This window comes from Haliotis asinina, chromosome 13 (genome assembly GCF_037392515.1).
Source record: "Haliotis asinina isolate JCU_RB_2024 chromosome 13, JCU_Hal_asi_v2, whole genome shotgun sequence".
NCBI lineage: Eukaryota > Metazoa > Mollusca > Gastropoda > Lepetellida > Haliotidae > Haliotis > Haliotis asinina.
Window position 1 is genome coordinate 34,572,452 of NC_090292.1, and position 144,179 is coordinate 34,716,630.

The window sequence follows — 144,179 nt, forward strand, 5'->3', positions numbered from 1 at the left end:
CCTCCACCCACGAGGACTGACATGGGAAATCTGTTTCCAGTCATTCCTCCACTGCGGGGACTGACATGGGAAATCTGTGTCCGGTCATTCCTCCACTGCGGGGAGGACTGACATGGGAAATCTGTTTCCAGTCATTCCTCCACTGCGGGGACTGACATGGGAAATCTGTGTCCGGTCATTCCTCCACTGCGGGGAGGACTGTTTGATGTCCGCTCAGTCGATGTGGTACGTTTTCATGGACCATACGGGGTCTTTGGTGTGGCATATGTCCCCTCCTTCGAGTTCACCAGGCTGGTACAGATACCTCATGATGACGCAGTCCAGTAGCTTATTCTCTTTGCTGCCATGCGATGGTGCAGCCGATTCAGTTGTCTTGGATTTCATTGGAATGGCTTCAAGTGACTTCGTTGCTGACCACTGACACCATTCAAGGTAAGCCCACCACCCATTCCATAGATCGTTTTTCAACCATCTCTCAGGCATACTGAGTCAACAGTCCTGTTGAATCTTTTGACAATGGGTTGGTTTCGGTGAGCTCCGGTCATGCCTAGTCTCAACTGGACGTCATGCTTCACTAGCAGCTGTGACACGGCTGCCATGAACTCGCATCCGGGGCAACTTGTAACTCGGTTGACCAGGTAAAGCGATTGTATTTGTAGATCGATTCTAAGGCCAGGGCGACCTGCCTTGATTATTTGCTTGTTAACGGTTCCACTTCCTTGTAGCGACTGACCATGGTCACGATGGTCAGGGTGTAGTTATACCTTTTGTTTCTCACCTCTCGGGTGGGAGAAATAAGCAGTGAGCTTGATGGTTACAACTGGGTAAGGCATTGTTGAACTTTGTTCTCAAGATGTATCGGGGAGCTGGCAGGTACACTTGTTAGTTTTTGAAGCCAAGCTTTGGCAGGATCCTCGGAGACGTGAGCAGCTTTGGCGAGTTTCGGGATGGCAACCACACCTTTCCAGTATCAGCGTGGACTATAGTATTGTTAGGTATCCATGGGCGACAGCTCGTAGATTTTGTGTTTGTGGCTTCACAGTGCGTTCATGGGGTGTTTGAACATGCGTTTAGCCAGGAGAGCCTGTTTGAAGAGGGTGTGTTTGATGTCGTGTTTCACCACGTATTTCTTGACCCGTTTTGCTTTTAAGATTTCACCATCATCGGCTTTCTTGGAGAAATACATCTTCGGTCTCAAGCCGACGTTCTTGGGCATCCTGACGTATTCGTCCTTCATGTTGCCGAGGACCTTCATGTTGACTTGGCTATGGATCAGATGGTCTTTCAGGCAGTCACTGGAGTTGTACAAATGGCTGTGTTTCGCCATCATGTCCTCGTACACACCCTCAGTGTGTATATTCAATGAATCAGTCTGTGTACAACAAATCACATCGATCGCCATACTGTAGTTTGAGTTGGTTGTAGTTGAAATCATACATGAGATGTTTGGATAAATTGTGGATGCTCATGCCACATTGTATGTGACTTTAGTTCATGTGGTGTGCTCCCAAGTTGTTATTGAATATCTTGCTTCAGTTGAAGGTCGGGCTGACTATGAATTTTTCTTCCTGGTGCGATCGCATGAGTTTGACGTAGACCCGTTTTCTCAAGTTTTCCATGGTTTTGCCAAACACCGAATTGTTCATGAGTTTGTAAAGGATTGTTTTTAGTCACGCGTGGCTTGTTTTCTCAATTCTGTGTTCAAGTTAATGTAAGGCTCCATCCATTTAATACCCGAGGTATTTTGGTCAGCTTCATTCCCAGTGACAAGTACAGTTGCAGATTCTAATCTGCACTACGTCCTTAGTGCACGACGTCCTTAGTCTTGTGCATCAAGTTCATGATCAGTTTCCACTTTTCCGAACAATGCACGTTGATAGTCCAACATCCAGTCTCAGTTCACCATCATCCGTTCGGGAGCCAGTGAATATCTGTTATGGGAGCCATGCAATGTCATCGGAGAGTCCAAATCCACTTTGAGGATGTAGCCTTTGTTTGAATCTGGCACGATGCTTGTGATATCGATCTCTTCGTCAAACCATTCAAACCCACCCGTAAGTAGAGACTGACTCAAAGGCCAGATATACACGTAGTTGGCATCGATATAGAGGGGGTGGTTGTCGGGTTTGCTCAAGTCATAGCCTTCCACATATTTGTTGTTGGCTTTCGCGTACTATTTCAAGACAATCCTGATGCTCATGCCTTTCTAGACGAACAGGCGCATGTCACAATCGGTGACAATTTCCAGTTTGACGCCCTTTTCCTTCAAGAGCGCATTCAACAAAAGAGACCGGGTCTGTTGTAGTACCTGGAGTCGAGTTGGTACTGTTTCAAATGGGTTGTTAGAAGGTCTTGAACACATCTGCCAGCAGGAGCATGTCGATCTGTTTCTTAAGTACAGGTCGTTATAATCGTCTAAGGTATGACAGCCCAGTTTTCCCACATGTTCTGGGCGAGGTCGTACTGATGCTGGGAGATGGTGGAGTCGGTTAAGCCGCTGCAAAAGCCATCGATGCGTGGTAGTTGGGTCTCGTCAATCTTGGACCAATCGTCCGTGTACTGTGACAGTGACACTTTTTGTCGTCCAGAACTAGGTTTGCACAAAGTCTATATTTTTTTATTTTGGCTGTGGGAGTCGAGGTGGCAGTTTGGAGGCTCCTAGACCAGGTGATCAAAACCGCTATTGTATATACTACTGCCTGTTTTCCAGAACTTGGCACATTGGAACCGCATGTTTTTTGTGTTGATATCCATGGAAGATGATTCACTATCAGACATGATCAAAAGCTGGTCTAGTGGTTCATAGCGGGCTGCATACCACGTGGTATAGAATGATCGAGAACTCTCTGACTGTTCTGTGTAGGTCAGAGTTCAGCGCGTCAGGATTCAGGTCAGGGTTTAGCGCACAGAAATTACTAAAAAAAACCCCCAAAACTGCAGACAAGATTGTGAACTGGTCTAGCTCAGCTGCGCATCCAAGGATGCCTCGAGCCAGGCCCTCCATGGGTCGACTAGGGGATGGGATCGAAATTAAGCCTGAATAAGCCCTTAAGGGCACATGGTCCAGAACCCTCAGTCAATAATTAATACTTACTCACCCGAACTCACTTATACAGTGTTTCATCTTAGATATAGTTTGGCAGATTTGATAACAACAAGCTCAATATTTCATCTTGGATACAGTTTGGCAGATTTGATAACAACAAGCTCAATATTTTATCTTGGATATAGTTTGGCACATTTGATAACAACAAGCTCAATATTTCATCAATATATATTTTGACATCTGATAACAACAAGCTAAGTATTTCATCTTGGATATAGTTTGGCACATTTCATAACAACTTGCTCAATATTTCCTGTGTAGTAAATGACGTCACATTTGATAGCAACATGCTCAATATTTCCTGTATATTAACTTTTGGTAAGATCTAATAAGAAAGCGCTCAATGTCTCTTAATGATATCTCCAGGCACATCATACACAGAACATGTCCAACAGCCGAACCGAGAAATGTTGCCAGTAAGCTCACCTCCATAGACAGTGACGGTAAATAAATATTGTCTGCCAAACAAGCAATGAAACAAATACTGAATGCAGTCCTGGAGACTAGAATATGTGGCGAGTCTGGATTACAGCAGTTTCACAAATTATAAACCGTCTCTTCGCTCCCTACTATTTTATTTTATGAAGATAATCATGGAACTGTTTTGGGTTTTTTTTCTGGAAAATGCGTTTGTAAAGAGAATGACTATTTGTCTGCATGAAACTGTGCAGCATGACGCGGGTGAGATGGACGGGCTGTCCACACGACCACACGACTATGTGCCTTAATTACCATGTCCAGCCAGAATCTGGACAGTGTAATTAATGCCCTGTGTGAGATTTTGGTTGTATTGATCAGACTGCCCGTGCATTGTTGAACTGAGCAGCTCGCACACTCCACACGGATCAACACTGCCAGCGCTGTGTGGATTACGTCAGTCGACCATGATTGAACTGAGGTGTGGGGGAAACAAGGTGTCACATCGGGAAGGTCTCTGGCGATTCGAGACTTAGTGACATCGAATTATTGCCGTAGCATTGTATGACAAGAAATGAATACAGTTATGATGAGTAAGTAAGCTCAGTCTTACACCGCACTCAGCAATATTCCAGCTATGTGGCGGTGATCTGTCGAGTCTTCACCATACAAGCGTCAGCCTCGATCTACGAAATTGGGACCCGGTGACATGTGTCAACCAAAACAGAGAGCCTGATCACCCGAACCCGTTAGTCTCCTCCTAGGTGAGTGAGTTTAGTTTTACGCCGCACTCAGCAATATTCCAGCTTTCTGGCTGTCCTCTTAGGATAAGCATGGGTTAGTGAAGATCAATTCTAAGCCGACCTTCACGGGTTACTTCACTTTGGAAAAGTATAACATTTTGATCGGCTTTGGTATAAACATGTCACCCAATGTGACTTACGAACAGGCTTCAACGCTAACGCTTCATACAATTTAGTGTCAGTGTCCGTCTCATCTGACTACGAGGGAGGTGTCGTCGGTTCAAAGTGATTTGTCCAGGTATCGTACACCTCATTATCGGAAAATGTAATACGTAGTCAGATTACAAAACTGAATTGAAAAGTTCAATGATCGTATTACTGCAAAGTTGCATTAAATCGACCCTCGTGCCCCCTGCCGGCCGAACATTATTTTACGCGAACCCCATATATAGACTTATTCCCTTGGAGCGTTCTTTACGAATATCCTACACACAGTTTCTGGTCGAAACCAGGTCGGCAAACACCCACAACACCGCGTGCGACAGTTTGCGATGTACAGAGCAATCATTAACATTCCATATGACAAGTGTTATCTGTTTCGAAACTATTCGCTTCGAAGTTTCAGTTATCGGTTCAGGCAAGTCGTTAGGATTAATTAGTGCTGAAGATGTCGTTGTCGGCACGGGTACTACAGATATGTACCCCCAGGTACGTTTCAGTATACAGAAATGTACCCTTAGCAAAATCTGAATACAGAAACGTACCCTTGGGCGAGTCCATTCTGCATTGCGTCGTACCTTTCTGTATCTTGATTTTGTTTAAGGTATATTTCTGTGTATGGAAACATACCTAGGGTACACATCTGCGGTACCTGTGCCGACAACGACCCCTTCAGCATAATTAGTTTTGAACTACATCAACATGAAGCTAATGCGAGTGCATATGCGCCCCCCCCCCCCTCCCCCCCCCCCCCCCCCCCCACACACACATTTAAGGTGGTACCGGTATTCACATGTGGCACTAAGACAAAATGATACATAAAATGAAAAGTTGGGAACATTACCGGGATCAAATCTCGTTTAACAAAGTTTTCAGCCAGCCAACATACAGTACTACACGTCAATAAACAATGCTCAGTGGATATGAAAAAGCCTCTTGTCTATAAACTGCAATACCTTGTTTAAATACCAAACCAAGCACATTGTCAAACATATTCATGGACCTGCTCGTGATCAGATTTTGTCTTGAAGATCGAAAAATCCATCTTTTCCATTCATGTCTGCCATGTTCGTGCATAATGCTGCTCGTTGTGATGTTCCGAGTTCGTTAGTGAAAAAAAAATTAAAAATAATTTCAGCCATTAATAAATCTGACAATTTCGATAGCAATATTTTTCAGCGTCTTCAAATGTGAAACAAGACATTTCTCCACGTTCAGAGAAGCCCGAATCTTACCTCGTCCTTTGTCACAATTGGATTGAAAAAACAGAATCGATTTGGAACCCGATACACAAAGCGTATGCTAAAGTATACAGTTATGATAACTCCTAATATTACGCACGATAAGTACGCTTTGTGAATCGGGACACTGACTTCATGCTATGTTCAGACGAAATGCGTTATTAACAGGAGTCAGTGAGTATGGTGTTACGATGCTGTAAGAAATGTTCCTGCAACGTCACGCCTCGTGGACATCCATAGTACTTAACATCTAGTACTAAATGTGAACTACTACACAATACCCACGATGTTCACCCCGAAGACCGTCATTTACAAATCATAAAAGTAGTCTGGTTAATGAACAACATATTATCTTTTCCCTCCTTGTCAGAGAAATAATCATTTCAGCAATGAATGTAATAGATACGACTAGACATGTCGAACTAATAAAGAAATCGGTCTTCCATGAAATACTAGTTGGAGCTGCAGTCACAGGCCACCCACAGCAAAACCATAGTTATCCGCGGATTAAACTCGAGTCAAAGACAACCGATCGTGCGGTAACTACTTGGGTTTATGCAGACCACTGTGTCCCAAATACGTAGATCTATATTACGTAATGCCAATCATTGCACGAGCGGTTCAGACTCAATTAGTTACAGATCGCCGTGATAACGGTACCGTAATTGCTCGGTGCTGCGCGGCAGGAGAAAGAACTCGGAAAACCCACGACCAAATCATGACCTCATTTGGGAAAAACTGTCCTAGCGCCACGTCTGTTTCATCTAAATACAACAAGAAATACACAAGTCATAATTGAGGATGCTTGGGTTATTGTGACTATATTTCATCACTCGTTACTGTTGCCTGTCGGTGATAGGTTGCATGGCGGCCATCAATAGAACCCGTTGTTCACGCGGAGCGCAGCGCTCAGTTGTGCGGCTAACAGTACCAGGGGTCACTTCCGGGTTTTGATTTGTTGTGTTCTCAAAGGGAGAGTGTTGCATGTGGCATTTGACACCCCTGCATGCCCTACACAACTGTCAGATAGCTGCCTTTATTCTCGGTGCATACTATCAGGATGTGAGTGCAATTTTCATTTTCAACAACGTCAGGAAATGCGTTAAGCAGACTACCGGGGACGTCTTTGTCTGAAGGGATCTAAGCTTGCTTGTTTATCTACAGTACCGTGAACAACTGCTGGATATGATTTGCCTGTTGACGCAGGGTTAGGGGACTCGTTACCCAGGCCTCAGAAACTGGTGTTGTCGTAAGGTAAGACACAGACAATCTTGTTATTACTGTGAGTTTTATGAACGTGTGCGAAGACTCATTGTTTTGTTCACAATACCCACTCTAGAGCACATGAAAGGCTGGAAATCAATTGTCGAAGCCATTATACCCATTACCTCTGATGCTAGTGTTGGCAGAATGTGCCGCCTCATTGTTGCCCGGAGCTAAAACATGTAACATACATTGTATGGAAACCTGTGTGCTGTAGTCAGGCCGTGTTTTCATTACGAGTGCAATTGTAGATTACATATGGGTTATTCTTATATATAGCAATGCTTAGCCGTTCACCAGCAGACGGACAGGTCTTTTGTACGTAGATGGTAGAGCTACATAACAACTACTGTCAAATGACAGTGGGAACTACTTCTCCCAAGGGTTCAAAAGTGGTTATTGTTTTTATGAATGAGAATTATTCTTCAGTCAGTGTTAACTGAATATGTAAGTATGATCCTTTGACAGCTATGTATAGCTGGTATTGATCTATTCATGCTAATGATTTGACAGAAAGATGGAAAATAGAATTGGGCCATTAGATTTCCCCTTATTAAACAGAATGTTTCCAAACACGTCAAATGGAACAGTAACATTTGTAGTGTATCGTATGATATCATATGACATTACAAGTGTATCATTGTTTTGTTAAAGGTCACATGCAACCCCAAAATCAAATAAAATTAAAACACAATTATCACTTATTCATGACATAATATTCATTGCTGATGTGAAAAAACAAATAAAGCGTACAATCGTGATTCAAAAGTGCAATATTTTGTACTTGGTCTTACTTCCCTCGAAATGAAGTCATAGCGGGTGGGTGTGCTGTCAACTGTAACGACGGCTTCTGATTGGCTGGTTCATTTGATGATACGGTGAGGGCTCATTGTGTGTACAAAAAGATGATCTGTTTGATGGGCATTTTAGAAGTATGGCAAGTCACAAGAAAGTAAGATTCTTTATCATGTTATGGACTTCTTTTATTGTACTTGATGTGTGTGTCGTTTCAGTATGAATTCATATAACGCTGTCAAACAAAAACATATACACTAGAAGAAGTTGTTATCCATGAAGAATGTATGTAGAGATGTTGGGTTTTCTAAATACATGTTCTCTGAATCTGCGTTCAATCCAATCAAAAATCATCTCAGTAGAGATGGTGAAGTACTGCGTGGCTTGGAAACTGTCATTCGTACAAAGCAGGACTTGAAACTGACAAGAATTTGCACCAGTTAGAGACTGTGAGCTACTGCATGACTAGAAACTGTCATTGGTCTAAGTACAAAGCAGGACTTGAAACTGACAAGAATTTGCACCAGTTCCATCAGATCCAGTCATACGAGAAAAATGGATGTAGTTTGTTTGCAACCCACAGACATGAAAACATGTCGTGTAGAAGTATCACACTTGCTGCCAAGTTACATAATGTGGCAGAGACAGGACTCTGGTTCCAATGGCATGTGGTCAATGATTGGAAATGAAACATACAGCTTTATGGATTACAACTTCTTGTTTATTACATTGAGCGATGTTTCAATGTAGATTCGTACATCATTTTCAAGCTAAATGTGAATACAACCAAACAGTGAGAAGCTTATATACATGGTATGTTGTGACAAACAGCGGATTAACATTAACAGCATGTGATAGAGTAAACAAGTGGTACATAATTGGAGGAGGCCAATAGGGAGCTAAAACAACAATGAGCACTAGTGATGCCGCCAATGAGTGGGATGAGTAGTAGCAACAAACAGACACAATGCTTAAATAGTCTATGGTTTGATCAGTTCTTCATAGGCCAATGGCATGTAGTATCCTTGGTCTCTATTGATCAAAGGTTTGTGGCGGCGGATTTCGTTGGCTTCCAACAGTTTCCTTTTTGTGAAGTCCTGGTTTTTGGTTGACAGGACTTCAAATTCGTCAAACTTGATGCGATAACTGGGGAATTTTTGTTGATGGTCTGAGAGGGTTGATTTGCTTGGCTGTAGAAGTTTTGTGTTCTTTTATGCGGGTGTCAACAGGACGGGAGGTTTCACATATATATGAATCGCCACATTCACAGTTGATCTTGTAAATCACTCCTTTTGGGGGCTGCATGCTGGAGGGTAGGTTACGGCCATTGGCTTGGAGGATGGTCCTGATGATTGGTAAGCCAGAGAAGATGGCTAATTTGATCGGCAGTCTTACCAATGTAAGGAAGGGTAATGGGGGTGGTTTCTTGCTTGGTCGGTTTGGGATTGTCCTAGAGCGTGGTGCAGATGGTCCCCTTGACTAGGTTAGATGGATACTGGTTGAAGTTGGTAAAGACATATTGTAAGTGGCTGAGTTCCTGTTGTAGGTCGTCGCTGCTGCAGCAAATATTCTTGGCGCGCCTTGTCAGGGTATGTATGACACCAGACTTGGTTTTAGTGGGGTGGTTGCAGTTGAAGTGGATGTACTGGTCAGAGTGGGTGGGTTTCCTATAGACTGTGGTTTTGATCTTGTTGTTGCAGGGGTCTCTGGATACAAGGACATCTAGGAAGGGGAGTTTATTGTCATTTTCTGTCTCCATGGTGAACTTGATAAAGGTTTGTTGGGTGTTGAGGTGCTGGAGTAGTGAGGTAGGATCTTGATCTTTCTTGAGGATAACAAATTTATCATCAACCTTCCTAAACCAGCAGACAGGATGGATAGGGGAGGAGGCCAGGGCTTTTCCTCCAAAAGGGGCCATGTAGATTTCGGTGAGAATTGGGGAAAGAGGAGATCCCATGGGGAGACTGTGGATCTGTTTGAAAATGTTGCTTCCCCAGGTGAAGTAGGTGGACATTATACAGGATTTGGTGAAGCTGATGATGGAGTCTATGGAGAGGTTGGTGTCAAGGGGTTGGAGATATGCTGACGGAGGATTTGTAGGTTTTCTTCGGTAGGGATGTTGGTAAACAACATCATAGCTGATAATCTGCTTGGGTTCAGTGATGTTGCTTATATTTTGGCAGAAGTCTGTGGAGTCTTTGATGTAGGAATTTGCTGTTTTGTCTAGAGGGGACAGTATTTGGGTGAGGTACTGGGCAGTGCTGTAGAAAACTGTGTCCTTTGAACATACAAGTAGTCTGGCCTTGATCGGGTCTTTGTGAATCTTGATGGTGGCATACTTAAAGAAGTAGTAAATGACTGAAGCTGTGTATTGCATATTGTCTTAAGCAGACAGGCAGGCAGACATATAGGTGTCAATAAACCAGACATTGCCTGTGACAGAGGTTGCATACCACAAACAACAAGTTTTTTTTATGAAACGAGTAGATTATTTACTTGTCTGTGTACACAACCAAGATTAGATTACTGCTCACGACCTCATATATAGTCATACTCCGGGTATGCATACTGTTTCAAGCTCCGTGAACCTGTTCACTGCACATGCGTTATGGGCACAGCGCAGCACAGCTATTGAAACTGATTTTTTTCCTCAGTGTTGGGGGGAATTTAGTGAATCGTTTGAACTCTGATATCGTATCCTTTCTTTTTCATTGCATTTTTTTCAACTTTATGGGTTGAACTGGCATTTTTGATGATTTGTTTCGGTAAGCCATCCCAAAAGGTAACAGAATCTGCAAAGTTGTGTTTTACGTTGCGAGTGACCTTTAATTCTGTGGATTGTCTATTCCAGACTTGATCATTTACACCACAGATCAAACCAATATAGCTGGAATATTGCAGAGTGTCATTGACAACAAACAATATTTTGCTTCGAGATAGTTTTCTTTTAATATTTTATTCAGATAGTTCCTCAGGTCCTGGGGTGGTGGGGTAGCCTAGTGGTTACAGCATTCGCTCGTCACGCCGAAGACCCAGGTTCGATTCCCCACCTGGGTACAATGTGTGAGGCCCATTTTCTGGTGTCCCCCGCCGTGATATCGCTGGAATATTGCTAAAAGCGGCGTAAAACCAAACTCACTCACTCACTCACTCACTCCTTAGGTCCTTGGTACTTTCACCACATCACTATATTGGTGTGTAACTTTTTTTTAGATAAAACAATTTATACAAAGTTAAATGAATGGTGAATCATGTCAGCACTTCCACGCAGGCATGGAATGTATACTTTAGCAAACATCAAATGTTGCTATTAGTCCAATAGAAAATCAGCTATGAGATCTTGTTTCATGTATCATGTGTATAGTGATGCCTGTCTGAACATGCCCAACCTTGTGTGATCAGATCACAGAGTAGTCAGAAAACCAACTCATGTTTCCAGTTCTATCTGTGAAATCTGTGAACTATGGACAATGTTCCTTTGCTTTCATTGCACCAAAGGAAAGGATCAGACAGTCTTCAACTGAATAGTGCCCACATGTTTAAACGCCTTCTAGAAAAACAAAAATCTAATGGGGATGTATTAAACAGTGTTGCGTCCAAGCTGAGCGATTGTGGGATTCCCCATGTTAACGTACATTTCCTGCAAGAAATGAAAATCTATACACAACCTGTCACACATGATAAATGACCATGTACATATTATATTGTGTCAACTCATACAAGTGCGTAGCGTGTGGGTCTCATGGATGCATTTACATATCACAGATCCAAAACGTGTTTGGTAAACATGGTAAATATATAAAAAGACCACAAATCACATTGATTACAACTTAATACAAGGGGATGTAAAAAAGTAGTGAGCGAATCTATATTCTCAATCTCCAATGTTTGTGAAGTTTCAGTTATATTTTGAAGAGATCAGCCATTTCCAAAGTTTCACATCTGTGGGTAATGTGGTTCATGAGATATGAGTCATTACAACTCAGTGGGGTATAATATTTGTAAAATGATTGCAGAAAGTGAAAATGAATATGTCATTTAGTACCTCTTGGATTACTGTGTGTCCTAAGATAATATGTAAAATATGTTCAGAGTGGAATTGGATGAACTCTCATCATAATCAGCAGCCAAAGATATGGATTGCTTGTTTTAGATTGAGACAGGGGCTGTTTTTCAAGGACACTCCTAGTTTGATCGTTCAAAAACACTGTGCCCAGATATTCAAGCTGGCTATGTTTACAATATATTGGGAGCTGACACTTGCGTGACCATTCATTATTAGTTTGAACCTGTGGCATCATGTATGAATAGTGAAAACATTAGCATAAGTTATGACTTTATGATTACATCTTCTGGAAGGGTGTGTGTTGTATCTCAGAAACAAGCCCTTGCACTAGTTGCAGTGAACATGAAGGAGAGACTTGCTTAACAAGTGATTGTAGTTTCAGATCAAATTGTGTTTTATGCACTTTAATATCTAAGTTTGATTTGTGCTGACTTCTACCTATTTCAGACACACAAACTGTTTCTTGCATACTTTGTTTTCTGAAGTTTGTGATGCATTTATTGCAGATTTTGTTTTGGGGGGGATGTACAAAAAACACAGGAAAGAACAAGTGTCCCTTTATTTGTTCCAAGAATTTCACCCATGGTGCAGTACATTCCTTGTGAAGAAACCTGGAGAAAAATAAGGGAACACTTGTACTTTCATTCGTTCTCTTGCACCTTTCCATGAGTAAATGTCTGCTTCCACTGTAGGAATACTGTTATATGAGTCTGCTCTGAGCACATGGTGATACACACTTGTTTAGTCTTCCAGGACCCATTGCTGTTGGCTGCTCCAGATTGTTTGGGCAACACGAGGCTGGTGTGTAGTTCAATTCAGCTGTTGCTGTAATGCATGGCCATTGTACTTGTAGTCATAAAAAACACTCAAACTAGGCAAGCATGAGGCTGCAATCAACAGTGGATGTACGCATTGTCAAAGTGGATGTTGATAGTGGCTGCTGTAATATTAGAGAGGGGAAACCAGTGGGCACCAGAGAGGGCTGTGGATAAAGTACCATGGCAAGTCTACTGTGGGACTGAACAAGCCTGGCAAAGAAGTGCAGAAAAAAGTTAGAAAAGTCCACTGTATACCATGCTACTAAAATGGAAAAAATGACAATGAAGGACTATGAAACTGCAACATTTTTACATCAGCAAACTTTTATCACTGCTGTATGCTTGTTACGATAGGTATATCCACTCATTTATTAAAAATTGTTATTTTTTCACAAACATTTCAGGATATATTCTCCAGTGTCTCTAAAATGCAAATATGAAAATCTTTTCATCATTGAAGTTACCATGATTGTGTACCTGAACCTCAAAGACAGCTACTGTAGACTCAGACTTTCATGTTTATTTTGGAATATATAAGGATACAGAGGAATATTAGGAAGGTCTGGTGTGAATTCATATATATAAATGAATCAAATTTAAATTTATTTTAGGTATTCAATGCAGTAAATAGCTTAGCTCATACAAATCCATTCAATATTAGTCTTCAAACTATAGGAGTCAAAATAAAACTATATCCATGCTTCATAAACTCTAAAGTATGATAAGAAAACATAAAGAGATACAAAAATTTCTAGAAAATGGGTAAAAAATGTTAAAAAAGTAAAATGTAGAGCCAACTTCACGCTCCCAGTGTACCAGTCTGCAAATGTCAGTGTTAAATATAATGAAAACTATTTTTTCTTCAGAGTTTCATGTGATTTTGGAAATATATATGCTTACAGAGGAATTTTTTTTTTAAATTTAAAATGTGCCTTATGATTTGACTCACAATGAGTCATGACACATGTCAATTTAACACTGGTCATTTTCAGGTTGTTATTCAAAATCTATAGATGTTAGAGCAAATCTCCGGATGATGATGGCATTCTCATTTCCGAAATGGGAGGGTGATATTTTTTGACAAATATTTTCATCTACAACACGTGCACTTATTGCATATTTTTTGGTGACATATTTGTAGAGGGGAGTAATGGGCTGTTACTATACAAAATTTCAGCAGATGTGGCAAGCAGTTACTTTACTACAAACTTTGGAAAATTTATTGCTTCAACATTTCATCACATGTTTCTCAGATACAAACTTGCGCATGTCAAATCTTATATTACCTCTTGTTGTTGGCTTAAAATAACTGACCGATCATTCCTTTTGTTACAAAACAGTGTAAAAATGAACCAATGTTTCGCGAGATTTTTGAGACAAGTTTTCAGGTCAATATTTGTCATGACAAGAGATACCTCCTGTGGATGGATAAAGCTACTTTCAAATTTCCGAGCAACTGTGAATCGCCCAGCATAGAAAAAGTATTGTATATGTCAAAACATTTGCTGTCAGTCATCTCATATGAATTGAAAGTAAACTTAAAAAGTGAGCACACATGTAACTGTTGTTATCCGCCCGGCATGTAATGCGGGGGATGTAGTCGACTCCTCATCTGTCCATCATCCATCCGTCCATCCGTAATCATTTTGCATAACTCAGAAAACGTTCAATATTTTTAGACCAAACTTGATAGATATAGTAAACTCTGCCTATGGTTGTGCCTTTTGCTATTTACAGATTTTTGGCATTTATATCAGCGTTCGAATTCGCTATATAACTTCTGCACCAGTGCAGCTAAAAATTGCTGTGTGCAGCTTGAATCTGTTGCTGTACTGCACCAGGTGCATTTTGAAATAAATTGTCATGTTACATTGATTTGAAAGACGAATAAATAAAACGAAAAGCAAATAGTATGCAATGTTTGCAAAACGTAAACAAAGATTTACTTCAGCATGTTAAAAATAGTTTAGACCTAAATAACGGGCTTTGATCATTTGTATATTGTAATAAAAATGAACCAATCACAAATGCTTGCTTCAGTTCGCTGACAAATGTACATAATGTCATCGTTGGTATCAGCCAAAGAAAGTTCGAAGACTCTTAGCTCATATGTCTCTGGATATTTCCGTCAGAACTAGGCAGAAACTGTCATCACCTAGTAACAAAGTCTTCCGGTTTCGTGTATACTGTCACATGTAATAACACGATGTCTCGACCAGTGGGACAGTCAAAAATACTTAGCTACTTTGCTGTTGAAAAAACAGTAGCAGGTTCAGATTGTGAAGAAAGCAATGTTGGTGGAGACAGGTCTAAAGACACCACGGCAAGCCCCTTTACTGTAAATGTTGAGGAGAAGTCAACTGACGAACCATGTACAACTACAAGTATCGATACGAAGGGGAAACGTGCGAGTTCAGAAAAACATGATCATAACGAATTAAAGGTGAAAAAGCCAAAATCATATTCATTTAGAAATGAATGGCATACAGGTAATAAAGGAAAAGCCTTACAGTGACTTTCCAAAGCTTTTGGAATTAATGTCAATTGCAGGAGTTGACAATGTAGGCATGAACTATGCATCAGATAAAAAGGCCAGGGAATTCATTGAGTTTATTAATGAATGGATAATGAGTGAAGTTGTTTCTGAACTAAAAACGCGGAGTTTTTCTCAGTGTTGTTCGATGGCACTACCGACTGTAGCACAATGGAGCAGGAAATAATGTTTATCAGATACGTTCATCAAGGTTAGCCAAAGTCAACATTTGTTTGTTTGTCAAAAGTTACAAAGGCTGATGCGAGTCACATCAACGATGCAATCATGGAAATGGTGCATGATAATTTGGGGTTTGACTGTGATCAATGGAGACACGGTTTAGTGGGTGTGTGCTTTGATGGTGCTTCAACAATGATGAGGTGCAAGAGTGGGGTCGCAACATGTATCAAAACTTAGTGCCACACCTAGTTGCAATACACTGTTGCTCTCATAGACTGGAATTAGCAGTAAAGGACTCTGCAAAGTCAATACCCTAAATGTCAGTGATGGATGATGCTCTGTACAACATGCACAGTTTCTACAAATATTCAGCTAACAGATGGGAGGGGCTTAAGGCAACACATTTCTTTATTAGTTTTGTTGAAAAGTATTTTGCATTTGAGCTTGTTCATTCTGAATAAATGAAAACAAGCCAACTATTTTGAATTGTATTATTTTAATGTCATTGCTACAAACTGTATAAGTCAACAAAATGAAAATGGTGCAGTCTTATTCTCTCAGGTGCAGTCTGGATCAGACTGTTCACTACACTTGGTGCAGGTTGTGAAAAAACCCGAATTCGTACACTGATTTATATTTTTCTTGTTTTTCCATGGAGCATTTTGGTGTTAGTGTTATGGTGGGGTGGGGTTCGTTTCCGTTGCAGAACTCAAGAACCATTCAACATTTTTCTGCAAAACTTAGATATATCAATCTTCGCCTCCATTACCCCTGCCAGCTTCCTGTTCAAAGCAGTGAAGGAACAAGTTATCATTCCGAGTGGAATACATAAAGAGTTACCTCCCATGCTTCATACGCCCGCTACGCCAGAAGTGTGTTTATTGTAGAATAAATGTTACAAAAGATCTAACAACAACACCGACACTTAAGACAAATACATTCCAACAGAATCATGATAAAATTAGGCAATGTGGTATATCTTTATAATTTCTGCTTATTCTTGTTCCTTCACTCCATTGAGCCGGAAGCTGGCAGGGGTAATGGAGGCGAAGAACGAACTGTATACCACGAGCGGCGCCTAAAATGTTGAATAACACATATTTCACGTGAGTAATTATTAAATATGGGGTTGGAAATCGGAGATCACAACCTAGTGAGGAAATGTGAGTGTACCTTTGATGGTGGCGATATGTTATTTTGACATGAAAAATACCTTTTGAACCGAAGTGAGGGAAGTGTGTTGCCAACCTTTGCTCGCTTCGCTCGCATATATGAAGACTGGTCATATTCTCTACGCTGCGCAACCATACTTGCTCTACAGTTTGCCTGTGTGTCACTCCACTACCTTATTTTAAACCTTCTGCCCTTTCATATGTGGTCAGTGTATATACATATATATAGTGCATGTACAGTGTTCACGAATAGCGTCTGACCCTCAGACAAATTTGGCAGATAGAAATCACCAACACGCCAGCCCCAGTGTCTGACTGAATATTTCACAGTGTTTTTGTGTGAAGTTGTTATTTGTGGCAGGTGACACTTGTTTGCTGTTTATAAATCTTATGTTTGTTATCATATAATGTTGAAAATTTCAATTTCAGTTATAAGAAGTGTTAAATCTAAAATGTTTGTTTAACTTAATTCTGTGGGTCCTGTGAATTTTCAGTGGGTCAGACAGACATCTGAAACTTACAGGACCCAATGTCCTGTTACTTTGAAACACCATCGTGAACACTGCATGTAGAATTGTTCAGTTGTCGTGAACCAGTTAATTCCCTGCCAGGTGTTCAGCTTGTCATGCTTATGGAGTCAGTGGTTCTGAATTAGTTGACATATTTTGTTTAATAAGCACGTTCAGTATATGGGGCTTGGCCTGAGGTCTTTTTCAAATTGTTGTGTTACATTTGAGACCTGCCTTTATTTTCTCTTAAGACCTAAAAATAGCAGTATATATGTCTATTCACAGATTTGTATGCTGCGTTCTAGTCTCTAGTCAGGGATATGACTCGTGTCCATCTGAGGTCAGCATGCATGTTTCTAGTCAAAGTCTCCATATCTGTCTCTAGTCGAAGGTCTGCATACCTGTCTCTAGTCAAAGGTCTGCATACCTGTCTTTAATGAAACATGTTAAAGGTCTGCATACTTGTTGATAGTCAGGGGTCTGCATACCTGTCTCTAGTCAAAGGTCTGCTTACCTGTATCTAGTCAAAGGTCTGCATACCTGTCTCTAGTCAAAGGTCTAGATACCTGTCTCTAGTCAAAGGTCTGCATCCCTGTCTTTAGTTAAACATGTTAAAGGTCTGCATACTTGTTTCTAGTCAGGGGTCTGCATACCTGTCGCTAGTCAAAGGTCTGCATACCTGTCGCTAGTCAAAGGTCTGCATACCTGTCTCTAGTCAAAGGTCTGCATACCTGTCTCTAGTCAAAGGTCTGCATACATGTCTCTAGTCAAAGGTCTGCATACTTGTTTCTAATGAGAGATCTGCATACCTGAGTGTCTCTAGTCAATGGTCTGTATACCTATCTCTAGTCAAAGGTCTGCATACTTGTTTCTAATGAGAGATCTGCATACCTGAGTGTCTCTAGTCAAAGATCTGCACACCTGTTTTTAGTCAAGGATCTGCATGCTTGTTTTAGTCAAAGGGCTGCACACCTGTTTTCAGTCAAAGATATGCACACCTGTTTTTAATCAAAGATCTGCACACTTGTTTTTTGTCAAAAATCTACATAACTGTTTTTAGTCAAAGATTTGCCTACTAGTTGAGCAACATCACAGATCCCAATGCAACCTTTTGTTTTTAAAAGTACAGACTGGCCATGGGCTCACCTATTGTTGGTTATCATGTAGAAATGTAGAAATGTAATGAAAAGTGACACCCACCAGCAGTCTGATAGCAGAGATGAAACCTGGGAGGTGACCATGAGAAGAACGTCAGTGGTGATACAACACTAATTACCCGTAGTGCGGTGTCCCTAGCAGATACTTGTGTGGCTTGTAGTCTGGTGGAGGTCCATGTCACACTTGCTATCTCCCAGAATACTCACAGACTCAGGCTTCCTCCCAATGCCAATATGGCAAGAGTGTCTGCTAATGATGGGACATAGCTGACTTATCTCCTGTACACGTGTCACTGTCTGGTGCTGTGTGATAATGTTCTCATATACACCGAAGGTGCTTATGCATCAATAGTTGTCCTCCCCTTCCTACATCATGCGCATAAGCTTTCATAAGCGTGTGTCATATTGTAACTTTTGTTTTGTAATAAATTCTGTACCAGCTGTACCACTACTGTACAAGCTGTACCATCACTGTGCTTGTTGTACCAGCTGTATCATTACTGTACCAGGGGTACCACCATTGTACCATTGTACCTTTGATGTCTAATCTGGACCATAATTTACTGTACCACCTGTACCAGTTGCACCACTGTTGTACCATCTGTACTATTACTGTACCTCTGCTGTACCATTACTGTACCACTAGTGTACCACTGTTGTACCAATACTGTGCCACTGTTGTACCATTACTGTATCACTGTTGTATCACTGTTGTACCATTATTATACCATTGGTACAACTGTGTCACCAAGACTGTATTACTATTCTACCAGTCATACCAATGTTGTACCTTTGTTGTACCACTGTTGTACCATTACAATACCAGTTGTATCTCTTGTAGCTGCTGTATCACTGATGTACCGCTGATGCACCAGCACTAACACCACAGGTTGAACATTCATCTTTCATGGCGTCATTATTAGAGTCTCCAACATACATGTATGATAGCCCAGAGAAATAAAAAAGCTGCTTGAGGCAAAGAGTAATATTTGCATTCTTGAGCTGTCGCCTATCTTGTCTATGTTTTTCTATGCTATAGAAGGGATCGAATGGAGTCGGTAGTTGGCGTTAAGAACCGATCAAGTATAGTATTGATTTTTAAATGCTAGAACGTGAGCTGAGATTGTGTCCTGACAGCAGAACACTCCTCACCATCCTGGCTGTGTCCAGAAGAACACTACAGACTTTACCACAGGATTCAATAGGTAGTCCACGTGATTCCTCACATACAGCATGCAGATTACCAGTCCTTCTGGACCAACCAGTTACTTTCTTGCAAGACATTTATATCTTTTTCGGTAAAATAAGAAACAGAAATTTCATTAAGCGTGTTTGATTTTGCTCTCTGTGTCATCTTGCCCATTGTTGAGTGAGGTTATTTAGAACAAAAGATTTGTAGTTTTTGCGGACATTAAAGAGAATGACAGACCAGCTTATGTTAGAAGTTTCAACTTACCACTCATGTTCAGTCCGTCTGGGGCTGAGTCTGACGAGTTGGGACTGAGGTTGGAGTTGAGGCTGAGACTGAGGTTAGGATTAAGGATGATGATACTGAGGTTGGGAACAGTGCTAAGGCTGAGGTTGAAACTGAGGTTGCAGGGATTCATATTAAAGATCACATATACTCTAGGGGGTGCAAAAATTTCAATAAAGTATTTGGGCTTTTTCTGTGTCCTTGTGGGTGCACAAACTGTGGCCATTGTTTATTTTTATGTGTATGGAATGCAGGAATTTGCATCCTGTAAATCCCTGGGTTGGAACTGATGATGAAGCTGAGGTGTTGGGGTTGAGGTTTGGCCTTGGGACAATGCACATGATGCAGGGGTTGAGACAAGGGTTTGAGACTGAGATTGCAACCAGTGCTGAGACTGGGGTTGAGTCTGTAGCAGGGTTTGAGACAAGGGTTTGAAACTGAGATTGCGACCAGTGCTGAGAGTGGGGTTGAGTCTGTAGCAGGGGTTGAGACAAGGGTTTGAGACTGAGATTGCGACCAGTGCTGGGAGTGGGGTTGAGTCTGTAGCAGGGGTTGAGACAAGGGTTTGAGACTGAGATTGCGACCAGTGCTGAGAGTGGGGTTGAGTCTGTAGCAGGGGTTGAGACAAGGGTTTGAGACTGAGATTGCGACCAGTGCTGAGAGTGGGGTTGAGTCTGTAGCAGGGGTTGAGACAAGGGTTTGAGACTGAGATTGCGACCAGTGCTGAGAGTGGGGTTGAGTCTGTAGCAGGGGTTGAGACAAGGGTTTGAGACTGAGATTGCGACCAGTGCTGGGAGTGGGGTTGAGTCTGTAGCAGGGGTTGAGACAAGGGTTTGAGACTGAGATTGCGACCAGTGCTGAGAGTGGGGTTGAGTCTGAAGAAGGGGTTGACTTGAGGCTGGGCCTTTTGCTGTTGTCAGAGGCAGATTATTTGCGGTACAGTTTTTTTGAGATCAGAAATGAGTTTCATATACTGAGCATTTATTGCATAGGTATGTTAAAGCCAAGTTTTACATGTATAACACCAGACATGGTAAAAATCATGATGGACTCTTACGTCCTGTTTAATGTGTAAACATTGTAAAAATCCACCCTCGATATCTCCACTATACCATGGAAGCATCTACCGCTTGGTAAGATGATTTTATTAGCTCCCTTGGCTGGCTTTTTATCCAAGCAGGTGTCTATGCTGCTAAGTTGAGCATACCAATCACAACTCACTTTCGCTTCTGAAATAATTTGATTAAACTTGGTAACACAAACAATGCAGAGGTTCTCTGAAAGAGGTAGAAGGAGTTCTTGCATATATATTAGGACGTTTTGGACCTGACAAATTTTCTGTATGATTTCCCCCCAAATCTGAGTCAAAGATCATGTAAAGGTACTTGCGTGTCAAACATCAAGTCAAGGTTGTGTGTCAAACATCTTGTGAAGGTTGTGGCCTGTCACACATCATGTGAAGGTGTTGTTGCCTGTCAAACATCATGTGAAGGATGTGTGTCAAAGATCATGTGAAGGTTGTTGCCTTTCAAACATCATGTGAAGGTTGTTGCCTTTCAAACATCATGTGAAGGTTGTTGCCTATCGGACATCGTGTCAAGTTGTTGCCTGTCAAACATCATGTGAAGGTTGTATGTCAAACATGTGAAGGTCTACGCCTGTCAAACATCATGTTGAGATTGTTGCCTTTTGAAGTCAGGCTGTCATTTTCTGAATATTTAATAATGTGTCATGCAAATGCAGGCTCTTGCTTAATCAGTCTTCAAGGATCTGATGTCTTTATATTTATTTACAAAACTATCCTAAGAACAACAATTTGGATGATTTGAGAAGTGAGTGTTGTATGAAGTATAATTAATATGGATAGGTAGATCAGTTAGGACACAACCGTCTTCGTCTTGTGTGTTTTAAGGAAGGATAGTATACACTGTTCTTTAGTCCACAACTTTGGTTGTGTGTAGAATCAATATCACATCATGAACACTTCTGTAATACATCTTGTGCTGTAAGGGGGAAATCCGATTATACTACCTTCCTTCTAGCTAATGTTGTTTACAGAAGGCCTATCATCTCTCTCATCACATATTCACACATCAGCAAAAAATGACAAATAACTGCAGCAATTTTGCCATTTCAACCTACAGCTCCTCATGAATCAGTGGAATTTGAAAGTAAGACTCCCAAGGTTCTTTAACGTCTTCTTGTTCCGGGGTTCAGTAGTCTTGGACGTCAATATGACTGATCTGTTATATCATACATCATAGCTGGTATGCCTGTAGAATCAGGCAGCTGGGAGATACTCCATTCAAACTTTATATCAGACATGTTATGATGACGACAAAATGATGTTACTCAATGTAACAGTCCCTGCTGTGTCATTCGGCCTTGTGTTTGTCATGTTCCGATAGCTTAGAAACAAACAAAAATACTGTTCTTGTATTGTGTATCATGATTATCACAGTAATTAAACTCCAAATGATATCATTTAATCAACATTTTGAAAAAGAGTATTTGAACTTTTTCTGCATCCCTGTGGACACGCTTATCTATTTCATTGGTAATTTTCATGCACATAGGATGCAGGAATTTGCGTAAATAAATGTATGATTTATATGTAGAGGTGTCTTCCATTTTCTGAAGGAAGTGTGGTTGAAGTATATGTGTTGTAAGAGAAGTGTTAGTAACATGGTCTCCAGTAGGAAAAGGGAGATGACAAATAGATTAGCATGTGTTGTCATGATATCATGGATTTCATTTGTATCATTCATTTACTAGGAGGAGGAGCTATTATTATCAGAAAGCAGATTGTCTTCGTACAACACAAGTCTCGTGCACACACACACACACACTTATGGTTAGCCCACATGCTCGCCCACATCACTGAAAACAAAGGTTTGTCCCACACATGGGTACAATTAGTCTGTCTCAAAGTTCCTGAACCACGTTTTTTGCCTACTGCCAAGTCTTCTCTGCAGTGTTAAAGCCGAAAATGAAGCAAGTCTAGATTTCCTTAGGTTGTGAATCTCTGGCCTCCCTGGGGCTCCTTTTCAATTAAAATGTGTTTGTTTGTTAATATCAAAATTATATATATTCAAAGACTAAGCATTAGTCTAGGTACAGTGTGTGAAGCCCATGTTCCAGGGTGTGCCTTACCATGATTATACTGGGATATTGCTAAAAGCAGCATAACTCACTCACTCACTCACTCACTCACTCACTCACTCACTCACTCACTCACTAGGTGATTACTGTTTGGACAAATGGAATTTGTTAGGGATTATATATATGAATATGCTGTCTGTATTTTTATGTATTTTTATATGTCTTATTCTGTGTACAGTCATGTTTAAGCAGAATTTCCAGTGGGAAAATATAGGATTATTTTATATTTTCTTATGATTCCTTCCCTACACTGTATCCTTCCTACACTACTCCTTCCTTCTCTGTATTATGGTATTCACATCTGCCATGCAGTATACTCTTCCATTCTGCCGTTCTGGGATTTTGAAAATTCAGAAATACATTCCCTGGCAACATGAGCTGATAAGGAAATAGGGTGTGTCTTCAGATGACAGCCATTGATAATTACCAGCCATGAACAGCTTCCTTGTGTCTACATAGCAGTCAAAAGTGGAAAACTGGGGAATTCAGAAACCTTGTAAGAGCATATGTTGAATGTTTTGAACACAACAAATTCAACAGGTTCAGATCAATGTAGGGAGTGTGTTGAGAATATATCTCTGTTTCTGTTTTTCTACTTTTGTATTTTTCATATACACCAGGCAAGTGTTGACCTGGTGTGTTTTGCTCCTCAGGGATTTTATCAACTTTTTAAATTTTGCATTTTAAAGTTAGCAAGACGTTAGAAGTCGTTTCAGACACCCTAGCTCGTGAATTTTGTAGTATGGCTTGATGAAACTGTGTGTAAGGAGGTATGTTGAGATATATGACATAATTTTTGTTATTTACTGAACATGGCGGACTGACTTTGTCTCCATGACCTCATACTAGGCAGCCAGTCATCACACCTCCTGCAGGCATTAAGTCATTAGTGTACATGGCGTGGTACAGACCACTGGTCACTATTGTTGGTAAGGTCAAATTAGTTCGTCACTGTAGCATCTGCCTCTCTGCATACAGCGCCACCTATTAGCAGTCAATGATACCATGGAACTTCATCTATTGATTGGATGGTCAGCTGGGAGGCTTCTTCCTCACCTTTGGGCAAATAATTCTGATGTCACTGCAGGGTGATCATCTTGATGGGGAGACAACTCATGCGGCTTTTAATGTCATTCAAGAGTAATAGGGACATACATCGACCTTATAGTGAATATAATAAAGCTTTCTCCCTTCTCATATCGGCCTTGTAGTGAATATAATAAACCTTTCTCCCTTCTCATATCGGCCTTGTAGTGAATATAATAAAGCTTTCTCCCTTCTCATATCATCCTTGTAGTGAATATAATAAACCTTTCTCCCTTCTCATATCGGCCTTGTGGTGAATATAATAAAGCTTTCTCCCTTCTCATATCGGCCTTGTAGTGAATATAATAAAGCTTTCTCCCTTCTCATATCGGCATTGTGGTGAATATAATAAAGCTTTCTCCCCTCTCATATCGGCTTTGTAGTGAATATAATAAAGCTTTCTCCCTTCTCATATCAGCCTTGTAGTGAATATAATAAAGCTTTCTCCCTTCTCATATCGGCCTTGTAGTGAATATAATAAAGCTTTCCTCTTCCTAAAAATATCTGTTATGACCATATCTGGCATTTGCAATATATGTCACCTTTCTCCAAGTACAAGTCATAGCGCTACAAGGCAGAATGTGGTTTTATTATATGGACAGCTACTGCCTGAACCTTCAGTCTACACAACTTCATTTCCTCTGATGTTAGGATAATTAGGCACATGTTTATACACTCCACAGTTTTTCCATTTTAGGACAAGTGGACTGCCATTGGATATGACAGTGATGTAACTAGTGCCTGATGACTCAACTCCGAGGAAAACAGGTGAGCTTTGTCCTACAATGTTTCATCAGTCTCTATTGTTTCCTTGTACATCTGATACTTATCAAGTGTTGTCTCAGGTGAACGTTGGACTCTGTCCCCAGCTGAGTGAGTAGCTGCAGTGTACAAGGATTGTGTATGCTAGTATGCAAATTAACTCACTGAGTCTAACAAAACCTAGTAGAAGGTTGCGTCAGGTAAGCTTTGAGCGACCAGTGACCACCCAATCAAACGCGAGACCGTTAAATAGATTTAACCAATCAGACAACGGCTACTACTTAAGGATCGGTGGGACTTTCAAAATATTAAGGTCACTGACATAGATCTCTCCACAAACAAAAAAACGCATATAACACAATTATTTGACCTGCAGTATATACGCTTTGGGGTTTCTGTTGACATGGTTACCATTAGCTAATATTTCCGCAAGATGACATCCTTGAATATTGCCCAAAACACCATTTTCAGCGACTGTTTACTCACCGTTGTCATGGTTGTACGTACACCATGTGCATCACCCGGAAGCGAGCGTACGCTATATAGCATTCAGAATCGTTCAGGTACGAACCTTTTTCGAGATAAAAAGTTCAAAAGGTACGTGCAAATGTCCACTTTCACGATTTGGTAAGCTGTGTTCTGATTGGTCAATCTCAAAGGTTACCTGACGCGACCTCCCATAAGGTTTTGTTAGACTCAGTGGTGGAGTGTAACGAAATACACTGAGACTAAGTTTACTTAGACTGCAAATTAGCTATGAGGTGGTGGCAATATGATTGATAATGGCTCGTCACAAGGCAGCAAAATAGAATCACATTTACCAGTATTTTGCATAATTTTTTACAGCCAGTTTTATGTTAATTACATGCTAGCTTAGAAACCATTGCAGCACTTGTCAATACCTACAGCCTTGTGTGTTATATATTCTGATACATTCAGCGTGTCACATGGCAGTCAATCAGTTACTATAAGTGGATAAAATCTAAATGTCACAGAAGGCTTAAGTTTTGAATTTTTAACTGATATAATTCTTAGCAAGTGATTATGCTTGATGTTTCTAAACTAAAAGAAAATAGTTAGGATTCATTCTACTTTCAGTATTCCTTAATAAAACAGTACACAGTGGTTACCATGGTTACTGAGCACTGTATTTGCATCCTGAATTCTGCCTGTAGGAAAATGCTATCAGGTATGGTAGGAACTTAGTCATGTCAAATAACCAGATTGTATATAATTATCCAGTGAAATAGTGTCATACTGATTTGTTGCTATGGTTCATTTCTATTTGGTAGAGTAGCAGAGTGGTTAAGTGTGTGCTTGTCACGTTGAAGAACCGGGATTGATTCTCTACATATGTGAAATGTGGAATATTGCTAGTAGGGGCATAAAACTCAATCACTGGACTTATAGTTGTTGCTTGTAGCAAAAGTATATTGTGACCAGGAATCAGACAATCTACAAACTGTAGCATGTATGGTAAGCATTCATTGGGAACTGCACTTACTTCAGTACCTGCTGCGAGTATAGTCCAACATTTTGTCCCAGAAATATAATTACCTCATTGGAAAATTTACAGGGGAATAAATATATGTGGAGAACAATGCTTAGAGTCATGTTGAGCTGTGATAATGTAGACAAATGTTTCTTGACGTGAGTTGGATTCAGTTTTCAATTGATCCTACTTTGTCTGGATGCTGGCTGTGTGAATGGTTTCCGCCTGGAATCTGCCCACGTTGTAGAAGCCACTGTGCTGATTGTATTGGATCACACTCTCAATGGCCAATAATTCACCACAAGTGGCATCTGCACACAGGTTCTGACCGCACGTCTTGAAGCAGCATCCAGCAGTTCCTTGTATTACATCATGCCAAGGTATTGTGTCCTATTTCAAGCACAACTGCTGAGAGTACAGGTTGTACTTGTGATGAACATACTTTCGTGAATGTAAAGTGTTTGTCTCCTTGTCAGTCTTGTGCAGGTGCTTGTCCCAGAACCGTGAGGTCTTGTTATAGTCTCTTTATGTGAGTCAGTGTCACTCTGGGTGCATTAGCATCATGTCATACCCGCTCCATGTGGTCCAGTGTCAGTGAATCGTGTCAGATTGTCAGTATCTGGCTGGCTGCACTAGTGTCACATCAGACCCACCCCATGTTGTCCAATGTCAGTGAATTGTGTCAGAGTGCCATATGTCTCTCTCTCTCACAGCACAAGCATCACATCATACCCTCTGTCCCTGGTATGGTCAATGGCTTTATAAATTTTGTTTCTGATTAGAACTTGACATGAACATGATGACATTGACATATACAAAGTTGGTATTTCACTGCCTGTGCATAATAGCCTCCAGGGTCCATCTACTGCTGGGTCTCCAATTTCAACGCAATCGCAGTACATTCAGCTGAAATTCTGAATATTGATGGTGGGGAATACGAGATGTATGAATGTGAAGCTGATGGAGTCCAACCAGGATGGATTGCAGCTCATTTAATTAAATGGTCCTTGTGGAGACTCAAATTGAGAGTTCTTCATTGACAAACATTGATACCCCCTGGCGGCCACATCACTACCACCACATTTATATACACGGGACGTGATTGTAGGAGCATTGATCCAAGTTGGCAGCCTTACATAGATGTTAAGGGGATAAACTAGGCCTTGTCAACTCTACATTACAATGTGTTACTTGACAAACCATCATATTGCCTCATTTTCCAAAGTGGTGTGTGTATATGACACATGGTATTGCCTCATTGTTCCAGGGTGGTGTGTGTACATGACACATGATATCGCCTCATTGTTCCAGAGCGGTGTGCGTACATTGACACATGGTGTTGTCTTATTGTACCAGAGTGGTGTGTGTACATAACACATGGTATTGACTTATTGTACGATATTGGTGTGTGTACATGAAACATGGTATTGACTTATTGTACCAGAGTGGTGTGTATACATGACACATGGTATTGACTTATTGTACCAGGGTGATGTGTGTACATGACACATGGTATTGCCTTATTGTTCCAGAGGTGTGTGTGTGTACATGACACATGGTTTTGCCCATTCAGTATACAGTATACCCGGGTTATAATGCCACTGTTTGTCCAGGATAAAATATGGCATTATATCCAGGGTGTGATCATATCCAGACAAATGACCTGTTAGAGGACCTCAGTGCAATCAACAAGGCCAGTGATTCAGTTGATGTCTTCTGTAATGAGCCATGAGTGACTGGATACCTTGCGTCTGCAGGTGACTTGTTGCAGGAAGTGTATTTTCACTTGTGTTATCCTATCTATGATAATTAAAAGCATCATTGAGTTTGATAGTTAATTTGACTCATGTCATAAGTTGTGTATACTACATGCAGACTAGAATTGATATTTTAACCATGTGAAAATGACTTTTGTCCCCCAAACCACAGACAAATGGCATTTTTCCAGTTTGGCATTGTATCCAAGGTATTATACATTCAGGAAATCTGTTCAGGCGAAAACATGGCATTATATCCAGGGTGCACTGTATGTGTGTTAATCAGGACATGACATGTTATCATGACTTCAGACAGGTCTGCAACTGGTATAGGAACATTTTAGTCAACACAGTTTAGAGACAATGCTTGTGTAGGCCCTGTGAACATGTGCAGTGATGAGAGCTGGTGATCACTGAGTGATGATTGATTTAGTCTCGTGCTGAGTGGTGTCTCATGGTCAGAGGTGAATACATTCACCTTATACCACTCTCCAGATAAAACAATGTACATACAGGACAGTACTGAGGAGAGGAAGAAATGTTTGTTAAAGAGACGGTGCTTTTAGTTATACCCACCTCACCCCACACAGTGGCAAGACACTACACCTCACCCAACTCCACCTCACCCTCCTTGACAGTCAGACCAGTTCCACCTCACTCTCCATGACACACCAATTCCACCTCATTCTCCATGACAGTGAGACCAATGCCACCTCACCTTCCATGACAGACAGACCAGTTCCACCTCACCCTCTATGTCAGTCAGACCAATTCCACCTCTCCCTTCATGACAGCCAGACCAATTCCACCTCACTCTCCATGACACACCAATTCCACCTCACTCTCCATGTCAGTCAGACCAATTCCACCTCACTTTCCATGACAGTGAGACCAATTCCACCTCACTCTCCATGACAGTGAGACCAATGCCACCTCACTCTCCATGACAGTCAGACCAATTCCACCTCACTCTCCATGACACACCAATTCCACCTCACTCTCCATGTCAGTCAGACCAATTCCACCTCACTCTCCATGACAGTGAGACCAATGCCACCTCACTCTCCATGTCAGTCAGACCAATTCCACCTCACTCTCCATGACACACCAATTCCACCTCACTCTCCATGTCAGTCAGACCAACTCCACCTCTCCCTTCATGACAGTCAGACCAATTCCACCTCCCTCTCCATGACAGTGAGACCAATGCCACCTCACTCTCCATGTCAGTCAGACCAATTCCACCTCTCCCTTCATGACAGTCAGACCAATTCCACCTCACTCTCCATGACAGTGAGACCAATTCCACCTCACTCTCCATGTCAGTCAGACCAACTCCACCTCTCCCTTCATGACAGTCAGACCAACTCCACCTCACTCTCCATGACACACCAATTCCAACTCACTCTCCATGTCAGTCAGACCAATTTCACCTCACTCTCCATGTCAGTCAGACCAATTCCACCTCACTCTCCATGACACACCAATTCCACCTCACTCTCCATGTCAGTCAGACCAATTCCACCTCACTCTCCATGTCAGTCAGACCAATTCCACCTCTCTCTCCATGACACACCAATTCCACCTCACTCTCCATGACAGTGAGACCAATGCCACCTCACTCTCCATGACAGTCAGACCAATTCCACCTCACAGTTCAACACAGACCAGTTCCACCTCACGCCCCATGCCATGCTAGTCAGACCAGTGCCATCCCACCTTCCCTGAAAGTCAGACTCACCCTCACTCCACCTCACCCTCCAAGAACTAATAAAGCACATTATATTGTATCATTTGTACAAGTTGTCACATGTCCTATAGCATGCTTAACCCAATGAATTTGATTTGCTATTATCAACCAGTAAAATCTGGTAAATAAGTGCACCACTGTTGCTGTAGCAGGACATCACTACAGTCGAAACACATGATGGTATGAGGGAAGTCCTGCATAATCGGGAAGTGTGGGCAGTGTGAGCTGTCTGTCCCGGGGCCTCCTAGTTCCCTGTGTGGGTGATGAAGACATAGGGGAGGTTTAACTAGTCCGCCCCCAACTGTCATCCTACAGGCATCTAGTCCCAGGTAGGCTTGTAATACACTTGTAACACACCTTTAACAATGCCCATGTTGTATGGCGGGGGTCATTATGTACTTTAGTGTTGCTTCATGTAGTTCTTCGTTTAGATACCTTTTGAAATACACTCATAATATATACAGTAGCTAATACTACTACTAATAAAAGGCAATCACAGTGATTTGAATCTGATCATTTGTGAAACAACTTTTATGTTAAGTTGAATATAATTATGAGATTTAAATGTTCAACTGGCAAGATAGAATTATGAGGATTCCCAATCTTAATTTCACTTTTCTTATTTACGTATTTGTTAAAGTCACAAGAACATTTTCACTCCTAACAGACAATACAAAGGTACAGATAAGCTTCTTTTCAGGGATATTTACATATTGCATATCTGTGTATATTCCACAAAACTCAATTCCTATTAAGTCTTTGGTGTACAAGTATGCCTGAAAGTTTGTAAATACTCAATAAATTTGATCTTACATGCATACAGATGATACACACAAAAATGTCAAACCTTAGCTTACATGCTAGTGGATAGATAAAATAACTGAGGTGTATTGAGAGGTTTATTTCAGCACATGAACTTGGCAACTTGCAGCCTTTCTTTTCATTTCTCATTTTACAGATCGAATATAAATAACAAATGCGTAAAACAACACTTAAACTTCCTTATGTTTACATAATTAATGGAAAATGGTAAAATACCCAGTTGAGTTTGAGAAACGTGGGTACAGTTTGTTTGGTTATTCAAAGAACAATTAAGATGCCCAGCTGAGATGAACACAAGCAAGTATGTAACTCAGTGACCCCAAAAGTTATCTGTAGCTCTGTATCTTGTGCTGTTAAATTATCAAATTGCTTTCATGTAAACCCGTGAACCCCAGTTAGAATTGGCCTTCAGTAACCCATGCCTGTCTTAAGAGGCAACTGATGGGATCGGGTGGTCAGGCTCTCTGACTTAGTTGACATGTCATTGTATCCAATTGTGTAGATCGATGCTCATCCTGTTGATCATTGGATTATTGGATTGTCTATTCCAGATTCAATTAATTACAGACAGCAGTCATATGGCTTGATTATTGCTGAGTGCATCTTTAAACAACAAGCAAAGCTTTCATGTGCACTTAATTTATCCTTCAGTTAAAGATAACTTTATCTTTGACAAAAGATATCAAATGACGATGTTAATATTTTAATACAGGATAAATGTCAGTTTATTTTGCTTGCTGATGAAATGTGATTTTAGAGAAGGAAACCAGTATATTGGACGGTGTTGTTTATGTAAATTGAATGCCCGATGTGGTCACATGGGTATCATTTACAGGTTGTACATGCCTGCAGTCTCAATTTACATCAAGTACCAATTCAGAATTAGTTATGTATGAGATGTCAAGTAATTTGAAATTTCCTGTAACATGGTAACAGAATGAGTAACTTGTACATAGTTCATCAGTAAATTCATTTGAAGGGTTTCTTAGATAAGAAAGTACACATGTACTTAGTAAGTGGTGCCAGATTTGGCCTTTGAAAATGTTACTTTAACCAGTCAGTAGATTTCAGATCATTTCCCTTTGTTGACTATCAACAAACCCTGTAAGTTAAGATCATGTGACAATTAATGAACAGGTTTTGTATCTGCAGTTTTTCAGGCAGTTGTTTTGCCTAGCTCCAAGGCAGTAGTGAATGCTGAGCCAGTGGATGTAATTCCATCCTTTAAAGAGGCAAGTATAGATAAGCAAACACAAAGGATGCCAGCCTGTTATTCATATCTTTTAGAAATTACCATTGACAATATTAATTATTACCTTAGAGACCAGTGCAAGTCTAGAAATTTGTTTGCTTGGACAGTTCAGTCAGCAGTATGGAGGATATACCTACATGTCTCTCTCAAACCTGTAGGTCAGCAATATGGAGGATATACCTAAACCCAGGTTCGATTCTCCGCATGAATACAGTGTGTAAAGGCCATTTCCAGTGTCCCCTACCATCATATTGCTGGAAGAGTGGAGTAAAACCATACTCACTCACTCACTCACTCACTCACTCACTCACTCACTCACTCACTCACTCACTCACTCACTCACTCCTGTGATTGACATAATGTGCATCAACATGTGTCATCGGGATTGAGAGCTGCAGTGTATATGGTCACAGATGAGTTATGTTGATCAGAAGATCATAACACAACTGAAAAAGCTGAAGACGGTTCATACGATTGTGATACCTGTGATGAAGCTTGGGGTCTGGTTGGAAAGGCCTGTGAGTGAGTGAGTGCATATGGTTTTATGACACTTTTAGCAATATTCCAGCAATATTTCCAGCAACAGAATGGAACCCCAGAAAAAGACTTGTACCCATATGAGGAAACAAACCTTGGTCTTCAGCATGACGAGCAGATGTTGTAACCACAAACTTACCTCAGAAGACCTGTACCCAGTGACCAGTCATTAGGTCATACAGCGCAACACCACTGTTACCATGGTGACATCCACTTGTTCTAGACACTATCATCAGCCCTAACTTTCCCTCCTCCTATGCTGGTAACTGGAGAGTGCCTCATACATGTTGTAATGATACCCTAGTGACTGCATAATTGACCCCACACTGTCCAGGTCAGGGCTGGTCATTGGTAATGACCACCACTTTTAATTAGCGTCATAGTTAATCATAGCCAGACTAGACCGCATCCTGGCTGACATTTTCCCCTACAGACTAATGCATTTGTGCCTAGGTCTAGGTGGGGAGATCATACTGCTGCCATATATTAAGGTATGTGATCCAGCTAGCCGCCTGACTGTTGTATGTGCGAATGACAAGACCATTTCTTTAGTATGTCATACAGACTTCTTAGTCTAGGGTCCTCTACCCCAAGCTCACCCATCTACCCCCTGCTCACCCTCCATCCTCCATCCCCAACTCACCCTCAAACCCCCAACTCACCTTCTACCCCCTGCTCACCCTCCATCCTCCACCCCTAGCTCAACCTTGGCCCCCAACCCACCTTCAGCCCTCCACCCTCCACCCCCAGCTCACCCTCCACCCCTAGCTCACCGTCTACCCCCAGCTCACCATCCATCCTCCACCCCTAGCTCAACCTTGGCACCCAACTCGCCTTTAGTCCTCCACCCTCCACCCCTAGCTCACCCTCCACCCCCAGCTTACCCTCAGCTTACAACTCACCTTCAACCGCCCACCCATCACTTTCAGCTCACCGCCCACCCCCATCTCACCTTAAACCCTCCATCCATCACAACTCACCCTTCACTCCCAGCTCACCTTCAACCTGTCTCCCCCAGCTCACCTTCAAGTTCAGCCCTCCACCCCCAATGTTCAGCTCACCTTCAGCCCTCCACCCGTCTCCCCCAGCTCACCCTCCACACCCTCCACCCCCTAGCTCACCCTCCACACATCCTCCACCCCTACCTGACAACTTCAAGTTTAGTCGGGGATTCCTTGGCCATAGCATATTTGGCCATGCCTCTATTATTTGCTGGATCACATTTGTCATATTCAGACAATAGGGAATAATTGTCTTTTTGACAGCTTTGTATTTTCTTAAATGGATCAAGAAGTGTCTTTACAAATATAATCTATAGGACGTGAATAAGGGTTTGCTTTGAATAATGCATGGCTGTTGTCTGCTGAAATCTTCAGTGTGTGTCAGATGTATTCTCAAAAGCAAAGGACAAGGGACATAGCTCTGTAGTTCTGTTGATATTGAATGATTCGACAAAATGTGTACATAAAATTAATATTGTAAGGTATCTTTTTTGAGGATTTTATTTCCAAACATTGAGCGTTTTTTATCTTTTGAAGGCAATAGGGTTATTGATCTATGACCCCAAAATCAGAAGACTGTAAAATATTGTAACACAACTGATGGCACCACGGTGAGGTAAATGTCAATCCAAATGCCAGCAGGACATCAGCAGTTAGCATCTTGCTGCTGTTGTTCTCTATGTACAGTGACACGATATACAGGATATCAGGAGTTTAACTATCATCTACCTCTACACTACACTTTGATGCAGATCATCTGTGGCTGTCCATGTAGCAGGTCACTGTAGTAGGAGGTCCACCATGGTCAGACTTATGGGCAAGGAAAACACTTAAGTCCCTGATATATAAATATATAAATTTTATAGTAACTAGTAAACCCATTTAAACTGAAAAGGAGCCACAGGGAGAAATGAGAATCAGCCTGAGGAAATCTAGACTTGTTTTATTTAGAACTTTAGCATTGCCAGGAGGGCTAGGCATTAAGGAAAATAGCCTAATGTTCAGGGACTGTGAGACAGACTAGGCAAACTTGTGTATCTCTCTCAACAAAAGCCCTGCTGGAATGTGCTGAATGGGACTTAGAACTGAACTTACTCCCTCATTCTCAACAAAAGCTGTACAACGATGCACTGGTCCTCAGACACAGGCTACAGCAATGTATTGCTTACCCTTGTAGTACCAGGATCTGCTGATGACTCAGACTGTAGCTGTCTCATTAGGTTTCCATGTCATAGTCAGCATGCTGTCCCTGGCTTGGTTACATCAGGTCACAGGTAGACAGGGTGTTGGAGATTGTTGTTAGTCAGCTGAAATAAAACTTCATGGCAGTTTCACTTGATCTATCAAGCAATCAATCACCTACCCACCATGTCACTCACCCATTTACACATGGGGCATGGAGGATTTGAAGGTTTGACATTGCTGCAGAGATCCAACAACAGATTGGGGTTGCTTGTTGTAAAGGTTTGTGTAAAGATATTTCCCAGGTGTATCTGCTGCCATCAGCTGAAAGAAGAAGATGACACACATGTTTAACAGTAAACAAAGCACAAGGACCTACAAACACTAAAGTGGACATCAGCTGGTGTCTGATACGAAGAACGAATCACTTTCAAGAATGTAATGGCGTCAGTTACCATCAGATCAGCGTCTCCTTTGGCATACTACACACACTTCAGCACACAGCTTATTGTGTAAGCTGTTTTCATCTCTACTCCCTGGGGAACATACTTCTCACGCTGACATTTCCACGCCAAGCGTGACGCAGTACCTCCTCATCAAGTAGACAGTTTGTCTCTAAGCTCAGGATTCATTGACAGGATCGTAAAAAGATAGTGTTGCCTTTGATTTCTGGCTTTGTGCCATGATTTCAATGTAACTAGTGATGCTAGGAGATTAAAAGTTTTGAATGGATGTAAACTTTATCCATTTGTGTGTCTAACCAACATGCTTTATTAGTGCATGTGCCTCTAATATCAGAAATAATTCAAAGTAGCCTCTTGAAGCACAGTGTGTACTCATCAATTATAGATTATAAACTTGTCTGGTACATAGTCCTACAAATTTGGAATTGTTGAAGTTCTAAATTTCAATGGAAACAGAATTAAATATTTATTGTACAATATTGGATATATTTTTGAGACAATGTTAAATAAGATTTTGGATTTCTAAATGATGCTTGGTTGATTTGCATTCATGATTGTGACTGGGTTGCACATGTGGCTCAAAGGTGTTGCTGATCCTGTGATCCAAGAGTCTTGGTGACCGTAACCTTGTCCAACAGCACCCTGAACTTCGTAACAGGCTATGGCTTGTATAAACCATGATACCATTTTCCCATATTCTTATAGATTTTTCCTGTTGAAGTGTCTTGCTTTGCTGGATTTTTGTTATAATTTGATAATTCTGAAAGTTGTGCTTTCTGAATCACCTGGATAATCAGATAAACTCAGACACTCAGATGATAATGTGACTACAAGACACTCTGAAAATGATGATTTGCCTGTGAGCTGCTGTAGCTGTGTTCGGTACATGAAACATGGTGTTGGAGGAACTGTGGGTAAAATTGATATAAACTCTGTGTAGCCATGAGATCTGGGCTATCTGTAAAGCTAGTGACCTAGGTATCATAAGCCACCTGAAACTGTGGGAATCTAGACTTGCAACATGTTCTAGACACTATGGTGTTTCCAAATGTTTCAGATATCCTACCCAGTATGTCATGGTATGCCTTGATGAATGTCAGTCACTTGTTTCTCTGGTCTGGAATGAACTATTTATAGCCATTGTCATGTAACTGTGTGTGACATTTATGAGTGAGTGAGTGAGTTTAGTTTTATGCCACATTCAGCAATATTCGAACTATATGGTCTGTAAATAATCGAGTCTGGACCAGACAATCCAGTGATCAACAACATGAGCATTGATCTGCACATTTGGGCACCAATGACGTGTCAGCCAACTCAGGGACCCTGACCACCCCGTTAGTTGCCTCTTACGACAAGCATAGTTGCCTTTTATGGCAAGCATGGGTTGTTGAAGGCCTATTCTACCGCGGGACCTTCACGGGTCAACATTTATGACAAACCTATGATAAGCATTGAATAGTTCGAACATTCCCACCCCAGACTCAGTCACCCTCTTTCTAGAACATGGCATTGGCAAGGATTATGACTATGAAACGTGAGTGAGTGAGTGAGTGAGTGAGTGAGTGAGTGAGTGAGTGAGTGAGTGAGTGAGTGAGTGAGTGAGTGAGTGAGTGAGTGACAAACAACAATCTCCAACACTCTGTCTACCTGTGACCTGACATATTCCAGTCAGGGACAGCATGCTGACTATGACTTGGAAACCTAATGAGAGAGCGACAGTCTGAGTCATCAGCAGATCCTGGTACTACAAGGGTAAGCAATACATTGCTGCAGCCTGTATCTTTGGACCAATACATGAGTACATCGTTGTACAGCTTTTGTTGAGAATTGGGGAGTAAGTTCAGTTCTACATTGTTCTAAGTCCCATTCAGCAACATCCCAGCAGTATCACAAAAGGGTTTTTGTTGAGAGAGAGTTTGCCTAGTCTGTATCTCAGTCCCTGAACCACATTATTTCTCGTACAGCCTAGCTCCCCCTTGCAATGCTAAAACTCTACATGAAGCAAGTCTAGATTTCTCCAGGTCCTGAATCTCCCAGCTAATTGGGTCTCCTTTCAATTTAATTGGGCTTATTTGTTACTTTCAAAACTGTGTATATTCAGAGACTAATGTTAGTCTAAGAAGCTTATGTACGAAGATGTTAAAGAATTAGTTGATTTGGACCATTATTGAACATTTTAGTGCCATACCAAGGGGCAAATGGGGTGAGGTGCTCACTCACAGACATGTGAACATGGCTAAAAAGAGAGGGTGGGGCAAAGGTCAGAAACGAAAGGGCCCTGGGTTCCGATCCACAAAACATGGTGGCACACACGGGAAGGCTATAAATGTCATATGCATTTATTAATGAAAGTAACAGAGTGGTGAAAGGAGACCAACAAGACAATGTACACTGTGGTAGTGATATAAGTGAAGTGTGCAGGTTACCATCATATTAATGATAACAATATGTTTAACATGGTTTGGCTACATAATGTTTGGTCTTGAAATATTTGGACAATCTCTGCGTACTAAATTTGACACTATGATGGAGCACAGCAGACTGATGACATAATAGTTTAATCCACTACCGCACTTTCAATAATCAACTGTCTTCAGTTTGTCAAAGAAAGTCTGTAAGTCTGGTGACATGACAATAGCCTGACTTATAACCAGCCCAGCAAGCAGTCTTCTCCACTCACTGTGAGCTTGTTTTTTGAAGTCATTGACAACCACCATCCCACTTCATCCCATGGTGCTGCTAGTCATCTGCAGAGCTTGCAACAAACAACCAGTCATGTCATTGTCACAGTGTGTGTTAAATATTTAAAAGCCATGGTGTTAAGTCGCTTGAAGTTGGACTCAGATCGACATGTTTACGTTGCGAAAAGAAACAGCATTGATTTGTGTGTGTATTTTTTGTGAGACCTGTGTTATTTGCTTGTTGTATGGTGCCTCTTTGCTGTGTGTTTAGTCAACCACTTCTAGCAACAGTTGGATCTGGTAATTTGCAACCCAGTTTTTTTGTAGTGGAATCATCATAGAACAGCATATATCAGTGACCTACAGAAAATCACTTTTTAGATTAACATTAATTGAACTAGTTTCAGAATTCAAAAGTGAATCCTTGCTTTCGTATGAAATTTCTGTGAATTTGCTTTCATGAATTTTGCTAAGAGTTTGTCTGGGTAATGTCTGATTTGCAATCTGCCCACTTACTGACGATGAGTCTTTGACAACCTTCACATGACACACTGACAGAGACTCTAGCTGGTTGCTAGCATGTATTTTATAGGAAAATGAGACACATGTCACCATTTCTTGCCTTATCACCCCTGTGAAGACCCAAAGAATCAACAAGATAATATAATGATAGTGTTTGGCAGAGAAGGACTGCACAGCTTCACAAGTCCCAACTGTCAAGTAAGATTTGGAATTGGTACTGTATCATATCGAGATTGATATTGATAGGATATTCGGGGATTGGTGCTTAATCTGTGTAGTATTCAGGTTTTAATGCAGATGGCTGGAAGTTATGTCAGTTTTATCCAGAGATGTCAGCTTGTCATGGAACAATGTCAAGGAGTTGTCTTAGTTAGTGGAGTTTGGTTTTACACTGCCTCTAGCAATATTCCAGCATTACCAATAGGAATTAAAGGCTTGACACTAAATTGTACCCATGTAGAGAGTCAAACCTGGGCCCACTTGCACAGAGCAATCTTAGGCCCCTACAATCAACTTTACAATCACCATACAATTGCCCTTATCAACTTGCACAAAAACAATCTTAAGATAGCATGGAATTAAGATCGTCATCTTAACTAAGATCGAATTGTTAAATGTTGGAGGTAGAAATTTCTTAAACTCGACTCCTTTCTACAGTTGTCTGCAAGTGCGCATAGCATGCAGCGCAAATAAAACATGGAACTGGTTACTGCACACAACTGACATTCCTTCCTTATTCGCACCTTGCAGAATGAATTTTCATGAAAAAAAACAAAAACAAAACAAAAAAAACACAAATCTTTGGAGGAAATGAGGTAACTTGCAAGAAAGAACTGATAACATGGAAGAGGGCTATTCTCTAATATTTCTACATTCTAACTTGATTTATGAACTACTGCAACCAAAGAAATATCATGTTTTATTAAAATGTTGAAAGACAAACGAATACATTAACAAATTTGGGTCTTGAGTTATTGACCTAATAAAAATTTAAAGATAACAAATAAATATAATTTCCTGATATAATAATATAATAATAAAATATAATGGCATCTGGTCGGTGTTATTTGGAGTAAAATCCCAAATATATCCCACAAGCATTTGACTTGTAAAGATATGAAAGGGTGACATGACTGTGGGAGTTGTGGAAAATGCATGACAGGAGAATATGAAAACAATATTATTCCGTGTGTGTTGTCTGTGTTGTTAAATGCTTATCCACAGTATGTTAATTACTTTACGCTATTTTGTTGATAAGTGTTTTTTCTTTTTGTTAAAAAACTTTCTACACAAATTTCACATACCTCAGCAAGTGTGTTTTTCCTGTTTGAAGAATATTTGTATTATATTTAAAATGCATAGATTAAAACTCTGGTCTCTCGTCAGATTAAGTTTCAGATTTTAGAATTAGAAAAAAACATAATTTTGTACTTTATCCAACTGTAGATTATTTTAATGATAAACAAAGACAAAATCATTGACCAAAAAGAAATATATGTGGACATCTGCAGTGTCACAACATAACATATATTGTATTTGGGCCTGGCAGATTTTATGGCAGAGGAATAATATGGAAAGGGAGATCACTGCCATCTTGCATAAAAACTAAGATTATCTGCCCTTGAGTTATTGAAAAGGTCATGGCCACTGCTAATCGAATGCAGACAGTTTGCGTTACTATCCTTTCCTTGTTTATCAAATAGGTATGGTGTTGATACTTTCCCAACACAGAATCGGGTGAGAACTGTACTTTATGATATTGACTCAATATTGATTTTGTTCACTACTGCTAATAACGATATTTCTGACGTTAAATCGATGTTGCATTCTCTGTGTTGCTGAAGTGTCGATGCGAATCGTACAGTTTCATAAAATATAAAAAATGTAAAGCTAATCATTTGTGTGAAACTCTCACCAACTCGAACACTACTCACTACAATGATCTTAGCTCCTTACAAGTGTTGCTGACCAATTATAAGTTTTGATTGTAACTTATACAGTGATCTTAGCCTACAGTCGCTTTTGTGCAAGTAGATCTCGATTGCAGCCAAAGTCTAAGATCGTGACCTTAAGGATTTACAATAATTGTAGCGCTAAGATTGTTTTGTGCAAGTGGGCCCTGGTCTTCAGCATGATGAGCAAATGCCTTAACCACTAAGCTACCCAAATGCTGGTGTCAGTCATTTATCTCTTGATGAAACTAATGAATATAGTATGTCCAGAAATTATTGAGAATTTTAAGAATATCTTAACGACCGTGACCAGTTAGCAAGTGCTTGGTTTCATTCAAGAGAGACAACTCTGTTGATCCTTTCCATTAGCTTGTGAAGAGTTAACCCCTTTGTTTAGTTGCTAGCGGACGACATTTTCCGTGATCCTCAGTATGGATCATTTAGAAAAGGGGAAGTTAATTTTAGAATATTATACCACGGACATCAGATCAGCTAAAGTGATTTCATGTAGAACAGGAATCTCTTTGTCCACTTCATCATGTTTTGAAGAATATTGCAAATGGATATGGCATTGATGCCTGATTGAGCACCAGGGAGGCACAGAAAATTGACTGTCAGTGACAGGCTTGGTATACTTGTTTCTAAACACAAATGAAGGAGTTTAGAAAACTCAAGGATGGAAAAGGTTGATAGAGGAACTGTGGCAGTCTGTAAAGAAACAATTCGAACTGAGTTGCATGCAGTGGGTTGGCAGAAAAATTGAGGAATTCCATCACAGGTCATGAAACCTGAACAGAAGTAGCAAAGGTTGAACTGGTGCTTACAGCACAAAAATTTGAACTGGGACAATGTGATTTTCTCAGATAAAAGTTCTGTGTGGCTGTTGACTAATACACTGAAATTCTTTGACAAAACAAACTGAAAAACCTTTGAACAGTCTGAAATGTAACATGTGGGGTGGCATATCTGTGCTGGCGACATCGTCCTTTTGTGTATTTGAAGGGAATATGAACAGTGAGCAGTACACATATATTCTCCAGGGACATTTGCTTCCATCTGCTCACATGTCCTATGAAAATTTTGGATTTTCCAACAGGACAACAACCCAAAACATTGTCCAAAGCATTTACAGGCCAGGTTTCGGACTCAAAATATGACAGTATTAGATTGGTCAAGCTATGGCCCTCACCTAGGTCCAATAGAAAATATTTGGGGACTTGGGAAGGAAAGTATCAACGAGAAAAATCTGACAAATATTGCTGAAATAAAAGAAGCAGTGGTACGATATTGGGACAGCATGGACCAAGGCTTTCTAACCTCTTTGATCAGTAGTGTGCGCCGCTCCATTGAAGCCTGCATTGCTGCCCATAGTTACTTGACAAAATACTAACTGTTCACCTGTCTTTGAATCTGGAGTTACGTTCTGCTAATGTTCACATTTTATATCTGAGTAAAGAATGAAAAAAAATATAAAAAAATACAATCTTTGAATTCTCAATTTCTGGTCATACTACACATGTGAAAAGCTGTCAGAAATAGAAAAAAAAATGATTTTTCACATTAATCTCTACAATTTATGTAGTGGATATGTGAAAGTGTGAAGTTCAGTTAAAACAAGTTCGGCCTTACTACAGTTCCAGTGGTAGGGAGATGGGAAATGTCAAAAAAGGACTATATTGAGGAGAGATAAGTGCAGAAGTGAGCAATCACAGAGTCCAAGCAACTTACATGTATTTGGAACAGACCGTGGCTTTATTCAAATTAGTATTGCTAGAATATTGCTAAAAGTGTCTTAAAACTAAACTCACTCACTGTGACCTGTTGAGGACAAATGTGGTGCATGTGGGTATTAATTCATCGGTTGTCACAGCACAATGTCTGTCCATGTGCATTGTAATAGCTTGCAATTTGCTGGGGTGGTCCGGTATCCATAATGGTTAAAGCATACGCTTGTCACGCTGAAGGAACAGGTTTGATTCCACACTTTAATACGATCCAGGCTGAATTATTTACAGACCACTGCCACATAGCTGAAATATTGCTGAGTTTGACATAAAACTGAACTAAACTCACTCACTCACATGCCAACATTGTTACTTACAGTGTCGGCTATTGGTCAAAACCTCATAATTTCGTAATTGATGATCGGCTCATTACAACCAGTCAGTCAGTAATGAAAATGATTGTTGAATGAATGATTGTTTAGCATCAGTTCAGATTTTGGCACAAAAATTTAATGCACAAAACATTTTGATTTTTTTACAAATTGCACACAAAGCATTTGCAAATTCTACATCTTTAAGGGATGACTAGAATTTCAGGAACATAAATTTCCAGGAGTCTTTAAGATACATTTAGTCATGACATGGAACAAGCTTCTAGTGCTTATGAAATGTAACAGTCAAAACCAAACTTGTGGAATAAATTGGTAAACCAAACAGATGTTCAAAAATTGTTTATGTTTGATTATGAGAAAACCTGATCGATTGCTTGCCCATTTAATCATTGCGACCAATTAATCGGACCAGCACTAGTTGTTACTTAACCTGGTTGTGTCACCCTGATGTACTCAGGGGTACAGCTCCGCACGTCACCGATGCTGTTGACAATGGCTGACTTCCTTCCTGTTTCACTTAAACTTACAATGGGTGTTAACCCTTCCTCAATCATGGTACATCACAACAACAGTTTTTAAGGATAAAAGTTTTCAAGAAATAAAGCTTTCAAGGATGTTGAGCAAAGTGATTGCTCCATTCCCCAGTGTGTGATTGTGGGTGCTGTATTACAAAGACGTGTTGTTGGGGCAGAAACAATATGGAGTCTCACAGTATCAGTGTACAAACATCATGTGTACAGTCACTGTGTGACTGTTACATGAGGGCTATAAAGATCCGTGTGTGGGAATACCAACAGCCAATTATCCAGTGTAAGTTTCATACAGATTTTCTGTCTTTATGAATGATGTGTTTTTCTTGAGATGTGTCCTGCGAGACTTTCCTGTTTTAATAAGAATGTCATACAAATCAACTTCTTCATGTTGGTAATCTTGGATGTGAAGTTAGCATGTTTTTCATCTTGTAAGAATAATGTTTTTGTGGACATACATTATTTGCCCATTTGATAAGAAGACCATACACAACCATTACTCTTCATTCTTGTTGTGCCTCAAGGTAATGTTTTTTTGGGTTTTTTCTGCAATACTTGCAGACCTGTGCCCCAAGACCCAGGCAGGTACAGACTAAACTGGACCAGAGATGAAATTTGAAGAGGCTTTACAACAGCTAAATGTATGCACAATTAGAGGAATTAAGATAAATCCCTTGAAATTCATGTGCCAAAAATACTGGTGCCAACTTTTTGCATGTTAAAAGTGCTTCACAGTAGGAATCTTGTTCCAGTTGTGTTTGAGATGTTAATATGTCCTTGAGTTACGCCAGTTACTATGGTCTGTGACAGTGTGTTTATGGTGTTATCAAAGTGTAGCATGATACGAGACTCTTCGACTCCTACAGAGCAGCAGGTAATCTGAAGCAGTGAAAGAGTTATTTATCTCTGTGAAAGCACATTTGAGGCAAGAAAAAGATTATCTAAATATGAAATGCTAGCAGATGAATAAACAGAGCTTGGATTTTGGTTTCTGATGGATATTGATTTCTACTAACTATTTTCTAAAAGAATGAATGATGTTATCAATAAGCCTGTGCTTAAATTCATTGAAATCATGTAGATAGTGTTCAGATGGTCACAGTACCACGCACAGCGCTGGTAGTTGGAGAGGTGTATTTGTAGACTAGCATGCATCGAAGATCCAGGCCTCTTAGAATCATTGGGCGTTATGAATGTTATAACATACTGAGAGAATATCTGGAAACATTGATTTGATGTGATCTATAACAGATTACAATCAGTCCTGGTGATAATGATCAATCAGCACATGAAGAATGGCTCTACCCAACTCACACACAGGGATTTACAACATTTCTTCACACATTTCACCAACATGGCACAATGCCAAGTGAGATTGTGGTGTTGCATCATGTTTTTGTCCCCTCTCATCAGATACAGTTATCAGAATGATTGGGCTGCGACAGTGTGGAAGTTTTTACAATGGATCTGTTTGAGGTTCAGTTGTGGGCAGTGGAGGTACAGGAATCAAACTATGTGCCACTTCTATGATGGAACACAAAAGCGATCATTTGATTATCAGCCACATATTGGGGTCGATCTCTTGTTATGCACCAAATCATTGGGGGTTTTATTTTAGTTAATCCCATTAAAAGTTGAGGAGTCAGACATGGGGTGGAGAGTGCACAGTCAGAGAGAGAGTTTGTTGTTTCATGTCATAAACAGAAACATGTTTCTAGAGAGATAATGAGACGTGAATGTGTTATGTGATGAGTATGGAGGCATCCTCGCAGCCTTCCATCTTATCCTGCTAATCTCCATTCCCAGCATGCAGCACATTACTCTCATTAAGATATGAATCAAACACCAGGCTTGTAAATTGCATGTTAATTGCTGTCTCAGTCGCTATGTACGCTGGTCTGCCATGTTTTCACCAGGCAAATGCCCACACATTCTGAAATTTGCTGCTCATTATTGATGATTAACAAGGTTTTGATGCTGACATCTACAACGTCATGTGATATTTATCCTGCTAATTCAGGCAATTAGCATTAGTGCACGACTGATGAGGCGGAGTAAGGACGGCTTATGATTCTGAAGAAAAGGTTGCATTGTCAAGCAGTTGTGTGGAATATGGTATTTTTAGGGTAATCATAGAGATAATTATAATTGCCCATAATTGTTGCTAGTCATGAGTGCTGTTTTCCTGTAGATGTAATGATATTTGTTCCAGTTGCGTGATAATGATGTGGATGTGATATAACCAGTGATACAGCCTTCACTCACTCAGATGCAAAGGCCATTTTTGACCCAAATAATTGTCAGAAGGGCAGAGTTCATTTGGCTTAGTTAGTGGGGAATATGGACCTGGGTGCCATTGTACAGAATAGTTCTTGAGAATGTCTGTTGTAAGTCAGAGTTAAAGTATGAGAGTTACGATCACATTAGCCCAGAGCTTGCCTTGGGTTACAGTACCCTAGATGAGTGGTTGCAAATCCTTCGGAAGTTCAGTTGTTTTAAGTGTACAGATTTTTTTTAAGGAAGTGTGTTGTCATGGAAGATCAATTACAACGCAATAATTAAATTTTTTTTCATGTTCGTAGGAAAAGATCCTGCTTACAACAAGTTGCTTTGTATTGTGTCTTGTTTTTTGTTAAAAAAAACATTTGGAAAATACATCGGCAGATGTTAATTAGATGCATCCAGCAATACTGTTGTATTTAAATGTAACAGGGGAATTGTTGTTGTACGGAGCTCTCAAGAAAATTTTAATTAAGCTTTGGACACAATAGAATTTCCATTAAACCTAATCTATAGTAGCTATAGTAGCTGCTATACAATACATCAAGATGAGAAACCTCCACATGTAATGGAATTTGCTGCTTGTTGTAAAGCAAGAGGTAGGTGGCTGGTATGCCTTGTATTTCACCTCACAAAGTGGTAGAAGCCTGTCAACCTTGTAGCTCACCTGCACCAGTAGTAGGAACCTGTCAGCCTTGTAGCTCACCTGCACCAGTGGTAGGAGCCTGTCAACCTTGTAGCTCACCTGGACAAGTACTAGGTACACATTTGTCCTTCTGCTCCAATGGCAGTTGCCAGTGGCAGTTGCCTTAAGGGCACCTGCCATTCACAGGTGACAGTGGTAGATGTTCAGTCAATCTTATTGCTAACCTGAATTAGCACTGAGTGACTGGCAAGAGATAAGTCACCTGGATCATGATGAGAAACAGCATGTCAGTGATACAGCTGGTAGTTAGTGGATATGAAATTTTTTCCTCAAGAATGTATGAACAATAATGTCTTTTCTGACTTCAGTGAACTCCATTCATATTGCACATTCTAGGGCATTCAGTATATTATATAACAGACTGTTCAAGTATTACATATAGAAAAGTAACACTATCTCAAATTCAGATGATCTGAAACTTGATAAAATACCATATTAGGTGTCAGATAAAAATTCATGAGACAAGATGTTCTTCCATTTAGATGTTTGTCGAGGTGGATGTCAGACATTTCTGGCATCTGTCTGTCAAAAAGCAATGGAATAAAGTTTTCTTTTAGCAGTGACCATCCATAGATGGCTGAATTATGTCTCCTGTGTTAGTTGATGTCCAGTATCCATGCTTACATAGCACTGAAATATATACACAGCTTCTGAGAGTAGTCCCCAGGTTTGATAAATAAGTGCCATTCTTACAGAATTGAGAAAGAAATTTGATGACCAGGGTAAAATTTCATATCATATGATCTCAGTTTCCACAGGTCTCAAGTTGACCAACAAAGATTTGCAGGCTGTGACAGGGACAATACATTCAGATTATAATTAACTAGACAAAAGCCCACATCACATCCAGTTCAAGCCATACTCTGACACCCAGCAGAGAGAAGTACACCTTGTGATCTCAGATATTCATCTCAGTACAGGTATATTGTTTGTGGTAATACCTGTGTCCAGTGCTGGTATGATGTGTGGTAATACCAATGTCAAGTACTGGTATGATGTGTGGTAATACCAGTGTCCAGTGCTGGTATGATGTGTGGTAATACCAGTGTCCAGTGCTGGTATGGTAATACCAGTGTCCAGTGCTGGTATGATACATGGTAATACCAGTGTCCAGTGCTGGTATGATGTGTGGTAATACCAGTGTCCAGTACTGGTATTATACATGGTAATACCAGTGTCCAGTGCTGGTGTGATGTGTGGTAATGCCAGTGTTAAGTACTGGTATGATATGTGGTAATACCAGTGTCCAGTACTGGTATGATGTGTGGTAATACCAGCATCCAGTATTGGTATTGTATGTTAATACCTGGGTCCAGTACTGGTGTGATATGTGGTAGCTGTGTCCGTGTTTTCCTTGTGTCTACAATCAGTGCCTTTGTTGCAACATAAAGTTTATCTTAAAGATAGATATGCTTTTTATGAACAAAAATCAAACTTTCTGTGGAGCTGACTGGACCCAGAAGGCAGGCCTTTACCTGGGTGAACTATATTACATATGAGTACATCAACAGCACATGATCTGAATGTCAGTGGCTAACACTAATCACTTCAGTTTCCTGCCTGGGGCTGTCCCAGGAACCATTCTAATTCTGTAATAGTAGTATTTCTTGTTAGCCTACCATGTCACATGTCTCTCACCACTAGCAGACAGTGTGAAGGCATTCTCAGGGTGAAAACTTGATGGAACATTGTCAAATGTCACTAACTGAAAGAGTAAATTCTAGCCACTGTCAGGGAGTCAACCTTGGGCTGTCAGGTTCCTTCCTGTCACATCAGATGGCAGTAGGATATAGGTGAAATCTTCAAGATGACACAGTATCACATTTGCAGCCTTCAGCAGGAAGAACAAGTGATAAAATGCAAATATGGTCATACAGAAGGATCAAACATTGTGACAACAGTAAGATGAACGCATCACATTTTCCCAACAGTCCATTTGGTTTCATTTGATGATGTGCTCACTAACAAGATCTAGAAAGTTCTTACAGTCAGGTAATCAACAAGCATGTGTAGTGAAATTTCAGTTTTACACATGCAAATCACACACCTGACTCTTCTACCAGCCAGTCCTCCCCACTCATAAAAACTAGTAAGTGATACAAGTGACACTACAACAATTTCTCTTTGAGTTCATTTTATGTCCTTAGTAAATAACTTATGACACAATGGAAACAGTCACTGTATTATATTACAGTTGAAATGTCTTCTCTGTGTCTGGAGGTGTCTTCTTAAAGGGTCATCACATTGAACCACTTGTACAGTATCTTACAACAAATATGCACCAGACACACTAGTTGAAATCAGATGATTTAGAAAAGATCAGGTCTAATTGCCGTTCAGAACATAGCCTAAGATGCCTGTGATGGAACTTGTGTTTGCACAGCTTGACTGGGATTCAAGTCAGACTTGTGACTTACACACAACATTTATATCAAAGTTCATGAAAGCGAGTTTTTGCAGGCATCATGTAAAATACATACTGTGACGTTGATTGAAAGTCAAGATTTTTCATTGATTTTCTTTGAAGCTTGATGTCAGTGGCAAATGAAGTACACTGATGCTGGGAGAACCTTTCCAGGTCTGTTCAAAACCAGTGTTCTCCTAGATCCGTGTATCTTGACAGAATCATCACATTTTGATGAGTTGATGAAACAAACTTATAATAAGCAGAATGAGTTGTGCAGGTGTAATGATGTCACCAACTTTCCCATGCATCTGTCAGTCACCCTTGTACCTACTACAGAACTGATCTGTGATAGCCCAGAGAATCTGTTAGATGCATGGGTATCATCAGGGTCACTGAATGGACAGTGTTTCTGTGAGTTTTTTTGTGTGTGTTTCTGAGTTTGATGTCTGTCAGTATTTTTCACTTATCAGAGAGGTACATACAGTGTGAGAAATAGTTTCCAAACTTTGCTTGCCGGTCGGGCCAGCCATGCTGTAATGTTACTAGCCGGTCAGGCCAGCCATGCTGGAATGTTACTAGCCGGTCAGGCCAGCCATGCTGGAATGTTGCTAGCCAGCTGGGCCAGCCATGTTGGAATGTTGCTAGCCGGCCGGGCCAGCTATGCTGGAATGTTGCTAGCCCACAAGATGAGTCAGTAGCCTGAAATTTGATTGTAGACACTTGTTTCATCATTAAGCTTCTAACATGATGAACATTTTGTCAAACCATGGTAGAAAAGTGTATAATAACTCATCAAGGTTGAGAGTGTGTCAATATCACTAGCATGGATACAACTGGATTTTCACTAACCACAGGCTGGCTATTTATCACACATGGTAAAACAAAATCTGTGGTCTGGACTACCATTTTTGTGGTATCCAAATACTAGAATCTGTACTATACTGAGAAAGTTTAATCCCAGATTTAGTATTTGAAACTACTTGAATCACTATAAAAAAGGAGAACAATTTTTCATGTACATTTGTGAATTCAAATAAGGTGCATAAATTGCAGAGAATGCCTGTGCTGTCTTAAACAAGAATGCTCTTAGGAATTGCTAGTTTAATGAATCATCACCATCCTAGTGTGAAGGAAGTGCTTGACACACCAACATTCCTGCTTGTATCAAGGAACATCCTGTGACCTGGGATCGTCCGCCTGTTGCTCCAGTAGAATAGACTGTATGTACTGAAGTCTTCTGTAATCATCATTGTATGCAGTGTGTTTCTCCTTCTGGCTAATTGAAAAACACTTCTTTATTAATCACCACCACCATCATCATCATCATCATCATCATCATCTGGGAACTAACAGAGTGAACTCAGATGTGACATGTGGAAGAGGACAAACTGACGTGGTTATATTGTATGTAATAGTTAAGTCCATATGCAGTGGTTTAATTAATACCTTCAACAAATGTTTATATTAGAAAACTAATGTACATAGGATGGTGATGGACGTTGACATCATAATGTTACCCAACCCTCTCTAAAAGTAATTTTCTTTATGATCTTATCAGGCAGTCTGTGCTCTGACAAAATCTGACAAAATTACCCATTTGGTCTATTTCTTTTGCTAGTGCCTGCACCAACATTTGTATGTAAACTGGAATTCTTGTGTCTCATTGACGCTATGTATTCCACTAGCCTTAACTTTGACTGGCCATTTTCACAGTCACTTGTACATTAACTCCTTGGAATATTATATTCCAAAGCACCGGTGAAATATGTTGTGCTGTATCCAGCCAAAAAACATAGTTATGATCACGAGATTTGGTGCAATGGTTTTAAGAACATTACAAGCAAATGGTGAAATACATTGTCAACTTAATACGAACAGGCTCAGCATTTCAATTCTCACCAGATGAAACCTTTATGTTATCTAGTTCCTTTTTAAAGCTGATCTGACTGAAATACTACACCAAAGCATGGAGTGAGTGAGTGTCATTTGACAGGGTTCTCACAAGACCTGGAAAACATGGAAATTTCAACAGACCATTATCCAGTCTTGGGTAAACACTGCTCTATGGTGCTAGGGTATTTTGATACCCTTGAACATATGCCACTGTCATGTAGACGCTTCATTCGCATTTTAAACATGTTATTTGATGAACATAACAATTTTTCAGGATTACATATTGTTTTTATTGTCATTTTAGCAAACGAAAAGAGGATGTAATTCAGAAAATTCTTTAAATTCCTTTATTACTGTGTCTGAAATGAAACAATATTTTTAATGCTGTGTCCCATCTCCAGTTGTCTATTCACACCTCGTAATGATAACATGACATGATACACGTGAAACATCAAGTGTAGCAATATATCTTTTGCTCATTAATTATGTTGATGGGTGCCATAGCCCCCTTGTAGTAGTGTTAAGGGTGGTTGTGGGGGGGGAGTAGCAGCAATACTCCAGCAACATGACAGGGGGAGCAATATTCCAGCAACACCATGGGGAGGCAAAATCCTAGCAATATCACAGAGGGAGCATTATTTCAGCAATATCATGGGGGACAAAGCATGGGAAATGTTGGGCATAGTGCAGTTAGGAAGAAGATGCTGTATTGTCTTCTTTTGTAAGTGGTAATCACAAGTAAGGTGGGGAAACAGTGTGATCTTTAATAGGATGCGGAACTTCACATCACAGTTCTATCATTGCTGTGTAGTACTTCATCTTGGCAGCATTTCCTGCTGTGTGGTTTCATAATATAAGTTATCACATCGTGTCTCTGGGAAATATGGGGTTTTATCAGTCGTGAGTAAGGTTGTATTCCCCGAGCCTCCGGCTTACGAGGGACTGATAAAACCCTGTATTTCCCGAGACACGATGTGATAACGCATGTATCTAGCTGAATGTTTTCACTAAATCAAAGCAAACAACGCACATCAAATCGACTTGCTGCCATGTTGACACCAGCTGATCATCTGACCTTAATTTTCTCACTTTGCGTCGTCACTGAGGCGTAGCGGGGTGATACGACTTTTGTAGCGGGAATACACGACTTTTATACTCCCGCTCGCGGATCGTGATGGACGTACATGGTATTTATATCACGTGGACCAATCAAAACTCGACATTCTTACATGAGGCTACATAATACTTCTAGTTGTTGTCCGCGGTAGTAAAGTCCATACTGAGAGTCAGTGCTGGTGTTTATGACTGGGTGAATCTCTTTATTGTATGAGGTTTCATTCCATCTGTTCCAAACTCAGAAGCAGACAATTTTGTTTTCAATGTCTCACGTATTGCCTGTTGCCATGGCTACTAATACATGTCATATGAAATATATGCTGGTATGAGAATGCCTTTCTTTGACTCCTGGTGATTATAGCCAAGAAAACAAATCAGCTGAGATGACACTATTGACAGATAACATAGTATTTCTTATTCCAGTGGAAATTGGTTTCCATTTGGTAATGTTTTTTGCTACAAGCAGACATAAAGTGCACAGTGTGTAAGGGTGTGTTATAGCACAAGTGCAGCATTCCTATAAAAATGGTGACACAGGGGTAGCCTAGTGGTTGAGGCATTTGCTCATCGCTTTGAAGACCGGAGTTGGATTCTCTACATGGGCACGATGTGTGAAGCTAGTTCCTGCTGTCCCCAACAGTGATACTGCTGGAATTTTGGTTAAGGCGATGGAAACTTAAACTCACACACTCACACACGCACATCCTCACTCACTCACTCATAGCTGTCAGTTGGTAATTCCTGAAGACTAAGTTCTCATTCCAACTGATAAAGAGGTAGCATTAATCAAAAACATGCAACCACAAAATCAAACATAATTAAAGCACAATTGTCTCTTATTCATGACATATAATATACATTGCTGCTTATAAGAAAACAAATAAACAAAATTATAAGTGTACAATCACTATTCAAAAGTGCAATATTTTGTGCTTGGGCTTATTTCCCTCGAAAAGAAGCCCTCAGGAGACTGAACCCAGTCATAGCTGGTGGGTGTGCACTCACGTGGAACGACAGCTTACGATTGGCTGGTTCATTTGATGATACGCCGAGGGCTCATTGTGTGTACAGAAAGATTATTATTTTAATGGGCATTTTAGAAGTATGGCGAGTCACAAGAAAGTAAGATTCTTTATGGATAACAACTTCTTTTTGTGTACTTGATGCATCGTTTCAGTATGGATTCAAATACTATTGTCAAACAAAATCATATAAACTAGAAGAAGTTGTTATCCATAAAGAATGTATATAGAGATGTTGGGTTTTGTAAATAGACGTTCTCTGAATTTACGTTTGATCTAATCAGAAATCATCTCATAAGAGATGGTGAACTACTGCATGGCTGGAAACTGTCATTCGTCCAAGTACAAAGCAGGGCTTGAGAAGAGTTTGCACCAGTTTCCATCAGATCCAGTCATCCGAGAAAGATCGATGTAGTTTGTTTGCAACCCACAGACATAATAAAATGTCATGTGTACAAGTATCACACCTACCTGATTACATAACGTGGCAGAAACAGGACTCAGGGTGCAGGAGTCCTAAATCAATTTATTTTGTTTATGGCATATAGCCTAATAGGCGTTACGTTCAAATTACATGTGGTCAATGATTGAAGCTGTGTATTGCATGTTGTCTTTAGCAGACAAGGCAGGCAGACACTGAGCTTTCTCTGTGACAGTGGGTGCTTACCACAATCAACAAGTTTTTTTATGTAACGAGTAGATTATTTACTTGATTGTGTAAAAAAGCCAAGATAAGACTAATGCTCACGACCTTTTCATCGCATATTTTTCAACTTTATATGTTGAATTGGCATTTTTGATGATTTGTTTCAGTAAGTACATACCAAAAGGTATCAGAATCTGCTTTGAAAATTTGTGTTTTACGTTGCATCTGACCTTTAACAAAGCAATGAAACATGCCTCTGCTCCTGGCAATTTGGGTTGACTCAATGGCCGGTGTGGTTTCAATTTTAAGCAATCTGAAAATGTTTGACTGATTTAAACTTCGACACTGCATGAATACTCAGTGCAATTTAGAGAGGAGTAATACACGTCATGTTAGGGATTAAACACAGTTACTACATAGGCGCATCTAGAGGAGGGGAAGGGATGGGGGTTGGTGTACACACTACAACCACCCTCTCCCTGAGACCTCCCACACCCCCCATGCCTTCCCCTTTTGCCCTGAAAGTTGATTAAATGACCATGGGTGAAAATGAAAGGTGCATTACCTCTTTCTCAAGGGTATGGGCCCCTTTTTCAGCCATGTAGTGAACTAGTAAATGGAAGTGTGGGCATGTGAAATCAAATATGCATGTGTAAGTTGTTGAAGAAGGATATGGCAGCTTGACTCCTGAGAGTTTCTAGGACGTTACTCATGTCCCGCTACAAAGCACATGTGATTCATGTGGTCTCAGGCAAGTGAGTGTGTTCAAAACTGCCTCTGTTCACCCATCAATGAATGGGTACCTGGTGGGATAAGTCATTTGACTGTTTACGTTCTAGCGCCACACAGGCAGCTTGGGTTATCTGGGGTAATAATGTAGTAGCACTGTGAGCATGTGCAAGTGTTTGGAAACAGGCGCTTCATAAGTGGCTGTTATTATTATTTTTATAGAATTCCTTGACAGGAGTTGATTTATTTCAGGTGTCATCTGCTGATCATGGGTAAAAGTTTATGTTTTTTTCACCCACACTCCTGCACATGACTGCGTCACCCAGTACTTGGAGCAATAACTAGCATTCATACGAATGTACACCATTATATACGTTTATCAGTTATTTCAAACTTTGTTTCAGATCTCAACCATGGTTTGTTCATGACATTGAAAGTACAGTTGCACTTCTGGGTGGAGTCTTTACAAACACTTTGATTGGATACTGCAAGTGATTGACAGCTAAGACCAACAAATCAGCATCATGGGTGAGATAGCTCCTTGGAACCCCATGCAGTTCATCTTCATATCGCTGTTCACCTGCTACCTGTCCTTCATGAGGCCCCCAGAGGGTAAGTTATGTGATCAAGTCATAGATTTGCAGCAAGGTTGTCATTAAAATTCATGGAGAGAACTTGGTGAGCATTTATGAAGGGAGTGTTATCTAAAGTTATGTTACGTCTGTATTTTAAAGTCACTTGTGTATTACAGTAGAGTAAGTGAGTGAGTGAGTATGGTTTTATGCTGCTTTATGCAATATTCCAGCAATATCACAGCATGGGAAAACAGAAATAGGCTTCACACATTGTACCCACGTGTAAAGCGATCGTCACAACAGAGGTTTGAAGTGCAACACATAGTGTTCCTCTCTCATATCGGAGTCAGATTTTGTGAAGGTTTCATGCAGTCCTTATATGCCCAGGTGATGTTTGTCAGCACCTTCCCTTGTGGGTGGAACCAAACGTGTCAGCCTCGGTGATTTTATCGTGGTCGCTACGCATTTTATCCTCAATCTAATTCCATGTGACTATACTAGAAATTCTACTAATTTGGACAAAGTTTCTTACAATTTGGATATATAGACAAAAACATATATTTTTGTTAATTAAGTACATTTTCACCAAAAGGAGACGACTAGAAGAAATGTACAGCTGACAATTTGGAAATCTGCCCTATGTGAAAAAAAAGCTTCATTCTTGAATAATGTTATGTTATTTTCCTCAAAATTCATCGTGATTTGAACTATTTAATTGGCTACTAATTTTATGGTTAGACTACTAATTTTATCTTTGAAACCTCTATTTGCAACACTTAGGGGTTGGCATCTTTAGCTGAACCTGAATGGTGAACATCTAAAGCCTTTATCACCTCAGGCTCACTCACCCACCCACCCACTCTCCACTGTGTACTGTGGTGGTGTGTGGTCCAGTGTATTGAGCTCAGGTCACAAATCAGCTGAGGATAAGCAACGTTGGACCCGCAGAGTCCCTTGATCGGTGACTCCTAAGTTTCTAAAACATCAATTCTGCCCCGAATGGATGTGCATGTTATTCATGTGGCACCAGAGTTTCTTCAAAATTGCCACTGTTTGTTCACCAAGCAGAAAATGGGTACCGGGTGGGGTGAGTCATGTGGCTATTAACCTTCTAACTCCTCACAGTAAAATATTCATCCTGGAATGGCACTGTAAAAGTGGACTGTTATTGTCATATTGTTGTTTCAGGGGGGATGTCGGTGATCGCGCTGTACCTCCTGACATTCTTCATCTGTACCCCAGCCCTGTACATCCAGCTGAAGCTGGGTGGCTACCTACAGAAGGGCATTGTGGGTATATTCTCTATGTTCTTCCCTATCTGGAAAGGTAAGTATATCCAAGTGGACTGATGAAAACTTATCATGCTTGTACTTGTTAAATCATGAATAGCTAAATTGGTATAGTTTTCTACAGATGGTATGATTATACCCTACCTACAAAGTAATGGGGTTATATAGCATTTATACCATCCCTTCAGTCTGAAACTATGTCTAGAGCACCTCTCCTGAAGTTTTCTTGTAAGACTTACCAAACTCCACACAGTTAATCAACATCCATAGATGAGTCTTGTGCTAATTTGAAGTTTGTCAGTTTTTTGCTGTTTCCATGGAAACACAACATAGTGCAAAATGTGTTTGATGGTTGTCTTGTCTAGAGCATATCATCAAAACTATACATGCTAGGTTCATGACCAACAGATTTGCCTTATGTTATTCTTTTTGCAAAATGTGATGTTTACTGTTCACATTTCATGGTGTTTCATGTCATATGTACCATTTGTATAATCTGTATCAGTCATTTCCTTGTCCCTGAGTGGAAAGCAGGGGTATGTGAGCTGTGCTCGCTACTACCCTTGTTAGTAGAGTTGGGTATTGGTTGAAATGTCACAACTGATGATTGGTTGATTACCAACAAGCAATCATGAACTGAAAAATTCCTAAGCATCATTTTTAGATTTTCCCATTCAGGTTGTTATGGCAGATAGGTGTAGCATGGTTATTTGTTGTTATTTAGAAACTGAGCAAATTTTATTTGCATTTGCAAACTTCACATTCAAGGTAAAACTATGTAACTTGATACTTTAAAGTGATGACTTGTATGTCATGAACATAAACTTCCTGCAGTCCTTGAGAAATATTCAGTCATGACTTTTCAGCAGGTAAAGAGAGTTTTCTAAGAATTGAGACCCTGAGAACTTCCAAGTGTTTCAAACAGTAGTACCCAAATCACTTGTGTTCGAAAAGGAGAAAGTAATATCGATTGCTTGGTATTTGGTAACTGGGACCAATCTTCAAATATTTCAGTTATTCTGAACACCACAACTTGTTAGTTGTTGCCATTTCTGCCATGTTTAGTCCCTCTGTGTCTGTGTGACAGGTGTGGGTGTTGTGGCTGTCATAGACATGCTGCTGAGACTCACCAACCTTGCCCCCATTGTGGCCCAGTTCGGTACCTACGCCTTTATTGCCATCTCCGAGCAGCCGTATGTGTGGGGCAACTGTAAGGCAATAGTGGACCAGTCCTTCTGCTATGATGGCCTTTCAGATGTGAAGTAAGTAATCATGGTAACGGACACAAAAACAACTGCAACAACTTGTTTGTTGTCAATGGTCATTTGAAGCTTGCTTTGGTTGTGCCTCAGTAAATCCAAGATTTATTTTTATTACTGAAAAATGTCAGTAGCCAGGTTTGATCCCCCACATGGGTACAGTGGGTGAAATCCATTTCAGGTGTCCCCCAGTGTGACACTACAGAAATATTGCTAAATGTGGTGTAAACCAATATTCACTCACTCGGTGTCACAAGTCAACTCAGGTACCTGTTACCTGCGGTATGAAGTGCCCAGCTCCAGACAGTCCCCCTCACCACTTCAACATACAGATATTTTTACTTCCTTTAAGTAAAACATATTGACTTTTGAAATTGGGTGCGGTAATTTTTCCTTTGAGCACAGTTTTCTGTGGCCAGTGTCACTATCTTTATGTCAGTAAGTACCAGAGATGTAATGTTGCATCAGATTATCGATGGATTGCAACTGTTGAGCCTCCTGTAGCAAATAACTGATGGTAGAGATGAAAAACTATTGATGCATCAGTAGTATAGGTGACTTTTGCAAAAAGTACCAGATTCTTTCACATTGATTTAGAGCTCTCTGCCCCTGTTACCCCTTAAACAGGCTTTGTCTGAGTTTCAAGTTTTTGTCTGGCATTCAGAGAATGAAACTACTTTAACTTGTTTAGATTTCAAATAAATAAACATTCATGTGTGAAATGACTTCAGATGCAACAGTTCAAGGAGAAAACAAAAATATTGCCACAGTTGGTTGCACTAGGATGTTTAGTAGTTGTTTTCCCCTCATTAGGTGCCCCTAGTGAGTACAAGCCATACTGCAGTGGTATCAACTGGTTGTAAGTTAGCACTAGGTCACCGTTTCAAGATAAAACTGACGTCTGGCTAAGGCTTCAGTTGCTTGTATGAACAGGTCAAATGATTTTCCAGAAAGCTATTTTTAAGCTTTCTATTTTTGTCATTTTTATTGTGGGTTTTTTTCATTGTTAGACTCTGTCAAGAATTTTTACATTTCATTTCTAGAATTATGAACAACTTGAAATCCTACCAAAGAGTTGAGGAGCTGTTTTACAGGTAAGTCAGAGATTTTTTACATTATCAAAGGGTGTAAAACTGATCAGCTGTCACCTGCAGGCTACACTGACGTCATCATAACTGTTGGTGCTTTGTTGAAATACATCTGGCAGAGCTGGCACAATTCTGATGTCCTCCACCATAATATTGCTGGAATATTGCTAAAAGCGATGTAAAACCATACTAACTCACAAGTGACGCACCAGCCTTTCACACCCACTGTCTTTACAATGCTTTTTTGCTGAAATTAATCCAGCAGGCTTAAGGTTAATAATTCTTACCTCTGTGATGAGAGTATTGTATTTGCTTGTCTTTGTGATCAAAGTATTCTCTTTACTTGCAGACGTGAGTTTCTGCAGCTCTCCCCTGGTGTGGATTCCATGGATGGGTTTCCTCAATGGAAGTTCACAGAGATTGCGAGGAAGGCCGAGGTGTCACTGATGCCAGTGACGTTGGCCATTGTGTGGGTCATCATCTTCCTCCTCGTTGGCTTCGGGGGACGCTTTTGTGGATGGGTATATACTGACTCTACTTAGTTTCAATTTCATGTATATTCCCTGTCTACAGTGCTGATATCAGATTTAGCTTGGCCTCACAAAGAAGGAATTGCATGATATTGTGATATTATCAGATGTATATCAACAGAATCTGGTGTAAATTCAGCAGTTTGTTTTGCTTTTATTTGTTGAATATGTGAAAAACAGGGGTCTCTGACCTATGGAAAAACCTGAATGTGCAATGTTAGCGGTAAGCATTATATCAAGACTGAACCCTAGTCTTACCGTCAAAATTATTTAAGGGTTAGGAAAATTACTTAGAAACCAAAGCAACAATTATGGAGGACCCAAGGGCTGCCGTAGGTAGGGCAGTTTAACTTGTCAAGATGCATCACATATCTGTCTTCCTGTGCAGGTGTTGTTTGTGATGGGTCCAGCTGCTCTCTCCTGTCTACTGGCTGTCCTGGGCTATGGCTACACTCATCTTGACAGCTCTGCTGCCCTCGCCTACCTCAAGCAAGTGTACTCCTACAACTCAGAATACAGTGCTTTACGAGTATGTATACACCTTGCCTACATCCCACAGTACAGTGCTTTATGTGTATGTACACACCTTGACTATATCCCAGAATGCTGTGCTTTACACGAACGTATGCACCATGCTTACATCCCAGAATATATTCCTTCATACATACACATACAAGTTGGATTATTCCCTTCTCCGTAGACATATGACCCAGCTATTTTGTATGTTTCCCTACAGAGCTGGCAGCAATCCCTGCTGGTGGTGATGAACTCGCTGCCAGTTTGGACTATCATCGCTGCAACCATGGGCAAGATGTGTGGCAAGGGGAGGTCAATACGAAACATGTGAGTACTGTCATATAGTGCCAGCATATACCAGTACCATCAGGTAGTGCCATCATATACCAGTGCCGCCATGCAGTACCATCATATACCAGTACCATCATATGGTGTCATCATATACCAGTACCATCATATGGCGTCATCATATACCAGTACCATCATATTGCGTCATCATATACCAGTACCATCATATGGTGTCATCATATACCAGTACCATCATATGGCATCATCATATACCAGTACCATCATATGGTGTCATCATATACCAGTACCATCATATGGCATCATCATATACCAGTACCATCATATGGTGTCATCATATACCAGTACCATCACATGGCATCATCATATACCAGTACCATCATATGGTGTCATCATATACCAGTACCATCATATGGTGTCATCATATACCAGTACCATCATATGGTGTCATCATATACCAGTACCATCATATGGCATCATCATATACCAGTACCATCATATGGTGTCATCATATACCAGTACCATCATATGGTGTCATCATATACCAGTACCATCATATGGCGTCATCATATACCAGTACCATCATATGGTGTCATCATATACCAGTACCATCATATGGTGTCATCATATACCAGTACCATCATATGGCATCATCATATACCAGTACCATCACATGGCATCATCATATACCAGTACCATCATATGGTGTCATCATATACCAGTACCATCATATGGTGTCATCATATACCAGTACCATCATATGGTGTCATCATATACCAGTACCATCATATGGCATCATCATATACCAGTACCATCATATGGTGTCATCATATACCAGTACCATCATATGGTGTCATCATATACCAGTACCATCATATGGCATCATCATATACCAGTACCATCATATGGTGTCATCATATACCAGTACCATCACATGGCATCATCATATACCAGTACCATCATATGGCGTCATCATATAACAGCACCATCATATGGTGTCATCATATACCAGTGCCGCCATGCAGTACCATCATATACCAGTACCATCATATGGCGTCATCATATACCAGTACCATCATATGGTGTCATCATATACCAGTACCATCATATGGCATCATCATATACCAGTACCATCAGGTAGTGCCATCATATACCAGTGCCGCCATGCAGTACCATCATATACCAGTACCATCATATGGCGTCATCATATACCAGTACCATCATATGGTGTCATCATATACCAGTACCATCATATGGTGTCATCATATACCAGTACCATCATATGGTGTCATCATATACCAGTACCATCATATGGTGTCATCATATACCAGTACCATCATATGGTGTCATCATATACCAGTACCATCATATGGTGTCATCATATACCAGTACCATCATATGGTGTCATCATATACCAGTACCATCATATGGTGTCATCATATACCAGTACCATCATCTGGCGTCATCATATAACAGTACCATCAAGTAGTGACATCATATACCAGTACCATCAAGTAGTGACATCATATGCCAGGACCATTGTATAGTGCCATCATATACCAGTACCACAATGTAGTACAGTGAAGCCTCGTTAGTCTGGACGCCGATAATCCGGATGTCTCGTCTCCCGGACGATTTTAGCGTGTTACCAATTAATGCCTATATAATTTGCCGGACGCTGAATATCTGTAACCAATCAGTAAAACAAACAGTAAATTGCTTCATTGTCCGGACACTGTAAATCATGTTCACGAACCGTAACAGCGCCTCCCTTGCCTCCCGGGCGATGTTTATGTAACTGCCCTCAGTCATTGGGAACAATAAACATTGAGTTGACATGATGAACTCTTGTTAACTAAGTGTACGCGAGGTACAGACACAACTCAAAGGCGTGGATGACCAGTGAGCTCTTTTCTGATTGGCTGAATATTTTTGACAGACAGGTGCGTTCAAGTGATTTTGCTTCTAGACAATGCTGCAAGCCATAAATGTGCTTCGATCACATTGCAAAATGTGACCTTGCATTTCGGGGACGAGATATCACTCGAGAAAATCATCGATGTCAAGAATTCGATGAAAAAGGTAACACGCACACAAACGACCATGAAGGACTTTTTGGTGTGACTGTGACATTGTACAATGTTCCTGGAAAATCAACAACAAGAGACTTTGCAGTGCCTTGAATTTATTTACATGTATTGTTGTGCTTGCTATTGGTCATTTTATAAGCTTTATAACATTAAATGTTTATTATTTGTTTAATTCAGAGTCGTGTCTTTTTTGTAATGGTAAAGGGAAGAAACGCTTGCTGAGACGTGGGATTTTATTCAGTAGTCCGGATGATTCGCATTCCGGACGAATTTGCTGAAAAACACAACCGTCCGGATTAACGAGGCTTCACTGTACCGTCATATACCAGTAACAATACACTCAGACCCGATTTGCTTGTTTCATCCAGTTAACCCTGACATCTCGCTATCCGGACAATTTTCAAGTGAAACCAAAACATCCGGATAAATGGAGTTCAACTGTAATACCATCATATACCAGTACCAGTGGGTAATACTATCAGTTGAAGGAGGAGACTACACAACTCTGTGATGCAGAAGTATACATCACGTATCACTTTCTTTGCAGCACCTGGGTTCTTATGGTTGGCATCTACGCACTCTGCAGCCAGCTGCCTCCAATCACTATGGCACCATACCTTGGTGAGATGATCTTCAATCAGCAGAGTCCGGGCATGCAGAGTGAGTTTTGATTTATGGTATACAGAGCTTTGGCATGTAGAGTAAACTAGGAGTTGCAGTATACAGAGCTCCAGCTGTGTTTGTGTTACGGAACAAGATGGTTCAGGGCTGCGTTGATGTCAGAATGTGTTTGTGTGTTACAAATCAAGTGGGTCCAGGGCTGTGTTGATTGCAGAGTGTGGATTTTTGTTACAGACCAAGACGGTCCAGGACTGTGTTGATGTCAGTGTGTGTTTGTGTTACAGATCAAGATAGTCCAGGGCTGTGTTGATGTCAGTGTGTGTTTGTGTGTTACAGATCAAGTGAGTCCAGGGCTGTGTTGATTGAAGAGTGTGTGTTTGTGTTATGGATCAAGATGGTCCAAGGCTGTGTTGATGTCAGTGTGTGTTTGTGTTACGGATCAATATGATCCAGGGCTGTGTTGATGTCAGTGTGTGTTTTGTGTGTTACAGGTCAAGTGAGTCAAGGACTTTGTTGATGTCGGTGTGTGTTTGTGTGTTATAGGTGAAGTGGGTGTTAAGTCGGTCCAGGACTGTGTTGATGTCAGTGTGTGTTATTTTTGTTACAGATCAAGTGGGTCCAGGGCTGGTGCTATGGCAGATGCCAGCAGCCTTCACAGTGCTCAAAATTCCACCCATCTATGCTTTCCTCTTCCTTCTGTCTGCATTCCTCTTCGGTCTCATGTTCTTGGTGAGTTGGTTAAATGTGACCAAACTACAAGTAATCACAAGGCAATCTCAGACAATTACAAACACTTTGTAGGGTAGCCTCATGATTAAGGCGTTCCTGAGTCACGCTGAAGGCCCAGTTTCGATTCCCCACAATCGAGCACAATGTGTGAAGTCCATTTCTGGTATCGCACAGTGCCATTGCTGGAATATTGCTGAAAATGCTGTAAAACTAAACACAGTCAGTCAGTCAGTCAGTACAGGGGTGACTGTGTGGTACATTGTTCAAGCATGACTTATCATGTAACTGTTTAAGTGTGGAAGTGTTACACCATCATCATCACATTAAGGCCTACATTAATGGTAACAGTAATTAAATGTGTTGATGAATTGATCTCCAATGTCAAAGCAAATTCTACATACACAAAATGCCATTTTCATCCTGGGGAGATTCGAGCCATTTCCAGTGTGCAGTTTTCTGTGTCCAGGTGGTGGGCTCATTGACCATCGTAGACAACATCATGGACAGTTTGGAGGAATGGATAGACAAGAAGTGCTGCAGCAAGATCGTCATCCACCTGCTCATGACCTTTGTCATCATGTGTATTGCTAAAGGCATGGGGATTCTACAAACAACCAAGGTGGATACATATTGTGTTGTTAAATGTAAACAGATGTCTTGTGAAAGGCATTGTCGTTAAAGTATTGTACAAACAGCGAAGGTAGATTGAGGTGTGTTGTTAAAGGCATAGGGAATACTACAAACAACCAAGGTAGATGCAGGTGTGTTGTTAAAGATAGGTAAAGGTGTGTCATTAAAGGTTGATACAGGTGTGTCATTTAAGCTGTGTCTTTAAGGGCATAGGGATTCTACAAGCAACCAAGGTAGATACAGGTGTTGTGAAAGACGTGGGGGTTCTGCAGACAATCAAGGTAGCTACAGGTGTGTAATGCATGGCTAAACCAGTGTTCTCTTCTTCAGGCAGGCATGTACTACTTCATTCTCATCGACCAGTCCGTCTCCAAGATTCAGTTTATACTAGTTTTACTGCTGGCATTCGGGCTGCTGGTTGTGTACGGTGAGTATATCACTTCCAGCATGTATCATTCTGATGCTGATGTTTGATTTTAACACAACTATCTGCACAAGGGGAGACAATTAATGTGAGTCTGAAATTGTGAGCATGTGTCCTTGAACAAGACTCCCACCCGAAGCTGCCATGTTTATCTGATGCTGGTAAAGAGTACTTAAACATATTCACATATTCAAGTCATTGTCTTTGTGGCATACTATTTTGGAAACTTGGTATTTCTGGATGTTGTTGAACAGCTTCTAATGTAGTGTCTCACCAATGTCATTCAAGGTAAATATTTATGCAAGGGGTCAGTCTAAGTTTACCAGTTTGAGTCATACCTTACTCATGTCAGTATCTCTTCATTCTGACTTGCCCAATATGGTGTATGGGTGACACCAGTCAGTGAATCATTCTGCACCCTCATATTGTTTTGTGTTTCAGTGAAACAGAACTTTGCCCTGGCTGAGAGAATCATCATGGGCCTGTGGTTAATTGTGTCAGCACTCTTTACTGCGGTGAGTTCATGTATGTGATGACATACAGACACATCCATAATTTGTGTAGTCACCACTGGGTGTATATATATATATCTCTCTCTCTCTCTCTCTTTACCCTTCACAGGGTGTATGGTTTATATGTTTGTGTACTCCCCACTGGGTGTATGGTTTATATATATATATTTCCCCTCCACAGGGTGAATGGTTTATATGTTTGTATACTCCTCACAGGTTGTGTGGTTTGTGTGTTTGTATAGTCCTCACAGGGTGTTTGGTTTATATGTTTGTATATTCCTCACAGGGTGTATGGTTTATATGTTTGCGTAGTCCTCACAGGTTGTGTGGTTCATGTGTTTGTATATTCCCAACAGGGCATGTGGCTCATGCTGTTCCTGAAGACATATGACCGTGATCTGATCTATGAGGAGGTTAACTACACCTTCCCCAAACCATGGAAGATTGTTAGCTGGTGCATTGCTGTCCTCCCCTACATCGGCATCCTGCTGGGAGCTCTGCACACGCTCTTCACCACACATGGCCCTGGGGTATGTCTCTCTCTCTCTCTCTCTCTCTCTCACTCACTCACACAGAGTGTACACTCACTCACATATATTCCAGGTATATGGCGGTGGTCCCTAAATAGTCAAGTCTGGAGCAGACAATCCAGTGATCAACAACGTGCACATTGATCTATGCAACTGGGATATGATGACCAGCCACAAGCCTGACCACCTGATTCTGTTGGTCACCTCTGACAACAAGCATGAGTTACTGAAGACTGACTTAACCCAGATCTTCACAGGTCCAGTGCATTGAGTTGTCCTTGACCATGAAAGGAATTTGTATGGCCTAAACATTGTGATGTATTAACAAGGGCTGTTTGATCTGTTCCTTCATCTGCATTCTTAGTACAGCATGCTGATGGATAGCCTAGTGGTTCAAGTGTTTGCTGATCACACCAAAGACATAGGTTCGCTTCTGCACATACAATGGAACAGTGTATGAAGTACGTTTCTGGTGTCCCCATCATGATATTGTTAGAATATTGCTAAAAGCATGGTAAAACATACTCACTGACTATTAATAAAGTAGATGCTGTTCTCAGTTGTCTGACAGTGTTTTCCCAATCGACCTCAAGCTACAGTGTGAATTACATAGTCCCTTTATGAAATGAATAATACAGCAATTGGTCGTTTTAATGATACTGAAGCTGGTTCTGATTCAGCACCCACTAAGAACCTCAACTAGAACAGTTTAAACCTGTTAAAGCAGACACTGCCTATTCTGGACAGTGTTGATGTTTTAGGAGTACAGACCAGGAATTCAGTGATTTCTCCTATCAAGTGTTTGTCAATTCCAGATAAGATGTTGACATTGCAAATCATTGTGCTTGCAATACTGAAGGTCACTAGGACTATCTTCATTATTGCTTAGTTAGTTTATATAGTTATATAGTTAATATATGGTATGACATAATAAACATGGAAGACACAAAAATGAAAAGGCTTTCAGAGGGTACTTTTTGTCCATGAATACATATAATAAAAACACATCTATGCATACATAATATATGTTATGTATGGTGCTGTGTAAAGTATTATTTTGTGTCATAAAATATGTTTTGAATTAGGATAACAGTTACCTCCTTTTGACCACAGCTTCATCTTTTATGTACCCCCTTCAGTAGGATAGAGTTAGCTCCCTTAGAATGGCACTGCGATCCCCTACACCTAGGCAACAAGAGGTGCTTGCTTGCACTGCACTGCACTTGTCAAAACTTATGTCAGACATTATGAGCGGTAGTAAAATGGAGAGGGATGAATTTCAGGTACCGGTTATGTATTTCATTATAGTGATGTTCAACAGCTGTAGTGAGTGACAGCTAGAGTTCCGTTTCACACTGATTTTAGCAATATTCCAGTAGTATCACAGCAGGGTACACTAAAAATGGACTTCAGACATTGTACCCATGTGGGGAATTGAACCACTGTCTTCTGCATGATGAGTAAACATTCTATCCACAAAACTACCCCACTGCCCCCTGTGTAGTTTTAAGTCTATACATCTGTAAAACACAGATTCACTTGCATGGTTTAAGTTTTGCCTTTTCACAATGTATTTTCAGTTCTTCACCAAGTGCTGCTGCGGTGTTACGGAGCGAGTGCGTGAACATGAAGATACAGAGCACGAGGAGACCCTGATGGCATACCATCCCCCTCCCCCTGAGCCGACTGCACCCCCGTACATGCAGACCTACATGGAACACAGCTACCCCATGGACGACCTGGGTTATAACCCTAAGTACGACTACGATCCCCCAGAAACAGAGCCATTGACTGCCTCCAATAACTGTACACGGATCTGATGATTCATAACTGGCGGGGCATGCATGCATGATTGCCACTGCACAGTTCTTCTCCACAGTGTTGGATGAGTTTCTCATAAGTCTCCAGATTCTCTGAATTTTGACAGTATGTGTTATTTCCTCATCACTGGTTATGTTACAAAGTTTTGACACCAGGAACAGGGTACAGTGTGGAACTGATGCATTTAGGATGTCAAGGGGAGACATCTCACTTCCATGTTTGTTACTTCAGTGTTAAAGATTGGATTCTATGTTCAGTGTACAACAAGATGAAGTGTGCTCACAGTGATGACAGAGACATTGGCAGTGGTTGTTTTGATTCCACTTCCCGTCAGTTGTATGAGAAATATGTTTAACATAGAAGTGACACTTCACACATGGCCACTACATACTGGTGGCTGCAAAGACTCATTTCCAGCACAAGTCCTTGCGATTCCATCACACGCAGTGTGAATATGTCATCAACATTCATCTCTCCAGAAGCAATTGCCGACCTGTGCTGACATGCTTGTGATGTGTGAGATTGTCAGCATCAGTATTACTTCACTAGGGGAGCTGCTAGCCTGGTCACTCACTCAGATACTCACACTTGGTAAAGTGATTCTGGGACTCTCACATCCTCACACATGCAGATTCTCAAGCACATTCAGACATGCCTCTTAGATACACTGACACTTAGACATGTAGACTCTCAGACATGCAGATTCTCACACACTTTCACAAGCAGACTGTCAGACATGCAGATTCTAAAACACTCACACAAGCAAATGCTCAGGCTTTCAGACATGTACGTATGCAGACGCTTGCAGAAGCAGACACTCAGGCCCTCAGACATCTGAGCACTCACACAAGCAGACTCTAAGGCACTCGGCTATGTAGACTCTAAGGCAAGCAGATGCATGGAGAAACTCAGACAGACAAGCAGACTCTCCAACACACAGACAAACAGAATCTCCAACACACAGACAAACAGACTCTCCAACACACAGACAAACAGACTCTCCGACACACATAGACAAGCTGGCTGACAGGCACTCAGACACTTGTCAATATTAAGAAGGTGAAAGTCCTGTCATCTTCACCTTCTGCATATTCCATGCATGTCTGATATGGACATTTCCTCCACATGCCTCAGTCCACTGATGAAAACTGTGGAGTGTTGAGGACACTGATCCTACCACAACTCCTGGGACATGTTGTAGTATAGAATGTATACAGTCTCAACTACAGAACTATTCAAGGTTCTCTTTATAGACTTAACAATGTATTTGTTTCCTAGACTATATTCACATACACAGTGTCCTCAATGATACCACAACATTCACAACCAAAGACTGATGTGTATATCCAGTACCATTGTAGAAACGAACATTTGCAGGGTCAGACTGCGAGATGTATGGGAGCTAATTTTCTGCCCTTAAGTGTTGTAGTTTTTGGCAGAATAAGCCCTGCTGGCCAAGGTTGGTCATTTATACTGTTATTGACCCAGACTCACTCTAACTCTCACTCACTCACTCACTGGCAGCATTACATTTTCACTAGATACACTTAATATGTGTTTTTGATAAACTGTTTGGGACCATGTTGACAAATAGGGGAAACAGAATGAGTAGTATCTCTTCAGAATGGAGAGGCTTTAGGAGTCATCCCGAGATATGGTATAGAGTCTTCATGATGGGGGTCATACAACCATTTCTTGTAGAAGTGATTTTATTTCAGCTTGGAATCATTTAGTCACCACCACCATAATTAACGTTCTATCAAACAAATGAGGTAGAGAAACTGTCAGTTCATTTACCTTGGTGATAGTTTCCTGGATATTTTTGTTGGAACTAGTCTTGGCTGACTGATGCAAGATTTGTTGTCCTGTTAGTAGCTGTCAAGACGAGAGGCAGGCTCCTTGGTGGACGACCTGTCTGGTTACATGCCAACATGACATGAGAGGCAGGCTTCTTGGTGGACAACCTGTCTGGTTACATGCCAGCATGACATGAGAGGCAGGCTCCTTGTGGACGACCTGTCTGGTTAGATTCCAACTTGACATGAGAGGCAGTCTGCTCGGTGGACAACCAATTTGGTTACATGATGTGAGAGGCAGTCTACTCGGTGGACGACCAATTTGGTTACATGCCAACATGGCACGAGAGGCAGGCTTCTTGGTGGACGACCTGTCTGGTTACATGTCAACATGACACGAGAGGCAAGCTTCTTGGTGGATGACTTGTCTGGTTACATGCCAACATGACATGAGAGGCAGTCTACTCGGTGGACGACCAATTTGGTTACATGCCAACATGACACAAGAGGCAGGCTTCTTGGTAGATGACCTGTCTGGTTACATGACATGAGGGGCAGGCTTCTTGGTAGATGACCTGTCTGGTTACATGACATGAGAGTCAGGCTTCTTGGTAGATGACCTGTCTGGTTACATGACATGAGGGGCAGGCTTCTCGGTGGATGACCGATTTGGTTACATGCCAACATGGCATGAGAAGCAGGTGTCTCAATAGACTACCGATCTGGTTAGATGCCAACATGACATGAGAGGCTGGCTTCCCAGTAGATGATCTGTCTGGTTACATGACACAAGAGACAGGCTTCTCAGATGACCAGTCTGGGTACATGCCAGCATGACATTAGAGGCAGGCTTCTCTGTGGACAACCAGTTTGTTTGCATACCAACATGACATGAGAGGCACTGTCATATTGACATGAAGATGTCTTCAGAAGTGAACCTTCTACTGTCGTATTTCCACATTTATTATTCAGATGCCTGTCTGACAACTGTTCACTTCACCAGGACATCATGGGAATTACTACCATGTACAAGTCATCAAGATTATCACTATGTCAATGTCATTGCAGTAGGATTTCATTTATGTTGTTAGATTTATTAGACTGGTATTTTTACACCTTGTCATATACTCACAGGTAGATTTGTTTCAAGTTTATTTGCCTGTAGAAAACTAGTGAGTGGTCACGTGAACATGTAGAAGTGACTGCAATAGTGACATCCATGTCCCAGCTTGGGGCTCGGCATGTTCTTAGTGTACATAAGGCACAAATCAACAACAGTTTTGTACATATGTTTATTTGTGTTTTTATACATAATACATATTTTGTATAGCACATTTTACGTGTGACTTTGTCTCATGTTTACGGACTCTCAGTGTGTTGGCCTCATCTGTACAAATGTGTTGTTTGTTGGGGTTGTACATACCTCATCACTCTCCGTGCAGTCAGCAACTAGTTATCGTCAGGAGCTGTTGTATCTTTTATACACCTGGAAAAAACACTACCTACAACATAATTCCATTTGCAACAAAGATTTTTCTAAATTACATTTTTTCTAAGACTGTGTATATGTTCTTACAAAACACATGATTTTTACAGAATAAAGTAATCATGGAGAAATCAGAATATGTTACCCTGATTGTCAAGTACCTGATTATGTATTTACCTGTGTTTCTGACAGTGATCAGATTTCCCCTTATTCTTGTTTATACGATCACCTGATTATCATCGGAGTACCTCCTGAGCTGCTGTACTGTAGCTATTTGCAAGTATCCTCTTGTTTCACCGATTAACTGGAATGTTTAATATTGAATTTGATGGTGAATGTGAACATTGAAAATGTCATTCTGCGTGTCTTACATGATTCAAGGTCAATACTGTGAGTAACCACCATGTGACTATGCCAGCCAGCACTCATGTCCTCATGCCCACTTGTACAGATCCTCTGAAGGGGAAGTCTAGGCCATTCCACATGTACAGCTTCTCAACTTTCAACTGGGCCAGGTTCTGTACAGGAGGATCCCTTTGTTCCACCCGGCAGCCAGTATATCCCATCTATGCTCCAAAGGATTAAGATCACGGCCCATTCAGTCATTAGATATGTCATGGGGTTCTTAACGAAGTTCTTTGTGTATAAGTAATCATGAGCTTAATGCAATGAAATTGATGGTGGATGGTCGGGACTAATGATACAGAAAGATTAGTGGTATTATTTCCAGGTGTATATATTGTTTTTAATAAACAAAGTACTCTTTTATAAGAACAAATTACAGAATGCATCAGCATTTTTACTACATAAAGTCCATTTTATACAAGGTCAAAATTTGGTCATTCTTGCAGAAAGATTCAGAGGAGATCAGCAAGGATCTTACAGCTTAAGCCTGTTACCACTAGGAATGTTAGAATTGTCACCATTGTTCAGTATTCACATAATGTCATATTTTATTGATGAAAGTAGTGTTAGATGTCAGTCCTTTTATATGTTCTACGCATATGTTATGTAGCTAGATTATTGCATTCCGTCTTTGTTGATTTGTTTTATGTACTACTTTTCTAGAGTGCCATAGACGCATCTTTATTACTTCAGCTAAAACACCAAGTTGACTAGAGCAACAGGTGTGTGTACAGGGTTGCTGAACCCAGATGAGATCCCCCATAGTCTGTCGCGTCACTATTATTGGTATACTGTATTTCAAATGTAAGATATTAAACAAATTACAATTTGTTTGTGTTGTTTGGGTTACAAACCAATTGATCCTCAGATACTGGAAACGGATCATGTGGGAAAACAATTTTCTTTATTATTCCATTGAATGCATTCTTTTCAAATCAGTTGCCCAGTCAGAAAGGTTTATACAAAAGAAAATCTGTTATCAAACATAAACAAAATCTAATTAACCTCGCATAATCAGTATTCGCGCACCTATCACGTGTCAGCATGATATGTGGAATTAACAAAGCACGTGAAAATCAACAATTATACAAACCTTCATCTATTTAAAACGTTTATGAAAACAAACATTTCAGCATCTGACACATCGCTATCGTAGCAGGACAAAGCCATCATCCACTCAACAGTATCAAGGTCAATTGCGCTCAACGACATCAATGTTCATGATAGCTAAAATCTGGACAAACAGTATGGTGAATAGTTTACACAGCTGATTCCGATGTAACAGTTCATGTCTCACAACGCTGATAAGAAGGGGTTTATTTTCAGGAATTGTTCAGAATTTGTCTACTTTTGTCTTTTTTCATCAAAAAGATGCATTTAAACAAGTGATAGGTGCGCGAAAATAGATATCCGCGAATTTACATTAGGACAGGATCATTTTTTACCTGTTTTACTGAAGTTAAAGATGAGCTGTTTTCAGTCAGCTGTGTAAGTGTAAATGATATGTAAGTCCTGGTTCAGCCTGATGGTGCAGGATGCATGGTTAGACATATGTATTTCTGTTGTATCATGCAAGTTTACCATTTGTGAGACACGCAAAGCTAAGGATGCGGACATTACAGAGCATCACCAAGATTATTCCGGACATAGAGGCTGGAGCAGGTTTACTGTTTTGTAACAAGAGGATCAGTAAAACATCAATTTTCACACTACTGTGTTTGTTGTTTATATTGGTGAGCCATGTTGCACTGGCCTGTTGGCTTGGCTGAGTTAGTGGGACATTATGTAGGGAGGAGGTACCGTGCCATGCTGAGACATGTAGGAAGGCGGAGGTACCATGTCCTACTAGGTGTGTGAGTGAGTTTAGTTTTGCACAGCTCTCAGCATATATGGCAGCAGTCTATAAATAATCGAGTCTTGACCAGACAATCCAGTGATCAATAGCATGACCATCAATCTGCACAATTGCAAAACAATAATGTGCCAACCAAGTCAGCGAGTCTGACCACCCAATCCCATTAGTCGCCTCAAACAACAAGCACAGTCGCCTTTTATGACATGTAGGAAGCTGAAGGTGCCATGTACTGCTGGGACATCATGTAGAAAGCACTGGGTGCCATGTCCTGTTGGGACATGTAGGAAGCAGAAGGTGCCATGTCCTGTTTGTTGCGACATCATGTAGAAAACAGGAGGTACCATGGCCCGTTGGGACATCATGCAGAAAACAGGAGGTACCATGGCCCGTTGGGACATCATGCAGAAAACAGGAGGTACCATGGCCTGCTGAGACATCATGCAGAAAACAGGAGGTACCATGGCCTGCTGAGACATCATGCAGAAAACAGGAGGTGCCATGGCCTGCTGGGACATCATGTAGAAAACAGAAGGTACCATGTCCTGTTGGGACATCATGTAGAAAACAGGAGGTACCATGTCCTGTTGCGACATCATGTAGGAAGCAGGAGGTGCCATGTCTTGCTTGGATATCATGTAAGAGGAGTGACATACCTGCTGGGACATCATAAAGTATGATATCTGGACTGTTAAAAAAAAGCAAAGCTTGCTTATTTTAATTACCTCTCAGGTAAAAAGTTGACAAAGCTGGTTAGTACATGTATACATTTTGCAAAATAGTGCTCAACATATTATACACCACAGGTGCACAAGCAAAATATGTGAAGTCAACATTTTGGAGTCCATGGTGCGAAGGAAATCCATGTTTGTGGAACTGCTGACTGACCCATGACCATGAAGAATTGATGTCAGATCATAATACGCATGTTTATGAAAGTACGCAGTCACAATATCATATTAAGTAAAGGACCCACACACTAATTCCCAGTTCTTTGTAGCTGCTTCCATTAATGCTAAGGGTTATAACGATGTCATCATCACATGTCGCCGCCTTCCCTAAACTAACGCACTACACTCAACATACATGGATGCCCTAGATGAACTTATTGATATGTATAATAATCTAAGTGTCAAGGGGGATACTATCATATTAGGTGACTTAAATTCCGACACCGGCCGATCTAAGATGTCTCCTCATGACAGATTATTCCAAAAGGCTATAGACCATAGACACCTTGTTAGTGTAACACACGACTTATGTAGTACATGTCCTGGATACACATATAGAAGCAAAGACAACGCTAATACATCACTCATTGACTATGCTCTCGTACCACAACTATACTTCTGATCATTTTCCCTGCGTTGACTGTAAACAATGTATACCTAACACTCCACCTAACATACATTCAAGACACATATCCCTTACATGTGACAGATCGCAACTTGATGCCATAGAAGACTTTCACACACAGTTATGTGAACCTCTTATGCATGCTAGTTCCCTACACATCCCGCAAAATGTACATACATCACACCTGAAGCCCTACTGGAAAACCGATGACTTACATGTACCTCACTATGAAATGAGGGTGGTTAGATGAGAGTGGGTAGCAAACAATCGGCCAAGGGGACAAAATTCAAACTTGTACAAATCCTATAAAAATGCTATAAGGGAACCCAGGCGCTAACATCGAAAATCAGAACGTAAACAATGTAAAGAGATACGGACAGAACTAGAACAAACATGCGACGCTGACATTAGTACATTTTATAAACCTGTCCGTAATATGAGACACGAATGTCCAGTCATGGAAAAACTAGTCTACAATGGATGCACTGCTATTTCATCAGCTGACATATGTAACCTGTGGGGCAATTACGACTCAGACTTAGCGAAACCCCACCAATCTGACGCATTCGATAAGAACTTTGAATGCACCATTGTATCAAAACTTCACCCCATTAATGAAAAAATACAGTTGTACACACAATCAACTTGACAATATCCTGTATACAAATATCACCAACTTCGAAATCAGATCACATATACACAATCTCAAAAGAAACAAGTCTCCAGGACCTAACGGTATCACAAACGAGCACTTAATATTTGGAGGAGAGACACTTGTAGTCACACTCGAACACCTATTCAACCATATACTAACGTCTGTTCACAAGTGTTCAGGCAAGGTATGATAACATCTGTTTATGAAAGCAAAAACAAGCATGATCCCCTTAACTATAGAGGCATAACTCTCACATCGTGCATGTCTAAACTCTTAGAGAAAATCATTTTAAGTAGAATAAAAACATACACACACGATAACCTCCAATCCTTTCCTGATGCTCTACAATTTGGTTTTAAAAAAAGAGCATGGAGCAGTCATGTCTGTATTCACGGTTTTAGAATGATGTGTTAACTTCTGCTTGGAAAGAGATTCACAAGTATTTGCTGTATTTTTTGGATAATAAAAAAGCTTTTGATCGAATTAGGCAAATTACATGACCCCGGGATCAAAGGCAAATTATGGAATCTCCTACAGCACAGCTATAGAGACAGTTATGCTTATTTATCACACAACGGGGAAAGATCTCATGAGTTCCCTATTAAACAGGGTGCTGGGCAAGGTAGAGTTATGTCAGATTGTTTTTTTTTCTTATCTTCATTTACGACCTTATCTGTGAATTCAAGAAAACAAACAACGGTCTCTCCATTCATAGAATACACATACCTTGTGTTTTTAGCCGATGATACAACACTCATGTCCTAAACCCCTAGCGGTCTACAGACATCTCTTAATTCAGTTCACCTATACGCACACCTACAACGCCTCTGAACAGTAAAAGTCACTTGTTTTCTGTAAATCACACCAGGCCCATAATAAATTAAAATACAAATTTGGTGAGGCCACTATTGATGACTCTGACTCTATAAAGTATGGCGGTATAATAATAAACAGTAACATATCGTGCAGAGAGAGAGAATTGGGCGTTTCTGTTCAAAAGCAAGGCAATATGTAAATTCATTACAATCACTTGTCCTGACCAATTATGACCTCCACCCAGCTAAGTGTGTTAACATATGGCAACGAATGATTCTAGCTACAAACTTTTACAGGTGTGAACTGCTACCAGCCATATACAGTAATGAGCTAGAAATGATTGAACGCACTCAGAGCTACTTTGGCCGATGCATACAGGGCTTGGGCGCAAGACACCCAACAGACTTGTCTGTTTCAAACTTAGGAATATGGTCAATGAATGGTTACACAGACAAATGTAGATTACAGCTACTAGGAAGGCTCTGCAATAGTGATTGCAATTCAAAAACGAAAGATATTTTTTATGCTTATATCACTACCCATTCCTCTGACAATCTCCTACACACTGCTAGGAAATATCACTTTGATTATTATATCAAGGAATTTATTTACAGCAGTTCATTTCCAAGTAAGTCAGTTTGGCGATCTATTATAATCAGATGTCTCTCGGAATATGAACAAAACATTTGGAGAGAGAGACTAACACAGAGACCAGATCGCTCACGCTACTACAAAATCCAAACACAATTACAAATGCATCGTCTTCATTATTGTGAGGACGCTGTGTGTGTCTGTGATGTACATGACTTAACTGAAATAATTGACTATGAAACATGGGAATACATAATACTGGCATTTTGTCATTTCGCGTGGAATCTAAGGAAACATCTGATGTACATCTATTAAACACAGCCCTACTGCATACAAATTGTACCTTGTAAATTATCTTTTAATGAACAGCCTAAAATATGCTTCCATTTTGTTACAAATGTTGTTCCATTTTGCTAGCTATATGTGATGCATTGTAAATAATGTATGTGTGTTTGTATGATCTTCGGATACATCTCTGGAGGAAATAAAGACATTCATTCATTCATACCATATTAATGACAAGTAAAGACAAAGTGAATTGTATCCTCAAACTGATACATACACGTGCAGTATGGGTTTATTGATACATAGCAGAATACAATGTATTATCTATTTGATAATATACAACAGTCACAGGCTTGATTTCTGATCGAATGGTGATCAGCACATTTTATTGACACAATTTATCAATTCTGCATTGTGGATCATGTTTAATGTAACCAAATATGCCAAATTAGACCGTTAAAACTATATACTGTACTTTCCATTTAGCAGTAGATTCTTCCAATCATTTGTATAAAACATGTCTAATATGCACATGAGAATCATTAATGCCATAAATACCTACTTGTCAGTCTTTGAACGTGGCTCATAAACATTATGGAATGGTCCAGACTCTGAAGCATGGCAATATGGGATGAAAAGGCACACTCTTACAGGGATTGGGAAAGGCAGGGGCCAAGGGCCATTTTGCACATTAGAATGAAAAATGGCCCATTAAAACTTGGAAGTTTACTATTGATACAAGGGCAGTGGCCCATTCTAAATTTCAGGAAATGGCTAATAATCCTGAAAAAGGCTCATTGTCAAAGTTATCTTTCCCAATCCCTGCTCTTAGTACCACGGTATGGTACATGTTCAGTAAACATGTTATTGGTAAAAGACCTTTGGTTCAGTTCATTTTGATTCAGTATATGAGATATGATAATAATTCAGAAAATTGACAAACCTTACAATATACTGTTTAAATTAATAACATGGAATAAAAATAACTACAATCTCTGTTAATTGAACCAACAAAAATGTAATTTAATGAGTAGATGGAAGAACAGTACAAAAATAAAAAGTACCAAATTTGGGGATTGCATAAGGTATACCAAACCAAAGGTAAAATGCCTGCGTATACTGTTTCACCCCTACCTAATACAACCAATATGCAGTGTTAGATTTGGGTGAAATTTTGAGTGGGTCCAAATTGATGAAAATAATGTTTCTGGACCCCCCCTCCAATGTTAAATAGATTCAGATGTAAAATAGAGGGGTTCCTCACTGAATTTGAGGTGTCAAAACACTCCAAAACCCTCTCTTGAGCCAACATTGAATAAGGTTAAGATTTGGGGACATGTGCCCGGTGCTGGACAAATATGAAAACATAAAATATTCCATCAACACTGCAACTACACCTTGTGGACTACACCAGTACATATGATAGGGTTATTATGAGCACACACTTCTATTTGTATAACAATCATGGATGATCCAGGTGAATCAGGTTTCATGATTACATGAGAATAGGATCCAGTCATTTCCCCATCCGCTCATTTCCCCACCACTCCAATACCCCACCCAGATATATACCTGGCCGGTTATTTCCCCACTTATTACGATTTTGGGTTGTTATTTTCCTGCAATATGATAATGAACAAGAAGTAGTGTAAAATAATTTCATTCTTAAATATTGAGACAGCGTAACTGAGTTAATAAATTTCCCCCACTAATCAGCTGCAACCACTGAAAAACAGTTCCCTTCAGATGCATTAATTAACTCATCAATCATAGGAAGTAGAAAAATGACCAGAAATAATATTCTTGGAGGAAATGTCCAGATGGGGAAATAGCATATGGGGTAATGTCCAGGTGTGGAAGTGTCCTACAACAAACAACAGTACACAACAGTCATGTCAGAGTATATGTGAAGTATGCTGCTCTGCTTACAGTGTTGACAATGACTCTTCCCCACCCCTTACCACTACCCCACCATCATCACTGTCATCAGGTGTCTGCTCGCCATGGGTTAGCAGGTGTGACTTCACCTGACAGAATGACCACACATCTCACACCTATAGGGCTTTTCACAAGTAATTGTGTGCAGGAGCAGGAGCAGGTTGTTCTTATGGCTGCACACCTTGCTGCAGTACTGACACTTGAACCCTGTTTTTTTCAGTATGCATAGCTTTTACATGCTTCTTGAGGTAGTCCAGCTTGGTGAACAACTTATCACAGATTTCACATATAGCCACTTTCTCCCCTGCATGCCACTTCAAATGGACATCCAGTCTCTCTGTGGAGAGAAAACGTTTGTCACACTTGTCACAGGTGTACACTTCACACGTAGCGTGTACTTTCATATGCTTCTCTAGGTTTTCCGAGCGTGTGTATGTTTTGTCACATAATCCACATTTAAATGGTTTCTCTGTTGTGTGAGTCATCATGTGACGCTTAAGGTGACCAGAATGGGTAAAACACTTCCCACACAGATCACACTTGTCAGGACGTTCACCTGTGTGTGTTTTACGATGGTTTTGTAAGCTCTTTGACTCTGAAAACCTTTTGTTACATACGTCACAAGAGAAAGGTTTCTCACCAGTGTGTGAACGCATGTGTGTTGTGAGATGCTGTGAACGAGAAAATGTTTTGCTACACACCACACACAAATATGGCTTCTCATTGGTGTGAACACGCATATGAATCTTCAAATTGTCACTTCTGTTGAACACCTTCTCGCATATGTCACAAACATACACTTTCTTTTTCTTCACTGTAATGCCATCATTAGGGCCCCCCTGTCCAATAGACACACCTTGGGTCACCGTGGTAATATTGTCAGTGAGGGAACCCTGGTTGTAGCTGTTCTGTAGAAAATGTAGTTGTAAATTGGAAGAAAGGTCCTCACTGCTGTCTGTGTTTATCTCTGTATCAGCAATTACTTGTTCTCCATCAGCACAACTATGTTCAGTAGCGAAGCCTTCACACACAAGTTCGTTTGGTTGATTGATGTCTGACTGAGAATACTGTGATCGTTCGTGTTGGCTATCAGCTGAAGATGCATTGGTCTGGGGCTCCACCCCTGGATCACAAGCGAATGTGGTGAATGTCTCCATGGTCTCAGGGAATTTTCATAGCCACATCGGTAAGAATGTTGCCAGAATTCGGTGGCTGCATTGTTCCCGTGCAAAGTGCTGTAGTAATGTTTCTTCCAGCAATCGCTTCCAGAAACAAATATGTTCTAAATGTTCTCAAACCAAGTGCCTCAGTGGCTCAGTTTTAGCAATAATCCATAACGTCGACCATGGTTTGAACACTGTTTAGTTGAGGAATCTCAAATAAACAGCCAGGGTTACGTTCGGATTATATGTGTTGATCAACAAAAGCCTCGATCATGGATCCTCGAACAAGAATAAAATGCTGATATGTATACATTACGATAGTAACGAGATACATTTTTCAGACCAACTGTGTAAACATAACGGCTGATGTACCTTACATCAACACACGTACATTTTGTTATTTTGTTGACTAGATTTATATTCCGCTGTGGCACATTCAAAGTTTCTACACTAGCCCCTTTGGGTCAGATGGACGCCATACTGTTTCTGGGTTTACATAAAAGCTGACAAGGAGCCAAGAACGAAATCGGAATCGTCACCAAGTACTGACGTTTACGAAGTAAAATAAACTGGAATAACTACACCTTGAATGATATGCACAATATTTTTGTGCTTCACTAAATATTCATGTGACAAACTTTTAACTGCATTAACGATCAGATCAGATCAGATGAATCCTCATTGATGATTCATGTAGTTAATTTGAGTACCCACACTGCACTGTAACACACTGTAACGGTTATGAAAGGTAAAGTTTTGTTCTACATACAAGTTTTGAACTTGAAGTGTCACATGTTTATAAAAGAATTAGTCTGTTTTGTGATGATTCAGTATGTGTGCAACAATATATTTTTAAAGACTATATATACGATTATTCAAATGTTGTGCAGCATGTTGGTTATTTATTAACATTTGTCCTTACCTGTTTTTTCATGGCATAAATGAAATCATGTAATATTTCAAGCTATAGATGTTAAAATATGAATACCTCAAATATATTCATCTAAAGAAAGTTGAAAAGATTTAGATGTTACTATACTTGTGACCATCTGAATGAGACATTCTCAAAAGTTGCAGCTATTTGGTGTACAAAAGACAACATAATTCAAATGCAAAATAATCAGTCTCTATTTTCACTAATGACAAGCTACATTGTTAAGGTTCACATATCAATAATATTTGAGGTTTAATTATGTTCAATATTTTTATGAAGACTAATTAAACTAATTAGGTCGAAGCCAGAATGTCTTTCCTGTAACAACAGTAATATTTATAGTTTGCTTAAAAATACATTGATACTTAAGGATATTGCATTGTAAATTCTACCTTACCTGTTATTCTGTTACACACTCTTAAAAATTCAGTTCTATTATTGTTTGTTTATGAAATAAACCTGTTCTACACTGTGTCATCTGGAAAAGTGAAATCTTAGTACTTATCAATTCTCTTGGTATTCCCTCAACTGTTTCTCATACAAAATTATTGCACTAAAGGTGATTTGAAGAGAATGTTTTGATATTTCTGACTGATTTCTGACAATGTCTTACTCTCTAGATCATAAAACATTTACTTTCTAGTCCTTTTATACGAAAGACAGCATCATTATGCCAAGGACACTCCATGTTATTGGAAAGAAAATATGTCAAATAAATTTGAAAAACTATTTAATCGTGATAAAATCTTTAATCTACTTTCTAATGGAAGAAAGAGTTCTTTGCGTGTTACCTTCTGAGGTGTAGTAAGTGTTACATGTTATATCCATATCATTACATGTTGTTTTTACCATATCTAAAGTGCAAAATATATAGTCTATATGTTAGAACTGCCTAATTGTTACCCTAAAGGCATGTCAGCGTTACTGGAAAGACATTTCAGAACAAGTTGATGGAAGACAAAGAAGAATTAAATTCTGATGTTAAAAAAAAAATGATAGACATTGTGCTTTAAACAAACAACAATTAAAGTTGCTGTTACCATCTTGAAATTTGTTTTTTAGGAACTTAGAAGAAAGATTTTAACAAGAATTTGACAGTAATTGTCATGAATTTATCAAACTGTCAAAGAGGTTTACAAGTAACAAAAGTATCAAAGTTTGGATTTACCATCCTCAAACTGTCAAGCAGGTTTATAACTAACAAAAGAATCCAAGTTTGGACCATCTGCCTCAAACTGTTAAACAGGCTTGCTACTAACAAAAGTTTTGATCATCTTCCTCAAGTTGTCAAAGTAACAAATTAATCAACAAAATTAATCTCTGTATTTGTTAAACCCATCTTGCAAGTTCTGAAAAAGAAATGAATGCTTCACTTATTTTTTGTTTTAGGTTAACTTTAACTTTATTTAGGAAACTAAATTTAGATGTTCAATGCTTTGATGGTTTTGCAGACTGATTATTATTTAGCTGTCATATTTAGTATCATCAATCACTCACTGTCTTTAAAATGAATCTAAGCATTCACAGTTTCCAGAACAGACTTCTTTGTTAAGCATAAGATACATGTAATTTCATCTCATATATTAATGCACATCTGAATCAATCAGGAAAGAAGAACAAAACTGAAAGATCATTAATGTAAACTGTCTTTGCAGTAACAACATAAGTCCTTTAAGTGACAGCTATTTTTGAAAGACATGAAACATAGAAATTGTTATTGAAAATATCAGTTGTTACTTCAAATATGAACTTAATGGTCTTAATATGAGCGCATAGCAAATCTAGATGAAAAAAGACCTACCAGATATATCAGGTATTTTCAAATTTGTATTGAATTGTCTTTGCAGTTACATAATTTGTCTTTCCAATAACATCCCTTTACAAAAATAAGTATAGCTGCATTCAGAAAAAAAGTGTAAAACATGTTTCAGTTACCTTAGATCTTTATCACAATTCAGCTGTTAATGACATTCACATTAAGATAAAAAGAATATATGACTAATCAAGATATCATTCTTTGAATTAACAGTGACGGTCTTTTCAATAACAAAATAGAAACAAAACAGAAAACACTGTTATATGAGAGACAAATTGTACAAGCAAATTCAGAAAAAATAATGACTAGTCCCTTTCCCATTTAGACAACATCCATGTCTTGTAATTATGGTTCCAAATGCAAAGAGTTTTTGTTAATTGATGTTACTTAAAAGACGCTGATACAAAATACTCGCACATGTATACCTTTTCAAACTGATTTTCTTTGAAAATTTTGTCTTAAATTTAACACCACTTGTTTATCACTCTCAACCAGAAGTTGTTAATGAGCAAGATGGGGAGTGCCACTTTCACAGAATGAGAGATCATTAATTATTTCATTCTTTTATGGAACAGGAAAGTCTTTTTTCTTCTATACAAGAGGAAAAGGTCGTTTTCACTTCAAAATTCAGCTTGAAAATCATGAACATCAACCAGGATTGGGAAAAAGGTCTATTCTTTTCAACTATTCTAGAAACAATATCCTCTTAGTGAAATTTAGTGCACAGTAGAGACCTGATGTTAGGTTTTTGCACCCAGATACATGAAAATATGCATATCCCTTGTTACAAAAAGGAATGAAAATATAAAGTATTTGGTCCTTTTGTTTGTATTAAAAATTTCCCAAGCTAGATTAGACATTGCTAATGAAGGAGATATCAGATTTTGAACACATTGATAAAACTTGACGTTTATACTGAAGGTTTAATCCTGATATGTGAAAAAGCTGTATCTTTTGAGAATGACTCAAATATGGAGTGTTCACATCATAGCAGGTATCAGTGGTAGCAGGGATATTTATGTAGATGAGTAAATTAAGTAAATTTCCACAAGGTGAATGTAAGGATAGTCTGTCTCACAGTCCCAGAATCACATTATTTACCTACTGTGTAGCCCTCCCTGCAATGCTAAATCCCTAAATGATGCAAGTTCCCCAGGTCTAACCTCCCAACTCACTGAGGCTGGACCTTTTCAATTCATATGGGTTTATTTGTTCCTATCAAAATCATTTATATTCAGAGACTAAGCATTAGTCTGATGTAAGATGGAATGGTGCATATCACGGGTTAGTCTGTCTCACAGTCCCTGAAGTGCAGTATTTTCCCTTTCTGACTATCCCTTTTTGAATCCGCCATTAACACCGGGCTCCTTATCAGTTTAGAAGAAATTGTTTGTTTCTATCAAAATTACATATATCTTGAGGCCAAGTGCTGGTTGGTTTGTTTTACACTGCTCTCAAAACATTATAGCTGTATGGTGATTGGTAAATAGTCAAGTCTGGACCAGACAATCCAATGATCAGCATCATAAGCATTGATCTATGCATTTGGGATGTGATGACATGTGTCAACCAAGTCAGCTAGCCTGACCACCCGATTCTGTTAGTCTCCTCTAACAACAAGCATGGGTTACTGAAGACCAATTCTAAACCAGGTATCATAGGTTTAAGACTTTGTATTACATTATACTTCTATATACCTGCTAAAAATGTGAAAGTTATGGTGTTTGAGAAGGCAAATGTGAATAACACATTCAAATAAAGCGTAATTAAAGTTAGGTGATAAACTTTCTCTCTTATTTTGGTACCTGCTTGCTACTATCATGGAAACAAGACATTTTAACACATGTACGTGTTGACAATGAAGTAGAAAACTTCATGTATACTGCTGCTGCTGCTCCTCCTCCTCCTCCTCCTACTCCTACTACTACTACTAGCCCATATATCATGCACATTTCTCAATGCACAATGCATGCTCGAAACACCCAAGCAATCTGATCATTATTGCCCTAGATAACTCAAGCTGCCTGTTAGGTGCTTGAGGGTTACATGACTTTATCCCACTGGGTACCCATTTTCTGCTGGGTGAACAGAGGCAATTTTGAACAAATTCACTTGCCTAAGGTGAGACCACATATTTCACATGTGCTTCCTCGTGGGGCAGGACTGGAGTCCTAGAAACTCTCAGAGTCAAACTGCCATCCATAGTCACCCATCCAAAGACTGTCCATGCCCAACATTGCTTAATTTCAACTGATTTGTGACCTGAGCTCTATGCACAGGGCCACATGCGCCACATATATAGCATAAAGGATACTTTTAAGATATTACCATTATCCACATAAACTGCACATGCTGACAGCCTACAATATCAATACATAAAAATTATTATGTTTGAGAAAGTGCCTTTGTTTTCATATGTTGTATTGATATTCTTCTACAACTGCCACAAGGTCTATAGCAACACATTTTTATTATATATCAAAGTGACAGCATGTGGAACCACAGAACCTTTGTAAACAAATGCAAACCAAACAAAGTGTTATAAGTTTCTGAATGAACAATCTACAGATGTGTAGTTGGCAATACAAGAGTTAGGAAATATGTACAATATATAGAATGGACTGTGTAAGATGTGATTAATTGTCACATCTATCTGGCAGAGGTACTATGTTGGCTGGGAAGGAGAGTGCTGAAGCCAGTAAGAACTCCACCCAGTGATCACTCAGCATACATCCACAAACAGTGACGTTCTTGTGTGATATTTTCTGAAGGGTACTAACACACATTGGCCCCCAAACAAAAGTTTGCAACAAGGAAAGACAACAGAGGCAAGAGCTCAACAGCAGTAATGTTTAATCAGGATTTCCTCCATGAGTGGTGCACATGACACAGACATACTGGCAGTGGGAGGGAGTCACACGTCACTCACACACAGCGTATCCTGCACACACATCACACACTACCAAACTGCTCTTACATGTGCATACACAACAATATCATTAATACTTGTCATACAACTGTACGTAAACACAGAAAACAATATAATATATGATGACTAATGCCACATATTTGATATTTGTCTGGAATAATACCAAAACAATTTGAAATAATTATGTGTTTGTATAGTCATGATTCTGTATAATTAGAAGTATATAATCAACAGAGAAGCTGTGTTTGGATCACAGCCAGTTCAGAGGAAGGTGAGCTACTGTACACATGCTGTGGTCTGTGTGTACCCGTACTGAGGTGCCCATGGTAAGAAGCTTGGGAATAACTGACTTTATACTGCAGCAAAAACTCCTTTGCTCACAAATAGTTTCCATGTTTTGCTAGCCAGTCGGGCTAGCTATGCCTGAAAGTTTCTAGCTCACAAAATAGTTCTTTAGCCTGGGGAGTAGTGCACTTTACCGGGCGCAATTTTTCCGATTTTTTTTTCAGATGGATATATTCGCACCAAAGGTAAGCCAACCCTAACCTTTACACACTAACCCTAAGGATCTAGAAGGGGGGTGCCCAAGGGCTAAGGATCTAGAAGGGGGTGCCCAAGGGCTAAGGATCTAGAAGTGGGGTAACCAAGGGCTAAGGATACAGCAGCGCTCAGTAGTCCCCAGGTAGCGTGCCTGGTAAACTGCACTCTAGCCTTAGCCTGAATGTAGAAACTAGTCAAAAGATTACAAACACAGATAGGAATAAGATAGTCTTGGCATGACATAGGTTTCATCATTAATATGGTGAACTTTTTTATCAGGCATTAACCTGGTATGATTTAAAAGTATAGTAAATTAACAAATGACAGAGAGTGATATATTTACAAAATGGCCCCATGAAAATTCAACAGCCAGTCAGCACAGTGACTGTGGATTTTTACCTGCCATGTGCTAGCGGGCCAGTGTCTGTTTCACACACTGCTCCCCTGACTCTAATGAAAATGGAACATTTCCAATTAAGACTTTAACTGGAGCTTTACACAAGCAGGCTTCCACAGACATCCCACACTGTTATTCTTATTCAAGCTGCATCAATAAAACCATGGAAATTACATCAATCCATACAAATGGCTTCAAGTGAGATGTCACACATGTCTAACATAGTGATTATTTCATACTCAATCACACAAAACACAAAAACAACAAGAGTGATTGTTTTATGACACAGTCAGCAATATACATTCAAGATGGCTACCTGTAGAAAGTACAGAATCAAGTCAAGAGGTTGACAGAGATGGTGGACACAGTCATTATACTATAAGCCACATCCTGTAAACGACTGACCTACCTGAGAAGATGGGTCTGATACAAAGTGACAACAAAATGTAGCACCAGATCAGAATTCTTTTGGCATATGTAATTACCAGCAGTGCAATGAGAATCCCTACATTTCATGTTCATAAGTCTTGTACAGTCTGTTCAGTAGCTGACACACAGTACTTGTGTTTACAGGTGTACAGTAATACATTGTATACATACTTCCTGAATAGCAACTATTCACCATTACATGGACACACGTGTGAATAAGGAAACAATATTTCAATATGATTATGGCTGGAGACCACATAATATCAGGCACTGTAAACTGTCTTATTTCCACGCCTTTTGATTTTTGCGAGTGATGATCACTAAACCTTCTTATTTTCATGAGGTGATCTTGTTACTGAGGGCATCTCTGAATGTTTTTACACAACACACAGGCTCGTGACCATTGAGTTGTTATAAAATAAACTCATTTTCGTAGTGATCTAAAAATAAATGTAAACAAATGACTTATCTGAATAGAGTGAATTATATATCTATATTAATGTGTATTTTTATTCTCTATTTTTATATTTATTATCATGAAATCTTACATAAAGAGTCCCAAAAATTAAACAGTCGTGAAAATTTAGCTGTTTACAGTGACAAAATCACAACGATCATGCTTGAGTTTAAATATTCCAAGTCTTGTTTCTGTTATATATGCAACTGTGCTTTACAGTTCCCAGTACTTAAGTCAAGATGTAACAAACATCAAAAACACAACACAATCAAAGACTGTTTTAATACCTGTATACTGGTAGTAATTTTTATAGATCCATGACATAAACTCTCAATATAATTTAGTACTGAAACAATACCATAAGATTATACACATCAGCGGTCCCATTCCATGAAGTCATCAGCTTCAGTCTATGTAAACATGTGATACTGATTGTCATATTGCTGACATGTCCTTCATGGAAGAGGGCCCCATGACTTTATCAGAAACAGTGTGTACAGAGTTGTCTCCCCTACGTCTTCAGAAACAAAGTCATTAGTAACTGCTTGTGGCAAGCCTAATGGTGCGTCCTCCCCGTTTCATGGCCATGCTCATGACTAGGCCTTGTCTAAGCACAAATGGGCACAGAGATGGTAATAGTCTAGGACTATTTCCAAGGAGAGATAACTCAGAATTTCTAAACATGGCTGCTCATGAAAATTTGAGTGAGCTAACAAATATCAGTAGCAAGATAAACACAGAAATAAAAAAGAAAATCGATAAATGCAAAGAAACTATCTGACCTCATTTCACATTTAACTATGCATGATTTGATTGCTTTGCAATGATACTTGGCAGTTGTGACGTACTGAACACCTATAAAGTCCTTTTGTAGGTCATGGCAAGATCAGAGTAGTTCTGAATAAAACAAAGTGTTACAGAGTTGTCTCCCCTCCATCTTTGACTTGTATTTCACCAAGCCTAACATGTAGTGAAGTAGCAGGGCTGGATGAACAGGCAAGTTCTGTATATAGACTAACGCCACACAGCAGTACTGAACATGAAGCAGGGGTATCCAAGTGGTTGAAGTCTTCACTCATCACGCCAAATACCACATTTGATTAACCGCATTGATACAATGTGTGAAGCCCTTTTCTGGTGTCCCCAATCGTGTCATTGCTAAAAGCGTGACAAAAATAAACTGTCTCACTGACTGAATATGATATATCACATGATGCTAAACAGCAGACGGTCACCCACTGGCACAAATAGCTGCATCTACATCAGTGCCTCATGGGTAGTCAAACATCATCAACCATCAACACAGACTGGCAGTAAATGTAGCCATTTGACTGGTGCTGGACAACTAAACAATGAGTCAAGTGCTGGGCATATGGTCCTCCAACGTAGCATCTACATATCACAGCACTCATAAACAAAAAGAAAGGATCTTCTCCCTGGATCAGTATCCTTTGACTGGTGAAACAAAAACATAAACACATGGACTGCCTCTGACATGGATGAACTATCATCAACATGTGTCCAAGACTCCTTAACATATTGCCTAGAAATGGGTTCAAGTGAGTTCTGGAAACAGCCTCAACCCTACATTGACTGTCTTTCATTTCCATTGATTAACAACTTTATGAAATCCATGAAACCATTAAACTCCAATTTGTGGACTACTATTTAGGAATAGTGTCTTATCATCTTCTGCCATAGTCCATTCTAAATCCATGAAAGGAAGGGACAAGTATTACTCATGAAATGATCAAACAGAAAAAGTATAAGGGAAGTTTGAGTGGATTTTGATGAAGTATTCAACAGGTTGGTGCTCTGTCCCAGAGTGTGTGGTGATCACCACAAGGACCAATTCAGACATGACTGGAACCAGCTGGATGACAGTGACATACAGAGCTGTTAGATCTGCCCTCCACCTGGACCACCATCCAAGAAACACACAGGAAGAACAACCACTTCTATAAGTCTAAAGCTATTCCTGGACGGACTGAACACTGAAAACAGTGAATACGAAGGTAGAATGTTATGCGTGTCATAATGAGTGGATACATGCCTATATTTTCCCTAGCATAGAAAAATGGTTCACTAATATACTCTTTAAAAAAGTTTAATTTAGATAGGAAGTTCAATCGTTACCAAACTACAAACATTCCAAAGACAGCATCACTAGTTGTCATTGTTACCACTCTTCAGTACTACACATGGGATGCATGTGCACTACGCAGGAGCCCATATACACATGCATGGGGTGTCATTGTGGATTTGGACGGTTTTTGAAGAAGGTTGATAATCACTGGAGACATGTTTTGACAAACATTTTAGATCGCACAGTTTTTAGTGTTTGTTTCTCGCCAGCCTTTTCAAAATTGTACACATGCAAATTTCATGACATACACCAATCATATTTCATGAGCAATTACTGTACTAACTATGGTTGTAAGGAAGTGCAAGTGATGATGCTCGCTCAAACGATTTAATGTTATCATGTCAATACTGACTGACTCAATCCCAATTTTTCAATCGTAACTTAAAAAAGAAGTTCCCCAACTTTTTTAAAGAGTATATTATAACGCACAGTTGAACCTTGAACTCTATTTGTCTTACAATAGTATTCTGGCAGCAGCTTGCAGTCACTGACTGAAGTATTAATATTGGCATCAGTTAGTCCACATTATGCATCATTTCATCATACAATCTTCCTGAAAAGTGTTATCTTTGTTTTTAATATGTAGATCAAACATTTATTTTAACAAAAAATGCAGTGTTTGCTCCTACTAAAATAAACACCCATGAACAAAACTGACATTATGAAGACAATGTCTTGTCAGGCCAGTCCTGCGTAATGATTCGTCTCAATGAACCCTAGAGGCCCACGACAACTAGTATTGCATCAAGACAAACCTTACCTGTACAACCAAGTAAAATTGGGTATTTGTTTGTTTGGACATTTATCTTGAAGCTATTCACTTTACAGTCACCCTGGTGCTTATTGTGATTCAAATATTCATCTGAAAGTTAATAAACAACAGGTGTAAAATATTAAATATAAACCAAGAGACTTGTTTTCCACTGTTTCCATACAGAAATGTAGCAAATACAGTAGAACATGGATGTAACGAACATGGATATAGCATACAAAGAGATACAGTGAACAAATTTAAAAGTCCTGTAAAAGTCCTTTATAATATCATTAAAATTATACACGAATAACGAACTCATAAGTAATAAATTAACGGCTATAACAAACTGATTTACTACCATCAAGACTCAATCAATGATGTGATTAGCAAACTCACTCAGAATCAGCCCAGCCACTTAGTGGTACACATCAACCTGGCGGCAAATCAACATTGTGTGATGGTCATTAATTAATTAACAAAATATACAAGTCTTTAGTTCACTCTTGTTACTATGGAAGACTAAGATAAAGCTATCACCTTTGACACCAAGCTTCAGATAATTCAGGTTATAGATTCAGGTGTAAAATCCAGGATAAACATCGCTTTCGATTTTGGCATTCCAAAATCCACTCTCAGTTCCAATATTAATAATCATGAATCTATTCATGCAAAATCTGTGTCTACTGATTTGCCTCTGCCCACAAAAATTTAAGAGCCGTCAATCTAAACTAAATTTCTTGGTCCATTTGAGTGTGTTATATCCACGTTCTGCTGTATTGTGTTTGGTGGTTCAGTACCAAGGATAACTCTCTCTCTCTCTCTCTCCATGTGGAAAATGCAGATTGTCTGTCAAAACAGATGGAGTATCCTCTATATCTCTCGTGTTGGAATTTCAGTAAAAAGAGAAAAAGAGACTTGAATATGAATTGACAATGCAAATGACAATCTACTTGAACATTCACAAATATTCACGTATTTGGCACCATCTTACCTGACATACAGATTTGAAAAACAATAACCTTAACCTTAATAAAAAATGTAAAAATAACTGAAGCATTGTCTTTCCAGTGAAATGAAGACAAATAAAACAAGAGAGTTTTATATGATTATTTCAAATTCACTGGGTTACATCCCTTTAAACGTACACCTATCTTTCAATTCATATACATTAATGAGGGAAGTTTGTTCTCACAACTTTATGTACTCTTGTGAAATTCTGGCTTGATCTACTGCTTCAGATTAAGTGAACAGACAAGTCCTCACATGTCCAGTCTGACAAGAAAAACTGATGTCACATAGAGCACCAATATAGTTATACAGCCCTAATCTTCTTCACTTACTCTCACTGACATTCCGGAGTGGGAGACTGACAGACTCCTCTTATAGTCATTACATTAAGTCATTCAGACATCACAACAGAAGCATTCCTGCAGAGAACTAAATCACAAAGATTCTTGAATTGTTTTCCATTATTATGATGAATTAAGATATCAAAGACTGCAAAGTACTTTTACTTACCAGTACTTCTTTTTCAGCTCATTCTCTGGACACTGTGTTCAATGTCAAGTATGGATATTTGCAAATTTACTTCAAGTTCTCCCTTATGGATGATTCTGTTGTAATTAGTTGATTGCATGAGCATTAATAAGTCTTGTGTTCTTGATTTCAATTATTCTGATTGTATCCTGACATTTTTATGACTCATGCAACAAAGAGCTGTTCAACATAAAAATCGCCATGGAAATCAAAACATTTGTTGGTGTAAACAAAACACTTTCATGGGACCAGGTCAGCTAACAGATATCCAGACACACACATTAGCCTGGAAACACAGGCTGCAACACAGATATAGACACATGCCTGGAAACAGGCCAAGATCCAGATACATGTCTGGACAGGCAAGTCCAAACACATGACTGGACACAGTGCTGGACAGACAGGACTAGATAAATGCTTGGAAACACAGGTCTAGACACATGACTGGACAGACAGGAGGTCCAAACACACATGCCTGGACACACAGACGTTGAACCATGCCTTGACACACAGGCCTAAATTCCTGCCTAGTCATAAAGACCCCGACACATGCCTGGATACACATGTAAAGACACACGCCTGGACACACATGTCAAGACACATGCCTGGACATACAGGCGTAGACATATGCCTGGACACACAGGTGTAGACACGTGCTTGGACAGACGGGAGGTCCAGACACATGTCAGGACAGACAGGAGGTCTAGCCACATGCCTGGACACATAGACCCTGAAACATGCCTGGACACACAGGCCCTGACACAGGCATAGACATAAAGACCCTGACACAGGCCTGAAAACACAGATCTAGACACATGCCTGGACATACAGGCCTCAACACATGCCTGGACACATGCCTTGAAACTCCAGCCCAACATATGCCTGGACACATAGGTCCTGAAACACAGGCCATAACACAAACACATGGGTACAGACATCCTTTCAAAGACATACAGACCAAGACACAATGCTCAGACACACCGATCCAGCATTACATCACAGGTGGTCGTATCACAGCTCACAGAAAACATCTCACATTAGAAACAGCTATGTTTCATCGTCTATGTGGAAAAACTCAAATGTGCGCAACCATCTGACAGAGATGTCAAACGTGGTGAAGCTGATGCCGACAGCTATGGGTCCTTTTATCCAGTTCATGCTGAGTCCCTTGTACATGCCCCTGATGAAGCCCTCCTCTCTAATCACCTGTGAGGCCGTCCCCAAGATGCTGGTGTAGTCCTTGGAGTGACCAGTCACACCTGCAACACCACACTCTCACATACAAACCAGTGTCTAGTCCGGCATGAGTAACTCGGGTACCCAGATTGGGCGAGTATTGAGTAGGGGAATTATCATGACTACCTAAGCTCATGATTATAATTATGAAATAATGCATAATGGCTGTCCTAGTACAAAGATATAGTCCACATTTACACTAGATGTGACTACATAAGGTTCTGGGCAGTCTATCTGATAATGCACCCGTTGGTGTGAGGGGTGGTGGGGTAGCCTAGTGGTTAAAGTATTGGCTTATCCTGCTGAAGGCCCAGGTTTGACTCCTCACATGGATACTCACTCTTTCTGTGCGACAAACATAAAGGTTCAGGGAATAAGGTTCAAACTAATATGTGTAGGACATATTGTACCTGAGACAATTGGTAGACCTCCCAGCCACATCTTTAATCCCACAAGATATCTGTATGACTTTTATGGAAAACATGGGAAAATGAAACAAGCATGTACGGACTTTGTCCCTTTAAAATGCTTGGCTGAACTGTAGCACATGGGTCTACTACCAGATATATTATCCACACAGAATATCTTTTCACCTCACTATTACATTAGTACTAGAGTTCATCCAATTAGTGATCACAATGTAAAGGTTTCACAACATGCTGCTACTATGACTTTCCCCACCTAATGTCATCCTCAAAACAGACTTTCCCCACCTACTGTCAACCCATTCTCAGCTTCCCACTTAGTTAGTTTGTGACTTCCCAACATTCTGTCCCCTTCTGCTGTCTGTCATAGTTCCTTCCTAACTGCATGTCCTGCTCTGCCTACCTGCAGTCTGCATCCTGCGACGTACAATGTCTAGAGGGTAGGAGGCCGACTGGCCCAGCAGCCCCGCCACAGCACCAAATGACAGACGCTCCACTGGAGACGGATCTTTCCCTTTTGCATACTCTGCACAAAAACACACATAGATAAAACCATGGTTAGGAGTGTGTGCAAAACAAGCTACACACTGAACAGATATATAGTACTGTATCACACAGATGTTCAATATAGAGAAACATTATGGATACAACTTCTTTTTTTCCTGAGAGTGACATTTTGATACAGATTCTTGTACTGTAGTCAAGATTCTTGTACTGCAGTCAAGATTCTTGTACTGTTGTCAAGATTATTGTACTGTTGTCCTCCTTGACAAAATTACTAGAATTGTATTGACACATCGCGCTTGTGAAATGAAGAAGTTCTATGAATAAAGTTTTTCTATATCGTACTTCCCAACTTTTAAAACAAGTGACACATAAGTTCAAGTTATATACTATGTTACCTGGATGCAGTCAATCTGGGTCTAGATGGATCAAACAAAGACCACATAGCAGAGCAAGTAATCATACCTGCATGTAATTTCTTCAGAGTCTCATATGTGAAGAAGCTTGTCCCTGAGTATGGAATGGAGCCAAGTATCGTGGGAGTGAATCCTCGGTACAGAGTGCGGATTCCCTCCTCTTTGTATATCTTCATAATCACCTCCTTCAAGTTGTGATACCTACAATAACATACTCTATGAATCTAAAATGTCTTAAAAGATTTAGTTACACCCTAATAAACAAAAAGCATATAAACAGAATCAGCCTATCACCACCATTCTGATGTGAAACTCAACAGACATCTTGACGACACCATGCAATAACCTACAACCTTACACATGCCCACTGCAGTAAAATCTCACAATGGAAAGTAGGGTGCCTTTAGTTACCTTTGTAAGTGGCCCATGAAGATCCAGGTTAGAACTGGCCTTCAGCAAATCCAACAAGAGTCATCAGAAGATGACATATTCCCACGGCCCCCACATATTTGAAAGGACAAATCATCTGATGGTTACTTGATGTTTTCTTAGATTAAGTTTGAATCGTTTCCATGGAAGTCATGAAAAATATAAATGCCATATATCTGTAAGCCATTTCAAAATCTGTCTCATATATCTGCCAAGATCTGTTGAAAGATATGAAATGGTTTTTGAGTTGTGCTCTGGAAATGAAGCCTATCCCTACATTTTGAGACTAAGTCAGAATTGTTTCAATGGATACCGAGATGAATACAAATGCCAAAACATTGTAAATAGCAATTGTAAATAGCCCACAAAGTGCTGCCTCAAATATCTGCCAAGTTTTGCTGTAAGATATTAAATAGTTTTCGAATTGTGCCCTGGAAACGAACCCCATCCCTCCATTTTGAGACAGAAGTCAGAATCGTTTCCCTGGAGACTGGGAAAATGATAAATCTAAAAAATCTGTAAATAGCAAAAGGCACCACTTTAGGCTCTGCTACACATATCTACCACATTTTGCAGAAAAATATTGAATGGCTTTGAGTTCTGCTAAAGAAATGAAGTCCATCCCTCCATTTTGAGACAAAGTCCGAAACATTTTTTATGGAAAGTGAAAAAAGAATAAATCACAAAAACCTGTAAAGAGCAAAAGGCACCACTTTGGGATCTGCAACACATATCTGCCAAGTTTTGCAGAAAAATATTGATTGGTTTTTGAGTACTGCTCCTGAAACGAATCCCATCCCTCCATTTGAGTCGAAGTCTGAAACGTTTCCATGGAAACCGAGAAAATAATAAATCACAATAACTTGTAAATAGCAAAAGGCACCACTTCAGGTTCTGACTGATATATCTACCTAGTTTTGCAGAAAAATATTGAACGGTTTTTGAGTTCTGCCCTGGAAACGAAGCCTGCCCCACCATTAGACTAACACCAAAATCTATCAAGTTTGGTCTAAAAAATTTTGAGCGATTTCTGAGTTATGCTCCGGAAACAAAATGATGATGGATGGACAAGGCATCGACTATATCCCCCGCATTACATGCTGAGGGGGATAACAAAATCCATATTAGTTACCTTTAAAACATCCATGATAAATGGAATGGTGAGACAGCCTAATGGTTCAGGTGTTTGCTTGACATGCCAAAGACTTCCAAACATGGGTACAATGTGTGAAGCCCATTCCTGGTGTCCATCACCATGATATTGCTCGAATATTCTAAAACTAAACTCACTCTCTACTTGATATATGCCACCACTCTGCCACCAAGGCTTACAGAAAGTACATGATTTAGTCTATTAGTTGTCGGACTTGGAATGTTCTTCTGTTTTGCAGATTGCTTATTTTGTGTGTTGGTGATTTGGTGCATCACTCTGATAGCATGGTTCCAGGGCCGGACTCAGCCCCCTCTAAGTACTTGAATTTGTAGTTGACTCTACTAGTGTAATCCTACATAAAGTGAATGTGAAACAATTATGACAGCTGTTGAGGTATTTACTTTGAATTCATCTCAACTCTTAACGAGAGTCTTTGATTTTTTCATGAATGACTTTGAAATTATTATGAAATTTTACCCTTTTAACAGCTAGACCTTGTGATCTTATATGAAGAATACAAAAACCTTGGTGAAATCAAGAACCCACATTACAGATTACGTACATCAAGTTTTGTCAGATTTTCATTGTTAGTACATCATCTTGTATGCAAATCATTGGTTGTTTTAGTTTATCACTAAATAAAAACTGACAAGGTCGAAAAGGCATCATTATAAAACTTATCCAACTTGTATTGCGAGTTGAAACTGTAAGAAGTCTGTGGGATGATCCCTGGCCCTGCTGCATAACCTCCATCAACAGAAAGCCACAGAAGATGCTCAGACTAACTTTGCTAAAGTATGAACATGCTGGTCACCTTTAAACAGTGTGGTCTTGTGACGGAATTCAAAATACAGACTACTGATTCTGATCAGAGGTCAAATACTATGTTACCTGTCATGACCATTGAGGTCCATCACAAGGTGACAAAGTATGGATCTCTGGGATATTGTATTGTAATAACGACAGTTTGGTGATATTTGTACTTTGTGATGGTGATAGGTTACAGGGTACTTTCCAGAAAATTAGGGAAGTGTCTTCATGTGAACAAGTCTTCCTCCCTTCGAGTCATTCCAAAGATTTGGAATACAGTAAAATTCGTTTATAACGAACTCAAAGGGACTGTTGTTTTCAGTTCGTTGTAAGCGAAGTTCGTTCTAAGCGATTTGGGAATGTTCGTGAATATTCGGAAATTACCGAGAATCATCACCACGCCACTGGTTTCAGTCAAGATCATGTTCACACAGAAAATAAAATAAGATAAAACCAACGAACATATAATTGTCATGGATCATTCATTTCATCATCGATCATGTATTTTATTACGCATCTTTAACAAAATCGGTAATTTTGTGCTTCTGTGACATCAGCCAATCATCGACTGACTTGCTGTCAACAGACGAGCTTTCTCCGTGTGTCATGGCTGAACATATCCCTCGTCGCTTCTTAAATCTCTCTAACCACGACTGATTGGCCTTGAAATCTGTATGTCCAAGTCTGCTGTCATGTCAGTCTTGGATTTACCGCCTGCATCTACAGCTTGGATGATTTGGTATTTTTGTCAAGATCTAGAGCTTTGCGTTGCCGTGACAAGCCCATCCATGCTGACTTGAAAGAAAGACTTAACACATCGCTATTTATGCCTTGACAATGTCAACAAGATTCACAAGATTAAATAAATGATAACATTTCACAGGTAAGTTTATTTTATTATCCCCTTGATCCCCTGTGAGGAAGCCTGTTTGTTTTCACAAGCTAATTGGTGACACGTGAGATGACACGCAAGTGGATTCGGATCAGCTGTTCGTTATAAACACGTTCAATTAACGCGTGAAATAGCACAGAGGGCCCATCAATTTGTTCGTTGTAACAGATAATTCGTACTATCAGTGTTCGGTGTATACGGTAGTTAATTCATAACAACATATAGGAAAGCAGTCGGTCTTCTGAATTTGTTCGTTGTAACCGGCAATTCGTTGTAAGCGTGTACGTTATAAGTGAACTTTACTGTACATATAAAAGAAGAAATGTGAAGCGAAAGCGACTGCAGAATGCAACACACTAAACAAAAAGGGATGTAAAAAGAAAATTACATGACACTTGATGGAAACAGGGAATATCATTCAGTACAACTACACCTTGCTACATGTACAAGGCTGGTCAAGCAGCTAATCAGATTTATTAAAGGACAGTATTCTGGTGGGCAATCTACATGCTGTCTTCGGTTTCCAGTAATATTAAAGGACAGTATTCTGGTGGACAATCTACATGCTGCCTTCGGTTACCAGTACATATTAAAGGACAGTATTCTGGTGGGCAATCTACATGCTGTCTTCGGTTTCCAGTAATATTAAAGGACAGTATTCTGGTGGGCAATCTACATGCTGCCTTCGGTTACCAGTACATATTAAAGGACAGTATTCTGGTGGGCAATCTACATGCTGCCTTCGGTTTCCAGTAATATTAAAGGACAGTATTCTGGTGGGCAATCTACATGCTGCCTTCGGTTTCCAGTACATATTAGGGCTGTAACAAAGCATCAAATTATCGATGGATTGACTGTTCAGAATTGATGGTGGAAATGAAATATTACTGATGCATGGTTAGAAAATGTAGCTATTGATATTTTAACAATTGTCTTCCATCGATAAATGCACAGCACAAAATACAGGAAGTAGCAGGTTCACTTAGATTTTGAGTTTTCCACTCCTGTTACCTCATCAACAAACGTGATCTGGGTTTCTGGTTTGCAACAGACTATTGCTATTGCAATAGTTGCTTCACCCTGAATAGTCACCCCATTTAACTTCAGATCACCAATGGCAATTCTAGAATTAGTGACTTACTTCTCCTTGGCAGTGACAGCCATTCTGGCTCGCACCATGTCCAGAGGGTAGGTACAAGCTACAGAGGTGGTTCCTGCCAGAGCACCTGCCACAAACCTTCTCCCTGGTGACAGATGTCTGAAACATCAAAAATTAAATAAACTAGCAAATTTCATTTTATATATGGGTCTATTGTACGTAGCTGTCTCTCTTGTAAGTGAACTGGTGAAAGGAAAAGTCAGTTTTAAAAATCTCTCTTGAGACAAGGGGAATAAAATCCATCTATACAAGAGTCATCAGAAGATGACATATACCACCGACCCCCACATGTTTGAAAGGACAAATCATCTCACAGTTACTCATTGCTTTTTTAGACTAAGTTTGAATTGTTTCCATGGAATTCATGAAAATTATAAATGCCATATATCTGTATGATTACACGATGCCATTTAGAAAGTGGTCAAATGCAACATATGTCATATTTGGGATTTCACTTTCTTAGTAAAGTACAAAATCTAGTACTTTTTTCGGTTGAGTCCCATCCGGGATTCGGACCCGCACCCTCAGAGTCAGGCACCTAATCGCCAGCACACAAAGTCAGCCGCCTAGCCCGCTCAGCCACCGCGACTTCCACCAGCGGGCTAGGCGGCTGACTTTGTGTGCTGGCGATTAGGTGCTTGACTCTGAGGGTGCAGGTTCGAATCCCGGATGGGACTCAACCGAAAAAAGTACTAGAATTTGTACTTTACTAAGAAAGTGAAATCTCAAATATGACATATGTTGCATATATCTGTAATCAGCAAAGTCACAATTTCAAGATCTGTCTCACATATCTGCCAAGATCTGTTGAAAGATATGATATGGTTTTCGAGTTGTGCTCTGGAAACGAAGACCATACCTCCATTTTGAGACTAAGTCTGAAACGTTTCCATGGAAACCGAGAAAATAATAAATCACAAAAACCTGTACATAGCAAAAGGCACCGCTTTGGGGTCTGCAACACATATCTGCCAAGTTTTACGGACAGATATTAAGAAGTTTTTGAGTTCTGCTCCGGAAACGAAACACACCTCTTACTTTTGATAGTAAATCAAAACCGTTTCCATGGAAACCGCGAAAATAATAAATCACTAAAACCTGTACATAGCAAAAGGCACCACTTTAGGTTAAGACTCATATATCTACCAAGTATTGCAGAAAAATATTGAATGGTTTTTGAGTTCTGCTCCGGAAATGAAGAAGATCCCTCCATTCTGAGTCCGAAATGTTTTCATGGAAATCAAGAAAATAAGAAATCACAATAACCTGTACATAGCAGAAAGGCACCACCACAGGTTCTGACTGATATATCTACCAAGTTTTGCAGAAACATATTGAATGGTTTTTGAGTTGTGCTCTGGAAACGAAGACCATCCCTCCATTTTGAGACTAAGTCTGAAACGTTTCCATATAAACCGAGAAAATAATAAATCACAAAAACCTGTAGAGAGCAACGGGCACCACTTTGGGGTCTGCAACACATATCTGCCAAGTTTTACGGACAGATATTAAGAAGTTTTTGAGTTCTGCTCCGGAAACGAAACACACCTCTCACTTTTCAGACCATGTCTGAAACATTTCCATGGAAACCAAGAAAATAATACATCACAAAAGCCTGTACATAGCAAAAGGCACCACTTCAGATTCTGACTGATATATCTACCAAGTTTTGCAGAAAAATATCGAACAGTTTTTGAGTTCTGCTCCGGAAACGAAGCCCACCCCACCATAAGACTAACACCAAAATGTTCCATGGAAAAACAAAAAAAAATATAAATGCCAAAACTCTGTAAGCAGCAAAAGGCACAGTTACAGGTTGAGATTACTATGTCTATCAAGTTTGGTCTAAAAGTATTGAACGGTTTCTGAGTTAAGCTCCGGAAACAAAATAATTAAGGACAGACTGATGGACAGACGGACGGACAGACGAGGCGTCAAATATATCCCCCCGCAATACATGCCGGGGGGATAATAATTATTTTGCTGTATAAATGCAGTAAAACATGGATATAACAAACTCCAAGTGACCAATTATTAAGTTCACCATATCCGTTGTGTTATTCACATGTGACTACCATCTTGGATTGTAGAGATGTAGAGACATGTATAGTACAGAGGTTACAAATCTTTATTCTTGTACATTGACATAACATTAAAGTTCTGAATTTATCATACACAGACATTAGCTAGAACATGGTTAACAACCTCAACAATATGTAACTTAAGCACTATTGCAATGAAAACCTAAATGAAACAACTTAGATGCCAATTCATTTGCCTTACTCTGCAACATCAGACCATATAGGGGAATGTTCACACTTCTAGTCCCTTGAAACCATTTGCAGAGATCATCTTCTACATGTTGATGATTAGCAAATTTAAATCTTAAATTTGTTCACTATATCCGTTTGTACGCTATATCCCTTTTCGCTATATCCATGTTCTACTGCACATTAAAATACATTACACAAAATGACACCGAATGGCAGACCCTCTTAGTCACTTCACAAAATGACTGAAATTTTAAGTCATTTCATGAACTGACTGATTTCTCAGTTTTACTGTGACATATGTGACAAATCTTACTCACTTTTTCCTCTTGTCGTGTAGGAGGAGCCACTTGTACTGCTCATGGGCAGCGTACTGTATCGCAGCATATGGCACAATCCTAGCCATGGTTGCCGAGTTACCGCGCCACAAGCGCAGGAAGCCCTCATTCTTGAATGTCAGATGCAAAAATCGGATGGCCTGGCTGAACGAGAACTGTGTGTTGCTAACTGAAAGAACAATGGTTTGAAGAATGATCTATCTTTTTAAGAGTGTCTTAAATATGTTTCTCCACAAAATACTGAAAACCTACATTTCAACAAGATATGCTAGATATTCCGGAAAACTTGTTATTGTAAAAAATGAGCCTGTTTGCTTGAATCCTGCCTCTGACAAAATAAGAGCAGTCTACAGGGTCTTTGATAAACCTCTATGCCTACCCTGTATACGTTTACTGCCTGATAATTGTACTACCTCCCTTTGCTAGTTGCCCTCTTACAGTAACCAATCCCATAAGCCATTATAAACGAGCTATCCAGCGTCAACAAAGATGACAGCTGAAGCTATGAGGGTTTGTTTGCTGTGGCTTGTGACTTGTCCGTGACTAGATCAACTGTCATTATAACATCCTTCAGTCAGTTCATCTGTTGCAGTGAAGGTCCGGGTTAGAATTGATCTTCAGTAACCCATTCATGTCTTAAGAGGATTGGATGGTCTACGACATGTCATTGTATCAGTTGCATAGATTGATGTTCACGATATTGATCAATGGATTGTATGGTCCAGAATCAATTATTTTCAATTACAATAGCTGACATATTGCTAAGTTTGTCATTAAACAACAAACCAACCAACTAATCATATGTTGCGTTAAAAAACTCTGGAAGTATATGAGAGAACATATACAACTCATATGATGACCTGTCCATTAAAACAGTAACCGGATGCATTAGCGGCCTTTTGTTATAATCATTGGGTAAAGTAGGAGACAGAGCATGTGAAAACAACTGGCATACAGAAATATACTGTCACTGTGTACTACAGTGTAGGCTGTATAAACCGGCTTTCACTAGGACTGAATATATAATCCATTTTAGACAATGTGCCCTATTGTAGAGCTAATGTTCAAGTTACTGATACGACTAATATTGCATGCCGGTGTTGACAACTTGCCGGATTGGACTAATGCTGTTTTCGACAGGTTTCACTGTATATAAGGAAAGGGGTGTAATTACCTCAACACAATACTTCAATAACTTAACAATGATCACATGATATACGATAAAAATTATACACACATTTCAAATGGATCTACCTACAAAATGAAACAAACGATCACAAAAATTGAAGCCCTATATGGAAACAGGGTCTTTGGAAGATCAGAAAACAATGTTTTTTTCAAATCCATGCCAAAATTCCAACTCAGAGTTTGCTCCACAAACTACCAAATTTCTATCAAAATATACTGATGGCACCTTTCAGCATGTTTATCACCATTCTTTCCAAGACACTTACACGTTTGTCCCAGTGAGTTTATTTATTTACATATATTCACAACAAACAGACCTACTTCATGCTTATTGACCATTGACTCAGTAAGCTAGATCAACCAAGCACTGAAAAAAGCCAGCAATCTAATAGGCTATAAATAATATATGTCCTCTGGCAACTACTTGTGACAAAAAAAGATGTGGATGATGGGATTAGATGCACTACACCATAATGAAGGAGTCTTACTCTGAAAATTTATTTTTGTTCTATCCAGTGGCGCTATAGTGGTTTTGGCCACAGCTCCTGCCAGGGCTCCAGCAATGAGTGAAGTGAGGAACTTGTTGTGTTGAGGCACCTGCAACAGACATGCACGGTTCTATAACTCGAATTACCCTAGATGGCTCTGTGCAAAGATATCCATGTTGCTGATTGTCTTGTGTCAGAGCCATCTGTTCAAACCTTATTTATTAGGGGTGTCTCTATTGAGGGGGAAACAACTATTGCAATAGCGATAATCTATTGAAGCATACCATTACGATAGCAATAGTCTACATCAATAGAGTATTGTGACCAACTATTGCAAAACGTCTTTTTCCTTCTTGAAGCATTAAAACTGAAGACATGAATGTATGGTTTATATGAAATATCAACAAGCTGAAGTAGTTTCAGTCTCTTTTAATAATTGACAAGAAATTTGAAACCAGGATCAAGTAAACACTTGAAAAAATTACTTTAACATTACTGACAAGTTCAAACTCAAAGCCATATGCGGTTTGCCACCAAGTCTGTTTAACCGGTAACAGGGGTGGATAACTCTAAATCAAAGTGAACGAATCTGGTCCTCCATGTCTCTTGCGCTTATCAATGCATTTATCAACGGAGGTCAATTATTAAACTATCAATAGTCACAGATACTATCAATGCATCAAGAGTTTTTCTTCTACCACTGATCAATTGCTATTGGAGGCTCAACAATTGCACTTATATGTATGTACATGGTCATGTCTTTAACTGCCATTAAATGACATTACCTAATGAAGCACAAAAATGAATAATTGAGTCATCATGGTAATCAGTAATTCATGTTAATCTAAATCCTTAAAATTTTGAATGATGTTCTGCATCATATATGCAATGGGAGACCGTCTTGGGTACACGTTATGTCCTCTACTGGTAATCAGTAGTTCACATTAATCTAAATTCTTAAGATTTTAAATAATGCTCTACACCATATATGTGATAACAATGGTATGGTTTGTGAATTCATATTTCCAGTTTTCCAGAAGATCTGATAATAACATGAGGGATTCTATGTAAATATGGAGGCAGTGGGGTAGCCTAGTGGTTAAAGTGTTTGTTCGTCAAGCCCAAGGCCAGTTTGAACTGCCCACATGGGTACAATATGTGAAGCCCATTTCTGGTCTCATCCGACATAATATTGTTGGAATATTGTTAAAAGTGTCATAAAACTAAACTCACTCACTCACTCTCTCACTCACTCACTCACTCATTATGTACATGAGCCCATGGTCAGTCAGAATACTGACTGGTCAGATGCCATGAGTTTGGTTTGAACAGCACTTCACTTACATAACAGATAGTCATCTTGATGCAGAAGAAAGCCCAAACTGATGCAAGTTTTGGACATTCAGTGAAACCTATCAGTGTGGAACGGTATAACGAGTAGAAAACAGAGACATCCCACTTACAGCATTGAAATACTAATGCTACCATTTTTTGTTGAGTGCTGTGTAGCAAGTGGTCTTTAGTTCACAACTGATTCTTTCCAGGTTTGTTTCACTTTTGCTTTAAATGTCTGACAGACTAACCGTACATCTACATACACATGACAACCATCCTGTTTCCAATCACATCCACATGACAACAATCCTGTTCCCATCCACAAGCAAATGACAACCTCTCTGCTTCCATCTACATGTAGATGACAACCACCCTGTTTTCATCTACATACACATGGCAACCACCCTGCTTCCACCCACATACACATGACAACCACCCTACTTCCACCCAGGACTACCATGTCCATACTAATACACCACATGGAAAGAGTATTTACCTTTGCATTGATTCTATGCTCTTCATGGTGAAAGTGTTCCACATCAGTCCTGCTGTTGGAAGTGCTGCCTCTGACAGGCATAGAGGGAATGTGTCCCACCGTACTGGAGCTACAAGACAATTCCTTCACCTCAGCCCCCATACTCCCAGCATACTGGCTGTAACAACAAACACACATACAATACAAAGTAAACATGTCTTCCTTTATAACAGTCATATCATATATTTTGTTTTTCCAATGTCTTGTAATTATATGCATCATAATCATTTGGGCTAATTACCACTTGTCAAGACAGAAAAACATTTCACATACTCGTGAAGTGCATTTGTTTCTACATCAGGAGTTTCACCTCCATGATGTAGCTTACTAATACTATTGTCACAGGTATCATGTCCTCACTGAGCCCATTGGTTTAGTCATCATTTGGTCTCATCCTCATCATATGCACCACTGATTACACATCCATCATGAAACCTGCTGGTTACATGTCAGTCAAGAAGTAGGTTTGGTCTTCAAGATGTCCCAAGTTGCAGTATTATTATAAGGCTTGTTGGTGTTATATGTACTTTCATCACAAAGCTCTTTGCTTCACTGCCCTCAAGAATTAAGTCTGCAGGTCTCACCATCCATTATAAAGTTCAGTGTTCTCACCTTCTATCAAAAAGCCCATTGATCATACCTCACTCGTGGATCTCATTGTTCACACCACCACCAAGAAGCCCACTGTTCATATCTCATTCATGAAGCCCACTGTTCATACCTCATTCATGACGTTCACTGTTCATACATCATTCATGAAGTCCACTGTTCATATCTCCACCAAGAAGCCCAGTGTACATACCTCATTCATGAAGCCCACTGTTCATACCTCATTCATTATGCCCACTGTTCATACCCAAATCATGAAGCCCACTGTTCATACCTCATTCATGCTGTTCACTGTTCATACATCATTCATGAAGTCCACTGTTCATACCTCCACCAAGAACCCCAGTGTACATCCCTCATTCATGAAGCCCACTGTTCATACCCCATTCATGAAGCCCACTGTTCATACCTCATTCATTATGCCCACTGTACATACCTCATTCATGAAGCCCACTGTACATACCCCATTCATGAAGCCCACTGTACATACCTCATTCATTATGCCCACTGTTCATACCCAAATCATGAAGCCCACTGTTCATACCCCATTCATGAAGCCCACTGTTCATACCCCATTCATGAAGCCCACTGTTCATACCTCATTCATGATGTTCACTGTTCATACATCATTCATGAAGCCCACTGTTCATACCTCCACCAAGAACCCCAGTGTACATCCCTCATTCATGAAGCCCACTGTTCATACCCCATTCATGAAGCCCACTGTTCATACCTCCTTCATGAAGCCCACTGTTCATTTCCCATTCATGAAGCCCACTGTTCATACCTCATTCATTATGCCCACTGTTCATACCCCATTCATGAAGCCCACTGTTCATACCCCATTCATGAAGCCCACTGTTCATACCTCCTTCATGAAGCCCACTGTTCATTTCCCATTCATGAAGCCCACTGTTCATATCCCACTCATGAAGCCCACTGTTCATACCTCATTCATGACGCCCACTGTTCACACTTCATACATGAAGCCCACTGTTCATACCTCATTCATGAAGTCCATTGTTCATGCTTCCACCATGAAACCCATTGTTTATACCTCCATCATAAAGCCAATAGTTCTTACTGCTATCATGAAACCCATTATTCAAACTTCCATCAGCAAACCCACCATCCATACCTCTTCATTGTTCCTACTTTCATCTTGAAGCCCACTGGGTCAACCTTTATGATGAAGCCACTGTTCAGCCACAACTATATACTATACGTATGTAGGTTTGCATTAGCAATTCTGAAAGGTAGGTGAGTATGCAGCGGAATATAAATATAGCTAGGCAATAGACAAGAGGTACATCTACATGCATATAGAATAGCACCTGATAGATGAGCATGGTAATGACTTGCATATATTTCCCCAATGTATTTCCATAACGCACGCACGCACGCACGCACGCACGCACGCACGCACAGCTGAGTAACCATGTCAATCAAAAAGCCCAAAGGTCAAATATCTGTGATATTTTAATTTTCATTTGTTACGGGATCAGTGTCAGTGACTGGGGAATTTTCTAAGTTAGGCCAAACCCTAAACTGCAGCTGTTGTCTGACTGATTAAATCTCTTCATTTGTCTAACATTTAACTGGTTGGTCATAGGTTACTCAATTGTTACCTTACACTTGCTCCTATCAGTGTTTGTTAGACTCAGTGTAGGAGTTTCATGAATAATACTGAGATTAGATTTATTTAGTAAGGCACTGGGGCCCTCAGGGAACATAAACCAACATTGTGGGTATATCAACCTATCATCCCCAAGGGACCAGTAGACAACTTATTTATCTACTCAACCATGTTAATGTCTGAACTGTGTGATGCATGGGTATTTGATCGTACACTTCAGCCAACCTGTGTGAATGAATTGATTCAAATCTTGCATCTTGCTGTTTTTCCCACAGGTATTGTCTTAGTAAAGTCACTGCAGTGTAAAAAATTCCACTTCTTCATATTCACAGGGACTACATTTGAACGCTTTGTCAAAATGCATTTATTGGAATTGCACAGCAAATCTTTTAGTAGCCATCGCTAGATTTTGCAACACAAGAAAAACAGATTTAGAGTTATCACCCTTCCATCAATTTGCGTTTGCAAAACATTGGCAAATTCTGTGCATTATGCTTGATTCAATGTTATTTGACATAAAACAGTACTACCACAAAAGAACCAGCTGTGCTATTGACAGCTGGGTATATTGAAATGTACCTTGCTTGTAAGTGATGGTACACTGAAAATAATAGAAGAGCGCTTAGCAAATCAGAAAAAGTCATTTATGTTTGAAGTAAGATAATACATGTTAATACACTGATACATTGACCTTATTTGCATGGCTATTGTAGCTGACATTCCATGATGAAGTGTGTGGTAAACACTGGTGACACTGATCACATAACCCAAATCATACAATGTTAATAACCAGGAAGGCAATATGGAAAGTAACAGCTCATCGGTATTCTGTGATGATAACTGACAATTGGTTTAATTCACATTATTAACTCATACTGACAGATCCAAGTGTCCATTCTACACAAGTACTAGTGATTCTACAGACCAGCATAATCTTCCCTGTGTATTTCAATCACTAGGTCATACATAACACCTACATGTGGCATTCAAAGAATCCAAAGGCATCAACAACACAGACTCTTACTCTTACTATAAACATTTAACAGTAGTGCTGTAACAATGCACTGAACTATCGATGGATGGTAGAACCAAAGACATCGGTAGTCTAGTAATTGACATCCATTGATGAATATACAACAAATACAGGAAGAACCTAGATTCATTCACTTTGACTTGGAGTTATCTGCATCTGTTACCTCTTAAACAAACATAGCATCAAACATGGCATGTGACAGAGTTTCAAATTGTGAATAACATAAAGTTTATGTTTTAACTGTTTACTTATCTGGGGTTCAAATTTCTTTAAACAGATTTAAACAGATGCTTGTAACACAGGACATACAGCAACATAGATATCTTTGCACAGAGCCATGTAGGGTAATTCTTAGCACTGAATAGCACAAAATATGTCCACTTGTCACTGAAACGACAGATAGCATTTGGGAGTCCTGTTCTTATAAGCCTTAAAACATTGTTTATTTTGACATTCCCTTCCAGATGTGGTTTCAGTTTTGGAAACTTTTCTCTCTGGCTGATTCTCCTTGATTCCTGTCAATTCAAAATAAGTGTGAAGGAGCCTTTAAACACTAATCAGTCAGTTGAATGAACAATGACAACTGGGAAAAGCTGGTAGATTGTAGCAAACAAACCCATCTAAATTGAATAGGCGTCCCAGGGAGACCAGAGATGTGAACCTGGGGAAATCTAGACTTGCCTCATTTAAGGTTATAGCATTGCAAGGAGGGCTAGGCTGTAGGGCAAATAGTTTGATTCAAGGACTGTGAGACAGACTACCTGTAGGTGTGTGGCCTCAGCTACACAGAGGATCTCATGGTAAGCTATTATCTCAGCTGGAGAACACAAAAAGTAAAAGGTGGCAAATGTCACTGGACCTAACACAGGTGTCCACTGACAGACGTACATAGTATCAGTGTGAGTGAGTGTTGGAACTCTTTGTGTTGTCAGGTAAATGGAAGGTAACAGTGTATCTCCAACTTCACTAAGTGATCCTGTCTAACTTCACAGGTCACACACAGGTCACCACAAGAATATCAGGATATGACATTAACTTAACCCCCTGGATGCCAAGTTTTTTTTTCAGGCGCACATTTTCGTAAGGTTTGAAAAGTGAATGTTGTGTGAGAATTGCACTCGCACAGTCCTGGATCTGCGTACGGTTATAAAATTACACAGAAATGTAGAATATTTAATTTCCTATCAGTTGATATAAATATAACAGCGACTACCTCAGGGGTCTGAGAAATAGACACTGCAAAATGTCTAAAACTTGTGTGCGCTGAAAAACAGTAAAGTTCTCCATTTTTTATCCTGCACAAACAAAAGCAATCTCCTACGATTTTTTTAATTTGTCATCTTTACAGAAAGTGTGAGCAAAGAAAATACAGCTTGATATCTGAGCAACTTAAGTGTATATGAAATGGATTTATGTGCTAATGCATAACGTCATACGCACAAAATAAAAAATGACTCCCAATACATGTCAAAAATCGATTTTCTTCTATGACTTCAAACGTCGACAGAGAGGCCATGCACGTATAAAGATAAGGGGGCATAACTCCACTATGGTTTACAGTAGGTCTATGCAACTCAGATCACATGGAGAGAATTTGCTGTGGATAAGGTCAGTATATTTTCGTCATGTTTTGTTCATTCCAAACCAAACCATTCCAATACAAAGTTCCCCAATGTGAGCGGATACCTTCAATTCTCCTGTTTGTGTAGATGTATTTTGATTAATTTTGCATCATTATTAAAGGAGTAACAGACACATCTTCAAATGTAATGAAATAACTGAAAATAATGCGACATTTTACTTGACGCCATGGCATGTTTTGTGCATTGCATAATGTCGGAAAAAGATGACTTTGGTTTGCCGATTAGTATTTATCTAACCTAATTTCCACTCAGTGTGTAAAAGGTCTCGGCTTCTATGTCAGAATTCAACACTTTTTAGACAAAAACATAAAATGAATGGTTTTACTACTGAAATAGTGTCCTGAATATATCAACAATTAGACGGTTTTACTAGGTATCATAATGTGAGCAACATGCACAGCTGTCTGGCATCAATTTAGCGTAAGTGAAAGTTGCACAACACCTGAATATTCATTGAGTATTCATTTAGGATATAAACTTTCCTCCTAATGATTATGTTATTATTTCACTCCATAAGTACACAATGAAAGGTACAAAGAGATCGTTTTTTTCAGTATGGAATTAGAATATGGATGTAAGGTTTGTCCAAAGTAAGACATGACCTGGTTCATATATTTTTAAACAGTTTCCATAAAAATATTGTTTGAGTTGGATATTCTGCCATGAAAATATGTTTTAATTGAATTCAAATTGACTTTATTATCGAAAACAATGATAATGAATTACAAAATGGTTTTTGACAAACTTGCACCTGGTCAATCAATTTTAATCATTGTTTTGTCTACAAAAATGATGCAAACCAATGCAATGAACAAAACAATTCCTTTAAATATGTGTGCCTATACATTTCATAAAATATACAAATCATTTTCATTAATGTTATCAGTTTTACTTATAAGGTTGAATTAAATCGCTGTTTATTAACCTGTTCATATGAAACTGCAATATTTGTCCCAACGTATTGAATATCGTACATCACAGAAACTAAAGCACATGTTGCAGTAATGGCTACGTGTGATCTTCTAACACTTGTGTAGAGGCTCAAAATGTGGTATAGTATACTTACTGAGTCAATTTCCCATGTAAATATCATTTGAACAATCAAAACCTTTTAAAGAAAAAAAGCACACCCTATATCCACATGTGATATGATGTTGAACATGGATTTTAGTAGATAATGAAATACATTTCATGGAAAAATATCTGAACAATACACAAAATATACATCAGAATACTGAAACCGTAACTGATATATTATCCTCCTTTTATTGACAATGGATCTAAAACACGTGATTATTACACTGGATAAGATAATTACAGAGATCAAATACAAATGTTTCTTACACAATGTTTATGTAAACTGCATTTCAAATCAACATGAAACTTTCAGCAGGTTGAACAAAATGCTCCAGTTACCTTTGTATGGTTTATGTGTAATATATATGTATGTATGTATATATATTTTGAGTCGATGCAAGAGTTATCACTTCATATTCGATTATGTAGTATTATCAACTTTAGAATTATGAAAAATCAATAGTAACAATTAAGTAAGGTCTAAATTAGTAACTTGGTTTATTTCAAATCTATACGAACATGGGTGTAATATAGTATTCCTATTTATGTCTACAATTCATTATATAAACTATTAAAACGAATGAATGATTTAATTTAGACTAAATTAGAGGAAGGTTTTGTAACCTTGTCACCTTTACTTCAATCAATGTGCAAAAATAGTATTTTAATATTCACTCCCAATGACGAGTAACAAACACTTACCTCCTGTAACAACATCACATAATCCCCTTTCTCGCAGACATATGCTCATTTACCTGTATAAGCCTCTGACATTGCTAGCAGTTGTTATCAAAACACTTTAATACTTCTTCTGATTAACACAGACGGTAACCTCTCTTGTAGGAAAAGCTAATCTTTGATCATTACTGCTAAACTGATTGAAACAATAGGTATGATACGAACTCAAAATGTAAAACACATATGTGAGTCTCTCGCTGAATGAGAAGTGCTTTCTGCTGATGACCATGTGCGTCTCGTGCTGAATATGAGGTTCTTTTTATTACCGCTCTCGCTGTGAGAAGCTAATTAATTTGCTGCACATATGCATCTCTCGGCCTTAATGAGTTAAAGGACAACTTGAAGCAAAAACTGTGCAACAAGTTTTTCCACTATGAAAATACCATTTGTGACATGTAAACCAAATTTTCAGACAAACCTTTACAGCAAGGGCAGGGCAGGGGTCAAAAAACGCATTTACAGTGAGTATAGTTTGATGCTGCTCTAAACAATCTTCCAATATGATCAAGCCTAGGAACACCATAAATGTTCAAACCAAGGTCTCTAGTCAGTGTCTCAGAGATTCCAACTCCCAGCGTTGCCCAAATTGATTCTTTTCATTTTGATTCATGTTTGGTTATCATACTGACCATACAAAAAAGGTTTTATCAAAACCTTTGCTATTTATATATTTTCATTGCTCATGACAAGATTTACTTTGGTGACACAGCAACTATTCTTGAAAGGTTCAATTAAGGTCAAAACTCATAATAATGAAACATACATAATAATAAAACTTACAACACCCGTGCCACATATAAAATACATTTTGAAAACAGACTAATAGCCATTACAATGATACATGGGTCTCATACTAAGATTGTCATGGATTCCTGGACGTCATGGCTATGACGAGCATGTACCCTTACATGCTAAAGAATGAGATCAAATAAGCAAATTCATGAACACTCAGTGAACTTGCAACATAATAATTTACACAAATTTAAGTCTGATGCTTGAACTGGAGTAAAAGTGAGTGAGTGAGTATAGTTTTATACTTCACTCAGTAATATTAAAGGGATATGGTGGAGGTCTGTAAATAATTAGTCTGGACCAGACAATCCAGTGATCAACAGCATGAGCATCGATGTGCACTGTGTGGATACAATGATAAGTGTCAACCAAGTCAGCGAGTCTGACTCAATCCATTTGGTTGCTTCTTGCGACAAGCATGAATCTCCATGGGTAGTGCAGTAAAACCACACAGAAATTTGCTCTTTGTTTGCTCTATGCATGCATGCTGTATGCCATCTTTATTGACAACAAACACAATCAAAGTTTCCAAGTCTGTGGATTTTTAAATTTCTGATTTTTCATATGGTAATAAATTACTGATGTATTTTCACACGTAACAGTTTGTGTGTTAACCATGGCTGACAGCACTTGTGACCTAAACAAAAGCAGTGAGGTGTCCCTTATGTGCATATGACACAGACATGATCATTTTATTGTGCATTATCACACATGTTGGCCCAGCTGTGTTATGTGGTGGTCTTTGTAAACCAAAACTTAAACGTGTTCACTGTTAACATAAGTAAAGAGAAATTCTTAACATTTGACATAAATGTGCCTGTTAACATTTAATTTTGTATGCAGCTTTAATACACATATATACACTGGACACTTGAATAGTCTTTTATTTTTGCAATATTAACATGAGTAATGAAATCAAATATTTATTTGATAAATTAATATGAAATAGCCTCTTAAATATTAAATCCAAATCCATAATATGTGACATATGGCATGTAAATGTGTATACTGGACTTGTTGTTAAATTGCAACACATAAACAACAGCACCACATAAACTAACTTTCAAATGTTTATACATTTAAACTGGTCTGGAACTCTTTCATTATGTTAACATTTTTAATGGCATGACTGCACTACTAACACAAACCACGGCTAATGGAATCAACACAAAAAGTATGACACAGTCTGTTTATCAATATGTAGTGATTACATTACAAGGTAGTAACTATGAATCAGCATATATGAAGACTGACTTTACAGTTCCTGTCCTAAATGAGGTATAGCTTGAACCTCTATATATCTATGTATCTATATATCTCTATATATTTTATACACCATCATAAGTATTAAATTCCAAACTGACATGTACTAGGTGATATACTGAAATTGCTTTGTATTGTCCAAGGTGTTATTTGCACATACAAACAGTACAGTAGGGCTGTTAGTGCTATGGTGCTGATGTATGAGATCTGTACTGTCATTCTCACTGAATCTATGTTGACTGACTGAGTGACTCAGTTTAATTTTATGCCACACTTAGCAGTGTTCTATCTATACAACAGCAGTCTGTAAATAATAAAGCCTGGACCTGACAAACCAGTGACCAACCGCATGAGCATCAATCCACGCTACTGGGATATGAAGATATGTGTCAACCAAGTCAGCAAGCCTGACCACGGGACCCTGGTATTCGCCTCTTATGACATGCATGGGTGATCAATTCTAACCCGAATCTTAATGGGTTCTATGTTGACAGTGTATACAAATTTCAACTCCATTATCACAAACACTTCAGAAGAGCAATAAGTGCAGTATGTCATTTTTCTTTGAATATCTGTAGTATTTGCATGATTAGAAGAACATGGCCATCATAAAAGGTACGAGGGTTGGCTGAAAAGTTCTAAGCCTCACTGTGAAAAAAAGTTACAAAGTCCACGTTTGTAATTTATTTTTCTACATAGTCCCCTTCCAAGTTCACACACTTTTGCCAGCGATGCTGGAAGGCCCGGATCCCTGTCAGGAAGAAATCTTCTTCAGCTACCCTAAAAAAAACAGTCACAGCGGAAATGACGTCATCATTACTTGCAAAATGGCGACCAGCGAGTTCCTTTTTCATTTGGGGAACAGGTGGAAGTCAGAAGGAGCCAAATCAGGTGAATGAGGAGGATGGTCAATGAGTTCAAAGCCACAATCGCGGATTGTTGACATGGCCACCACCGATTTGTGAACAGGCGCATTGTCTTGGTGGAAGAGGACACCTTTAGCGATCATCCCTCGTCGTTTGGCTTTGATTGCTTCTCGCAACTGGTTCAGTAGATCAGCATAGTATCTGCCGTTGATAGTTTGACCTTTTTCAAGATAATCAATGAGCAGAATATCCCTGGAATCCCAAAAGACTGATGCCATCACCTTTCCAGCTGAAGGAACAGACTTGGCTTTCTTCGGAGCTGGTGAATCAGCATGCTTCCACTGTTTTGACTGTAGTTTTGTTTCTGGTTGCAAGTGATGTATCCAGGTCTCATCCAATGGTTACAAATCGTGCCACAAAATCATCGGGATCTGCTTCAAAACGACGCAAATTGTCAAGGGACATCTGGAACTTGACACGTTTCTGTTCTGCTGTCAAGAGCTTTGGCACCCATCGTGCAGAAACTTTAGTCATTCCTAATTCGTTGGTGATAATATGCTCAACCCTCTCATGAGAGATGCCCACTACACTAGCAATATGTCGAGTAGTCAATCGTCGATCATCCATCGACATATCGAGCATGATGTTTTCTGGAGTGGTTGCTGTTGAAGGCCTTCCTGAGCGTGGGTCATCATCAAGGCTTTGTCTGCCACGCTTAAATTCTGCAGCCCACTTCTTTACTGTGGAAAATGTAGGAGCATCATACCCTAGAGTGGAGACCATGTCAGCATGTATCTGTGTTGGGGACATCCCTTTCTTTTGCAAGTACTTGATGACTGCCCTGTATTCAGTTTTGTCCATTTCTGATGATTTCAGAGGGTAGGTTTACCAAAAGAGCTGTAGTTGAGATAAAACTATTAGTACGTTTGTAGTTCTTGTGTCTATGATTCACTAAATGATTGTCCTCACTGGTGGCAAACACCTGTCTCTACCTGGTGGGGAAAAACCACTCAGACTGAGAACTTTTCAACCAACCTTCGTAATGAAGAACCAGAATAGTGGAGGTCACAACATTTGACATTAGTCATTAGTCGTTAGTTCCACATCCATTTGACAGTTATTATGGGATGGTATGACCCATTTAAATCTGTATGTTTGGATTCAAGAAATATGGACTCAACCAGGCTATGAGATCCAATACTACTTGGAAAATGGCCATGAACCAATGCATTACACCTTAGCATTTTAAATGCTTGTGTGTTTTCCAGAACCCATTTCTCTTTACTTTTTGATGGGCCTTGCCATGACTGTTGTCGAAAACAAACATAATCAAATGATATTCAATTCTTAAAGCTTAAAAACTGTTTAAGGAACCCAGAATTTCAAATAATTTCATCTAGGATAAAATCTCCATGTCCATGTTGGTTTCCACTTTGTGGACAAAAAAGAAAACTGAATAAAAGGATTTTTCATGATAATAATAAATGAAATCTCCAAGCAATTTGGGTTTCAGTGTCAAAGTTTGCAAACTGTCAAGGTTGCCTAACATGGTTAGATGGCTTCATACTACCCATGAAACTTTTGAGTACAGTTTCATATGCATTGGCTACTAGACAGAAGTCCTCAAATTTATCCACATTAAGAAAACATGTGTCAGGCTAAGAGGGTCATACAGTGACCATATCTTTTGGTGGCTATACAGAAACACCATATACACAGAATGTGAGTTCTGCTATTATGTTAAACACACAGGAGAGCAAACAGAGCCCATTTAGGTTGGTTTAAAGATTGTATCATATTATGCTGACTCAAATGCTCCCTTCTCCATAGTTCACATATCACCATAACAATATGCAAAACTTTTCCACAACTCCCCTCCCTCCCATAAATTACCAATCCCTGCAAAATTAATGTAAAAGACTAAGAAACACTTCACTGTTTCATGTCCCACACACAAACCTTATATAAGAGGCCAGTTCATATATGAGAAAATTAGTTTATATATATATATCATACAGCAGACCTGTATTAATTTTCAAATGAGACATGGACTCCAGAAGCACCATATCTATTATGATGTTTTAGGATGGGACCTGTGGTTTCACTTCCAGAGAATCAGTCAACAGTACCAGCTTGCAATAGATGGATGGTAGGCAATGGTCAAGGCTTCACAACAGTGAACATGTACCTTATTGAAAAGCCACTATTATTCGGTGTTAATAGGGATGCCATATGGCTCATAGTTACTGGTCTGTCATTAACAGTCACAAAATAACACACAATTTTGAACACTGCAGTCAGTGAAGCAAGATTAATTTTCACAGAATCTGCAGTGTGTGAAAAACATCTTATTAATGAATGAAATGATGCTAACTAGTAGTCATGAACATTGTTGAAGTACCTCCAGCATTCTGTGGAACTTATATGTTAATGGTCTCTAATAGTAGTTGGGAAGGCACAGGCATGAGTCCTGATGCCATGACAGTGAGCTGACTTTTGAATCATGTGAACAGTGTAGCAAATGAACCACTCCCGCAGATATGCCAATCCAGCCCAAGAAGTATTTTTGCAATAAACCAATGAAATCATTAGTATCCTTTGGCCAAAACTAGCATTAACTTATTCAAACAATTTTCATATTTAACAATAGATATATAGATATTCTAAGAACTTGTTATTAACATTGTACTCACCCATATCAGTAGTAGTATAGTATCCACATATGTATGTATTCCATTTGCTAATTTAATTTAAAGGATTTGTGAGAATATGTGAATATGTTTACTGCTTTCTGTGTTTGTTTTGTGTTGTGTCAATACAAATAGGATAAACTCATATTGGCTGGGACTTACACAACACTTGGCATTACAGGGCATTTGCACTGTTTAGGTTACCTTGCAATACAATTTCACATCATAGGGTATTATAATGTGGTAATGGAAATCAAAAGGTAAAAAAAATTGTTTTCAACCCTATCGGTACACACTGAGAATTACATAATCTTCACAAGTATGTCAGAAGTTAAAGATCAACGTCAACAGGGAAATGCAGGGTTTAACGTACCGTGCCAGTGTGAATGAAATACACAAAAGTATAAAGAATGGAAGCAGACACAGACTTCACAGAGTCCACAGGGACACACAATATTATTCAGTGTACCTACAACACATATATTTCAGGGTGGTTACACACATTATTACATTCCTCAGACCAGTGATCAATTATACATTCCAGACTATAAAGGTCACATGCAACGTAAAACACAACTTTGCAGATTCTGGTACCTCTCAGTATACACTTACCGAAACAAATAAAAAAAAATGCCAATTCAATCTATAAAATTGAAAACATGCGATGAAAAAAAGCCCGCGAAATAAGTTGATTTATGACTCGTACACCCGAGTCCCGTGTCTGCCACATTATGTAATTAGGCACGTGTGATACACATGACATGTTTTTATGTCTGTGGGTTGCAAACATACTACATTCATTGTTTTCGGATGACTGGATCTGACGGAAACTGGTGCAAACTCTTGTCAGTTTCAAGTCCTGCTTTGTACTTGGACGAATGACAGATTCAAGCCACACAGTAGTTAACCATCTCTACTGACATGATTTTGGATTGGATCAAGCGCAAATTCAGAGAACATGTATTTTCCAAACCCAACATTTCTATATACATTCTTCATGGATAACAACTTCTTTTAGTGTATATGATTTTGTTTGACAACAGTATATGAATCCATACTGATACGACGCATCAAGTACACAAAAAGAAGTCGTTACCCATACAGAATCTTACTTTCTTGTGACTGGCTATACTTCTAAAATGCCCATCAAACAGATCATCTTTCTGTACACACAATGAACCCTCAGCATATCAGCAAATGAAACAGCCAATCGGAAGCCGTTGTTACACTTGAGTGCATATCCACCTGCTATGACTGGGTTCGGTCTCCCGAGGGCTTCGTTTCAGGGGAAGTAAGCCCAAGTACAAAATATTGCACTTTTGAATCGCGATTGTACACATATAATTGTGGTCATTTGTCTTTTTAAAAGCAGCAATGTATATTATATGTCATGAAGAAGTGATAAATGTGTTTTAATTATGTTTGATTTTTTGGTTTGCATGTGACCTTTAAACAAATTATCAAAAGTTCTCTAAACCATTGCTTCACAGAATCCTCATACTGTCTGCAAAGACCCCTAAAACTATTAATTAGGGGACATCATGTTTGTGAGGCGAGGTAAAACCCTGGAGATACTCTCCTTTGAATCATCCAAATGAAAAATGAGATATATGGGGGTCCAATAACACAGAAGAAGAACACCAAAGATCTGTCTTCCATCAGAAAACATGTTATTTCACAACAATAATGTTTACTTATGCACTGTCATATTAAGTGCATATTCTGTGAGAACCATTTACATATCACAAAATCATAATTATGAATAAATACCACAAAATAAACACATCTGTTTGTATCTGAAATACACACACATAGTTCATAAGCAATGCGTACAAAATTGGGGAAGGATTTTCATGCTGTCTCTGTATTATCTCAAAAAGAAATATTCCAGAGCATATATCATGGGAGAGTGGAAATATTCGAATTACAAAACATAAGTGGGCATAAATTAAAGATCTAATCATTTGAGAATTAATTTCTATCAAATTATTGTTAAAGTCATTAATCTTACCTTTCAACACCCTAAAATGGCTGCACATAAACGCCAATTCTGTATTCAGGTCAAACCATGAGGTGCATAGGACCCCTGTTTAATGTACGTGTTTGATGGCATCTTATGGTGGCTACCTACTTTCATTCACTATGCCCAAACACTGCCATCCGTGATCTAACAACTAGCCGTTGTCACACTTGGCCTATTTGACTTTCCGCGATTGGACCTTGTACCAAGCAGACGCTAGGACTAAGAAGAAATAGGTCTACATGTTTTCATGAGTATCATCTCAATTGCTGTACAATTAAAACCTATACTAGATCTACGTCACCAGCTGATGACACAAGATTTGCCAGTTTAAACTGCAGACTAATGTCAGTGATTTATTTTAAAAGTTCACGCTTATTATAATCGGTGACTTACCTATCGCTTCAACCAGCCTATGCAACCTATCGTATTTAGATGCTAGTGCTATTTACTCTTCTCAGCGTATAATTGTTTCTTGTTGCCTTGTAACTTTAAAAACTATATCTTACATTGTTACACACATATTCAGTACAAAGAAGCATAAGACATTACTTTTTAGGCTGAATCTGTGATGCGTTCAGTTAATCCAATCCTAGAGGTCGCAGATATCAAATCTCCACACAGCCACTTTGAACCAGCCATAAACAAACAGGAGTAAATGACAGTTACCTCCCCTACCTTGGTTTACATTAAAAATCGAAATGGGAAAATAATATGTAAAGGGTTATCAAGAATGTAGCTCAATAATTAGAAACGAATTAAAATGACTATGTTATAGTTTGCATTTCATTTAAGAGGTTGTTCAGCATGGATTCAACATGTAATCATTATTATGCCATACGAAACGTATACATGTTAGCCTAGAGCCCTTAAACCCCGACAGGTCTTAAGTCCCGACTGAACATGAATAATCATTAGTGGGCGGAGCTTATGTGACCAGATCGTACGTCTTTTTTACGCACAACTTCTCAGTTGAACAGCATTCGGTTTACTTCTGCTCAGTCGTGTTAAGTTGATAAGCGTGCAATGAGAGTGTATTTCAACCTAACTACCATTTCAATACTACGGAAAATAAAGACATGTCCCAATGTTTGTTAAGAAATCGATCGTAATTATGTAAGGTACCGTTGATAATTTACCGCTGGGGCGGGGTGATGATGTTCTTTATGACACCAAAGTAAGTCTACCAAGTGACCCCCAGGGTTGGCATGGACAAAATCAATGAAAGCACTCCTTGTACATGTTTACCACTGTACATTCATTAAACTGTATCAGTTATGTATCGTTGTATGAAAGAGTTTGACATGGAAATGGAGTGTTGTTGTTGTCAAGTCATAATTACAGTTTATATAGTCAGTCAGTGATTCCAGTAAATTCATAAAACCAAAGAATATATAAAATATATACATTTTCCTCAGCACTGAGCCTGTTTTGTTTCCACTAAGCAGTATGGGTGAGCATGTACCTGAAGAAAATTTGAGAGCATGAATTCTACTCCTTTAGCATGGGTGGTTATAGAGTGTTTGATCAACATGAGACCCAAGTCAAGTGTTCCCCATCGTGATATTGCTGGAATATTGCTAAAAGTGAAGTAAAACCATACACACACTTTCAGCAGTGTGTTGGGTTGTTTGCAGACTTTCCCAGTGTTGGAGCTGAATTTGGTGTTTGGTGATCAATGCTTGGGTTATGTGTCATGTTCTTTAATAATAAACTTGAAATATAGGTGTGCTTATACATCATGAGAAGCACTTTTTTAAGGACACCTTTAGTACATTTTTCAAAAGGTACCACATGCACATGTGACTCTTAAGACATCAGAAGTTTACATGTTTGGGACAGCTTTTGAAAATATGAATAAAGTGTAAAATGAGAGGTAGTTGTTTATGATGCCTCATATCATACCAGTCACATCACAATCAAGGATATCAACTGTAAATATTTGCATTGAGGCAAGAGTAAAGCCAATATCTGTGGCATCCTATAAATGCAGCTGAACACTGACAGCTGAATCATGTTCTCGGTGAACATGTCACAGTGGACATTTTCTGTCCAAATCATGGTGTTACTTGTCTGTGTATTCAGAAATGTTGTAGAGCGTCAGCTGGCCAGGTAAAACATAACCATTGTCACATTTTCCCATAAAATGACAAAAGAAATCAATTTTGTTGAAGGTGTTTTATTACAAAACAAAACAAAACAGTGCTGCATATCTTCCCAAGTAGTAGACTTGAAGAATACCATGTTAAACATAATGATATGTAGTACTAAAGTCATTAAGTTGGTATACACACATACCTTTATGTCTGTCGAAAAGAATCCAACAAACAAGTAATGCCATTGGCTAACCAACAATGAATGTGTCAGTATATGGTATTTACAATTCTATGACACTGAACATTATACCCTTTGTATTTGCAAGAGCTTAGCTACCACTATAAAAAAGCCCCAGGGCTATAAAATAATCTGGTATTTTGTTATGAACTCATGATAGGAAGCTACCTATCACAAAAAGGCCAACAGAAACAAAATATGGAGCACATTCTAATCCTGCTGATTTGATGACTGATTGTCAATATGAGGAGAAAACTGACAGAGGATGTCTGTACAAGGGGTGTTTACATTAGGTACTGACGTGGTAGCCACTGGTGGTTCATACAACTGCAGCAATCAGTACCTAAGAACTGTGACAGTGATACTGCATGTCATGGTGACATAAATAATCTGATGAAATAAATAATACAAGTAATTGGAATTACTTGTAGTTTCTGGGATACCCATCCTTAATGATGCTGTACCTTTCTTTTTAAATGACTCTACATTATACATGAATCATTAGTCCCATGCACTTGGAATAAAGCATGCAAACCCTACAGTTTATGGAGTTTCAATATTTCTTTTGTACAGATGATAGTAAATTACATTTCAAACTTGTGGTCAATTTCTGAATGTACTGGGTCAAAAGTTCTTACTGTCCGAGGTTTTTAACTATTTCTATTTCTCATACACGTACACCCTTGACCAGAAATGGAACATTGCCCTTAACACCTACAGTTTATGGAATTTTGAAGATGTTCTCTAAGCTTATTACAGTAAACAGCATTCATACTTGTTAAGAAGTTGTGATTCTACCTAGTCAATAGTTCAAATTTTGAGAGATTATGAACAATTTTATTTGTCACATCACCTTGACAATATATTGAATTAACGCCTTTAAAATTTACAGATTATGGAATTTGGACATGTTCTCTGGGCTGATGATACCAAATTGCATTTCAAACTTGTCATTAACATTCCAGTGTACTTGCTCAAGACTTCTATTTTTTACAGATTTTTAACTTTTTTATTCGTCACATGACTGAGACCAAAAATGGAATAACGTCTTTAAATTCTACAGTATAGGGAATTTGGACATGTTCTCTGGGCTGATGATACCAAATTGCATTTCAAACTTGTCATTAACTTTTCAATGTCCTTGCTCAAGACTTCTATTTTTTACAGATTTTTAACTTTTTTATTTGTCACATGACTGAGACCAAAAATGGAATAATGCCTTTAAAATCTACAGTTTAGGGAATTTGGACATGTTCTCTGGGCTGATGATACCAAATTGCATTTCAAACTTGTCATTAACTTTTCAATGTACTTGCTCAAGACTTCTATTTTTTACAGATTTTTAACTTTTTTATTCGTCACATGACTGAGACCAAAAATGGAATAACGTCTTTAAATTCTACAGTATAGGGAATTTGGACATGTTCTCTGGGCTGATGATACCAAATTGCATTTCAAACTTGTCATTAACTTTTCAATGTCCTTGCTCAAGACTTCTATTTTTTACAGATTTTTAACTTTTTTATTCGTCACATGACTGAGACCAAAAATGGAATAATGTCTTTAAATTCTACAGTTTAGGGAATTTGGACATGTTCTCTGGGCTGATGATACCAAATTGCATTTCAAACTTGTGATTAACATCCCAGTGTACTTACTCAAGACTTCTATTTTTTACAGATTTTAAACTTTTTTATTCGTCACATGCCTTTAAAATCAATGGCAAGTGGGTGCATGAATTACCCTAACTAAATGCTAAATCTAGAAATTCAACAGTGCCGCTGCACTCAGTTCACAATGCTTCACTTGAGAGCAAGAGTAGACATCAACTGAATTCCAAGCTGTCTGCAAATTGTTGATCTGGACTAGGCGATCAACCCAACATGGGATGAATGGTGAACAACCTGTGAACATATGAAGTTAATCATTAATAAAAACATTTGGTTTTAATGTCATGATAACCTGAAGGGAGGAAATTATGAGAAAAATATAATGAATTTAACTTCAAACATAAAAATGTCTTATTGGACAATTACGGCTAAAATCTGTCAGAAACCTTTGAACTGTCAAATACATTTATTCTCTGAATGGAAAAATGACAAATATGTCATTAGCCATGCCACTACAGAGCCGAGGGAATTGTCTGATTGTTACTATGGCATACAGTAATGGTACTAAGGGTTCACAGAAAGCTGAGCATATACTGCCTCACCAGTGGAAACGTGCAAGTCAAATACATCTTTTCTGTGTATCTGTCTCAGTAATAATTACATCAACAATAATTTCCTTTATATCAGGCATCAGGAAGATGCTTCTGCATCTGTGACTAAAACTTTAGATATGACCATAAAAATCACATTTGATATCTCATATCAGATCACACATATTTTATTTGATATTTGTCAACTACCTTTCCCTGAGATAGGGAATATTGAGTTTGACTTATTGTTCCCATATCAAGGCATAACTGATTGTGATTACACTGCCATTTAGGAAGTGATCAGATGTAATGTATGTCATATTTGGGATTACACTTTCTTAGTAAAGTACAAATTCTACTACTTTTCTGGTTGAGTCCCACCTGGGACTTGAACCTGCACCCTAATCGCCAGCACACAAAGTCAGCTGTCTAGACGGATCAGCCACTGCGACTTCCTTTCTTTTCTTTCTTACAGGTTGTGCCTGAAATGTATCAATATCAGTCATTAGGATCAATTGTATTTCACATGTCTTTGTTTATTTTTTGTTGTTGTTATCAAATGCCACACTCAACAATATCTAAGCTATATGGAGAGGTATAGTAATAAATAATGTCATGTTTACCATTCTTTTTTTTATCTCACATTATGTGATTAATGTTAATAATGTTATAAAATTTACTGAAAATGAACAAGAGTAGAGAAACACATTCAGTGCAAAAGCCACAGATACTAATCCATATTTATTGACATGTTCATGTACCATGACTGGCTTAGCTATGGATGTGAAAAAATACATTTTAGGTACAAGGACATACTATTCAAAAACTGACTCTTCCTTAATTGTATATTGTTCATTATATACAACAACAACAACAAAAAAAAAGAAAGTGGGAACATCACAGAATTTGATAGTCATATATATACATAAACTGAATCATGGTGAAGTCATTTATACTCTTAGATAAATGTAGGTTTTTGTGCGCTTAATGGTCACTTTAAATATAATTCAATATTCGTTGAGTTTGAGTGAAAAGAAACATTGTCAAAAACAGCAAAAAACAAGGGTGTTGAAACACACCAGCACCAAGTTTGATTCAAACTCCCAAACACAACAGCCTAGTGCATGAAGAAGACAGACTTCCTTACAATGCACAGGTATTGGCAACAGGGCACTGGCAGTATATTTAGTGATAACATTTTTCTATCTCAACCTGTATAATGTGTTGACTAAAGAAGAATGACTATTAATCATATATGTCCATGATAGTCCTGGCTGAAAAATTTGTTCCAAATTAAACATGATTTGTCCATTCCAAACCTTAGTACAAAAATACATGAGCATGATGATTACTGTTGACTTCTGCACTCCAAATAAGTTTAGCAAGCCTTAACTTACATAGCATGTGCATGTTGATGCTACTGCACAACTTACAGTATTGGACACTGACCAAAATGTGTCTATGATCCAATGTACCAGCCTACAGAAAAAGTCCGTTTGTCCTGCTGGATTGCTGGATTCAAATATCATTGCTTCCAAAAAGGAGGACTATAAAAATACTTTACATCTAACCTATACACTTGTTGTTCTTCCAAATTATTGATGTTTTATATCTTGGAAAAGTGGTAATCAGCATCATGTCACAACTACAATGAAACAAGGGTCATCAGAAGCTGACATATTCCCCTGGCCCCCAAATATTTAAAAGAATAGTTACAGGGGGTATGGTAGGTGAGCTGGCTAAGGTGCCAGGCTAGTGACCCAGCGAGGTTGAGGTGTCAGGATCGAGCCCAACTGTGATCGGGTGTAAAGAACCTTGAAGTCAACTTTGTGTGCAGACTATTTGTGTTGCAGACCTCTAATGTACAGTGCACAACCCACAAATCCGTTGGCATATGACCAGATGGTGGCCAAATGGATACTGGCAAACTCCAGTACAGCAACATGCAGTGAACTTGGACTAAGTACTGTGACTATGTGTCCCAGTGTGCTGTTCAGATTGACATCCAGTGATCGAGGGAAACAATACCAGTGCCTTGAGCATGTACTAATGTGTGGATATGTGTGCCATATAAATATCCTATATCATGTCATATCATATCATGTCATGTCATGTCATGTCATATATCATATCATATCATATATCATATATCATATCATATATCATATCATATATCATATCATATATCATATCATATATCATATCGTATCGTATCGTATCGTATCGTATCATACCGTACCGTACCGTATCGTATCGTATCATAGCATATCATATATCTCACTGAAGGTTAAAAGTATAAATTATATCTGTAATCAGCAAAGTCACCATTTCAAGATCTGTATCATATATGTGTCAAGATCTGTTGAAAGATATGAAATGGTTTTTGAGTTGTGCTACCATGGTTTACTGACAGATATTTAGAAGTTTTTTGAGTTCTGCTCCGGAAACGAAACACACCTATAACTTTTGAGAAACTTTTTGTCCTAAATGTTTCCACGGAAACCGAGATAATAATAAATCACAAGAGTCATCAGAAAATGACATATCCCCCCAGCCCCCACATATCTGAAAGGACAAATCATCTGACAGTTACTTAATGACTTTTTAGACTAAGTTTGAATTGTTTCCATGGAAATCAAGAAAAATATAAACGCCATATATCTGTAAACAGAGAGGCACCACTTCAAGATCCTCCATTTGATAACTCACACAAACCTGTAAACAGCAAAAGGCACCACTTTACATTCTGACTGTCAAAAACAATTTTGCAGAAAAATACTCAACGGTTTTTGAGTTCTGCTCCAGGAATGAACCCACTGCACCATTTGACTAAGACCAAAACGTTTCATAGAAAACCAAAAAAAATGCCAAAAATCTGTCACTAGCAACAGGCACAACCATAGGTTGAGATTACTGTATCTATCAATTTTGGTCTAAAATTATGAAACGTTTTTTGATTTATGCTCCGGAAACGAACTCCACCCTTCCCTTTTGAGACAAAGTCTGAATTGTTTCCAGGAAAAAAAATGACAAAAATCTGTAAATAGCTAAAGGCACCACCAAAATGTATTTTTGGTATATCTACCACTTTTACTGTATAATATTGAACAGTTTTTGAGTTATGCTCTGGGAAGAAAATCATTATGGACAACCAGACGGACAGACAGATGAGATGTCGACTATAAAAGGCAACTGAATGATACTTCAATACTTTCTCCTGTCCAACATATCCATAAAGAGGAGATTTGTTGCATTGAAATAGCTGTTAGAGACAAATTAGGTCTATTATAACCCTCAGGTAACATTATTTCAAAAATGCTTTGCAAAATGTATTTCTGCATTAATGAAGAATCTTTTATAATCAAACAGATACCATGGGATTTCACTCATTTGTCACAAAAGAAGGGGGGCATGTGATAGTTCCAAGCAAAGGCATATTTCAAATATCGAATAATGTTTAAACCTAAAAACTGGTAACTACACAACTTCCTGTTCAGTAATGGTCAGTTGTTTGCCTTCCTATACTGACACATCAGAGTCTACTACATTAAAGGAATATGATTTTGATACTCATGACCTCATGTCATTGAGATCTAAAATTGCTTCAACAAACCCACATTTCACACATTAGTCACTTTTTTAAAAAAATGAAGACAACTTAAGGAGTTTATTGGTTACTCTTCTCAAAGTGAAAAAAAACCCCTCAGAAATACAAATCTAATGAATAAGGGTAAGTGAGTCATTAAATTTGATATTGAGACACAGCCTGGACCAGAAGACTTACTAAACATGGTATGTACCTACATGTCCAGTTGTAACAGCATCTACAAGGTGGTAGAGGATATCAGTGCAAAATGAGGGTGCTTGATTACATACTGCCAACATTAGCCTAACTTGGATGTGAAGGCTTCTGATTATGCTGATTGTGCAAAGATACACCTCCCCTGTCACAACAAGTCTTTCTACAAGTTGAAAATGGTGTCAATATCATGTTAAATGTCAAATAGGAAATTAACAGCCATGAGACTACATACTTGTTTGAAAGTCATAAATGAAAAAAGTGTTTTTTAAAAAGAAAACCATGTCTATTCATATGCCAAAAGGGTCAAACAGAAAGAATGAATCATATGCAACATTGTTTACTTCAATTAAAAGGGTTTGTGACATGTTGTGCCAACAACAGTGAACACATTTCATACTCACAATACTCACATCTTGTGACTTTACACTGAGAAGAATAACTCAGACACCCAAATAGTGGCAGAGGTGACTTTATCCTAATTTGTTGTTTATCGGTTCTATGAATTTAGAAACCAGGTAACAATGACTCGACAATGTGGGCTCTTGTCACTGATAGACCACAAAACAAAGCTGTGTTCAAATCTGGGCCACTAAACAATCCATTCCATTTAAAGTAACTATAGCTTCACGCCCAGTACTATGAAATCTGTCACTATTTGCCAACTGGTATCCATGGTAAAATATCAACAGGAAAGCATAAAAGTATGAATTATTAAAGTGTGTACTTGCCTTTACAGGTTGCTTAAAACTGAAGTGTTTTCCCACTAACTTCCACAGCAACATTATGTTTCATTGAAAAATATCCTTTCTTAACAGGCTGTTAACTGGTTGCTGAAATGTTATCACCATATTTTAGAAGTATTTACGAAAATATTCTGCACAATCAGAATTAGTTATGGTACTTACTGAGCTATTCACCAGTGTGGCCGGTCAGTTCACTGCTGCTGATCATGTTTTTATATAAGATGGCAGAAGAGAATCATGGCAGTATAAATAGGTGTTTTCTCACAATTTACTCTATCGCCATTTCAGAATTCCTTGTCTCATTTGTGAATTAATGTATGTTTGTATCATGATACAGTAACCTCTGATATTTGATTGTGTGACTAGTTGATTGATTTTTGCGCTAGACTGATAGGGAATGGAGCAATTAATCACTTTTGTTAACATGCACTATTATGTATGATATAGATTGCTATTATGTTGATTGTGTGATATTGCCCTGACTAAGGTGAAAACATTTATGCAGTTCATAACTTTTTCTTTAATTTTCCTCTTATGTTACATCGCACAAGATTCTTGAGCTGTCCTCTAGTGTTGTGAAAAAACACTGCAAACAAAACAGAAATTGTTAATTCAATGCCCCGAACTGTGCACACTGATACTGATATACTGGCGATAACTGTTAGGAAGCAATTACTATTTGACAGCCATATCGGCATGGAATGACCATCTCAATTTTGCTGTGTCCACTGTCAACAATGGTCACCCGAAGTTTCAATCTGAAACACTCTAAACAACCTTGAACTTGGGGTCAAATCATGGATGGGTGGAGTCAATACAATGTGCAGATTGTGGACCAAAAGAAATGTCAGTAAAGTTCAGCGTCTTTCATCTGATCTTTAATGAAAGCTATCACAAGTCACCCTGAAGAAATTGAGCCCAGACAGAACAGCCCATTTACACAAAACACTGTATTCTCCTCTTCCATTATATGCCGGGAGGATAATAATGAATAAATTTTCTCTGATGATACATCTGTATATCCGAAATGGGATCCCAAACTTTCGACTCCAGAAAACCGTTAGCAAAACCCACTCAAACCCATCAATTCGTCAAGCAAATGACGTTAGTGCCACATCAGGTTTTGCATGTGCAATCGTTCATGTGATCTTTGCATCGAAGTTTTCCTCATTTGCACATGTTTGCATTGGCCTCAAGAAGTGAAACAAGAGTCATCAGAAGATGACATATCCATCTGGCCCCCACATGTTTGAAAGGACAAATAATCTGAGAGTTACTCATTGTTTTTATAGACTAAGTTTGAATTGTTTCCATGGAAATCATGAAAATTATAAATGCCATAGATCTGTAACCAGCAAAGTCACAATTTCAAGACATGTCTGATATATCTACCAAGATCTGTTGAAAGATATGAAATGGTTTTCGAGTTGAGCCCTGGGAACAAAGTCCACCCCTCCATTTTGAGAGAAGTTTTAGAGTTCTGCTCTGGAAATAAAACACACCTTTCACTTTTCAGGCAAGGTCCAAAGTGTTTCCATGATCACAAGATCCTATACATAGCAAAAGGTACCACTATAGGTTCTGATTGATATATCTACCAAGTTTTGCAGAAAAAACACTGAATGGTTTTTCACTTCTGCTCCGGAAACGAATACCATCCCCCCATTTCGAGACTAAGTCTGAAACGTTTCCATGGAAACCGAGAAAATAATACATCACAAGATCCTGTACATGGCAAAAGGCACCACTTCAGGTTCTGACTGATATATCTACCAAGTTTTGCAGAAAAATACCGCAGGATTTTTGAGTTCTGCTCCGGAAACGAAGCCCACCCAATCATAAAACTAACACCAAAATGTTCCACGTAAAAAAAAAAAAATATAAATGCCAAAAATTTGTAAATAGCAAAAGGCACAACCATTGGCTGAGATTACTATATCTCTCAAGTTTGGTCTAAAAATATTGAATGGTTTGTGAGTTATGTTTCAGAAACAAAATGATTACGGATGGACGGACAGACGAGGCGTCAACTATATCCCCCCACACTACATGACGGGGGGATAAAAAACGCCGATGAAATAATAACAATTTAATCACCTTACCATCTCTTGTTCTTTCATAGTGCCCTAAAGAAAGAATATTTCTTTTTTGACTCAGCATGCTTAAAAACTTCTCTCCACACATTCTACAGAAGTCATCAGACTAGAAAAGAAGCAACTAAATATTAGAAATTAGTTGTAATTACTGCATGGATACAAAATTTCAAGAACACAAAATTCTTACACAAAATCATCAAATCACAAATGTCAGATGATTTGGTCAGCACTGAAGGCTGTACACAATGCATTTCAAGAACAGGCCCAGCAAAAAGAAGATGCGTTTCATTTCCTACCAGTCCCAGAGTTGCTTAGGGCTGGATGAAGCTCTCCTGGGGCTGCTGGCTGCAGGTCCAAGGTACACTCTGACTGTCTGCCTGACATGCCAAGAAAGTGGCCAAAGTGGGCTGGGATGAGAGAGAAAATGAATGAAATGTTGAGTCAAGAGGGCATTGCACATGGTAAAAGGGATGCGGTGGGGTCTCTGCACAAGACAAAGCAACCAAGAGGGTACAGAGAGGGTCCTAAAGCGCCGAGAGTGCGGAAAGTGGTGACTGAAAAGAGAGAGAGTGAATGAAATATTTGGTCTACAGAAGACTGTACAGGCTCCAAGTGATCAGGGGAATGGTCTGCACCAGCCACAATCAACCATGAGGGGCCAGGTAGGGGGCAAGACTTCAACCGGAGCTTAAGACCTTGTCGGAGCTTAAGACCTGGTAGACGAGGTCTTAAGCTCAGACAGGGTCTTAAGTTCCGACTGGTCCTTTTCTGAAAAGGTAGGGCAAAATGAAGATGCTTTTCATGTCCTACCAGTCTCTTGGGGTGCCTGGGGCTGGATGGATCTCCCCTGAGCAGCTGCCACCACCTGTCATCTGCCCGCTGACTGTTCGCCATGAAGCGCCAAGAGTGCGGAAAGAGGTGACTGAAAAGAGAGGGAGAGTGAATGAAATATTTGGTCTACAGAGGTCTGTACAGGCTCCAAGTGATCAGGGGAATGGTCTGCACCAGCCACAATCAACCATGAGGGGCCAGGTAGGGGGCAAGACTTCAACCGGAGCTTAAGACCTTGTCGGAGCTTAAGACCTGGTAGACGAGGTCTTAAGCTCAGACAGGGTTTTAAGTTCCGACTGGTCCTTTTCTGAAAAGGTAGGGCAAAATGAAGATGCTTTTCATGTCCTACCAGTCTCTAAAGGTGCCTGGGGCTGGATGGAGCTCCCCTGAGCAGCTGCCACAACCTGTCATCTGCCCACTGACTGTTCGCCATGAAGCGCCGAGAGTGCGGAAAGTGGTGGCTGAAATGGGAGAGAGAGTGAATGAAATATTTGGTCTACAGAAGGCTGTATAGGCTCCAAGTGATCAGGGATTACCAAGATTGTCAAGAAGGGATAAAAATAATTCCATAAATACTACGAAATTGTTGATATTTAAGTGATTTCCAGTTATGAAAGAAATATAAATGACATTTAAGAGTTAATAAGTGTGCTGTCTTTAACAACAACCTCTACACAATGGTATTCTAGAGAGAACTGGCCTCTTGCACACATATTAACTGGTGAAGGTTTTGGTATGGTGGTTATTTTTTATGCTTTATATTTAATTTGGCTTCATACCAGAAACTATTAAATTTACACTTTAAAAGAATTTATCTGTCTATTTCAGATACAAGACCAAAATTGCAGAAGAATGAGTTGTCATTCTAGGAAAAATTGGGGATATATATATTTCCTTTTATTTTTCAAAATGTGAACTAGCACATAGCGTGACTGACTAGCATTGCTTCGGCCTGGGTAACCTGCCTTACATCAGTGCACTATCAGAGTTGACCCACTTTTGACAAGCGCGGAAATAGCCTAATTAGGTGTGGCAATATGCATCGCATAAGTATTATGTCGGCTGACAATATATTTTACTGTGTATGGAAGGATTGCAATGAAAACTTAGGACTGGGCTGAGACATGGCATAGTCTAATGTCAGCCAGTGGATGTTTTCGAGATGGCTTTGGAAATCGCTTCAGCTCAGCCAATGCTACCTGTAGGAAGCTGCGTCTCAAAAAATCAAAAGCACATCATATTGAATAAACGGCACATATACTAAATACTTCCACATATCTCGTATGCATCTTGTGGTTGAGACATTGCATAACGCAAAGAGGCCTGTCATTGAGACATGTATTATATCCTTAGTTCAACAGAAACCATTGTTGCCCATATGTGACGTAGCACATAAGCCCCGCCCACTAATGATTATTCATGTTCAATCGGGACTTAAGACCTGTCGGGGTTTAAGGGCCGCACACACGTTCATTTCAGAATCGAGTACAGACATAGTGTCAAGGACTGTTTCAAAGTTGGAAACACGTAACATCTAGTATCCATTTTTTTTCAAAGTCTTTTAACACCTCACATTTAGTTCGGGTTTCCTTCGGCGTTGGGAAGAACTAGCTAGAGTCTAGAACAGTTTCACCTTCAGAGTCTCGATTAGAACCAATGTCCTGGCACTTTCTTTACATTTCTTACTGCTAGTTTCTCATATGGCACCCTGATTTAAGGAAGTTCTTTTCTGCTTTGCATATACGCCAAGCTGGTTACTAGATCGCTAACAGCTATATTTCTAATGGCACCATGTTAGTGGGATGTGATTTGTTTGATTGTTGTTTAACGCCGCACTCTGCTATGACTATCAAATACTTGAAAAGGTAGCAATTCAGATGTGACCCACCTGACTTGTATCTCAGTATCTGATGTTACAGCAAGGTTCTGTACCTAGCGTCCTTTCCGCCACGGGTAATGTACTACTTTGAAATCCTGTGTAGCACCTTTTGCTTCTGAACGTGCACATTAAAATAAGTCAACCCATGTTGCATCCCTACAATTATATTACAAATTGTAAACGACAGCTGCATTGAAATATGATATATGATCATATGATAATAACTAGTGTTGGCTTTTATTGTACAATGTAACACTAGTCTGACCGCTTGTCTTTCCACACCCGTCTTTTCTACACTCAAGTGAAACATGAACTATGTGTGTGTTTAACAAGGTAGTCCTTTGATTCTTTGCTCTTTGAGTGAGTGAGTGAGTGAATGTGTGAGTGAGTGTAATGTTCCAGTTATATGGCGGCGGTCTGTAAATAATCGAGTCTGGACCAGACAATCCAGGGATCAAAAGCATCAGCCTCGATCCGCGTAATTTGGATACAATGACGTGTCAACCAAGTTAGCGAGCTTTAGCACCCGATCCCGGGACTCGCTTCTTACGGCTTTCTGAAAAGCCCTTGCATCGAGTGTAAATACAGTGTGTGGAATATAACAGCAAAGTAGCCGTCTCTTTCGCTTGGATGAAGTCGACTAGTCTCAAATGTGAACCCGAGGGCTTCCATTCAGCTGCTCAGTACCAGTCACTCTCCACTCGCAATCGCCTAAATGTGAGAAAATATTAACAAGAAATATCGACCGTGTAAAGAATTCACAGAGACTGTCCAACACTTTATCAATGGATGCTATTACAAACAGCATGATGGCATATGGCTTGCTGCTTTTACTACTGTTTTGCCTGTTGTTTTGCCCCTTAGGTCCAACCATGGTACGACCCTGAACATCTCCAGGGTGTCATGGAAAATGATGCCTTCAAACGTCTTTATAATTGGCCCATATACAGCCATAGAAGAATTCTAGCAAACAAACCAAGCCTCACTTGCAAAAATGATCTCAGCGCTACAATGATTGTAACTCCCATTGTCCAGCATCGGCTTAAGATAGTCGTAGCACTAAGTTCACTCTGTGCGAGTGGTCCTTGATCTTGTCATTTATATAAAGCCAATGAATTTGTTTTAATTATATTATTGAATTTTCTGTCCCTTTTGACAGCAACGTGACTGGCAAGATTGGGGAAGACCGTGACAGATATGCGGACCTTGCTTTGGAATGTCTCACTTGCATCCCAAGTACACTGTCGTCAGACTCCCCACTGTTCTCGGTGCCGTTGGTTTGGTACCTCCTAATCTCTTGGTGCAGATCAGGAGAGTGAGCGGGGTCTCCACCGGGAGCACAGCCCATCTGACACCCTGGGTAATGCAGAAGGCGGCAGTATTTGGGAATCTACATAATCTTTGGGAAGTTATTGGCAGTTTACACTACGCAGTGTTTCCAGGGAGAAGTACCATTCTCTGTCTGGGCTGCGTATAGAACGGGCAAGAGCCCTGAGCTGACGATGATTTTAAGCAGCCCGAGTGTGCCAGGATCACACTGGAACCGTCTCTGCTGCACATTTATCATAATGAATACTTCTATTGTGCTACATTTCATGGCGTTTGGCACTTGCTGATAGAACAGCCAGGTAATCAACAAGCGTGTGTTGTGAAGATGGGGCATCTCAAAAGCCGTACGTTGTCTGGTTACCACTTGAGATGTTCAATGAGAGCCAGTGTTGCCACTTTCAGATGACGCTGTTGTTCGAATCGGTGTCGCTGTCGTCAGAGTCTACCCTGATAACGACTGGCTTGATGGTGGTATGGTCCAGTCCACTTTGTTCCCAATAATGTCTTTATATTTCATTCTCAATTTTCTCAACGCACTTTTGCCATGTTTCCTGCGTGATGGTGTCTATTGACTGTTGAACAATCGTCTGTACATCCCAAAGTTTGAATGTCACATTTTGCCTGCCAACATCCGATTTCATGATACACCAAATGAGTTCTATTGGGTTTAAATCGCAATAATAGGTGGCAATCGCAAAACTGAATGACCGTGTTCTGTAAGGTACTCATCAACCTTAAAGACAGGTGTGATCTTATTTGACTTTATGATGTCATACAGAACAGGTTTGGTTGTTTTGCTGGATACGATATTGCTTTGTTTTGCAACCATTCTATCATGTCCCCCTTCTTACTGTTAGATGGGGGGGGGGGGGGGGGGGGGGGCAGTGCTGCCACCGATTGATTTTGTACCCATTCTAAGAAAACCATCCCGTTCATTTCGGTATGATAGTCTCGGTTGTCTTTAGATTTTGCCTTGAAGACTAGGGAGCAGCCAGGTAGGAATCCCCGACTCTTGCAACCAGCATGGAGCACAATCAGTCGCTCTCCCGTGCCAAGTGGTAATTTTCTGGCACAGGATTTTGAAGAGGAGCTAGCGAACCATTGAGTCCTTGTGGTATGGGAAGCATTTACCCATGTTTCGTACAAGTATGCAGGCTCGTAACTCTCTGTACGTTTCTTTCGATTGTATGTAAGTACTGGTTTCATAGTCGAATAATGTCAAACCCGTCGCATAGTGCACGTCTATTTTCTGAGCCTACGTTTTAGTGAAGCAACTTCCATAACTAATATTTTGAAATGGCCAAAGAATGATGTGTCTCCATATGCCTTTTCAGAATACGCAGAGAGACAAAGGTATTTTGTTTATATAGAGACTTAATGGCGTTTCTAACCAGCTCTTGTTGAAATGAATCGACTTTCTCATATCGTGTGGGTTTTGAGACGGTCCCCTCAGTTGTGTCCGTACCGGTTGAATCGGTACTGTTTTTCAAGATAGTTTTTAACTTCCCTTCCGTCATCCCAACAGCACGTGCAGTTCGTAAAACGATATTTAGCCAAAGCATATTGAGGCCTACCCCTTTCACCTTCGTTTTTAAAAAAGTTAAATACTTTGAAAATAATTGACTTAGTGTCGTGTGGTAATCTCATTGTTACAGGTACTGCAATCACGAATGTCTGGTTTGGCGCGAGCAAATCACACGTGTCAATTTAACACGTGCACCTTGCCCACCTGGCTGTATTACCAGCAAGTGACCCCCCCTCGTACAAAATAGCGAAAGGTGACAAGAAAATATGATCGTTTGTTAAACAACTTTTTTTCCGGATGTCCCAAATTATGAGACACATCGTCAGAGTTGGTCTGTTCATGTGGCTGTGCAAAATTTGGTTTTGTTGCAATTATTAGATTTTGTGTTAGTGAGCAATTCATCGGTCTCAAATGGAATCAAACGGACTGTGCAGTTTATTACTCCTAAGATAGATTTGACGAATTTTGATTGGTCAGTAGCCAAAGCATCCGAAACCATGCAGGGGTATACAATTACGAGAATAATTACCACTGTTTTTTTTAATTTTGGTCGGATTAACGTGAATGTCGGATTATTTAGTGTCGGATAGACAAGAGTTGTCTGTATAAGTTCAAAATGAGTGATAAAATTGCTTCCATAACTCACACTTTATCCATATGGAGAGTGTAAGAGTCGGAGAGAATGTCGGACATCACAGTTGTAGAGAAAACAAGGATCGATGTCATCACAACACGGGAGCAGGCGACCAACCTTACTAATAAGTAAACTTATTTAAATTGAAAAGGAGACCCAGTGAACTGGGAGATTCGGGACCTAGGGACCTCTAGACTAGCTTCATTTAAGGCTTTAGCATTAAGATTTAAGACAAGATCATTTCTTATTATCCAGCGGGATATGATGTTTTGCATCATATTAGGTTCTCAATTGTTTCTTGTTCATTCATAAAGAAGCCATGTATGACATTACATTGTAGGGAGGGGTAGGCACTAGGGCAAATAGTGTGGTTCAAAATAGTGTCTCAAGAGGTCAGACAGACTACCGCTATGCCTTCACTTTCGGTGAAGACGAATTGGGATGTCAGCGAAATTGGATGTCGATCAAATTCTAGCAGTTATTAGAAGGCAATAGTCTCGTGGGCAGTTATATATCTGAGTAACATAGAGTCCATAGCCAGCTTACAGTGACACCTCCACGGAGCCTTAAAGAGTCCTTGTCATACCTGGCTCTGTGTGTAATGTACGCATTCATATATACGTGCATCAGTCTACATGAGTTAATGATCAGTCCGAAAATTCAACAAAACCACAGACATGTAGTTTACATCGTAGGTTGTAGTTGACAATTGTACTCAGAATGCAATCACTTCCAGACACGATGAAGTAATTATACTCCAGTGTATAACAGAGTGGAAATACACACCCAATCACAATGTAAATGCAATGGTCATTATTTTATCAAGGCGGTGATCATAACAATGATGACAGTGATGATAACACGCACCTTGCCGCTACAGTCACCACGTTTGAAAATTATGCATAAGGAAATTTTCACTTAACATCTGGCTTTCTTGAAATGGTAAGGTGGAATATGCCTTGAACACAAATCTAAAACCAACAGCCCTCAACTTTGATTGCTCATAAATTGTGCAATGGGTGTAAATGGGCTATTCGTGGCAGCTCGACCCATTTGCACCTTGCTCATCACAAAGGTTTGCTAACATTCTAAAAGTTCCCTAAAGTAGTAAAGCTGTCCCACGCCTTTATGTAAGCAAGAATTCACATTCTGTGCTTCTTGGCGAGGGATATTCCTTGGACGTAACAGCTCAGGCAATCGGAGGTCAGTCTTGAGAGTAGAGTAGCTAGTCTCTGAAATGAACATATTTTACTGAAAAAAGTTCATAGTGATCAAATATAATATAATGAAATGGAGCCCCGAGACTTTCTTCAGCTAGGAAAATCTAGACTTGCCACACTTTCTACACTTGCATGGACTTTCTTGGATATATTTGTTTCAGGGTGTGTACGACAGACAATCTTGAGAGTTGTAAATATTTCCACCATAGCTCACAGACGTTGTTTAACACATTTTGGCAAATGCAGTAGAAAATTAGCCACACTATCGAAATTTAGCTGATTATCAACTGTATAATGCTCAGACACAATTTTATTGATAATATTGATCTAAGCGCAAAGACCACAATACCCAAAATGTGGTTAACAGAACCGCTTCTCTCCGACTGGTTCGAGATGATTGGAATTTAGCATAAATGGTTCGGTGCACTACAGATTGTCAGCAAAAACAACACAATACAACAATGCCGTATACTGTAAAACACTGCCACATATGAACATACATGACTATATATATAGTTGTATATCATATTCATGTGTTTGGAAGAATACCATTATACAGGGAGATTCTTTAGAAACAGGCTGGTTCAAGGGGCAGTGTACTTGTTGGGTCATGGTACTTTTTTAACACTTCTGTTTCTTTCCCATTCCATTTGTTTCCCAAATCTGGCCTTTTATGTATTCTGTTTGTCTCTCTGCTCGAGATTTAGCCTTGATATCTTCAGTATATGACCAGAGCTCAAACCAAAAATGGCTACATTCCATCAGTTAACATTATGCCGTTTTCCACATAAAAGTCCCACATAAAATAATATAATTTACGTTACCAACACATATACTTTATAGATGCCTTATCAGTTGCATGCAATACAACACCACTTTGAACAGTTTCCAGAATTAGTTTAAGAATAAAATATGCATGTTTTAAGCATTATCATTATACCAAGTGTGCAGTTTTACGAGTATAATGTGAAGAACTATATCAACAAATGCACAACACTGAAAATAGTTCAGTTTACATCTTTAAATTTAAATCTCTCCAACCCAATCACAGGTTTTCTGCATTGTCACTTGTTAGGAAACCATGTTTTTGGTGTGTTTTTTTTATATTCAGTTTACTTTATACACATTGATTTATACAGAAAGAATAAATGCAGAGGCAATGAGAAGTACTTTGCGTCACAATTTCTGTAATTTACGTTACAGGGCAATGCATGGAAGTCATTTATTTATTAGTATCGTAATGTCACAATAAATGTAACGCGAAAACATTATACATGATGTGGCTAAACAGCAAAGTCACCCTTATCCTTGAAAAAACACCTTTCCCATGTCACGTTCATCAAAGTTCACATTCAAATGATGTGCTGGAATGACCACTGCCTCCAACACGTGGTTGCATAGGGTATTTGTTGTGCATATTTTCACTTACACGAATTTCTGAACATCTACTGAACGTAAATACGTAAATTACAAAACATAAATTACATCCCACTATGACGGTTACATTGCTGATTTGGTGATTTAATGTTTGGAAACATACAATGTTATGTTGTCCAGTTAAATAGATTATGGTCAAGTCACGTCACAGCTGCTATAAGACTGCTTTATATTTTGTGGTTTAGACATATTTTTACTTCACATAACAGTTTAGTGCGCAGTTGGACACCGATAACATGTGTCAACCAAGCCTGGACACCCGATCCCGTTTTTTATATGCCCCTGTATTTTGCGCTAGTAATCTGTGAAATCACCACATCCCTTGCGTTAACAACACAACCTATCTTTGTACATATCAATCACTTAATTGTTGTTACTCACACATTCACTCTGTTCTATGTATGTTTTTTAATATGTTTCTGGATACAGGTAAAGAAAAGCGGAACATTTGCAAGTACGGTCGGATTGATTAGAAATTGTGATTCGTATTCGTTCGTGTCATCAGCATACATACCTATAGCTGCACACTGATTACACCATTGTGCCGGGACTGTAGACCTCACTTCATTAGTACTGCCCCTCTCACCTCCATAATACAGGCTTTCAGCTACCATGACAACAGAATAGAGCCAAGCGGACTCATTACCATTGAGATATCATAAGATATGGTAATGAGAGAAAACTACTGTGTGCTACAAGAACACAATAAGGAGTGGATGTCGTGCAACTGTAGGACATTCTCCCATGTCCTGTGTTGACAGTGAGCTGCCACCGTCTGACCATGTGAGTATATCTCAGTCCACATAAAGATCAAACATTATAGCATTATATAACACTTCATTCATGTCTTTTCAGAATTTCATTGATTTGTCAACAGTGTAAACAATTATTTAAAAACTCTTGAAGTACGTACACAGTAACACTCCCAAATACTTCAGTGGAATCTTTCAGGTGTGATGTTTGAAAAATCCGTAGTGTTCAGAAAGGCTCTAAACATGTTTGTGTTTCTTTGTATCTTCGGATACTAAAACTGGAGGTCAGAAAATGTGGGAACTCCAGTTGCCGAAATTGGTATGCTCTTTTTGTAATTAACAAAGGGAAACTATTAGCCACTTATTGTAGGATTGCGATGTTCTTAAGAAGTGTAGGAACGGGTTTGTCCAATAGTTAGGCAAATGGGATCATGTCGACAACATCCGATGAGCATGTCTTGTTCGGTGTAAGTGTGCCTACTTGACAGAATATTTGACTTTCTGTCTCTTTGCAATAGCTCATTTTTTCTGTTTTTAATCTTTTGATAAAAAACCCCTTCATATAGGCATACACTCGAGAGAAATAGCCTTTATACATAGTAATCAGCTCAAGTTTATAAAAGTCGGATACTTTATCATCAACTTTTTTAGAGAGAGAGAGCTAAGCAGCTTCGTGCTAATGAATTCCTTACATTACTAATATATTTTATTTTTAATCTTCATGCAACGGTGTGTCTTTTGTCTAAAAAGAAAGAACAAGAACAGAAACAAAAAGACTTCTACACTTCTGAAAAAAATATTTTTGTGCATTGTAGTTGTTTATTGGCGTCATGTCGTTTTTGGCAATGAAAGTAATATACCTAACACATACAACTACGAAATCTTCACCTGACACAGGTAGTACCCAACTCATCTGTTTAAACACCATCATAAACTGGCCACATGTGACATGTAGTAATGACTAGAAAAAGATGCATACGGGGCAAGTTTCATGTTAACAAAAGTGTCTAGAGTCAAAATAAGTAACAACCAAGGAAATAAGGACTTCTTGTTCCTCTCTTAATACAGGAGCAACCTCATAAGCTTTCTGCATAGTACCACAACAAATTGCATAAATAACGCTCTACTCGTACAGCATAATCCATAAAATATATATCACAGAGTTGGAAACTAAACTTGAACCCAGCAACAAAAGTCTCAGCTATGCCCTTTCGTATCATGTCCAATTACTCATACATGATGGACTGGCACCATATCGTATATTTAGACGTCAGGATCTTGGTCCGTTTTGGGTGTGATCATAAATACTTAAGAAAACTGTTTCCATCGAATACAGTTTCAGTTTCATGATCCTGGGGTTTATGTATCCATTTTGGCAAAGGTTAATGTACAACATATGAGAAAACATTTTATTCTGTGAAAGAATGGTACCTAGTCCTGTTCTTTTAAGTCTATCACAAATTGTCAGGACATGTCAGGTACACATGTCTCAAAGAAATCCCAACAACAACATACAGGTCAACTTGCATGTTAATCATGCCAATATGAAATAATACCAGCAACCAGTCTGTGTCACTTTGCAAAACATAAGTAGCCTGGCTTGTCCTCTTTCTTCTTTTCATTTGATCAGCCCTGGCCCTGAAATTTAAAAAAAAATGTAAGTTAATTCATTTACTAACAATATTTAGGTCATAATGATTTATTGGTCTTAATCTTAGGGCAGTAAATGATTAATTATCTATTATTGTAATTCAGGAACAATAGTATTTGTATGAAACTTTCTGCGGACTGTTCATTACATGGAGCTAACTGTTGTGTCTATGCTGCAGCTCAAACCTTGGAGGAACTTCACAGAGTTTCAAAAAAACAATCACCCAATACTACAAACAATAAACCAAAGAAAAACCGGTTTCAAGTGAAACTAACAGAAACAAGAAAACAAATTTCTTGGATAGAGCTCTGCCTGAAATTAAGATCATCAGGGAATCCCATGTCTAAACGAAAAAAAGGCAATTTGGAGAAAAATAAAATTACAGTACAAGGCAAAAAAAGAAAGGGTACTTCTCCAAACTGTCGATTCCCTGAAGGCAAAAATAAAAGTTTGGACTGAAAGAAAGAAAAAATTGGAAAAGAAAAACAAGTTCAACTTTTTAGAAACAATAAGAAACAATTCTATAGGCAACTTAAAATGATTGGTGATGATAAACGGCCCCCCATAGATGCCAATGAAAGGTTCTGGAAAAAGTTGTTTTCTATACCCGGCGACTGTAACCTGGAGGCACCATGGGTCAGTGATTATGACCATGCAATGCACGAGAAAGTAACTAGGTCGCTTGTCTGTTACATCTCACCAGATTGCCTGAAGTGTTATCAAAAAGTCCAAGTCTAACACAGCTCCACTGTTTCCATGTGTCCAAACACCATTACTTCACTGTTTTAACTCTCTTGTGGAGACATGTTCCTCCATGGTTCTGCAAAGTTCGCACGGTACTCCTTCCCAAAAAAGGAGATTTGACTGATCCCAAAAACGTTATTACGTGTCTAAATACTCAATACAAATTATTCACAGGGTGTTTGACAAAGCTCTTGTCATCTTACTGCTCGTCCAATGAGATAATTTACAGAGAGCAGAAGGGGACGAGAAAGAGATGTTGGGGGTGCAAGGATCAACTTCTTGTACAGAAAATGTTTTCTTCGAACAGGTTAAAACATATCACCGCAACCTCTCCATGTGCCTGATTGACTACAAAAAGGCATTATGACTCTGTCCCTCACGAATGGAATTTGAAGTCTCTTCAGTGTATTGACCTCCCTGAGCGACTTCTTGATTTACTCAAGTCTTTAATGAGCTGCTGGTCGACTCAACTTTAGATGTACTCGCAAGGGCAGGTGCAGACTTTGGAATCTATTCCAATCAGAAGGGGAGTATTTCAGAGGACTCCTTCAGTCTGTCTCTAAATCCTTTGAGTTTTCTGCTCAATAGGGAGGAGGGTTACCATACCAGACCTCTTCAGCACAGATCCCCAACACCTCTTACTCATCTCCTCTACATGGATGGCATCGAGCTCCTTGCCAAAAGAAATACTGATCTCTTGGTGCAGATCAGGAGAGGGCCCGGGTTCTTCACCGGGAGCACAGCCCTTCTGACAATCTGGGTAATGCAAAAGGCGGCAGTGTTGGGGAGCTTTCATATTCTCCGGAAAGTTCTTGGTGGGTTCGACTAGGCAGTGTTTCCTGGGAGAAGACCCATTCGCTGTCTGGGCTGCGTGTAGAGGGGGCGAGGACCCTGAGCTGATGATGAGCCTTACCAGCCTGACTGTGCCAGGATCACCCGAACCCTCTCTGCTGCATTCTATCCTAATCTGTAAAACATAATAATAATGATAATGATAAAAACATCTACGGATATTTTTAAAGTAACTGGAATGCAACTGAAAATGGAGACAATGCAACATAAAATGTCGTCATGGTCAAATGTTGTGCGCGCTATTTATTTACACCAAATATGCCAGCGAAAGTTACTTCCGGTGTAGACGGTGTAGACGGTGTAGACGGTGTGGTCCTTTCCATTTATATTTCGACATCAACTCCATAGGCGCTCAATTTTGACATATTTGTAAGAATGATCTAAATATATATAGGTCACACTTATACATGTACGTATATCAGAGTCGAACGCTTATGATTAACACGGTATTCAAAAAATACAATACTAATAGTGCAAGTTAGAGCTGGATAATTCGTCTAATTATGAGAATTTTTAAAGACATGTGTGCTTTGCATAAATGTATTGGGTTTTTGCTACACTTCGGACGTTTTCACCCTAACAAAGTCAACATTTGATGTCACATTTCTCAAATTATGAAAAAAGCGCCGCTAGATGTGCCACCCATCCCTCCACTGGTTCATTTTAATTCTTTGTGCAATCAGAAGCAACGTTACAAATGCGCAAAGCAAAGTCCACCCCACCCCATCCGTTTTCTGACCATGTTTTCGTGCCTAGAACGAGAAGAGCTGATATGGTTATCTCCCCTGGCTAGATATCGCCACCAGTGACGTCCTCCGGGTTGTCGAAAGCGTCTCACGTGAAGGCATATGTGATAATAACATGGCTTGTGTTCGAGTTTTGGAAACACACATCAACACATCTGGCCACCAGTGATGGCTAAGTGTAACATGAGCTGGTATAACTGACGGAGGAAACATACTGACATAACACCATAATATCAGAGGTAGACTATTCCTACACTGCTAGAGATAGACGGGATTGAACATATTATTGCTACGAGTCGATGTTCCGGTTAATCCAGACACGTGTCTTTCAATGTATTTAGAAGCTGATATACACAGAGGATGACAGATAGAAAGACAGACAGACAGACAGACAGACAGTGTTTTAATTATGCTGAGGAGAGAGGCACATAATTTATACATTATGTATATTTGACGAAAAGTGCTTGCATGCTTTGTATAGAAGCAACCTTCACAATAAGCTTATCTTTGTATAATGCATGTACTTACAATCGAATTACCTGAACCTAACACACAGATTATGAGGAATATTTGTTTCCATGCATATTCTTGCCTTTTCCACCATCTTACATGAGTAACAATACACTTCGAAACGTCGCGCTCCTTATATTGCAGAAGTTGGCATCTGTAATACATTTCCTCGCAATTAACTATTGTATTATAAAAATATCGGTCGATCAACATATTTACATTTCAAGTAGAAGAACATGGATATTTGAAGTCACACCAAATAGTAATCACTACGGTTTCATCAATTCAGTAAGTAGGTCTCGGATAAGATATCCACACAAGGAAGCATCTACGGTACTACGTCATATAGTGAGTTTGGTTTTAGCATTTAGCCATATTCCAGCAATATCACGCCGGGGCACAACAGAAATGGGTTTCACACATTGTACCCATGTGATGAATCGAACCCGGGACTTCGGGGTGGCGAGCTAATGCTTTGACCAGTAGGCTTCTCCACCGCCCCTACACCGTATAGAACTGATTCCACTTGTATTTAACATGTAGTGAAACAGGATTGTATTTGAGAGGCTGTTTATTCCACAGCGA

At 39.4% G+C, this 144,179-nt stretch overlaps 2 protein-coding genes and 1 pseudogene across 3 annotated transcripts; 1 reads left to right on the top strand and 2 right to left on the bottom strand.

Moving 5' to 3' along the window:
- The first annotated feature begins 6,625 nt into the window (after nt 1-6,625).
- Nucleotides 6,626-71,877, top strand: LOC137260322 (sodium- and chloride-dependent taurine transporter-like). 2 transcript variants are annotated; one of them, XM_067797998.1, is made up of 16 exons: nt 6,626-6,980; nt 24,639-24,709; nt 53,968-54,175; nt 55,327-55,464; nt 56,515-56,689; nt 57,730-57,780; nt 58,124-58,295; nt 58,693-58,833; nt 59,041-59,147; nt 61,764-61,876; nt 62,445-62,566; nt 63,033-63,185; nt 63,527-63,623; nt 64,062-64,135; nt 64,489-64,662; nt 66,243-71,877. In XM_067797998.1, the coding sequence occupies exons 3-16, from the start codon at nt 54,088-54,090 to the stop codon at nt 66,480-66,482; spliced, it is 1,845 nt and encodes a 614-aa protein (XP_067654099.1). In that variant the 5' UTR covers nt 6,626-6,980; nt 24,639-24,709; nt 53,968-54,087; the 3' UTR covers nt 66,483-71,877. The 2 variants fall into 2 exon arrangements, with proteins under 2 accessions (XP_067654099.1, XP_067654100.1); XM_067797999.1 differs by lacking the exons at nt 6,626-6,980; nt 24,639-24,709 and adding an exon at nt 49,343-49,365.
- Nucleotides 71,878-75,984: 4,107 nt separating this feature from the next.
- LOC137259794 (gastrula zinc finger protein XlCGF57.1-like) lies at nt 75,985-79,269 on the bottom strand (annotated as a pseudogene).
- Nucleotides 79,270-91,651: 12,382 nt separating this feature from the next.
- Nucleotides 91,652-118,957, bottom strand: LOC137260030 (mitochondrial coenzyme A transporter SLC25A42-like). The gene is made up of 8 exons (XM_067797713.1): nt 118,862-118,957; nt 103,904-104,060; nt 102,073-102,181; nt 100,379-100,565; nt 97,771-97,887; nt 93,395-93,546; nt 92,829-92,951; nt 91,652-92,023 (listed from the first exon to the last, which is right to left on the bottom strand). The coding sequence occupies exons 2-8, from the start codon at nt 104,042-104,044 to the stop codon at nt 91,812-91,814; spliced, it is 1,041 nt and encodes a 346-aa protein (XP_067653814.1). The 5' UTR covers nt 104,045-104,060; nt 118,862-118,957; the 3' UTR covers nt 91,652-91,811.
- Between the last annotated feature and the right edge of the window lie 25,222 nt (nt 118,958-144,179).

Bases quoted from the DNA above. Each gene is read 5' to 3' on its own strand.
- LOC137260322 (XM_067797998.1), top strand. From the start codon at position 54,088: ATGGGTGAGATAGCTCCTTGGAACCCCATGCAGTTCATCTTCATATCG. The intron at 57,781-58,123 runs GTAAGTCAGAGA...CTTTACTTGCAG, and splicing joins GTTGAGGAGCTGTTTTACAG to ACGTGAGTTTCTGCAGCTCT. The intron at 62,567-63,032 runs GTGAGTTGGTTA...TTCTGTGTCCAG, and splicing joins TCTTCGGTCTCATGTTCTTG to GTGGTGGGCTCATTGACCAT.
- LOC137260030 (XM_067797713.1), bottom strand. From the start codon at position 104,044: ATGGGGGCTGAGGTGAAGGAATTGTCTTGTAGCTCCAGTACGGTGGGA. The intron at 97,888-100,378 runs GTGAGTAAGATT...TTGATGTTTCAG, and splicing joins CTACACGACAAGAGGAAAAA to ACATCTGTCACCAGGGAGAA. The intron at 93,547-97,770 runs GTAAGTCACTAA...ATGTTATTGTAG, and splicing joins GCTGTCACTGCCAAGGAGAA to GTATCACAACTTGAAGGAGG.